Genomic DNA, 144,179 nt, shown 5'->3' on the forward strand with positions numbered 1-144,179 from the left:
CGTGAAATTGCATGGTGAATGCATGCATGGTAAAGGAATTTGTTGTTAAAAATGCATTTGTTGTTCGGGCAGTATGGTAGAGGAAAGTGTGGGTGAGCCATGTGTACCTCTATCACACATCCGATAAAAATATGTAAATTATATGAACAATAGAAAGTGCACCAAACACTGTTCACAAATGCAATACACTAATGATGCAATGGACTAGTAGTCTCACAATCAGTGGCGTAGCAAGGTGGGGGCTGCTTTTCCCCACTCTCGCCTGTGGCTGTCTCAGGGGCAGAATACTCAGGAATCTCCAACACCAACCGGCTCTTACATGCGGCTGCCACAGGGCAGCAAATACAGGGACCGCCACAGGAGTCAATGGTCTAGCAATGCCACTGCTCACAATGAGAATGGTACTCTCTCTCGAGGAGCCTGATAAATCAATTAACTTCTTTTTTTTTCTTTTCTTTTTTCACCGTGATACAACAAAGAAATGTCCATCCAGAGAAAGATAAATTAAAAGCTACCCCCCACCCCCTCCCCCCTTGACCAGATGAATCAGTTATTCAAGCGCAAACAAAAGAATTTTTAAGGAAAAACAGAAGACATTAAGAAAATAGAAAAAGAAGGGACAAAGCAGAGAAAAAGAAACGGAAGGAAAAAAGAAAGAAAGAGATGAAAAGAAAGAACAAGTATAAAGAAGAAAAAGATATTAGCAGTGACGAGAAAAGTAAAAAAAGGGAAGAAAAAGGAGGTATAACAAAGGAGGGACAGGTTGTAGTTTTATATCAGCATAGATCGAGTATACATCAAGGGGTCCCCTGTAATGCTTCCTAGCCTTATTGCCCCAGTTGCTCGATCCAGAGGGAGAATTTCCCCCAAACCTCCAAGCCAATCTTCCTTTTCCTTTGTCCCCTCTTAGTGTATACTGCTCTCTCTAGATGGAAGGTGGCTACCAACCTGGCCAGCCATTGAGAAAAAGAAGGGGGGTCAACGTCCAACCATCCAGAGGAGACACAAATCCTCCATACTGCCATTGCAATAAAAACCATCCCTTCCTCCTTAATCCTTGGTGAGTCAGATTGGGTCCCCAAGAGGATGGTTGTAGGATTCAAAGAGATTGGTTGGTTAGTTACTTCTCTAAGTAAGTACTGTATCTTAAGTAGAATCGAATCCGCCCCCACTTCAGAGCAGTGTGGGCATAGTGTTCCTTTACCAGATCCCCATTTGATGATTTTGCTAGGTGTCACGTACAGAAAAAAATTGTTTTAAAGTGTTGTGCTTGTAATTTGGCAGAAATTAGAATCTGTTGTGATAATGCTAAGGAGTTATGAAAAATAGTTTGGGAAGAGTTGAGTTTAATATGCCACTTAGTAGAAATGGCCTCTAGATCATCTGGGGTTTGCCTGTTGAGTATATTATAAATGGCTCCAATGCGGGGGGTTATGGTGTTACGCAGGGCTTGCAAGAGTTCAACTTCTGCAAACCCAGTAGTTCCTCCAACTTTCCTAGAGAGATAGCCAAAGATGGACATATATTTAAAAGTGTCTTGAGTTTTTAGGTTAAATTTAGACTGTAGGTTTATGAAAGATTCAATTCCCTCGGCTGTAATCAGGTCCCCAAGTTTCCCTATTCCGGCCCAGTGCCAGTCAGAAAGGTACGATGTGCTAAAAATAGCTGATAGGTTGTTATTGTTTTTTTTTTTTACATATCTTTTTATTAAATGCAAAATAACAGAAAACAAGGAAAGAAAAAAAACAAGAACAAAAAACAGAAAACAAGGCAATACATTACAGTTGTGTCATGTCGGCGCTGGGGGGATTCATAGTCAAATCAGATGTCAGAAGTATGTGATGAAAGTGGGGAGGGGGGAGGGAACCAGGAAGAAGTAAGATAGCTAAACGCCCGTGGAGGAAACAGCAGGTTGGGAGGATGACAGGTCAGTATCCAATTCCGAAGGGGGGGAGTACAGATGCCACCACGGTACGCATTCCATTGATTCCAAATTTTCCCCCATTTACGGGGCGTGCCACGGGAAACATACACTGTCTTTTCCCGAAACATGCACCAGTCCATGTTTTGTTGCCACACCAGAACTGTCGGTGGCCTCTGGGCACCCCACAACTGAGCAATGTCTCTCTTAGCAATCATATTACCCATGGTCACCCATCGAAGCTGCGCCAGGTCATAATCATTAGGCTCCCAGATATTCAACAGACACCGCCTCGCCTCAGGCATTGATTGCACACCTGTGACCTCACTCATAACTTCATGCACGCGAGTCCAATAGCGCATCACCGCAGGGCATTCCCAAATAATATGGAGAAACGTACCCATCAGACCACAACCGCGCCTGCACAGTCCATCCACAGAGAACCCCATTCGCACCAAACGGGGACCAGTCACGTAGACCCTATGGAGAATTTTGAGCTGGACAAACCGGAGTAGGTTGTTATTGTTGATTATGGGAGAGTAAAAGTTAAATCTTCCGATTCCAAAGATTCTCTGGATATTGCGGAATACTTTGGACGAATTCATTAGTGTCTTGAAGTAGTATCCGTACGATGTTTCCCGGAGTAGACAGCCCCAGTGTTGTTCCCCCAGCAGATGTTGAAAGGGTGAGGGCAGCCCAGTTGTTGTGGTGTGAGTGGACTCCCTTACTAATTCTGAGATGTACTGTAGTACTGACGCCCAGTAGTATAGAATGATATTGGGGAAAGACCAGCCTCCTCTATCTTTTGGGAGAGTAAGATGTTTCAGGGCTCGCCTTGGCTGGGCATAGGCCCAGATAAATTGAGTAAAGATTTGCCGAAATTTGAGAAGGTTCTTTTTGCTGAATTCTAGGGGTATACTACGGAAGAAGTAAAGTAGTTTTGGAAAGAACGTCATTTTGATGACGTTACATCTGCCGACTAGCGTTAGATGGAGGTTGTCAATCTGCTTTAGTGCCTTTTTAGTCTGGGCAGCGAGTGGTATTAAATTGTCAGGAACTATTTGCTCCAGTTTAGATGAGACAAGCACCCCCAGGTATTTAGCTTTAGGCACCACCCTGTTGTTGGTCCGAGCAATCTTACTGTTTACTACAATCTGTGTCTTGTTTATGTTCAGGGCATATCCTAATAATCTACCGAATTTCTGGGCCTCCCATTCTAGTGCTTGTATGGTATTAGCAGGGTCTGGGGAGGTGATGGCGAGGTCGTCCGCATAAGCCAGTATTTTACATTTGTTATGCTGATAGTTGGTTGGGAAGATGTTATCGTTTTTCTCTATCTGCTTGATAAAGGGATCCAGATATAGAGCGAACAGTATAGGTGAGCAGGGGCAGCCCTGCCTGGTTCCCCGAAAAATGTTAAAGGGATCGGTAAGTTGTCCATTTACAGTAACACTAGCTGTTGGGTTAAGGTAGAGTGCCTGTACTGCTGTATTAATTTGTCCCCAAACCCCAACCTGTTCATTACGCTCCAGAGAAATCGCCAGGAGACTCGGTCAAAGGCCTTTTCGGCATCAAGTAACGTGAGTGAAAACGGGTCTACGGCCTGTGCAGCATCAAACAAGGTAATCACCCTCCTAACGTGCTCGGTGGTCCCTTTCTTGGGAGTGAACCCGTGTTGCCACTCCGAGACAAGAGATTCCACTACTTGAGAGATTCTGGAGGCTAGTACTTTAGAGAATATTTTAGAATCACAGTTGATGAGGGTAATGGGCCTGTAAGAACTCATATCCAGAGGGGATATATCTTTTTTTTGGGAAAATAGAGATGCTGGCGTTAGCCCAAGAAGCCGGGGGAGAGGCACCGTTGAGGATGGATGTTATTACCTCAGTGAGTATAGCTTTGATTTGTGGGACGAAGATTTTAAAGAATTCAACGGGGATGCCGTCAGGGCCGGAGGCCTTTCCGTCCAGGAGACTAGTGATTGCTTCCAAGATTTCCTCCCAAGTGGGGGTAAGATCCAGCAGCTCACTGTCTTCTGAAATGAGCTGTTCTAATTCTATCTCGCTGAGATAGTTAGAGATCTCACAATCTAAGGCGTCCCCCACTGTGCAGTTTTCCTCCGTGTATAATTTGGCATAATTGGCCTGGAACCCCTTCCGAATAAGGCTAGGATCGGTGGTCTCTATACCGGAGGGAAGTCTAATTGCGTGAATTTCGCTGCTAGTAGCCTGCTGTCTTGTCCGGACGGCGAGGTGGTGCCCAATGCTGTCACTACACTCGTAGTTCTTTTCCCTTGTGGCTGCCCACTTAGCTGTGATTTTTTCCATGAAAACAGCTCCTATCTCAACTTTAGCCAGAACTGCTTCTTTTTGAGCAGACTGGCAGTGTAGCCACGCATGATTCATTTGGGTAAGCTTAGTTTCAACGTTTCTTAATTTATCTTGTAGTTCGTTGATTAACATTTTTTCCCTTTTATTTTTCTGAATAGAGAACCTTAAGGTCTCGCCTCTGATACCCGCCTTTAAGGTGTCCCAAACTATCATTTGAGAGGCAGAACCGTTTTTTATCTCAAGGAACTCCTGGATCCACCCCTGCATATGAGTTATGTATTTGCTGTCATATAACAGCGCCTCCTCGAAGCTCCACTTAGTGGTCTCCTTTGCTTGTCCAAGCCCTTTAAGATGAATTATGAGAGGGTTGTGATCCGATAAAAAGCGGGGTGCAATGTCAATTGTGCAGTTATTAATAAGTGAAGCAGAGATAAAGAAGTAATCCAATCTGACTAGTAGTTGATGAGGGGCAGAGTAAAACGTGTACCCAGGTTGCTTAGGGTTTTTACCAGCCCAACAATCTACAAGTCCATGAGTCTGCATGAGGTTGGTTAGGGCCTGAAAGACTAGAAGCTTCCTACCTTTATAGCGCCAAGCTGTGTTAGTTGTCCAGTCACAGGATAGGTGTATATTAAAGTCTCCGCATAGCACTATTGGAGTAGGCCAGTGTGCTAGTTCGCCAGAGACCTGGTTCATAATCCCAGGGTCGTCGGCGTTGCTCCCATATATTGAGCAGAGGGTAATAGGGGAGTTATTAGGGAGTAGAATCTCCATAATTACCCACCTTCCTAATGGGTCAGATTTGGTATGAGGCTTACTGGTGGTGAGTCTTCTATCGGCTAAAATTCTCACTCCCTTTGTTTTAGCTCCCTGTGTTGTGGCGCCCATTGTCTTGAACCCTAGGGTGTCTAGTAGATGTTTTTGTGACTGTTGTACATGGGTTTCCTGCAAACATATAATGTTCCCCTGAGAGTCCGTAAGCCTAAAGCCACCTTTTGTCTTTTAGATGCGTCGTTTAGGCTGCATATATTGACTGAGCCAATTCGTAATGAGTCTAGGTTAGTCATCTAAAACGTGTAAAGGTGGTAGTATCTGGTTCATGCGTTTCTTTCTTTTCCCCCTGCCAGCCATTTCTGTAAGTTTTAACAGTTTAAGTGCAGTGAAGTTACTATGATCATGTAGTTGTGCTGCCAAAAAAGTATCATATATGTTTGCACCTGAGAGTTCTTCCTGTGTCCCCTCCCACCCCTCCCACCAGCCCTCCCACCCTCCCCGCCCGCCCCCTTACATGAGCAATCAGGCAGAGCCTGAATGATTGTGGTCAGTCATGAGCCTCGGCCACCGGCGCCAGTCAAAAGAGAAAAATAGAGATAACCATTCCTAATCTGTGATCGGCCAGTCATTCTGCCTTGTGCCTTGTGCGTGTGTGCTATATAAGTGATAAGTGCTAAATGTGAGCGTGAAAGTACATAATTTTCCTTATTCTCCCGCCTACCGCTTTTTTCCTTTTTTTCTTTTCTTTTTTCTTTTTTTCTCCCCCTTTTGCTTCCCCTTTCTTCCCCCCCTTTTTTCTCCTTTACGTTGAACACAAAGGTAGGAAGAAAGAATAATTTTTCTTTTACTCCCCCCCAGAGATGACAAAATGAGAAAGCAGCGAGAAAAGAGCCAGGATTTTCAGCGTATAGAAAAAGCATGTAGCGGAGGGTTTATCGGAGAGGAATTAAGATCAGTAGTAGCAACTATCTCCCACTTAAACAGAGCAGAGTAGATTGATTGTCAAAGCTTCTACTATATGAGGAGGAGGAAGACAGTAGTAATAGAAAAAAAAGAAGCCAAGAGCAAATTTCTAGTCTAGTTTCTAACACAGGAGATAATTCTAGTCATTATGTCTCTTCTTGGTCCTAACTTCTTCCAGATACTCTCTGGCTTTAATTTCAGACAAGAAGACCTTGGTGGTGCCTTTGAAGGTAACCTTCAGCCTAGCCGGATTCATAAGATAAACCTCCGCGCCCTGTTGTTGGAAGGGGGAAATCAGTTGTCTCAGGTGCCGCCTCCGTTCCACGGTCTGATTACAGAAGTCTGGCTTAGCAATTAACGTGACCCCGTTAGCCCCCTTCTTAGAATTGGGACGTGCTTGGTCATACACCAGTTGTCTTAACAGAAAGTTGCCAAAATACACGAGGAGCACCCTGGGTTGGCCTCCGCTTGAGCTACCGTTATTGTGTTGCTGCTTCAAAAAAAACGGAAACGGTGTGCTCGCTGCACTTCTCTGTTCCAATCCCAGCCTGGATGTTCCGGAAAGGAGTCTTGTAATAGCTTGACTATGAATTGTCTAGGATCTTCCCCCTCCTTCCCTTCCGGAATACCCAGCAGGCGGAGGTTGTTCCTGCGTTGTCGATTTTCTTGTTCTTCCATCTTGGTCATCAGATCTTTACGGCAAGCGGTGTTAGATTCAATCAGCTGTTTGGAGGCCACTGCTTCGGTTTCCAGATGTTCTGTCCTGGCCTCGACCATGCCCACCCAGTCGCTGATATCTGTACAGGTTTTGTTCAATCTTCTTAGGCCCCCCTGCAGTTTCTTGGCAGTATTCTTGGCGGTCCGGTTGTCGGCCCTTACCTCCTCTTGGAATTCCTTAATGGATGTTAGTATAGCAGCAAGCGAGGGCACCACTATCTCGGTTGTTTTGGTTTGTACGTTTCTCAGGCTATGCCACTGTGGTTGGATCGGTCCATTTTCCTCGAGAGGGTAGGACATCTGTGAATCTGAGTAGACCCATTTGAGTTGACTTTGCCGCTTGCTCTTGCTTCTTGGCTTTTTGGGACGTACGACTGTGTCAGGGTTGGCATGAGAGACCTCACTGTCTTCTTTGTTAGGGCTGTCGACCTCGTCCTTGTCTTCTGTCCCTCCTTCACCAGAGGAGCTGGGGGTACTTTCGGAGACTGAGTAAAAATCCTCGTGGCCCGCCTCTGGGGTCCAGGGGTTGGATATTCCGTGAGGGACTTCCAAATTTTGTATGGTGAATTCCGTCCCTGCTGATTGCGCCCCGGAGTCATTGGTAGCTGAGGATGTGCAGGGACCTTCGCTGGTAACTCTTTCAGCTATTTTTGGCTGTCCTGGTGAGGTAGGCAAGACTGGCGGTTTGGTGTCCGGTTGCGCAGGATAGTTGGAGACACCAAGGGACCCTTCAATTTGGGGGTTCACATAGGCGTGACACTTGATGGGGGTATGTGTAGAGGAAGCGGGCTCTAGAAGACTACATGCGGGCCAGGTATGACCCAAGCCATTGGTAGTGTCTGTGCTATTAATGACAGTCTCTTTTTGGGCTCTGTTAACAGTAGCGCTTTTCTGCTGTGGGGAAGCACTAGGCGGTGTAATAGAGGGCTGCGCCCCTGAAAAGTTTTTAGCGCTAGTGGCCTGGCTTTTAGCTACCATGAAGATCTTGGCAGGGGGGGTTGTGTGGAGCTTGAGTCTTTACAGTCTTTGTTAAGGCCCCCCCCTGGTTTCCCCAGGTTAAGTTTTTTAATCCCACTGACCTGTTCGGATTTTGGCTTTCCAGCGCTTTCTCCTGTCAAGGAATCTTTACCTGGGGTGGGCGTCTTCTGCTCGAGCCCTCTCCTAGCACCATGAGCGCTCATTTACAGGCGGGGGCAAAGGTTTATATCCGTGATGGTTCCAGGCTTTGCTGTCTCCGATATTAGATGACAATCCGAAGACCCATGTGTGAAGATTAGAGCCACTACTGTGGCAACAGCCAGTGAGAAACAGGTGATCCAATTCCTGCACCAGGCCTGCGCGGCAGCCCTCCTGTCAGCGTTCTTGCTCTTGTCTGAAGCCTCGCCACAGTCAACGCAAGCCGCATATGTGTCCCGAGGTTCGATTTTGGAAGAAAACGAGTTGGGGTTGTTCTTGGACCCCACGCTCTTCCCTGTAGTCCCGATAAGTATGCTCAGTAGTCCCGCGCCTCTGAGCAGTTTCCGTGGCGTCCTCCGCTGTCCCGAGATTGCTGACAGCCTGCGTGCATGCCAACCAAGCATCACTGACGATCATGCAGGGAAGCTAGCCGATCACTGCCACATCTGGTGACAGGCGTGAGCAGCCGAGCAGCGCGTAGCTCACGCTGATGCTGACTCCATCCCTGCTCTCTCAATCAATTAACTTCTTAACTGGTAGTACTGTACAAAACAATGAAACCAGATTGCCTTGTTACAAACTCTATGTTGTGTTCACACTGCTCTATTCCTAATGAAGCTCAGAAAGCACCTTCAAAAATGGACACAGTATCTAAGCAACAGACCACACGTCTTGCCTTTGTATTTCCTTAGAACTGAGCAAAGTTTGGCTCCCTAAATGCTAATGAAGATCTAAACAGCACATGACAAAGTGAGCCCAATGTCAACTACAGTGTTAGTGTGACGTACAACAGAATGGGACACATTGTTTATATAGAGTCTAACAACACCTGCAAGAATAAACCTCAATGTGTGAAGATAGAGTACAATAGAGTAGGACTATAAGTCCAAGAGTACATGGGGCTCTTATCGGACCATGAGAGGGGTCTCAGAATTCAGCTACTCAACTGTGTGCTGGATTGCCGCACTCAGCAAGTTGCAATGAAAGAAATGCAATAACAAATTCAATTCAGGAAAGGATGTGCAGTCTACACCCAACAAGCTCTGGTTTGGGAGTTAATGTTTGCGAATATCACTTGTCATTAAATATGATTCTTCATAAGCCTGCCAGTGGTCTCATGGTGATGGGTAGAGTGGGCTTTAAAGAGATGTTTGTGGTTTCTAGTCTCCTTGGGGGTACTGGGGTTGTGTATGCATACAAAGCAGCAAGGAAATCCATCAGAGCTTCATGAGAGACTTCAGGCTTAATCCTAGCCTTAAAGAAATGGGCTTTCTCTAGCCCTCCATTTGGTCACTTGGAACACACAAACAGCACCGAGTCCACTCATTTAGTGAGCTAAAGACAAGGTACTATTTATATTTCTAGTCAGAAAATTGGACAAATGCCTGCTGCCAATAAGTGCACAGTTTTCTTTAACAATTCAAAAGTATTGTCAATCAGGCTGGGATGGTACACTCTTCTCCAGAGAAGAGTCTAGGGGGTCATCTTTCCAAGAGGTACTGCAGCTGCCTCTATTAGTGCAGAGACCCTAGTTCACCACCCGAGACTGCTCAGGCAGTAATCTATTTGGATTCCTTTCAAATAGGCCTGGGAACAAATTAAAAACACAATAAATAATTAGGGATGCATAGTAAAGGTGTCCTCTGTAAACAACATTCATGTTTCATCTTAAACATTCCATTCTTACTTTAAGGTAAACATTTTTGAATGGTTACAGGCAACTCTAATGTCAGGTACTTCAGTAATTTTTAAAAAGCCTTTTACTCTAATCCACTTGTTCCAATGTCCATGAATAGCTCAGATTTTTCCCCCCACGAAATTAGGTCTCTGGATATTAGTATACACAGGGAGGCCATTGTTCAGTTTTCTTTGGTGTAACTATTCCCCCCCTTAACATTATAATTATTAGCCGCCATTGAGTACTTGTGCAAAGAGGAACAAGGGGAGCTATCAATTTAGAATAAAAAAAAGATTATTGGAACATACCCTCGGCACGTCAAGAATGTCCATGAAGATCACCAGATCTTTAGTGTAAGTGGTCCTTGGGAATTAGGAGCCAATCGCTGACAAAAAACAGAAATCCATGGGAACAGGAAAGCCAAAAGAAAAATTGTTGGAATGGCACAACTGTATTACATTTGTGTTTTTAAACCTGACCAATCTATTCTGCAATGTATGACGACTATCCAGACATGTGCTGGAGCCATTAATCTACATAAAAGTTGTAATAGCATGTCCAAGCTGTCATGTCTGATATGATCCTTATTGGCAAAGATTTCTTTCACATAGTTAGCATTTTCTGTTTTCGAAGATGGTGCTTTCAGGATTGCCTAGTGATGCAGCACTTACCCAGAAATATCACCAACCCAGGGTCTAGGTCACTCCGGTGGGGCCCATATACCAAAATACAACCCACCTAGTCACACACACTTTACCCCAGACCCTTTCAAGTATATATAAAAATGGGTTGAGTTAATTCTCTCCTATGACAGGATACCGATAAGCACAGATTTTAACACCAACATTTGTTTTCCACAATAATTCTACTAAACTAATCTATGCATCAATGTACCCCTCCAATTAGGTCAATGGACCAATTAGTTGAGTAAGTTGATGGTATTTGTCAAGACCAACTTAACCTCATTACAACAATACATTGATTTGCATAATTAATTGACTCTAAAATAATCACAAACACCTGAAATCATTTTAAAGATTTTATATAATTAATTTGCATAAAAGAAAATGATCATTTATTCTGTCATTGTAAATTCTCACTGAGCATTGCCATTTATTCAGGAAACAAATCAAGATAACAAGAAAGACATGAAGAGAAAATTCAGGTTCACATTAATTCCATTATTCTCTAAAATAAATGTCAATCAATCCTTGGTCATGTAACTGAAAGAGAAATTCTTCATGAAAAAGATCAGAGAACCATAGTTAAAACATGCATTTAATTCTAAAGATTTCTACACTAAAACCTTCCAACCCAGCACTAAAACCCAAACTATACTTACTAACCCAGGCCTCCTCAGGAGCAATCTCTTACCCAGGCTAGTGTCCCACAACGATCTCCAACCTACAGGGGTTATCAGTGAGCATTCAGGCATAGTTTCAGGCTCCCAGCATCTCTGCAAACAGCTGCAGTGCAATCAGCATCTCTCTGCGTTCAGCTTGTCTCAGACCAAACCCCAATTTTGGTCTGATATTTATACTGTATTTGATGGTTTTCTACCTTCAAATGTTTCAACTCTTGCCATTTCCCTTTCTCTGATTGGTCATGACATTGCAGTTCTTAGCTCTCAGGATGTCCGTTAATTGACAATGTATTTTTTAACTTTCAGTATGTCCATGAATAGCTTCCTGATTAAAAAGCTGACATATAAACTCGACTGCCCATGCATTTCTCAACTTCCAGGATGTCTGTGAATAACTATGTTTGACAAACTGATAAATGCAAGTTCGACTGTCCCCATTCATCACATCAGGCATTTAAATGTTCATTGGCAGTGATTCAGCTGTTTCCACATGGTCATTTTTTTGGAAGGAATTTGACTTTTCTCCTTGGCAGACATTCAGCTGTTCTCGTGGTTATCATTTTGGCCCACAGCCACTCACCGGCATTCATATCAAATGGCCTCGAACATAGTCAGCTGAGGTTGCAAAGTATTCAGTGAAGCACAGAGCAAGGATCAGTTTCTCTCAGCAACATGATGTAAGCTTATTCTACTGCACAGAACCGGGAAAAGCAAAGCCATTATGGAACTGGCAATCATCCAAAACTACGATAAACACAAAAGAAAAATGTAAATACACAGAATATAAGTGTTTTCTGTCCCCCCACCCACCAGTGCTAATATTTATCCTTTAAAACTGTTACCTAGCAGAAAAGCATCACACTGCAAGCCATTAAAAATAAAGCAGAAAAGCAGCATGCAATGCACAATGTACATTACAACAAAGACATGCACTATTATACCACTTAAATGCACAAAGTAGATTAAACATGCGTTTTACATCATAATTATTATGTTAATCAACCTTGTTAGTGTAAAGCATTTCCCACATGTAATGTGTGTGTTTTGGTTAATACACAGCAATCAAAATGAATATATTTACTTTGGTATAGGGGTGATTGATCTGAATGGGATACACACAAAATCTTCTGTTCCTCGCTCTATCAATTCCCTCCTTTGATGATCGCAAATCATGCATACCTTAAATGATTTGTAAATCATCACCAAAACCCAAAACGACCCATACATTCCACTAAATTTTATTCGATCAGACACTTCTTCTCAATAGTTTTTGTTAGTTCAGCAAACTTCTTTCTCATTTCCCTTGTTCACAACAAAAAATGTTATCTTTAGTTCTAAATCTGAAACGTACTTATCCTTACAAAGTGCAATTCTATCTACTAGTGGCAACTATTGGTACATTGTTAACAGTCTCATTAGGAAAAATGGCACAACAAAGACATCTTTTACCTAAGCAAAACATGTTATATTTACTATGGTATCTAAGTTATCCTATAAATCAAATCTACTAAACATGTACTGTCTGTACGAAGTGTTTTTCCACACTTTAATGACTTTCAGTCTTTTGCCCCTTCTTTTATTTTACCTATTTGGAAATTGTTCATCAAAAATCATCTTTGTCTGGTGTGCTAAAACCCTGAAATGTTTTCTGTAACACTGTTAGGGTGACCTCAAGTAATCCCTACGTTCATGTGTAAATCATCTCTATCTATAGATTCACAGTCTTTGTTTAGATTTTCTTGATCAACCTTTCCTCCTCCAGTGTCGATAAGATAACTCTCAGTATTTCCAAATTTTCTTCTTCCTTGACCACCTCTCGTACAGTCACTCTCAGACTTTCCTGGCTATCCACTTCCTCTTGTATATCAGGAAGTGCCATGTATGTCCATTCCAGTGACTTGCACTTCAGATTTGGTCTCTGTGTCTGTTGTCCTAGTTCTATAATACTGTCTAAATTGTTGTCAGGTGAATAATCATTAAGTCTTATACCATGCTGTACACTCTCACAGTCTGTTGGTCTTAACTCACCAGTTTTACAGTCTATTTCCCTTGTGTTAACAGCTTCTGGTTGCTTAGCACCTGATTCTAAACATGTATCCAAGATCTGCAGTCTATTTCTCAGTGGTTTGTCTTGTTGACCAGGTATATGTGCTTTTCTCATTGCTTATCCCATTAGTACCTTGTAGGTATTTAAATCTGTCCTTCTATCATTTGTATTTCTCATGGTCACTAGAACTAGGGGCAAAGCATCCGGCCATTTCAAATCAGTGGAATTACACATTTTTGCTAATTTGATTTTCATTGTGCCAATCACCTGTTCACCAATTCCAGAAGCTTCTGGATAATAGGCACAATGAAGTTTCTGTTTAGTGCTCAGTATTTCATAAATCAGACTGATAACTTTGTTGGCGAATTGAGGTTCCCTATCTATGTGTGCCTGTCCATGATACATGCGTGCAAAATGGGCAAAAAAACTATTGGGCATAACAGCGCTTTCATCTTGGTAGACCCAAACATCGTTCTCTTCTTTTTGTGTGCAACCTTCTCTTACCCATGTTTCCTTTTCCTCATCAATTGCCTGATCCTGCACTCTCCTCACTTCTTCCCATGTTTCTAATGTGCTAGTAAGCATGAGATATTGGGAAAAAGTGTCTTTCTTCGCCCATGTCTGATTCAAAGAACAATCTTGTTTTGTGCAATACTTTGCCAATTCATTCGCAAACCAATTCCCTCTGGTAATGGAGTCAGTTTCACATTTGTGAGCAGCAGGAACTGCTAACAGTCCCCTAACAACTATTTGCTTTTTCTTCGTTCTCCACCTGCTTTTCCATTTTTCAACTTTCTTTCTTTTTCTCAGCAATTCTTTAATTTTAGCTCTTCTTCCAGTTTCGTTTACATTTTCTATGCCTTTCTCTTTGAAGTCTGATCTATATTGTTACTGCAAATCCCTACATATGAAGATATTCACTCCTGTCTCGCTGGCAACTTCTTCCAGTTTTTCCTACAATTCCTTACTTTTCCAGGTATTGATTCTACTCATAAGGAGTATCTCTTTATCCTGGTAACTTTTTAATCTGTTCATACTTAGCTTTCCACAATGTAATTCCTCCATGTCTACCTTTAATTCTGCAATATCTATCTGTTGGCATTCTGCATCTTTTCTATAGCCACTTTCTACCCACTCTCCTAACTTCTCACTTGTCAGACCCAAAGAGACTTTGTTTAATCTTTCTCTAGGTTCCGTTCCCTGCAACCATCCAGTCTGTTTTTCAGCTAGAATCTCAGTTCCATTTGTGTAAGTCAGAATTTTGTCAGATCTGTTGGTGTATCTAATTGGGACACACTAGGCTGTTTATTCCTGAAACTTTCAGATAATAACTATCTTTTACGATCAGATCTTGCCTCATTTAATGGTATGGTCAGTGAATTGTCTTTCTCTACCTCACTTTTGCAAACAGAAATGTCAGAATCTATATTCATTGGGACTGTTAAACCTTCCATATTCATAGGTAGTTCTTTTAATCTTTCAGACAATTCTCGTGTCCTGACTGCTAATTCATTTTCTTCTTTTTCATGATTTGACCTATTTATCACTTGTCTTTCTTGCCAACTACTCATTGGAAGGAGTTCTTGCTTTGTTACTGTACTATTAATTTGAACATGTTCCTTTCTATTTATTGTATTACTCCCTATGTGGACTGGAACAGTTTGGAAAACTTTTGTTGTTTCTGCTGGCAGTGCCTTTGGCACCACTGTCACATCCTCCCCTTGATATGGAGTTTATCTGTTATCCAGAATGTCATCTAGCAATTCATCTTTTGTGTCACTGTACCTACAGTCCAAAATCTGAACATACTTCTTTTCCTCTTTCTTTTTATCTCCTGTAGATCCTCCCATACTCCTGACAGGAAACAAATCATTTGATACATCTACCTGTTCCCATCTACATATTTCATCCTCAATATTCTTATTCCGATATTTGTCCAAAGCAAAGTCATAACCTCTTCCTGATCTGTGTTGTCCTTTCTCATACACCTCATCTTCCCAATCCATTAATGCTTCAAATTGTGTAGGTCTAGGTTTAGGCTTAAGTTTCATCATTGTTTCTCTCAAATGCCGCAAAACCTCAATGTTAAAAGAACCCTCTGGAGGAAATGCAAGCACACCATCACCTTTCGTGTATTGCACCCAATTCTCGACCCACAAGCAAGTGTGATAGTCATACTTCATTAGCATGAGAGTTACAGGCGTTTCCAGGGAAAAGACTAATCTCCACTCCTGTTTTACTACAGGCTTGTCTTTCACAAACAATCTTTCTACTTTTCCAAACAGCGAAACCTTCTTTTCTCTACTAATATAATACATTTTTCTGTTAATTGCCTGCCTTTCAAACGATCGCGCACTCTACCATAAACTGCTTCGTAACACCAGCCTATCACAGCACAGTTCACACTAATGCACCAATTAGAACAAGATACGTTTCATTAGTGCTCAACCAATTATTTCGCTGCTTTTAGTGATGCACCAATCAGCCCTTACTTCGTTTTGGTCACGCGGACCAATCCCAGCACAATACCTTTGACGTCAGCCCTGCTCTGACTTCTGCAGCTTCGACTGACCCCTCCTTTACAAAATTTATGAGCACACTGTATTTACACTTTTGTACAGCAAAAATCAATTAGTAACCACATAAAACAACCCCATTCGTCTGTTTCGCTAAAACCAAAGTGATAGTTTCCTCAATCACACAAGTATTCTGTATTTCCAGTAGACAGCGCTTACCTCTTCTCTACTACAGAATTTTTGATTTCGCCGATAAAGTAGCACTTCACTCTACCTTACCCTTTTCTCGAGCTTAGGTTAAACTTTATTACTCTTTCCGGGTAGAGTCTTAGCCAGAATATGCAATGATCCCTTTGCTCAGACCCAAGATTTCACAGGTTGCCCTCGCTATACATTTACCACTTTTACACATAAAGGTCCCTAAACTTGTAACATACGATGATGTCACCACTCTGAAACAGACTATGTGATGTGCGACTTCACTTGCCACACTTCCTCTGCCTGCAGACAGAGTGACCAGATTCCCACACTTTTCAGAAGCCTTTTCCAGACTACATATAACGCAATACTAATTCAACATATGTAAGTCATAAATTCTGTACATCAAACTCTATATATATTAACTTTTGAATATAGGGGTTTTATATACACTGAGCTAGTAAAAATAACCATAACTAATCACCAAACTAGTCAATAACAACCATCCTCTGCTACCAAGTAATCTGATGCAGCGCTTACCCAGAAATATCACCAACCCAGGGTCCAGGTCACTCCGGTGAGGCCCATAGATCAGAGAACCATAGTTAAAACATGCATTTAATTCTAAAGATTTCTACACTAAAACCTTCCTACCCAGCACTAAAACCCAAACTATACTTACCAACCCAGGCCTCCACGGGCGCAATCTCTTACCCAGGCTAGTGTCCCGCAACGATCTACAACCTACAGGGGTTATCAGTGAGCATTCGGGCATAGTTTCAGGCTCCCAACATCTCTGCAAACAGCTGCAGTGCAATCAGCATCTCTCTGCGTTCAGCTTGTCTCAGCCCAAACACCTATTTTGGTCTTTTATTTATACTGTATTTGCTACCCTCAAATGTTTCAACTCTTGCCATTTCCCTTTCTCTAATTGGTCATGACATTGCAGTTCTTAGCTCTCAGGATGTCCGTTAATTGACAATGTATTTTTCAACTTCCAGGATGTCCGTGAATAACTTTGTTTGACAAACTGATAAATGCAAGTTCGACTGTCCCCATTCATCACATCAGGCATTTAAATTTTCATTGTCAGTGATTCAGCTGTTTCCACATGGTCAATTTTTTGGAAGGCATTTAACTTTTCTCCTTGGCAGACATTCAGCTGTTCTCGTGGTTATCATTTTGACTCACAGCCACTCACAGGCATTCATATCAAATGGCCTCGAACACAGTCAGCTGAGGTTGCAAACTTTTCAGTGAAGCACAGAGCATGGATGAGTTTCTCTCAGCAAAATGATGTAGGCTTTATCTACTGCGCAGAACCGGGAAAAGCAAAGCCGTTTTGGAACTGGCAACCAGCCAAAACTATGATAAACACAAAAGAAAAATGTAAATACACAGAATATAAGTGTTTTCTGTCCCCCCACCCATCAGTGCTAATATTTATCCTTTAAAACTGTTACCTAGCAGAAAAGCATCACACTGCAAGCCATTAAAAATGAAGCAGAAAAGCAGCATGCAATGCACAATGTACATCACAACATAGACATGCACTATTACACCACTTAAAAGCACAAAATAGATTAAACATGCGTTTTACATCATAATTAATGTTAATCAACCATGTTAGTGCAAAGCATTTCTCACATGTAATGTGTGTGTTTTGGTTAATACACAGCAATCAAAATGAATATATTTATTTTGGTATAGGGGTGATTGATCTGAGTGGGGTACACACAAAATCTTCTGTTCCTCGCTCTACCACTAGTTAGGTCAACCCATATACAGCAGCAATTTGTTCAACTAGGAAGTGCCTCTTAATGAAACAAGAGGTTCCCATGATGGTAGCAGATATTTAAACTTCTCCTTAGTGTTCATTTATTGGAGCTGAATTTACCTACAATACTTTCTAATTGCATACTATTTGGTGTACCTAAAATAAAGTAGGAATTGCTTCTCTCCTAGGAAGAAGTAACTGTATGCTGCAGCTAACACCTTTTTGTTTCACCTTTTCAATGTCCTTGTCTGTGATCTCGTTGTAATAACAAGCTTCTTAACTCATGTGTGGTATTGGGTGGGGCAAGGGTTTGTTTAATGAGTATTTCAGGTTTTCACTGATATGGTGATTTGTGACTCTTCGGCCTATGAAATTAAAAGGAGTAGGGGGATAAAGGCTTAGAATCTGATTGATTTGAGCCAGGAAGTATTACAATTCTTACAGTGTCATAACAAGTGTAGATATGATGTTAGTAATGGTAAATGTACACTTCGGATGCATGTTTAAGTGAGGCAAAACTGTACTTTAGTGCACATTTCACCAATAATGTGTAATACAGTATAAGCACCATGGACCTTGAGTAAACACTGCAGACCTACACAGTGAATGCCCATTCACAATTTAAACCCTACTCTATAGGTCCCTTCTGTGATAGGCTACCATAGATACCAAGTTGTTCAAGATGGTAGTGTCATCTCACACACATATCCCGAACACATGCACAAATGTGTGCTCAAGTTTTCACATACAATCAACCGAGAGTCTCTTACCCTAGCTATGAACAATGGCCTTATCTTACAAGGTATATACTAGTGGTTAGCATTACCAGTCCTTTTATTGTGAATGTTCATAGACTCAGTTGGTGAGACTTGGTCAGACTCAATGGTGGCTCCACCGTAATGGCAGAGGCGCGAGGCCAAACTGCAGATGAAATTTAAAACGATAATAACTGTTTTATTTTTTATCACTGACAGCTAATGCTGCAGAGTCTAGGATGGGGCAGGCCGGTCGGGCCGGACTGTCCTCTAGTGACACACAGCAGCACTTTGAGTTCTTTTAATTATGATATGCTTTCCCTCCCGCCTCACCACTTGATTTTGGCAGTAGCCACCCCTGATCACAGTAAAAGTCCTAAAACCGAACAATGAACTGCAAAAAATCCAGGGCATGGGTTTATAATCATGCAAGAATAAGGAGAAAAGGAGCCTTCAGTTAATTCTACGATTTGGCTGACTTCCTTCTAAGAAGGAACACTATGTCTAATAGTTTCACATTACTCTTTCCTTAAATGGAAGAACATAGGTGAGGTGCAAAATTGCTATTTTTTTCCTCATGTAATGTGAGTTACTTCCATGCAAATTATTAGAAATACACTTCGCTAGTCATCTGCATGAAAGCTGTAAGTGAGGAAAATCAATCCGTTATCTCTGATTTATTAAAAAAACAAATGAAAAGATTTTGTCTCAAATTCTTAAGCCTGAAAGTCTTTTGGAGAGATATTATTAGACCTTGTGTTTCTTACATTTAGGACCACATGCCTTACCTCTGTATATCTGTATAAAGATCCCTGACATATGTGCCAATAAATGCTTAATGGTAGTTAAGAAGAAAGTTATAATATTGCCTTAGTATTGTTCTGAGCCCTTCATTGCTGGGGTTATATTTCAGCATGATTCAATGTATTTATGGAATTTTATAGTGTACATTTCTGTAGATTTTAGCTTTCGGTCTCATCTGGAATACCCATTGTAGGTAATTCATATTTTCTGCATGGTCACCCTAGATCTTTCACCTGAACCTCATTTTTTGCTGTGCTCCCCTTCAAACATGGTGGTTACATTATCCTTTACCTGATTTACTTATTTTCCTTGCCTACATGTGCCTAGATTATGGTTCAGAAACTGGACCAAGAGCTTGGAAGTTAAATGCCACCTGTGGACTGCGTTACCTATTGTGTCAACCACAGAGTGTCCCTAAAGCCTACACTAACTCAGTGGGAAGGAAGCGACACTGAGAACCAGTCTGGAGTGGAAACAGTGGAAGGGACTGCTCATTTCCTGCACCATACCTTTGGGTGGACACAAGAACTCTGCAAAAGAAAGTGAGGAGCACTGTGGTAATATTTGCAGTAGGGCAATCAGGAACTACTGAAAAAATAGGTATGGTTGCTCATGGGAAATTCATCTCCATTGATTATGGAGGAACACAAGTCATCTGCACCCACTAGCTAGTGCCACCCATAAATGTGGTATTCTATGACACCATCCTCAGAACACTTTCTGGACCTGTGAAAGATCAGAAGAGGACTGGATCTGCTGTCTGTGATCAGCAAGGAACCCTGAAGGAACCCTGCTCCCTATTGAACCCAGGACAAAGATGTGGACTCAAAGTGTGAAGTGCCTTACCTCCTGTGTGGCTTCAGTAATGCAGCAAGCTGTAAAATGCCTTTTTCCTGAAGTAAGCAGTTCACCAGTTGCAAAAAGGCTAGGTAATACTGGTGGTCTCTACTGGAACTACTCCTGGCCACATATTGCTGTCCCTGAAGGTGTGGGAGCCTTAGAAGTGACCCAGAGGAGCTGCTCCAGAAACTCTTAAAAGTTGAAACTTTGAAAACATCTTTGGACTACCAAGACATCCATAGCTGACCAGGGAAGCTTGCAGAATATGTGTATGATTTTGATGCACATTCGTAGGATACATCTTCAGGCTTGTTACGTTAGAAGATTTGAGCTCCATAAAATGTCAGAAGGTAAAATCTTTGACCCAGAGTATATTTGACCTGAACTGCCAGCCCCTTATCACACCCCGGTCCCAGTCTACCATAAACACTATAGACCTGGTCACTGGTGCTTATTTTGTTTTTTGGCTCTATATTTACTTAAACCTTTAAAAATTAAAATCACTGGTTCTCCTTTTTGGATGTTTGTCACATTGGTGTAGTTTTCTTTATAAAATGTTGTCTATGTTTCTAATTCAGTTTGGAATTTATATTGTATGGTGTTTGGACTTTATTACCGTTTTTGCCTTGCATAAATACTTTACACGTACCCTAACGTAAACCATCTGTTTTGTGTCATAGATATTAGAGGGTTAAGCCAGGTTAATTTAATGACATTTGCAGGTCTCCCTAAAAGGACAGTGTTATTATTCCTTGTGGTGGGCATATTCCCACCCCAATATTAATCCACTTTCTTACAGACATCAAATATCTATTTGAATGTCTTGCTCAATTTCCCATATTATCGTTTTTTTGTATGGAGGACACATATGTGTATAATGCTTTCATTTTGGTTGCGTGAGTAACTGACTGGCTCCCAGACCTCTGCTACTGACTGCTGGACTTCCAGGTTGTACTTATTGCCATCACCAAACCCTGACACTAGAATAGTAACATGAAGTTTAATTATTCCAACGAGGCAAAGGTTTGTGAATTCTGAGTTTAGCACCCTTTATCGTCTATGACATCAGCTCATATAATTTTGGTACTCTAAGTTCACTTACTCTGATAATTTCAAATTCAATTGTTTCATTTGAACTCAGATACAAAATCATTGATGGCTACAAGAGCTAAAGATATATTTACCATGGGTTTCTCCTTCTATTGTTTTTTTTGGGCTGATGTACTTGGCCCTTTTTGCAGGGTCATCCCTGAACTTTTTGCCTTCCTCTTGTATTTTTTCTGACCTGTTGGTGGTTTTCTGACTCTGGGCACTTTACCACTGCCGATCAGTGCTAAAGTGCATATGCTCTCTATTGCAAATTGATGTAATGGATTAGTGACTCCATGATTGGCTATTTGATGTACTTGTCAGACCCTAGTACAGTGCACCATGTGGGCCCAAGGCCTGTAGATCAAATGCCGCTCGTGGGCTTGCAGCACTGGTTGTGCCATCCACAGAAGCAGCTGGTAAAATGTGGCTCAGACCTGCCATTGCAGAGCCTGTGTGCAGTCTGAGACTGCCATGTCGACTTGGAAAGTGTTGCATTACAACTTGAGAGAAATGAGCTATTTCCAACCGTTTTAAAGTCCATTTTTGAGTACAGTATTGTGGATTTTTGTCATTTGGTCTTGTGTTCAGTCCATATAAAAATACTTATTTTTATATTACAACCTGTGTGGTGTCCATCTGTAGTGTTGTCACTGTATTACTGTATGTGTTTACAAATGCTTTACACACTGCCTCAGATATAAGCCTGCCTGCTTGTGCCAAGGTACCAAGGGGGTGAGCAGGGGCTATTTTAGGAGTGTAGCACCTGACCCTGACTAGATGCAAAGGTCCCTATTTGGTCGAAGGTACCTACCTCTGCCAACAAGAGACCCCCAACTCTAACTTGAGTGACAGAGACAGTCCAGTACTGTCTTGACAATTGTGGGAGAGCATATTGTAAGTCCCTGTTTTTCAGAGCTGTGTCAACACATCTTGGAGTGTGAGTTCGCTGATCCCAGGGAGCTCAACCGGGAAGCAAACCTTATGATGGTTTCCAGAGGGTCTGAAGAGGCATTGGGGTGACCCTAAGAGGAGTGGCTCAGGTATCTTCCAGCCAAGAGTAGTGGGAGAGGTTTAGAGTAGCCCAGCTAGGTCCGGGTGTAGTGGGAGGGTTGTGGGGCCTCACAACCTGTCTCCAAGGAGAAGTGAGACTGGTATGTGTCCCGAAGTGCCCCAACCTCAGTCTCAGGACCTGGATGGTTCCTTAAGGGAACACCAGGTAGGGAGCCTAGACTATACTAGTAGTCCAGAGGGGGATCTCCTGGTGTCAGGAGTACCTCCATCAGTTCTAGTGTTTGGCAGTGCCACTCCTAAGTGGAGGGTACAGAAGTAAAGATGGAGGGGTCAGAGAGAGAGAGAAAGTCCCCATTGGAAGAACCAGTGGGTCAAGGGCCAGCCAGACGGACTGAGTCTCCTAGGAGTGACCATGGTGACACCACTTCTGTCCTGGGGGATCTGAACACACTGTCAGATGGACAAGGGTCGGGAGATCTGTGCCAGGCAGACTGTAAAACAACACATGAGTTATGTGTTACCCTCGGTCATGGCCTGTGTGCTCCCCATGAAGTCCTGGTGCGCCGGGCAGGTGCTCAACCACAGGGGTTGGTCCCTCCTTTAGGAAGCCAGGTTCAGGTGCTGCCTGACCTGAAGGGAAGGACAACTGTAATCAGTGTCCCTACTGGTTTGTCTTCTGGGGGCACCGCTCCAGGTGGGAGGGTGCAGGGACTCAGTAAGGAGGGTGGAGAGAGGGCAGCCTCACCCCTGACCTCTGCCCAGTCTAAGGGTACAGATCCTAGGCTGGGATCTCAGTTGCATGATAGAACCCCTGAACTGGTGGGAGAATTGTGCAGGACACCTGTCACAGGTGACCTGATAATTCTGGAAGGGGGTAGCACTCCAGGTGGGAGGTTGCAGAGCCCTGCGGAGGAGGACCGGCCCACCCCAGTCTCCAGTCCAGCCACCTCGTACAGGCCCGGGGCTGGTGGGTCAGTGTCAGGATGTCATACCTGACCTGACAGGAGGGAGAGTGGACCAAGAGTGCCAGGCACCTGGGGCTACTGACCCCCACTCTCTGATGCTGCAGAGGTTAGAGCACCATAAAAGGCCTGAGGCCTGGTTCTCATCACTGACAGCTGTCAGTAGCCACTGTGGCATGTTGTCCTGGTGGAAAGTGTTGCCCCTGGGAGGGGGCAGGAGTCGCACCCCGGGGGTGGACTGGGTTACTCCACTGTGTTGGCCATGTGGGTACTGTCTGCCTGTTGGGACACACCGGTGAGCAAGCTAAGGTTAGGTGCTGCACAGGTGGTGTCCACATGTGAGGAGAAGGATTTCCCATGGGTTAGCTTAGTGGGCCCTGAAAGAATGGACAGAGGGATGCAAATGGGTTCAGATTGGCATAGAATTGAAGTATGCCCCTGCTGTTGCGGGCCAGGGCCTATGTTCTATCGCCTAAAGCAGGGAATCCCATCAAGGTAGTGATTGGTCTACCCTGCGTTTTGGCTGGAAGGGGGTTGTCTTGGGATTGGCCCTTTTTGCAGGGTCATCCTTGAACTTTTTGCCTTCCTCCTATATGTTTTCTGACTTGTTGTTGGTGGTTTTCTGACTCTGGGCACTTTGCCACTGCTTATCAGTGCTTAAGTGCATATGCTCTCTATGGTAAATTGATGTAATGGATTAGTGGCTCCATGATTGGCTATTTGATTTACTAGTACAGTGCACCATGTCTGCCCAGGGCCTGTAAATCAAATGCCGCTGGTGGGATTCCAGCACTGATTGTGCCACCCACAGTAGCAGCTGGTAAAATGTGGCTCTGGTCTGCAATCGTGCTATTTCCTACCATTTTACAGTTTTTTTTAGTACAATATTGTGGATTTTTGTCATATGGTCTTATGGTAAGTCTATATAAAAATACTTATTTGATAATATAACCTGTGTGGTTTCCATCTGTAGTGGTGTCACTGTATTATTGTAAGTGTTTACAAATGCTTTACACACTGCCTCTGAGATAAGCCTGGCAAACAAAAACAATTAATGTGAGGGCCCAAGGGCAAGTTTAACGACCCACACTAGATACATACCCCTCCGTACAATGAATCACACAAATAGTATCTAGGGGTCAGATGACCATGTGACTCAACTATGGACACGAACACTAACACACCACGAAAGAAATGGTGGATACCCAAAAGTACAACAAATGTGATATGTGATTACCAAGTGGCAACGCAACCAAATGGGCGAATGTTCCCATCAGTAACCGTCCTATACCGCCCTTTTTAACATCTTTTGGGTTCTCCTTGCCCAGGAGACAAGACAACACAACACAGTCTAGTAATGTTATCAAGACTATGTGTAGTTATTAAGAAGATGTGTTATCAATAAGGGTGGTATATATAGGAGATATAAGTGAGGTTACTGAATAAGCAGTGTAAATATAAGTGAAAGACGTGAATACAATTTAAAATTGGATAAATTGAGTAAATGTTAATTTTATTAGTATTTATCAATTGTCCAAGTCTAAAAACAAAGTGAAGGTACAGATTTAACAAAATATCTAACAGATTTACTCAATTTATCCAATTTTAAATTGTATTCACGTCAGTTATGTAATTATAACTGCTGAATTTCACTGGTTGTGTATGAGTGAAATCTGAGTCTAACTGTAACGTCCCTGTAATCTTTGTTTTTTTCACAACATTTCTAGGTTTTGTTTTAACGTTAAGTAAGATGCATATCACAATGGATGGTGGGGGGTTGGAAGCAGGGCCTGGCATTGTCCTGCCCCCACCCAAGCTTGCTGCTCCTGCCTTCCCTCCTCCCAGCCATCCATTGTCCAAGTCCATGTCCCTGCTCCCTTATTACAGCCCTGTGTGGCCGTTGTTCTGCCACTGGCCTTCCCGCCTTCTCTAGACAGTTAGCTTGCTGCCCCATCCACCTCCTCCCTATCCTCTGTTTTCTGAATCCATGGACTAGTCTCCTCCCTCCTTCCATGCATGGTCTGATAAGCTGCCACTGCCCTCCATTTAGCATGATGTACCAGTCCACTCCTCCTACCCTCCCTTGCCCAATTCTATGCCCCATCATTGACCTCCTAATTACCCTCTGTGTTTAGCTTGCTGCCCTATTCTCCTTCCCCCTGCCCTCCGATGTCTGTGTGCATGCCCATGGACCTGCCACTCCTATCTACTCTGAGTGTTCTGTTGCGCTGCCACTCCCCTCCCACATACCTAGCATTGTCAGACGACTGTAACCTGTCCCTGCCACCTCCAACCTGCCTGTCCATATTCCATGCCCCCATCCCCTTTCTCCTGTCCCCATGGTCAATTTTACTGAAAAACCCTTCTGCCCTCCCTGGTCTGTTGTCCTACAACTGCTCCTCCTGCCTGTCCTGCGTGTTCTGTTCTGAGGCCCCTTCCCCTGAACTCTCTTGCCTGTGCTCAGGTCCTGACCCTCCCTTCTATCCTCCATGGTCTTTTGTGCATCCCCCTGCACAATCCTTCTTGCCTATCATAGCCATTGTGCTGCCACAAACCCTCCCGCTTGCAATGCATGGTCTTCTGTGCTGCCACAGCCCCTCCCACCTTCCCTATGTGGTCAGCCAGTTTCCCCTGACCCTCTCCCACCTTCCCTCCATGGTCTGTGTATATGCCATTATAGTCTCAATGTTGCTCTCCATGGTGTGTCTTGCTTCTAGTGCCCATCCTGCCTGACCTCCACGGTCATCTTGTTGCTCCTGCCCTGGCCTCTTGCCCCCAGCCCTCTGTTTCCATGTGCAGACCCCTATTCCCTTCATCCTGGCTTGTCTGTTCCATTAGAATGACCCTGATCCGTCCCTCCTGCCCTTTATGGTCCATAATGCTGCAGCTTTCTTTCCTGTCTGTCCATTATGGTCAGCTAGCTACCATTGTCTCTTTCCCCTCTGTTGTCTGTTGTCCATGTGCATGGTCCTGTCCCCTCCCTATTGCTTTCTGTAGATTGTTTTGCTGCACTCCCGTCCCGTATGCTCTGTGTGGTGTATTGTGCTGCTTCAAACACTGATGCCTGCCCTGTAGGGTCAGTTTGGTGCCCCTCTCCATGTCCCTCCTGTCCTCTGTTATCCGAGTCCATGTCCCTACCCCAATTCCTCCTGCCTTCCATGATCCAACGTACCATACTTGCTAACATTTTGAAGGTGGTAAGAGGCAGATTTTGAAAAAAAACAGGGGTATTGATTTTCCCCTTTGACTTACATTGAAAAAGAGGAGATTGTAGACAGGAGACAGATCAAATAAAGCCCATTTGGCCTTAAAAACATTAGACGTTTCCTGGCTGAATCGGGTCTGTTGGCATGTATGGTTGTACTACCACTGCCTCTTCCTTCTGCCTACAACGGTCTATTATATTGCCACAGCCTCTCTTGCCAGTCCTGTATTGTTGGTTTGTTTCCCCTGCCCCCTTTACACTGCCCTCCATAGTCTGTTGTGCTGCCACTGCCCTTCCTGCCTGTACAGTGTGGTCAAATTGTTGCCTCTGCACCTTCCTACCTGCCTTCAATTTTCAGAGTCTGTGCCCCTGGCATCTGCCTCTCAATAGTATCCTAATGGACAACTAGATTGCTAACATTCTATATTTATTACAAAAGTGTGGAACGTCTGACGTCATCTTGATGTAATCAAAACTGTAATACTTGGAGCATTTCCTTTAGAAATTACATATATGCGAGGGTCTTATTTGCATCAAAATTATGGTTAGTGCTATAAAAAAATTAAATGAGGACATATTTCTTAGTTTTCAAATAGCGACAAAGCACTTTTAAATTATTTGTCATCTTTATTTTTTTTATCCAGTTGACCACTTGATTAAATGTTGCACTTAGGGGAGAGGATGTGGTGTTACTTCCAGAGTTGCAGACTTTGCAAATGGGGAACCAGGTTGGAGTTTCTGATTCAGCTCGACATTCTGTGATTCTGGTCAAATCACTTAATCACCCCATGTCTAAAACCAAAATGAATTTGTTCTTCGGTGATGTAACCAATGCTCATGTAAAGCACTCCAATACCTGACAAGTCTGCACTATATAAAACTGCAAAAACACAAAAAATGAAAAGTGTTTTGCACACTTCTGTCATTGGGCTACATGTGGGCTACATCTGGGTGGTACTTGTGCTACATTTGGGCTCTTTTGTCTCTGGTGTCCAACTTGGGAGATTTATTTGTTATGAAGTTTCGTAATTTCCTCATTTACTACAGTCTCCTCGGTAGGAAATGCTTTCAGTTTTTTACTTTGATTCCATCTAGAAGGTATTCAGATATGTCAAACATTTGCCATACATTCTGAATGTTAGCACTCTAGTTGCTCATTAGATCACTGTAGTAAAGCTATTGCTCACCACGGAAGTCTGCTGCTGGTATTAAAAGTGCATGTTTCAGTCTGCATGTCAGAATCTTTTAATGAAATAGAATAGGATTTGAGAAGTCACTCAAAATGTGCCCTAGTTGTTCTTTCCTCAGCACTAATCAGAATTTCTATAGCAAAATGAACCCCCTCATTGTGGACTACATCTGGATAATATTTGTACTAAATTTGGGTTCCTTTGCCTCTGGTGGCCATATTGGGAGACTTATTTGTTATTAAGTTTACTAATTTCCTCATTTACAGCAGTCTCCTCAGTAGGAAATACTTTCAGTTTTTTACTTTGGTTCCATCAAGAAGGCATTCAGATGTGTCACACATTTGCCATACATTCTGAATGTTAGCAATAGTTGCTCATTAGATCACTGTAATAAAGCTACTGCTCACCAATATGGTGCAGAAATATTATGCTTAGGAGGGAAAAGTACCTGGTTTAGAGAAGAGGGGAAATGTTTAAAAGCACTATTGTCATTACCTAGCTCATCAATGTTACAGTCAATCAGATTAGAGCTAGATGTGACTTTGTGGGATGTCCAGGGACAAGTAGGTTGGTTAAGGTTCTGGAAACGGCTGGGAACAGAAGAAGGGATGTAAGTGTCACAATGGTGTATGGAGGAGATCCAGAAGAGTGAATTTAGGTGGGCGAATGAAACAAGAAAGAAACTGTACTCCATATGCGATAATTTAAAAGTGGAAATGGATTTGCTGTCCCTGTATATTGCAAAGTCAAAGAGTGAGCTTAAACTCCTAGGGAGGGAACTGTCCAAATCAAACGATATAGAGTATCTGTTAAAAAAAGAGTCAGTGCAACCCCTGATAAATAGCTGGAGGAAAGAAAATTGGTATTCCTATTTAGATACCTTGCCAAATCGGGGGCTTAGGATGGAACTTTTAAGGGTGAGAATTGGGATTAACTCAGCTCGGTCAAATGACAAAATAAAAAAGGAATTGTTGGGTCCAGATGGTAGATGCACATGCAGGATTGGTACGAAATGTAATTGCTTGCATATATTAATAGACTGTCAAAAATTAGTAGTCCAGCTAAAAGAGTTTTTACGACCAATATTTATAAAATATAGCATTGGGTCCCATCTGCAAGCAATTGAGCTCCTCATAGACATGTTTTACCTTGATATTGCCATTGCAGTGGCGAAGTTTATCCAGGCTGTTAAGAAGTTGTTCATGGAATAGGAAATGGAGGATTAGATCAAGTAATGAAGAATGGAGAATTAAGTTTTATTTTTTTAATATTTTAAAACAGGTTTTAATGAAGTCGATCAACCCTTAGGAAGTTGGAATGTATTTTATTGCTGTATGAAATTGGTTTTGACTATGATGGAGGATATGGAACATCATATGTACATATGGAACGATATGTGGTTTTAGTAAATATTTTAAGAATTTTAAAATAAGTGTGTATTCCTTGTGGTTTAGAGATCAATGATCTAAATAAACTTAACATTTTGACTTGACTTGACTTGACTACTGCTCACTAGGGAAGTCTGCTGCTGGTATTCAAAGTGCATGTTTCAGTCTGCATGTCAGAATTTTTTAATGAAATAGAAGAGGATTTGAGTAGTCAAAATGAGCCCTACTTTTTCTTTCTGCAGCTCTTATCATAATTTCTTTGGCAAAATGATCCCCCTCATTTTGTTCCTATTTAACACATTTTAAGAGTTACAACTTTATTCCAATCAAGATGGCTTCTGGTGTGCAATACGTTTGTCATAAGTAGGACTGTTAGTGCTCTAGTTGTTCTTTAGAACACTCTGGGAAGCTGCAGTAGAACGCAAAGGAATCAACTGACAGTCTCTTTCCTTGTTGGATGTACATGTTTTACTGAGAATGTCAGAGCTCATTCTCACATGACTGAGAAAGATAATGTGAATTTACAGAAAATATGCTCTCAGTTTAACTTATACATCACCTTCCAAACCTCTGTGGGAAAAGCATGAGAAAATGGTTTTCTCTCAAACATAATTCATGATATGCCAGCAGAAGGCTTTTTCACATGGTAAAATCACCTTAGAACACACCACAATTCATAAAATGAGTATGTACCATCAACAAATGATTTATAATGTAACTAAAGTCTTGAAACCTTCTATTAACTGCATTGCTTTTTAATGAGGTGCTATCATGCATATTGGCCCCAAGATGGCTGCCAACACTTCTTGGATGAAGTGATGACAGCCAATCAGATCTCACGATGAGATGTGTGGTTAGGCTCCACCCAGATATATATATTTCTTTTTCCATTAATATATAAAAAACTACTAAACGGATTTACCCCGTTTGACAAAAAGGGCTCTTCTGAACCAAGGGCTACCTTTTTGCCAAATTTGGTGGAATTTCATTCAGCAGTTCAGGCTGTAGCCGTGTCTAAAGTTTCTTATGGAAAATTGCATGGAGAAGACACGTTTTGGGACCCCCTTTTTTCTTGGCTCCCACTTTCCGCTTCATCCCGAAACTTTCGGGATGGGAGCGGACCCAAGCGGGCCATAACTTTTGAAAATTTCGCGAAGATTCGCCAATCAGCGCCAAAGTTATTGGGAATAGAATGTTGTGATTTTCCTATGGTAACTAGGTCCTAACTATAACTACCTACTGGTGACCGCCAATATGATAATATACATATATCCTTAAAGATTGACGGTACTTTGTTATACCAAACGGAGCTGACTTCAACATGCGATTTGACTTCTTGTTTATTTCATACGTTAACCAGATATATATGTAAATGTAAATGTAAATTGATACTTGTATAGCGCATTACTCACCCGCAAGGGTCTCAAGGCGCTTGTACGAATACCGCTGTGGAACCCATCCTGGCTTTCCCTGTGAGGTGTCCACTCCTGGGCACCCCCAAGTTGGAGGCCAGGCATTCCTAGCGTTGTGGGTGCCGTTGTGGAGATTAAGCAAGCTATTGCCCAGAGTTGCAGAGTGGGACTCCATGATTGGAATAGGCACCGAGGCGAGAATTATCAGGTCCGTGGAATTTTTGAGCCCAAGACCCGCCGAGGCGGGGAATTGAACCCTGGTCCCGGGCTAGACCTCTGCATCAGGGTCTGCCGCTCTAACCATTGAGCCACACTTCTCCACATATGCACACAGATATATATATTCACAAAAAAATCAAAGGTTACAGAGATGTTATAGTTAGGATCAGATTTTACTCATATAAAACCAGAGAAATTCAGTTGTTATAGTTAACTGAGTTAACTATAACTCGCACCCCCGCAATGCACTGATTATGATCTCACATATTACATCACTTATGACATGGTCAGGACATCACTCATTATGTGAAAAACTAGGATCCCCTGTGTGGCTCTAGGACTCCTAGGACAAGGCAAAATACCAAAGGGAAAAACTTTCCTAGGCCATAGGTACCGTAAACATTACATTGATTTATTTAACATGATGTGGGGAATGACCCCAGCTCAGTGCAAATAAATCAACAACTGTTTAAAACATATTGGTTATTCTTTTATTGGGGTTTATCTAAAAGATCAAACATGAAAAGGCAAAATTCAAAAACATTTACATATAGGTGCCTATACATCAATTGTAATATATTTACCATGAGTTGCGAGCGGTAAGCACTTTATCAAAAACAATACGATATAGACATACACAATACATAAACAACAATTATACATGAAATACTGATAGAGCGCGCGAGGCCACCCGACCAATAGTTTTCGCCGTTTCCGGCTTCCGGGCCCATATACTTTCAAATCACCATATACATCGATCAGGTGACTTCACGAGCTCTACCAATTTGTGTGTGTGTTCCCTATTATTATTTTTCAGTGCACCCGACTTACCATCCACCGATGCGGGTACCTAATGACCACAATGAATCAGGGAGCTAGCTGTAAAGGAAAGGCAGCAAAATACAAACCCAACCAATAGCCTTCAAAATACTGTTGAAATGACCACGGACATCTGGAAGTTTTAAAATGTTTATCTAAAGTTCATTATTTTCTTGCATGAGGTACAGTAAAATAAGGCAATCAATAACCAAGATAACGTAAATTATATAGCTATAAAGAAATAATGACAGAGTAATCATTGAAGTACTGATAAAATGTAACGAGAAGATACTATGCTATTCAATAATATTTAAGCATGGACAGTTTTTATGCATGGATAACTATAGGAGGGCTTATAAAGAGTAACACGCTTCACTTAAGGTGAATGGGCCTTTGAACAATCTAGGCAATGAAGTTCTAGACCATATCAGAAAATGACAAACTGCAATGCAAAATATAATTTCTAACAAGTGAGAAGACATAGGAACAAACTTATGGAAAAATGCAATTGACTTTCAATAGTTGCGGAAAGACATGGAAAATATATCATATGCAATGATGAACTTTATTAAAGCAAAAGTTAGAAATTCAGAAGGTGCAAGATTTAAGAGGTTCGGAGCAATATTTACCTAGAAAGGTGTGATAACCAAACCCTGGCCACGGGTCAGTTAAGGACAGGAAACCCTCAAGGAAGGATACCCCTCAAAGGACAGCAGATGCAGAATGGACACCCCGGATAGGACAGGATACCCTCAGATTAGGAATCAGGACAGGACCTCAGGACAGGACAGCAAACCCTCAGGACAGGACCGCTCAGGACAGGACCGGAACCCACAGTTCGGAAGCAACGCCTGCGCTCCACCCGCTCTGCAGCTATCGATCAAGACCCCGATTGGGTCAGCGAACTCCCAGTTAAGTGCTTCGCCAGCACTTTTAAGGTTCAGTAGAACCTTAGACTATGGTCAAATTCGGACAGAGTGCTCCGCAGCTCTCTGTATCTTCAGTCACCTATTGAGTACGATGGGTCAGTGACAGGTCAGCTAAACCAGACAAGTCGGACGGTTCACTAGGTGAACCCAGGGTAGATATACAGTTTGGGGACAGTGTACCACCCCCCAATGTTGCAAAGTGTCAAAATCCCTCAATTTCGATTGGTCCTAAGGTAGAATTTGGGTAACACACCAATCACAACATAGTATTTCAAGCCTACATTTGCATAGTAGGGTACCGCCTAACTAGATTGGGGTTCCCATGAGAAGTTGTGCAGTAATACAATGGCAATTTTAACAATGTTGCACTGCGAGAACATGTGATTGGTTCAGCCGAGTTTTCAGGTCGTTTCTCAGGAGCATCTTGCTCATCACTGCCAACTGGCTGTGTTCCATCAGTCAAGGTCTGCTGTGCCTCGGCAAGTCGCGCAGGCGCAGAAGGGACCTCCAAGATGGTTCTCGGTACAGACATAACCCCATTCCCCGCGGTACATGAACAGTAAGCGAAAACAAATTAATACTTAATAATGTCATCATGAAAATACATCACAGGGTTTGTACTTTTCACTCATCACCACGAAATAAACTTATGCGTTTTAAATGTTAGCTACATTGATACAGACACATGAGCAGTGGCACGAGCAGTACCACATGATAAGCACAGCTATGAATTACGCATGCGCATTACTTTCCCTCCATTCTGCAGACGCGTCAGGACACGTGAGTGTGGCTGACGCATGCGCAGTAACTAAAATACAAGCGGCGGCCATATTAAAGGACACGGATTAAATTCATTAGAAATACACATAGGCAAGCTTCGGGAACTTTGCCTAAACAAAAATAAATGTTAGTAAAACATACGTTTGTTACCTTATTACACATAAACGAGGTTCTTGACTTCGGCAAGCCGCAAAATATGCGAAGCTTTGCTTCATCAATCCCCTCTTTGATGATATTTACTATCATCACAAAAAATGGAACCAGATGCCAACTTTCTTTCATACTTTATATAGCTCTATCTCTTCCAGCAATCGTTCTAACTTTTCTCTCTCAGTTTTAGTAGGGTGAGAAGTCTTCACCTTTTTGTATATCTGATCATTCACTTCCTCCAACTCAATCTCATCCACACTCCGTTTCAACCCTCTTGCATTTACCTCGTGCTTCTTGGTGCGCTTGCGGCATTTACAACAGATAAAAATGAGAAATATAATAAGACCTATAATACCAATTGGCATCAGTATCTTGAACAACAAGCTTTTACCTACACTAGCAAGCCAATGACCTACATTTGAGAGACCATCTACCAGTCTCTTCCAGGCACTATCAACCTCGAGTGGTTTGAGTTCCTTTGTCAAATTAGTAATGTTTTTCACATATCTTTTGATCTGTACACTTTTATCCGGAATATAAGTGCAACAATGTTGCGCCTTCAACATCCGGCAGACTCCGCCCTCTTTCGCTAATAAGGTGTCAAGAGCAAGTCGATTCTGTAAAACCATTGATCTGATCGCAACCATTTCGGTAATGACCAGGAGAAATCCATGAGCTGTTTCAGTAGACAGCACATCTACTATAGTAGACAATTTGCAAATTCTGTGAGTGTTCAGAACCACTCCCACTCCAGGTATCAGTGCACTGAAAATACTACCCATAATTTCACCTATACTTTCTCTTTTACTACGCACTATGCCATTAGTATTTTCATTGCTTCCAGCTTTTCCATTCACATGGTATATTCTCGGGAAGACAATGCCAAAATAGCAGCTTCCATACCAGTGATCCGGCAATTTGAAATAAGCCTTGTCCCCACAAATATAATAAATTCCAGGAAACACAGGCTCTGACCCATTTTTGAAACCCCAACCTCCAATTACCTTGTAATTATGTTCGCATTCACTGGAACCAATGAAAACATTATTATAATAGCTAGTCTTCTCACGATGAAGACATAGCTTGCCTTTCTTTTCAAAATCCAGCAACAGAGCAGGTCCCGCCCCACCATTTGAGGTGCCTTCCATGTTCTCTGCCCACTTTGGCTTTTTCTGACTTTCGTCATTAGCCTTCTTTTGTATTTTAATTCTTCTTTTCTCTGCCATGTTCAGGAACATCTTTTCCTGTTCACGCAAAGAACAAGTCAAGTTATCTCTGTGGGCATCAGCTATGTCAATGTTACCTATAGTCAAGAAGTAGTCTCCCATATATCATATGGTATCGCTTTTGGTATGTACAGGATTCAAGTTCCCACGTATAGGAAGTTCAGAAAATATTACGTCATTATTAGAGTAATAGTACTGTAACGGTCCTCTTTTGTAAAATAAACTAGCTAAAATGCTACAGGAGATTCCATATGTTAATGGCAAGTGATGGTATGTCATGCCTTCAGCCACAGAAGTAGGTAGCTTCATGCAGACATAGCAATCTTCAATTTCCATAGTCTCTACATAGTGTATTAACAAGTTTGCAAAAACATTTAAGTGTGTCCTGTTCTTAATTCCATGATAATGTAGTCCTCCCTCATCTGATGCTTCTAAGTCTCGTTTTGTTTGTCTCAGTGCTCTCTCATGTCTTGCTACACTCTGTGTTGTCAACTCCTCACTGTCTGTATTTACAATTTCAGTAGGGACCATGTTAGTATCTTTACTTACAGTGAAGGGTATAAAGATTGTTAGTCCTATCCAAATTACTATCAGTACTACTATACTACATATACACACCTTGCAGCACGTCTTGAAACGACTGCAACTAGGTCTACCATTCACAGTTGAATCAGACATTTCGGCTCAGAAGAAGTTTCTTGACCCCTCTTTGTGGCTTTACACAGCTAGCTTACTTTGTGCAAATTCCCGGTGGTTCGTCTTCTTCTTCAGCAGAGTACTCAGGGACGGGCTCTCCGTCGCTTACGTCAGTTATATCAAGATCTTCAAGTTCTTCCAAAAGTGTCCATTCAGGAGACTTGTATTTCTTGTTTTGTCTTTTTAATCGTTCACTCCTTCTTTTGGAAGAGTTTTCTTCTTGCTCTGCTATCCGTGCACTTCTCCTTGCTTCTGCACGTTTCTCTTCCACCGTCTTTATCCTTAGCCTTAGTCTCTTTATGAACCTAGGCTCAAGGTTGTTTCTTTTCTTTAGTCTCTTAGTTGGTACTTGGACTTCACCTTCTTCTCTTATCTTCTTATTCTCTTTAGCTTGTTGCAATTCTGCTTCACTTTCTTCTTCTTCTTCCCTTATCTCGCTAGTTCCAGGGCTAGCATCAAATTCTTCTGCCTGGTTACTAATCTGGCCTAGTTCAGGAATATTTTGTTTTTGGCTTTCGATTGTCTCTGTTTCTGTTTCTGTTTCCTGAACCCGTTCTTCTAACCCTATCTGATCCTGTTCAAGCACTTCGATCTCTTGATTTTCTTCTGCTCGAACTATTATTCTATTTCTAAGCTGTTCCTTATCCACATCAGGAGTTAGTGGAGGTGTATCGAACACCTGTTCTGTCCCTGTCTGACCTTCTCCTTCCTCAGTTTTGATGTGAATCTCAGGTGGCTGAGGTTCTTCGCCTGTGCCTTGCTTTTCCTGACTAGTCCACTCTCTACCTTCACTAAGTCGTTCTCTTGTTCTGATAGGATCTTCGGTCAGATCAATCATCGGTATCCATTCTTCTGGCCATATGCTTGGCAGCTCGTCATCAGCTACTCCTGGCTCAGCTTCCTGGACCTCTTCAGCAGGCTGGATTCTTGGCAGTTCGTAGTCAACTACTCCTGGGCCAACGTCTGCTGTTCCTGCAGCCTGACTGGTGCTGGGCTGCTCGTTGTCAGCTACTTCTGGTCTGGCTCCTGCAGAGTCCTCTGCTGGTTGCCCTTCTTCTGCAAATTCTTTGTCTGGTAATACCTTCTGGGTGTGGCCAGCATGGATCCACTGGGGAACACCTGCGACCTTCACTGCAGTGGTTGTTACCAGGATTACTTGGCGTTTCTTTCCCCACCTTGGTGCCAGACAGTTTGATCGAGTGTGCTTCTTTATTTTGACCCAGTCTCCTGGAACCAAGCCGTGGAGAGGAGTCGTTGGATTGAGGATGCCGTCGTCTCCAATCTGGCGAGAGATAGAACGCACTTGGTCACCCAATCTTCTGCAGTATTCAAGCACCAAATCATCAGTAATACTCAACAGTTTGCTTCCTGGCACCCATGCTTGTCTCATCACTCTTCCCATAATGATTTCATGGGGACTTAGGCCTGTCTTGCGGTCAGGAACACTTCTCAGTCCCATCAGGACCAGGGGCAGAGCCTTCACCCAGGTCATGCCAGTTGCATCAGTCAGCTTTGCTAGTCTGTTTTTGATAGTTCCATTTACTTGTTCCACTATTCCAGAAGCCTCTGGATGATATGCACAGTGTAGTTTCTGCCTTATTCCAAAGGCCTTACAGAGTTCAGCCAGTATTTCATTCTGGAAATGTCCACCCTTATCTGATTCAATAATGAATGGCACCCCAAATCTAGGTATCAGCTCTTTTAGTAAACACTTCGCTACTGTCAGTGCGTCACTTTGGGGAGTAGGGTAAGCTTCTACCCATTTTGAAAATACACAAACAATGACAAGGACATATCGTTTCCCTTCACAACGGGGCATGGTGATGAAATCAATCTGTATCCTTACAAAGGGACCCCCTGATCTCCCAATTTTGCTCAGCTCAACCATTGTCCTCTTGCCTGGGTTCATCTGTTGACATGACAGGCACCTCTGGCAGAGGGACTCTGCTACTTTCCTGAACCTCTTACTATACCAAGTCTGTTGAAATACCAGAATCATGGCATCCCTACCAATGTGTGACCCTTCGTGTATTAATCTTGCCATTGTGCCAAGCAAGTGTCGGGGTAATACAGGCATACCAGTTGGGCCCAAGATGACACCATCCACACGTCTCGGTCTACACCCATCCTCCTTCCATTTCTCTCTTTCTTGCCAAGGAGCCGACTCCTGCCATTCTCTCACTTCATCCCAAGTAGGCACTTCCTCAAACACCTGAAGTTGGCAGCTGGTTCCTGGCCCCCCTCGTTTTGGATTTACGATATACCGATCTCTGGCACACCATTGGGCCACTCGATCAGCATAATCGTTCCCCAGTGATACTTTGTCCATGCTCTTCTTATGAGCACCGCATTTTACCACTGCCAGTTCCTTGGGTAACTGGATGGCCTCTAAAAGGTCATGCACAACCTTTGCATTCCGAATGGGAGTACCTGAGGAAGTCAGGAATTCCCTCTGTAGCCACAATTGGCCAAAGTCATGCACAACTCCATAACAGTACTGACTGTCAGTATACACTGTTATGCGTATATTCTTCCCAATTTTGCAAGCTTTTATCATAGCAATCAATTCGGCTACTTGTGCAGACTTGATGTTATATAGGTAACCTGCTTCTTCAATTTTTGTTAAAGAGACTACTGCATAAGCAGCACTCAGGCCTCCTAGTTCATGTCTTAGACAGGAACCATCTACAAACAGCTCTTTATCATGCTCAGGCAATGGCGTTTCTTTTATGTCTGGGCGTGGTTTTGTGCTGAACTCTGTCAGATCAATGCAATCATGTTCATCATCATCCCCACCTTCCATTTCCAGGGAGTCGGGGAGTAAAGTGGCAGGGTTCAGAATACCGCACCTAACAATGCTTACATTTGCTGCACCCACAAGAATCCTCTCGTATTTAGTCAGCCGACTAGGGGTGAGATACTGCGTTTTAGTTCTGGTCAATAGAATTACCACTCCATGTGAAACATACACAGTCACAGGATGTCCCATGACTATGGACTCACTTTGTTCCAAACTTGCACAGGTAGCAGCTACTGCTTTCAGACAGCCTGGCAACCCAGCAGCTACTGGGTCCAAGGTGGCAGAGAAATAGGCCACAGGCCTTCTGGTCGTGCCATGTTCTTGAGTCAGGACTGACAATGCGCAATTATCGCGAGTGTCACAGAATAGGGCAAACTCTTTGGAATAATCTGGCATTCCCAGCGCAGGGGCTGTACACAGACAGTTTTTCAGTCTTGTGAAGGCCATTAGGCTTTCATCGTCCCATTCTACAATGTCTGGCATTCCTCTCGTGGTCATTTTTATCAAAGGCCTGGCTAAGACTGCAAATCCCAGAATCCACTGCCTGCAGTATCCTAGTACTCCCAGGAACATTCTGACGTCCTTTTGAGTACGAGGCAACTGCATCTTTTGAATTATTCTCACTCTTTCTGATGTGACTTTTCTGACACCCTTTTCTATCTGGTGTCCTAGATATTTCACTGATTTTGCACAGAACTGTAGTTTGTCAGGGGCCACTTTATGCCCTTTCTCACACAGATGATTTAGGAGGGCAATGGTGTCAACTACACAGTCCCTATGACTTTTAGACGCCAGTAGAAGGTCGTCTATGTACTGCACTAAGACAGAGTTCCCAGGTAAGGTCAAAGTCTCTAGACATTTCTTCAAGATCTGATTAAAGATAGAGGGGCTCTCTGTATACCCCTGAGGGACCCTGTTCCAGCAATACACGTGACCTTCGAAGGCAAATGAGAAAAGAAATTTGCTGTCGGGGTGCAGGGGTATCGAAAAGAATGCATGACATAAATCAATCACAGTGAACCACTCAGCATCCCAAGGAATCTGGTACAATATCACTGCTGGGTTCGGGACAATAGGGCAGCAAGGAACTACAATTTTGTTTACCTTTCTCAGGTCTTGCACTACCCTATACTTGCCACTAGGCTTCTTGATGCCCATAATCGGTGAGTTGCATGGGCTGCTCATCACTTCCTGTATGATGTCTCCTTCTAATAATTTTTGTATTTCCAGAGTGACACCTGCTTTCACTTCAGCATTCATTCGGTAGGGCTTAGTGTTAGGATATACTGCATTGTCCTTGATGGCTATCTGTATGGGGTCCACATCTTTCATTAATCCCACATCTTTTCCAGTGAAATCCCACACCTCTGGCTTTACCGCTTCCTGGAGTTCTTGGGGCAAATCCTGCAGGGTCAATCTTTTAATTTCTGAGTCAGGTCTAAGTAACAATAATTTATAAATGCCATCTTCATCCGGGGTCTGTATTTCAACACCTTTTGGTGTGCAAAAGATGGTACAGTTCATTTTGCACAGCAAATCACGACCCAGTAGATTCACTGGACTGGTGTCACAGACGACAAACCTATGCATTTGTTTAAAATTTCCAATTGAAATCTCCATTGGTTCGGTAACAGGAGTACTAATCAATTGATTAGATACACCCACTACTTGGATGTTTTCTCCCGAGAGGGGTAGGTTTGGAACGTCCACTGTTCTTACAGTAGAACGGGTAGCACCAGTGTCCAATAGAAAGGTGACATCATTTCCGTCGACCTTTCCTTCAATGTATGGTCCAGACTGGTCTACCGGCAAGGAAGCGCCAAGTACGCACTCCTCGTCCTCCCCTCTCAGGCCCCGTCAGTCCTGATCATTACAAAGGAAGGTATCATTTAGCAGATACTGCGAAGTTGCTGTATTTCTGTTCTCACCGCTTTCCCAAACTTCTATCTCCTCACCCTCTGCTTGCCTTCCCCTGTATACCTGCTTGGGTGCTCGAGGCACCTGAACTGTTTTTACCTGGGTTTGAGTCTTTCTTGGTCTTTCTTTCTGCGTCTGTGGAGTTAAATCAGGAGTTTTTGCATTATCATCTAGTAATTGGGGACACTCGTTTCGCCAGTGTCCAATTTCGCCGCACTGATGGCAGGGAAATTTCTTCATAGCCTCTTCCCTGCTAAATTTGGGCCGGGGCTTTCCTCCACCCCCTCCCCCAGGATTTTTGTTCTCAGCATTCTTAACCATGTTACTCAATTGTTTTTCCTGCTGTTCTGCGAGCTTCACCTGAGCCCACATCACTTTTTCCTTAAGGGCCTTTTTCTTTTCTGCCATCTCGTCCTCGCAGTACTTAGCGTACCGCAGGACCTCATCCATTTTCTTAGTATGCCAACAAATTTTATTATCTTTTATCCACTGACAAATTTCAGGTCTTAAACCATTTACAAACCTGTAAATAAAGTGCGTCATGTCCTTCAAATCGATGTTATCAATACCACTGTAAGTTTTAAATACCTGTAATAACCTCTCATAGAAGGAGTGCACTGTCTCGTCCCTTTCCTGTGTTGTTCTATCTATTTTTGTCCAATCAGTTTCTTTTGCGGGCACCTTTTCTTTCAAATGCTGAATTACCTGCTCATATTTTCGCATGACATCCTTTGATGGCTCCCCTGTTTCCTTATTTCTTGGGTACTCCTCACTGGGCCAGTCTATGGCTATTTTACACTGGGTCCATAAATCTACCGGAACCACAATGTCGAAAAACCCATCCAGGTCTTTCCACAGACATTTCTGTACCTTCACGAACCTCTCCACCTGCCTGTACCAGTCTACTGGTTTCTCCCGTAATTTTGGAAAATCATTCGTAAAGGACACAATATCCTGTCTAGACCAGGGGACATGCACATACTTCCCTCCAGGTACTTCGCGCATGGGGCATAACTGCTCAGGTTTTTCTACCTCCCTTAAAGCAAATTCAGGAGTCACTTGTCGGGAGCGAGCCTCTTCCCTCTTTTTCGCCCACCTGCTTCTCCATCTTTCCACATCTCCCCATTTCTGCAGTACCCCCAATAATTCTTTAATCTGCAACTTTTTTCCTGCCACATTCAGGTGCTCTATATCTTTGTCTGAGAAGTCTGCTCTGTACGGTTTCTGTAAGGGCTTGGATTTTGAGATATCTACCCCCATACTAACTGCTGTTTCGGTCAGTTTTTCGTGGAGCACTCTGGTGTTCCTTGTAAAGCTTTTACATATAAACGACAATTCTTCTTCAGAGTAGGTATTCAATCGATCCAACCCCACATTTCCTGCCATTAATTCTTCTATTTCTACCCTCAGCTTGTAGAGGTCTAAAGGTTTCGTTTGCGGAGTCTGTTTCTCTAATTCACGACTCCAACTCTCAATTTCATCCGGAGTTACCAGAGAGACACTCCTAGTACCTGTTGCTGACTCCAATTTTATTTCTTTCACATTAAAAGGGTTATGCCTCTGCTGCATTCCCTTTCCGGTCGGTTTGTTTGGCAAGTCCAAGAACGCAACTTCAGACTCGCACTCACTGGACTGATCATCTATGATTATCGGTTCCTGTCTCGGGGGTGCCATGACTGGGGTCATAACTGGAGTAATCGGATTTCCCTGACCATTTCCGTATAACGGGACCACTGGTCCAATAGTTACTGGAATAGTCAATGCCTCAGGACTGGTATTTAACTGGGAGATTTTCTGAATTATTTCTGTCCTTTGTCTAGCTAGAGCCTCTTGCTCCTTTTCCACTAGTATCCTTCTTAAAGTCGTGTCATGTAATATCTGTGGGGTCAAAGGAGGAGTAAAACTCGGGGCAGTAGGATGCGTTTCACTTGGTCCCCCACCATAATTTGGTTTCGGAAATAAAGTTCCAGTGTTAAAGGACCTGCGCTCTTCCCCATATGGAGGTTGAACAAAAGGCAGTCCTGAATTCGATGGTTTCTCTTCGCTTTCATACAAGGGTCTGGGAAACAAAACTTTCGTACGTGAATATTTTTCTTCCTGGCTTGCGGGCACTTTGGGATATATATCCCTTGTTTCCGCCGGTTCGGGTTTCTCAGAATAGGGCAATACTTGACCACCCCCTCCCAGTCCTAGGAATCTGTCTTCTTCCTTGAGGAAGTGGCGTCGGGGAGCATCTCCTACACTGGAAGGTCGGGTTCCCTCGTTATAAGGTGGCGGACTTCTGGTACAGATGTCATCTATCAGTTCATCATCTGATTCCCCCGGGGCCCCCCAATGTTTACACTTTTCAGTACTTTTCTCACCCGCTGCAGGGTTATGACATGCCGGCATCATGGGAAACAGACCCTCAACAATCATGCTCTGCCTCCACTGTTTCATCCTTTTATCCCTGGACTCCTGTTTCAGTCTGGGGTACCACTTGGTCAAACCCTTGTCCATTCGGGGTCTTTCTCTTTCAAAAGCCTCAATCTCCCATTCCTCTAATGCCTCATACTGCGTTAGTCTCGGTCTGGGATGCAGTTCATTCATCCGAGTTCTTAAATTAAATAGGATCCTACCATTGAAAGTACCATCTAACGGAAAAGCCAATACTCCGTCATCTTTTGTGTACTTCACCCAATTCTCCAACCACACACAAGTATTGTACCCTCGGTCAAACATCATGAATGAGGCAGGAGTATTAGGTGGTGGGACAAGAACACCTTCTCTAGATTTAATCGGTTTGTCCGTTTTGAAATAATTTTTCACCTTACTTACAAGGGACAATTTTCTCTTGGTTCCGTACATAATATCGTATCTATTAGTCTTCCACTGATCCCTTTCAAACCCTAGGTGCCTTGGATCAGGTCGAGTTCCTGTAGTCTGCGAGTGCCACATACGACTTCTACGCTAAACTTTGTTTACAAACTACCTCCAATCAGAACGCGCTTCAGAAATCCGTGCGACCAATGGGTGCGCGACTCTGAATAATCTCCGCCAATGGGTGCGCGGCCCCTTCGTGAGACAGTTCCCACGCCCTGTCGCTCACCCCTCCTTTACAATCTCAGCTCCGCTACCCGCCCGCTGCTTCTACCAATCCCAGCGCGGCACAGAGTGACGTCAGAGGCGCTTCGCAACTGACTCCCTCCCTTCACAAGGTAACGGAAACTTTCTTTCTTTTAAAGTGCTCAGTGCTTGGTTATTTTACAACAAATACACATTCGCCACAGTGCTCAAGTGTCTAGAAAGAGAAAGAATTGTTTTACTGCAAGTAAACCACTTCCATTTACTTTTCACTTGCTGCGGGCAGATCTCTTCCGCCTACCCTTCACTCTAGCATCGGTGAACCTGTTATTCCCCTAAACTCATCCACTTCTTTCCGGGATATATTCCGAGTTTAAGGTTTCTCAGCGGACCCCTCTGCTTTCACGCTAGCTCCGAGGAACCTGCTACTCTTCCGATGTGACCCTTACTAGGTTACGCCACTATGGGAATTTTGCCAATGAACCCCGTTACTGTCATTTATTCACACATGTATTCAGAAAACCCTAGTTAGTGCTTCCCGGTTATCCTAACCTGCACCTAACTTTCCTCGAGCCTGTGACCTCCGGACAATGGATTCTATTCACCACTTGCCCTTTCAATTCCCCGGGGAGTTCGGACAACAAGAAACAATACGGTTTACAAATGCATGGATTAGTACATATAACAATATAAGAACAAGAATAATAACAATACAAAAATTCATGAGTTTCAGCAGCGTATTCACAAGAGAATGATCAGGTCTCTTAGAACAGCCGCTCTTCTAGCAGCATCAATATACTAGCAGCTTCCGACTCAACTAGTTCAACTAATCCCTGCCTTACTCTCAACTAGTCCCTAACCATCCTCTAGCTACCAGAAAAACTGATAGAGCGCGCGAGGCCACCCGACCAATAGTTTTCGCCGTTTCCGGCTTCCGGGCCCATATACTTTCAAATCACCATATACATCGATCAGGTGACTTCACGAGCTCTACCAATTTGTGTGTGTGTTCCCTATTATTATTTTTCAGTGCACCCGACTTACCATCCACCGATGCGGGTACCTAATGACCACAATGAATCAGGGAGCTAGCTGTAAAGGAAAGGCAGCAAAATACAAACCCAACCAATAGCCTTCAAAATACTGTTGAAATGACCACGGACATCTGGAAGTTTTAAAATGTTTATCTAAAGTTCATTATTTTCTTGCATGAGGTACAGTAAAATAAGGCAATCAATAACCAAGATAACGTAAATTATATAGCTATAAAGAAATAATGACAGAGTAATCATTGAAGTACTGATAAAATGTAACGAGAAGATACTATGCTATTCAATAATATTTAAGCATGGACAGTTTTTATGCATGGATAACTATAGGAGGGCTTATAAAGAGTAACACGCTTCACTTAAGGTGAATGGGCCTTTGAACAATCTAGGCAATGAAGTTCTAGACCATATCAGAAAATGACAAACTGCAATGCAAAATATAATTTCTAACAAGTGAGAAGACATAGGAACAAACTTATGGAAAAATGCAATTGACTTTCAATAGTTGCGGAAAGACATGGAAAATATATCATATGCAATGATGAACTTTATTAAAGCAAAAGTTAGAAATTCAGAAGGTGCAAGATTTAAGAGGTTCGGAGCAATATTTACCTAGAAAGGTGTGATAACCAAACCCTGGCCACGGGTCAGTTAAGGACAGGAAACCCTCAAGGAAGGATACCCCTCAAAGGACAGCAGATGCAGAATGGACACCCCGGATAGGACAGGATACCCTCAGATTAGGAATCAGGACAGGACCTCAGGACAGCAAACCCTCAGGACAGGACCGCTCAGGACAGGACCGGAACCCACAGTTCGGAAGCAACGCCTGCGCTCCACCCGCTCTGCAGCTATCGATCAAGACCCCGATTGGGTCAGCGAACTCCCAGTTAAGTGCTTCGCCAGCACTTTTAAGGTTCAGTAGAACCTTAGACTATGGTCAAATTCAGACAGAGTGCTCCGCAGCTCTCTGTATCTTCAGTCACCTATTGAGTACGATGGGTCAGTGACAGGTCAGCTAAACCAGACAAGTCGGACGGTTCACTAGGTGAACCCAGGGTAGATATACAGTTTGGGGACAGTGTACCACCCCCCAATGTTGCAAAGTGTCAAAATCCCTCAATTTCGATTGGTCCTAAGGTAGAATTTGGGTAACACACCAATCACAACATAGTATTTCAAGCCTACATTTGCATAGTAGGGTACCGCCTAACTAGATTGGGGTTCCCATGAGAAGTTGTGCAGTAATACAATGGCAATTTTAACAATGTTGCACTGCGAGAACATGTGATTGGTTCAGCCGAGTTTTCAGGTCGTTTCTCAGGAGCATCTTGCTCATCACTGCCAACTGGCTGTGTTCCATCAGTCAAGGTCTGCTGTGCCTCGGCAAGTCGCGCAGGCGCAGAAGGGACCTCCAAGATGGTTCTCGGTACAGACATAACCCCATTCCCCGCGGTACATGAAAAGTAAGCGAAAACAAATTAATACTTAATAATGTCATCATGAAAATACATCACAGGGTTTGTACTTTTCACTCATCATCACGAAATAAACTTATGCGTTTTAAATGTTAGCTACATTGATACAGACACATGAGCAGTGGCACGAGCAGTACCACATGATAAGCACAGCTATGAATTACGCATGCGCATTACTTTCCCTCCATTCTGCAGACGCGTCAGGACACGTGAGTGTGGCTGACGCATGCGCAGTAACTAAAATACAAGCGGCGGCCATATTAAAGGACACGGATTAAATTCATTAGAAATACACATAGGCAAGCTTCGGGAACTTTGCCTAAACAAAAATAAATGTTAGTAAAACATACGTTTGTTACCTTATTACACATAAACGAGGTTCTTGACTTCGGCAAGCCGCAAAATATGCGAAGCTTTGCTTATTATTATTTTTTTTATTATTATTATTATTATTATTATTATTATTATTACGTGTCATGTAATATCTGTGGGGTCAAAGGAGGAGTAAAACTCGGGGCAGTAGGATGCGTTTCACTTGGTCCCCCACCATAATTTGGTTTCGGAAATAAAGTTTTTTTTTTTTTTTTTTTTTACAGTAGCACCTGGACGGTTTTCCAAGTTCCATTGCGAACCCCAGGAGCCCTATTACAGGCTACCCCGCTCCGTAGCAGGAGCCATTACTGTCAACCGGCAGGTATCTCTGCATATTACCCCACGCCGGAACATTCTCCGGGAACGCACCCCGCTGCAATTACCTCGCTCCGTATCAGGAGCCCTTATTATCAGTTCACAGGTATTTTCCAGGACGACTTCCGGACATCAGCCTCTTCGACCCCTGATTGAGACCCCATGAGGTTAACGTCACACATTGGACCACCTTAACTTGCTTCGAGTGGATATCAGACCGGGGGCGTATAACCTCAGCCTCTCCACCCTCGCTCTAGTTGTACCTCATCAATCTATGGCAAATCCTAGCCGTACCCTATGAGGCACCACATGAATTAACTGCTCCACCGTTCTATTGGTTCGAGGTTCCAGTACTACACGCTGGTTCATGCCCCAACCGGGTCTCTGGAGCTTATGCTTTTTTCATTCAGGCAAGCAATGAATGTCCTGATGATGATCCTTTAATGCTAGTAGGATCGAAACGCCGTCGACATGATATGTGGTTTAAATAATAGTGTACTATTATGTGCCTAAAATCGTATGTTTTCCACATATGTGAAGCAAATGCATTTTAAATTTCCTCTTTGCTCCTAAATTTTATATGCCTGAAATACCCCAAGTAATTGTATTGTTTGATTGTATGTGTAGCATTGTGGATGCAGGATTGTGTCCCACTGTTTAATTGTTGGTTCGTCTGATTTAATATATCCAAACATTGAATAAATTTCACACTCCTGGTGCAGCCAGTGCTGTGTATCTCTATACACGTGTTTCAGGATAATTGTCCTTCTTCAGTAGAGAGCAACACTTTTTTGGGGGTGCTGGAGATGCTGCCCAAAGTCTTCTCAGGTCTCAGTACCACTCGTGGGCGCACACTGCCTCACACTCCAGCACTCAGTTTGCCCCGATGCATCATAATAAATGCAGTGCACTTTCTTCAGTGTTCACTCTTGTTGGTGCAGCCAGTGCTGTGTAAGTGGGCAAAATGTGCGAATTTGCGGTACACGAATTTGCGCGAAAGTGAATTTGCATTCCGTATAATCTGCGAATTTGTGCGAATTTGCAGGGTTTTTTTTGCGTGTTCGTGGAGCTTTTTGCGTGTTCGCGGGCCATCTTGTCCGCGTTGCGTATTTCCGTTTCTGGGCGCTATTTGCAAGCTCACATTGTTCGCGGGGTGCGATTACATATTCGCGTGCGTTTTTGCATTCGTGAACTTACCCACGTGGTCCTCAATGGGCGCGGCCATCTTGTTTTTCATTCATTGCTATGGTTCTGGGCATGCTTTTTCAATCCTCCCCTAATCTTTGCAATCCTTTGTTTCTTTGAACTTTATTTGTATCGTTTTTACTCATTATCTATCCCTCTTTTTCTACATCTATATTTTTTTTCTGCTTTTGGTTACTTTAAAGCAACTTTTTTAAACTCTTTTCTTTTCTTTACTTTTTCCCTATTCTTTCCTATTTTTGTTTCAGCTGTCCAGGACCATGGCAAAGGGATCCGGAACGAGCAAGGGGAAGGGTCCTGCACCCCGTACCAGGCTCCCTTTTGGGCGATTGAGGGAGTTGGATGTAGAGGCCAGGGAGGTTTTCAGTGCGGTGGAGGTAGCCGCACTTATATGTTATGATCAGCGCCACCTCCCGAAGACCGTGGTAGCAGGGGGTAGGCCCGGTCAAGGGTGTGGCCTCCGGGAGCGTCGCCAGCTGTGGGATAAGGAGTGCCGGACCATGCGTAGGGAGTCGGGGGTCCGGGGCACCTATGACCAAGCGACGCACCGGTGGGCAGACATCCTTGACCGGGAGCAGGACCTGGTCCACCTGCTAGGCATGGAGATCCCTGGCCTTGGTGAGTAGCTATTTAATAACTACTTTGTTTTCTTCTGCTCTGTGTTATATTGCTAATATATGTTTTTCCCGAAGAGCAAGAATGCTGCCGATTCGATTACATTGCAGGTAAAGTAATGTTTAAATAGCTTCTGCGACTGCAGGTGCTCACCTCCTCAGTGGCGTTGCTACTATGCTTACTTGTTTGCAACCTTGTGCTCATTTGGCCTGAATATGTATGAGTGTAGTAATTTACAGAACTGCGCAATGCTAGAGAGACTAGAGACTCAAGTCTAGTCTATCCTTTATACTCCTGCTGCCACTAAGAAGAAGAGATAGTGGTGGATTGATAGCTTGAGTATATTATGACTTGTTATTAGTAGTAGGAAATTTTTTAGTGGTCTGCAATCATGATGACGGACTGTGCCTGTCACGTCGCGTGCTGCTGAGTGCTGGCAGTTGTAGTAGAACCTTTTTGTTGTTGGTATAGTTAGTGATTTACATAACTTTCCAAGTAGACGGTCTGCGAATCCAGCAATACTGAACTAGTATCCTCCTAGTTGACCAGATCAGATAGCCCAATACATGTAGTGCAATTGTTGGTAATTTGTTTCCCCGAGATAATTTTAGATTGTGGTCAAAGCAATCAAATATTTATTTCATGTTCACATTCAGCACCTCCCAGGGGCAAGAAGAGTACACCCCAGACTCCGGCGGAAGAAAGTGGGCAGGAACGGTCCTCTGCAGGTTCTTCTGCTGGCCCCAGTAAGTTGTTCTGTTCTTAATATAATTCTACTTCCCTAACTTTTACAGGTCCTATTCATTTCAAACGGTTTCCTAATTCTATTTTTTACAAACTAGTAATTTTTGATCTTCTTGTAGACTGTTTCTACATTCTTATCCTGCCTCTCTACCATCACTCTCTGTGCTACTACTATTTACTATTATTATGAGTCGGTCTGTGTAGGTAGCTAAGCTTGCCCAGTCGGCAAACAGTGTTAAACAAAACTCTGATCCAGCAATAGCTCTAGAGGCACTGAGTGCAGTCCTCTTGGTTGCCCTTGCTGTGTCTTCCAGTCTTCTTAATGTTAGTGCTTTGACAATTTCCAAAACCAAAATGTCAATGTCAACCAAGAATAAGCTAGTAGTTGGCTTTTTGATTTGATAGTAGCACATACCATACCGCTAGTGTTTCAGGGACTATTCTGCACATACGTAAGTATGGACAAGAGAAATAGGACATTGTTGATGATAGGTGCAGTTCGACTTTCCACATACCTCAGTCAGAAGTAACTGTGCGGGACTCGGAAGCCCTCACCTTGTTGGAACTTCAAGTCCTCCTGGTGGTGATGAGGAGTAGTTGGTTCTGTCTGTAATTAGAAAAATGTTGCATGTTAAAAAGCAAGCATTCATCAGTTGTGCCAAAAAGTGTTGCATGTTATGGCTAAGCATATAAGTTAACACCCTCCCCAAAACTGTGACTTTTCTTCAGTCCCAATAATTACAAATTCTATATGTATTAGCATTTTCTCTTCCATTACGAGAAGAAATAGGGGGTGGCGTATGGCATCTAAAAATATGACATGATTTTTCTAGGTGTCACAACATAGGACGCAGCACTTCCCACCACCAGTGCCGGGGCCAGCACCGCGGAGGGGTCCACTCCAGGGGCGGATGCGGCGGCGTCACAAGGGCCACCAGGAGGAGCTGAGGGGGATGGCATAGCAGCGGCGGACGGTGGTAAGTTATTTTACTCCTTACTTATTGACATTTTAGAGTAGGCTCGCAAAGGAGTGTATGATGTACTGTACAGTAGACAGTACACTAGCACAAGTACACTGTACTGTTAAGAACCGTTACTAATTTAGAACTACATTTTTGCCAATCACGGAGAAGACAGTCAACCTTGACTTAGTAATAGCATTAGCGGCGGTAGTTCTCAGGTAAGCAATGGCCCCCTCTATTTGACTTCAACTCAGCTGGGAAACTTTTATCATGAAGGCAAGTCATATCAGATGATCTTGAGGGATGTGAAGAACGAAAAGGGAAAGAAGGGTGAAAGGAAGGACAAGCGAGTCATAACATTTATGACTGTAAAGAATGATAAGTGTTTTTGAATGCAGGCAGAGGTGGCTGATAGGAAGGAATCAGATGCAAGGCTGCTTGAAGCAAGAATGGTTGGAGGAGAAAGAAAAGATGACTGCCTGACTGCCTCCACCTTGGGGGTGCCCAGGAGTGGACACCTCACAGGGAAAGCCAGGATGGGTTCCACAGCGGTATTCGTACAAGCGCCTTGAGACCCTTGCGGGTGAGTAGTGCGCTATACAAGTATCAATTTACATTTATGTGTGGGTGAACCAGAAAATGCATGTGTAGTGTGCATTGCAATATATCATTTGGGTCAAATTCAAATGCAAGTCAAGACGGTGGTTTACCAAATAAAATGAAAAGGGTGTTAGTTGGTTGTTGAGAAAAAGTAAACTTGGTACAAGTTGAGACATTAAGAAGAATGAATTTGTGAAGTTGCATGCATCCAGCCATTCCTCTTATTCGCGGTACTCCCCCATTCCATCTGACGCTCCGTCGATCAATCTTGGTGACCAGACACACTGTCCACTGCCTGCCTGATGCGGAATTGCGGATCGCTAATGGTAAGCCTGAGTTAATCGTTTGTTCCATGGCACAGGGTAAAAGCCGGCCTGTAATTGTTGATGGAAAAACAGGAAGTGATATTTAAAAATCCACGGTGATAAAACATATAAGGTACGCTGTGTAGTGCAAAAATAACACTTTCAGTTTCAGAGGTGACAGTATTACATATAATCATCATGTCTAAAGTGCGTACACTGAGTCTCCTTTTCAAGGATAGTAATTGGTAACTATGGGCGATTTTTGCGGATCGTGCCAAAATGCTCTCTGCAACTAGGCCCAAACCCCCATTTTGCACCGTGGATTTTCTTCAAACCACTTGCAATCAAAATTAGACCTTCCCAGCAGTGCTCCCAGACCCTTCAACCCACCCCCAAAAATGTAGAACACCCCCAAGCAGCCCCCCAAAAACATGCAATACTACTAGGCCTAAGTTTAAATCGTGCCAAAACGCTCTCTGCAACTAGGCCCAAACCCCCCTTTTCCACCATGGATTTTCTTCAAACCACTTGCAATCAAAATTAGATCTTCCCAGCAGTGCTCGCAGACCCATAAACCCACCCCAAAAAATCTAGAACCCCCCCAAACAGCCCCCCAAAAACATGCAATACTGCTAAAAAAAAAACCTTTTCCACCATGGATTTTCTTCAAACCACTTGCAATCAAAATTAGACCTTCCCAGCAGTGCTCCCAGACCCCTCAACCCACCCCCAAAAATCTAGAACACCCCCAAGCAGCCCCCAAAAAACATGCAATACTGCGATCCCCAAAACATGCCATATCGCGCCTTGACAAAAAATTGCTGTTTTCAGCACTTCCACTACTTCGATCCTCTTGAAACTTACCAGGACACTTGTTCCAGCGATTCCCAAGAATCTCAGTAAGGCAGAACACAATCGATTCACTGGAAGGTGTACGACTAGTTTCACCCAAACACAAGCGCCCGCAAAACACCAACAAAGGCCAAAATTCGGCCAATTCTGGACCAAAAAACACCAAACCCCCCTAAAACCTTGCCAACATCATTCGGAACTAGCCTGCATCGGGCCCTGAGCCCTAGACTCCAGGAGAACCCTACAAAATTAAACCCAAAAACCCATGTAAACCGCACTGAACCCTAAAACCTAGATATGCTTTGTCTGTCTGTATGAGGTATGCTACACCAGGTTGCTTCACTCAGTGGTGCCTGCCTTGACCGTCTGCATGGCCCTGCCGCAAGCATGGGCCAAAAATCCATCACAGACAGACAAAGCATATCTAATTGTATGCAGCAAGCCACATTGCCCCAATTTTACATTAAATGCTGTCTGGACTCTGCCTGGCATAACAACACTACACTGCCTTGACCACTCCATACCACGACTAGACAGACATGTAACTCTGCTGTAGTAGTTGTTGTAGACTGGTTTACCTGTTTGCCACTCACGAATTGGCCATAGTTCTTCTGTAAACTGACGCTGATGATCCATCCATCCCAATGAGTGACTGTAAAGAAAAAAGATATGTTAATATTTAATCAATCATCATGGTATATTGGCAAACAGTAAGTCCAAGGACATTTTGCATATAGTAAAATGCAACGTAGTGGTCCCTGCAGTTGAAGTACAATTTGAATTAAACAAGGTAAAAAAACAGCAGAGTATACTTGAGTTACATTTAGTGTGTAAAATAATAAATAATAACAGAAGACATATGATTCATTTCATACACAACAAACAAACTGCAATTGCTTGCATCAGAGCCAGACAGCCATTGCTGTCCACTGCATGCCATCTTCTTCTCAATATTCATTACCTGTTCCACTTTTTGTCCGCATCTTCTTCCGAAAGTGAGGGCCCACAGGGCAGCCTCTCCTGTCAATTTCAGAAGTAACTGTCAGCAATCAGCAAGCATGTAGTCAGTAATTCCAGTCCGACTTGAGGGGACTCGTCTACGAAGATAAAGTTTCTTTATTCTGCGTAATCCAGCCATCTGCCTTGAGGGAAATGGATAGGGGGAGTCTGGAGGAGGAGGATAGAGGAGCATGATTGTGTTGTGAATATGTGAACCTCTGGAATGCAGACTACGGCACCTTCAAATCAATAAGGAAATAAGATGAAGACAGTGCTGCTGATGGACTTGTTGTGATTAGGTGATTAGAGTTTTGTTGTGGTAAAAGTTGCAAAACAAAGAAAGACACACAGGAATAAAAGTGAATAAGGACGAAAAAAAAGGAAGACATTTTCAGGCCTCGGTGTCAGGGAAGTAGAGCTCGTCCTCAAACTCTATGAATTGAGACAGGAGTAGGTCAGCTAACAGAGAAGAACTTCCGTCACCTAAGTCAGTGTCCTCTTCTTCCTGCGTGCATTCACGTATTTTGTAATCTGGTGGTATGAAGTGCTGATTCATCTTGATAAGTGTTAACCTCTCTACATTTTTGGGCAAGAGGCGGGTCCTTTTTGAAGTTACAATGGCACCAGCAGCACTGAAAACACGTTCAGAAGACACGCTAGCGAGTGGGCAAGACAAATAATTTAGAGCCAGGTTGGTGATCAGTCGCCATAGAGGCCTTTTCCCATACCAATACAGCAATGGGTTCTGATTAACAAAGACCTCTGTTGGGTCATCCAGATAGGCCTGCACCATCGACTCAAGGTTCTCCAGGGATTCAGTAGTACTTCTGCCGGCTCCTTCAATTTTCTGCCGCTCTTTTTCTAACCGAGTGGCTGACAGAGCTAGCCAATGTTTGTACTTTGAAACATCTGCTTCATCAAAAGGAATGCATGCTTTGCTGGCCACGGCCTTTTTGTACCGTGGATCCAGAATAGTGGCACAAATGTAATGTTGTTCTGTATGTATGTTTTTAAGCCTTTCATTGGCAACTAGGCCGCTTAATAACCTCTCCGCCGATTGATATGCGTCTTGCTTTTCAGCATCATCTCGGAACGTTGAAGACACCGCCTTCAGTTGGTGATCTAGCATGCAAAACAATGGGATAGCTTTGCCCAAAGAACAGTCTTCCCTGCTGACTTCACGCGTGAAGACCTCAAAAGGACGAGGCATGTCTGTCAGGCTTGCAACTAGCTTCCATTCTTCCAACTCTAGCCTCATGTCTTTCATAGAAGAACCCAGTTCATAGACATACTCATTGATTACCCCCCACTGCTCAGACAGACGCTCAAGCATGTAGAAGGTTGAGTTCCAACGTGTTGCCACCTCCTGGATGAGTCCTTTGACTGGCAGTCTACATTCATGTTGCATGCTCCTCAGCTTCTTTGGGCCTTAAAAGAATGGCTGAAATATGTGCAGATTCTTCGGCAGGTGGTCAGTAACTTACTGACTGTGATTTCTTTTTCAAGAAATCTTGCACAACAATGTTAATACTGTGCGCCAAACACAGCACTCTGAAATAGCCACCTTGCTGCATGGCCTTAACTATATTACTGCAGTTATCTGTAGGTTAGGTGCAGTATGAGATTTCTCCATGGCAAACATGGCTACCGTTGCATGTTTCCGACTAGCTTGAAAAACTGTGTCCGTGTCAACACCTGCTTTTAACTTGTCTTTAACCCCTTGAAAAGAGACCCAGTGTGCAATGATGCATATGAAATCAAGGGCTTGGCAACTGGTCCACATGTCTGTTGTCAGTTGGATAGTGTGAACAGCACTCTTCTGAATAGCTGCGCCAATCACCTCCAGCACATCTTGATGTAGTGCTGGAACAGCAACTCTGGCAAAATAGGACCGGCTAGGAACCTTCCATTTAGGGCAGACTGTTGCCACAAATTCTAGAAAACCCACCCCTTCCACGAAAGAAAAAGGGAGAAGGTCCAGCGCTAGTATTTTAGCCAGCTTTGCGTTATACAGACATGCCGTTGGGTGGTTGCGTTCAAATGGCGCATCCGGCCAAAACATGCCTCTAATGGTGGGCTGGACCGTTTTACGTGATGATGATGATGCAGACTTCTTCAAACCAGTTAGGCTCATTGATGTACTTTTTTGCATTGGTGTCTCTCCCAGACTCTTACTGTGTCTCATAGATATTGCTGGGGTAGAGGGTGTGGGCGCTACCACTGCAGTGCTGCTGCTAGAGGTACTGGGTGCACCAGAAAAAATGTCTTTCGCTCCTTCACTTCCCCCCTGCACTATCAGCCCCTCATCATCATCAGATGCAATATGAATGGATACATTTGGATTTGTTGTACGTGTGGTTTCCCAGATCTTCCAAATGATAGTGTGGTGTTTTTGGAGATGACCTCTCTGGCCTCCGGTACCATAGTTGGTACCAAGCTTACCCCGACCAACTACAGCTTTACAAATCGAACAAACGACCATGTTTTCTGCCTTTTTGCTAACACTAAAAAAGTCCCAAACTGGGGACTGGAGATGTCTGCTGGTGGTGGAGGTGCTACTTCCAATGCCAGATAAAGTGGAGGATGGGCATGGCTGAATTTGACTCTGTTGTGCACTTACAGCCCCACTACTTGAGGTAATTGTATTGTATTGTATTGTATTGTATTGTATGGGACACTTATAAAGCGCAGCTGTCACCCGACGGGTATCCTGGCGCTGTGATCTTTCATGGCCTAAACACAAGAGACATTACATTAACGGTCAGCTACAGTGTCCTTGGAAAAAGGTGAGTTTTTAATCCCTTTTTAAAAGAAGAGAGGTCTCCCAGGCTTCGAAGGGACAGTGGCAGCACATTCCACAACCTGGATGCATCCGAATCCTCCGGATCTTGGGGACTGCCACTAAATGAGCCGCAGCTGAACGAAGAGGTCTGGTAGGGGTATACCAGAAGAACAATTCCCGCAGAGGAATCGGTCCCTGGCCATGAAGAGCCCGAAAGACCAGACACAAAGCTTTAAATTCGACTCGCTGGGAAATGGGCAGCCAATGGAGATCTTTAAGTGACGCTGAAGAAGAATCAAAGCGCCGGCGAGAAAGCGCCAATTTTGCAGCAAAATTCTGAACCCGCTGCAGTTTGCCCAACAGGATGATAGGGGCCCCCAGAAGCAGTGCGTTGCAGTAATCAAGTCTGCTCAAGATGATACTCCGCACCACTTCTGGTCTGGCATGGGTCGGGAGCAGTGGGAGGATCTTCTGCAAAGAGCGCAACAGCGCCATGCAGATGGACACTGTTTTATTTACAAAACCATCCAGTTGTAGATTGGATTCCATCATCACTCCTAGATTGCAAACCGAGTCAGCTGCTGATACCGTGCCCTGAAAGGATAGGGGCCAGAAACCTTGCAGGAGTGGACGCGGAATACGATCTGCTGAGCAGTGGAGCACCGCGGTTTTAGAACTATTGAACTGCAAGAAGTTGTTACCCAGCCATTCCGCCGTGCTGACCATACAATGATGGAAGGTCTCCAGCGACATTGCATCCTTACCCTCAAAAGAGAAGATAAGTTGAGTGTCGTCGGCGTAGTTGGTGACTGCGATGCCAAAAGATTTAAATATGTAATGGAGGTCGAGCTGGATGGAGGTCCCTGCCGGACCTTCTTACTAGAAATTATGGAAGCTGTAGGTCGTGTTGGTGTTGTAGTTAACTGCATCCCCACATCCCGCTCAGCAGCATTTTGGGATAGGGTCAAAATGTTTTCCTGCATGCCCGCTGGGGCTGGAGTGACAACTGTGATGACTGGGTCGTCTTCAGACTGTTCATCAGCAGCAGAATACAACACTTCTTGTTCGTCGTCATCACCCATAAGTCGAAGCCTTGTGTGAACCTTCCTTTTAGGCTTAGCTACATTTGTCGGCTCATGGCGTGCCTCACTCTCAGACTGCATTGGTGGGTTCCAATCAACATCAAGATCATCAAAAGGAAGGGGGCTTGAAGAAGAACTTGTAGTAGCCATCCTTGACCTTTTTCTTGCTGGGGATCTGGAAGACAATGGATCACCATCAGGAGGAGTGGCTTCATCGGATGATACCTCCGCTTCAATCTCGATTTCCTGATGTGCCCCTACTTCTGGAGGAACAAGCATTGTGGGCAGTTGTGCCGCTTCATGCGCCTCTAGTTGCGCCTCTCCATGCGCCTTTCCATGCGCCTCTCCATGCGCCTCTCCTTGCACCTCTACTTGCGCCTCTACTTGCGCCTCTCCTTGCACCTCTCCTTGTGCATGTTCTTGCGCCTCTCCTTGCGCCTCTCCTTGCGCCTCTCCTTGCGCCTCTCCTTGCCCATGTACTTGCACTTGTACTAGTTGCACCTGTGGTTGTCATTGCGGCTGTGGTTGTTGAACACCCGTCAGCTGAGTTACACCTGGCGTTGATTGGATGCTACTTTCTTGCGATGAGCCAACATCACTGGTCGATGGTGATTGAACAATTAAAGTGACTGCCTCTGCAACACTCAAGTGCTTGGACCTAACTCGGCGTGGTGGCACTGAGCCCAATACAGCAGAGGTGCTGCTCCCAGCTTGGTCCCCGGCGGACACCTCTGCTGCTGCAGGCGTAGTTTTTTTCCCCCAAAAAGATGTCAGTGGGCACACCAGTCTCCTTGGTAGGTGGTGCCACTTGCTTCTTCTGCTCCTTCTTACTGGCAGTGGCACTGGCAACGTTTTTTGTAGAGACGCTACGGCCACCTTTGTTTGGGCCCATCTTCTTCAGATGTCAGAACAGCAGGCCACAGTTGCACGAGTTGCAGAGTTGTCTGTGGCCACAAGTGACGTGACGTGATGTTGTGCTGCACACACCGCTGCAGGACTTCTTCCTGGCACTGGTGTTTCTCTTGTGCACCTAAAAGCAAAGGAAGCCAGAGGGACATCAGTTAAACACCCCAAAAAGTCAGAAAACACACTATAATCACCACAATCCAATGCCATCCATGCCCTCAATGATGTTTAAATTCGAGACACCCCACAGAAAGACTAGGTCCATGGACCACTGAGTACCTCTGGGCAAAATGGATGAAAGCAAGGCAAACTGGGTGCAGGTCTGAGCACACTGCCTGGCTTCAAAATGGCCCCTTGACCCCCACCCACATGGCCAGGCCCTGCCTGGACTAGGCCTCAAAACAGCCCCCACCCACATGGTCAGGCACCAACAGCACCCAAAAAGTAAAAAAACACACAAAAATCACCACAATCCAATGCCATCCATGCCCACAATGATGTTTAAATTCAAGACACCCCACAGAAAGACTAGGTCCATGGACCATTGAGTACTCCTGGGCATAATGGTTGAAAGCAAGGCAAACTGGGTGCAGGCCTGAGCACACTGCCTGGCTTCAAAATGGCCCCTTGACCCCCACCCACATGGCCAGGCCCTGCCTGGACCAGGCCTCAAAATGGCCCCCACCCACATGGGCAGGCCCCAACACCACCCTCAAAAGTAGAAAAATACACAAAAATCACCACAATCCAATGCCATTCATGTGCTCAATGATGTTTAAATTCAAGACACCCCACAGAAAGACTAGGTCCATGGACCACTGAGTACCCCTGGGCATAATGGTTGAAAGCAAGGCAAACAGGGTGCAGGCCTGAGCACACTTCCTGGCTTCAAAATGGCCCCTTGACCCCCACCCACATGGCCAGGCCCTGCCTGGACCAGGCCTCAAAATGGCCCCCACCCACATGGTCAAGCCCCAACAGCACCTAAAAAGTCAAAAAACACACAAAAATCACCACAATCCAATGCCATCGATGCCCTCAATGATGTTTAAATTCAAAACACCCCACAGAAAGACTTGGTACATGCACCACTCACTACCCCTGGGCCTACTGGCTAGAGGCTTTACAGGCACCCCAAAATTAAAAAAATAATCCATATATAACAGTGAGCTAAAATTCCATGACATAAATGAGATTTAAGTAAAAAAAAAATCACAGAAACAGTTGTATCATGCACCCATGACTAACCCTGGGCCTACTGGATACTGTGGCTACCCACAATATATATTTTTTAAAGTTGTGAAAAAGTTTTAAGTGATCCAAACTCCAAAGGCCAAAAAGTCCTCAAATACAAATATCCAGCAGCAGCCACATAAAGTAATCCTTCCAGCTCCAGATCCAAATCAAAAGTGACCAGGACATGGACAAAGCACTGGGAGGAGCCTGCTGGACAGGAACAGGAAGTTGGATACTCTGGGGCACTTCCTTTCTCCCACCCCCCCAAAATGGACTCCTTGCACCAAAACGTGCAGCCAAATGTCAATCTGAGGATGTATTCTGATCAAAATCAACATTTTCAGAAGGTTTATGCTGCCTGCGATGGATTTCTTGTGCAGAATTGCAATTTTTGCAAGTTTGGGAAAGCGAGCTGTTCAAATCTCCCGCCAGAAGTCAGCTGCGCGCCGCATCTACGTGTTCACAATTGTTTACTCCCGCGATGTGTGATTGCGGGCCATTATGACGTACTGGCGTTGTCAAACTCTCGCTGTGCAAGATGGCGGGCCGCAATGACGTAATCGCGGTCGAAAAACTCGCGCGATCACGCAGCAAGATCCAAAATGGCGCAGCACATGCAAACCGGTAGAAAAACAACAGAATCACGGTTAGTCAACGCCGCGCGCGCGATATTGTTTTTTACAAGCGCGACCTAGCAAAAAAATCCACCAGATTGCGAATGTGCGGGAATCGCGGACCGGGAAATTGCCAAAAATCCGCAAATTCGGCGAACGGAACGGATTTTACGGCCAAACTTAGTGCTCTGTATCTCTAGACACGTGTTTCAGGATAATTGTCCTTCTTCAGTAGAGAGCAACACTTTTTTTTGGGTGCTGGAGATGATGCCCAAAGTCTTCTCAGGTCTCATTACCACTCGCTGGGCGCAGGTGCATCAACCAGAGCTCGTCAGCTCGTTAGCTCAAGGGAGCCTTTTTAAAGAGAAGAACTATGACATTCTCAAAGAAGTACTGCACAAACACCAGTTATACTTAAAGGTGAAAACAAATGCAGAAAAAAACAGGGATGAAAGGGTGTACAACAGTGGCAGAGTGTACATGTTTGCAAGAAAATGTTATAACATCACATCAGGCACACCAATAGAAGCTCTAGAACATAAAACACATACTACTGAATCAACTAGTGCTTCTGACATCTCCAGTGTCTGTAGCTTAACAAGTGGGGAGTTCAGAACTGCTGAAACGTCAACTACTACCCCTTCTGCAGATCCCTTTTTTTTTAGAACTACAGAAATTTCACAAAGGGAACAAACAGGCATACAAAAAAGAACTTGCCTCAAGAAACAAGGAGGGGGGAATGAAGAAACATACACAAGAACAAAGGAAAGGGTGGGCGTCCCTACCAGATTGGTCTCTCGGAATCAGAGATACTGTTTAGTTATGAGGGTTGGTCCAATACAAATGATATGGCCACCAACATTAACACTGCCAACCGGTCTAAAAATGAATTGACTAATGCAGAAATAAACTTGCTCAGCAAATGCCTTGGTTTTTGTCCAAGTTCTTTACCAAATGTTCCTTCTTTGTATATAAATTATTTTACATTTACAAAGAAATTTAAATTATACAAAATGTCCAAGGTAAACATGCTCCTGGTCCCATTTCAGCACTCCCCTCCCCCCCAGTACAGATAGTCCTGCTATTGGAGACATAATAGATTTACAACTATTGTTATCACTGGAAGATCAGGATGACACACATTGTATACAAACAATTTTGATAGACTTAGACATAAGTACATTTCCTGACATTGATAGTGGACTAAGAAACAAATCAAGATTTACTCCACATTTACCTGGGGAAAATCAGATAGCCAAGTTCCAAATGTTGGTCAATCAAGATTTGTATAAATTGGAAGAGAAGTATCAATATAGAACAAGATAACTTATGAACAACGTCACAAATCAAGAAAGAAAGGCTTTGGACACACTTAAAAATGATGACTCTCTTGTTATTAAGGAGGCAGACAAAGGAGGTAATGTGCTGCTCATGAATAAACCAGATTATCTGGGTGAGACAGATAGACAGATTTCTGACACTACAACGTATTTAAAACTAGACAACAATCTGATGAAGGAAACCATCCAAAAAAATGAGAATAGATTGAGACATTGGAGAGACTTATGTCTCATCTAGGGCATGGAATTTAGGAGAAAGGTTCCCACCAGGCAGACCCATTATTTTGGTGATTGGGTCCCCGACAGAAAGATTGTCAGAATACATTGATTTGTACCTACAACCACTGGTAATGAATTTGCCCTTGCGCTTAAAAGATACCTGGTATCTATTAAGTAAGATTGCAGATGTTGAATGGAAACAAGGACACCTACTAGTTACATTAAATGTGTGTTCTTTGTACACATGCATATCTATAGATCTTGGTATCAAAGCTTTACAGCATTTTTAGACACACGGCTAGCCAAATTGTATGAACATACAAATATGTTACTGGACTTGGTCATGCTAGTGCTTAATAACAATGTATTTAAACACAATGGCAACTGGTTTCACCAAATACAGGGAGTAGCTATGCGGGCAAAATTTTCACCATCATTTGCTAACCTATATATGGGACTATTTGAATTCATTCATAAATGGAGGAAGGGTCCCGGTCAATTGTTGGAAAGCATACCTTACTGGGTACATTTTCATTGATGATATCATCTTATTTTGGGCTGGCACCAGTGATACCTTGGAGGAATTATTGACATACCTCAATTCCAACACCTATATTATAACATAGCATTTCTGAAATTAATTTTTGGGATGTCACTATCCAAGTTGATGGTAACAAATTGAAGATACTACCATACAGGAAGCCTGCAGCATGTAATGTGGATTTCCATGTCACTTGTTCCCATGCTCCATCACGGATCAGGGTACTCCCATGTGGGGAGATGCTAAAATCAAAGAGAAATTGCAGTGTTGAGGTACAACTGAATAGAGAACTCATAAACGTTGAAAACAAATTTAAGGCCAGGGTTTATGCAAACGACATAATCAACACCGCACGAAGCAACGTTAATAAGACCAAAAGAGACAGCCTATTGGTGGCCAACACAAAAAGAAGGAGAACACATAGAAGAAAGATTGCTTTCATGAAACCCTATTGGGTCTTGAGTACAGATGTTTACAGGATTTTGAGGAAACACTGGCATATATTAACTCAAGATGATAGCTTAAAATAGGTCATTGGAATGAAACCAGTAATAACACATGGGAGAGGGAAAACATTGAGACAACATTTGTGCTCAAGATCCATGCCCCACAGATTAATAGCACATGGCTACCTTTGCCTCCAAAAGGTTTTTACCATTGTGGCTCATTATGTGTATGTTTCTTTGCCTTGTATACAACTAAAGACATTCAAGTATAAAACATGTAAAATGCATCTTATATGTAGCTTCTTGAATTGTAACTCAAAATATGTGGTCTATTGTATCAAGTGCATTTGTGATCCAATATATATATATTGGTAGCCCAATAAGGCTGCTTAAAGAGAGGATACAGGAACATGTAGGAGCGATCAGAAACAATACTGAACATCATCCATTTGTGACACACTTTAACACTATGCATAAAGCAAAGGAATTGTTAAGTCCTTGTTTTCATGGTATTGATATGGTACACCCTCTGCCAAGATGGGTGATAGAACTGTCAGATTGAGATACATTAAAAGTGAATGGATTACTTCATTAAGGGCAGTGTAACAGGACCTTAATATTGATAAAGAACTACATGTGGTTCTGTAAATGCTATAGGGGTGCTGCTTTTATAATGAAGAAATATGTCAGAATATCGACAAGAATAGACAAGGGATTGCTCTGACAGTTTGTTACTGTATTTTGAAGCTCTAACACTGTATATGACTCATGTTGACATTATGGTGATGTGCAATTGGCACCTAACCGTTTACTAACATCTGTTTCTTTCTTGTTAAGAATTGGATCAAACAACGTATTTATATAAACACACTGGGTGAAACACAATACAAGTTAACATCATAGCCCTCAATATTAGAGGCGACTTTATTGACATTGTAGCCTTATCACATTACTCAGTGATGCTTTCTGACTACACTATTACTGTACTGCTATACAGATTCACTCTAACATCATGGCGACCGTCTAAGTGACGGATTATCAGTATGATAGGGGCACATACTGGCGTTTTGGCAAAATATAGCTCAAGTATTTCTATTTGAGATATTGTTTTTGTCATTAGCACATAAAATGTCCTTTCTCAAATGCCATACTTGTTGACATAACCCAGTGTCGAAAGGAATAATTGAAATATATTGACTTCAAATAAATCGATGATTGACTAAGTAAATATGGCGACCATTTCCATTTTCATGGACTATGTTCAGTCCGTTTTTACTGTCTTTGCATACATCAGCTCTGGAAGAGAATATATAAACTTCAATGAGTTCAGGCTTCAGACAGCCTGTTCCATGGTGCAGCACTAACGTGACTCTCAGTAAGAAAGCTTTTACCCTGTTCCTTTTGCGCGGAGACGGTTTTCAATTGTACATTGAATCAAAATACAAATATCGAACTTGGTTTTTTGTAGTGGATTTATCAAGGTCCTGTGTTTCTTGACTTGTGGGTTGGGATTTTGAGATTCAAGAAGTTGTTTAATTGGATCCCTATAACATCATCGTGAATTTTTAACGACAAGCCTCTATATATTGTACTTGGAGCGGTAAGTGTCTAGTGTACATACTTTCACGGTATCAGTATATGAACCGTGGTTGGGAATTGATTCATTATAGATGTCTGATTTAACAATACGTAGTTTGATCCCATGATCCTTCTTCATTTTTTATTATAGATATTACACGTCATGCACCACGGGAAGAGATTTATGAAATATGGTAGTCATTGTGTTGACCAGGGACCTATCATGTGACTGTATACTGGATACTTAGATCAGGTTGGATCATACTACGTACAATTACCCAAGTAACACATGGGCAATTTGAACCTTTATTCTCTCCATCAAAGAATGGACAATAACTTTCTGTGTCACTGACTATAGATAAAAACACCTTTAATGTGAGGATGTTTTAATACACAATTTCTTCCTTTTTTGCTTTTTACGACTTGTCCCAAAAATGCACTAATATTGATCTTTTGCACTTGGGGTGCATCTCTGACTTTCTGCTTGTTTTATGATGGAAAAAAGTTCTCTTGAATATATTTAGTAGGGATTTATCCATTTGGCGTGGGTATAAATATTTACAGTAAATGATTGTTTAATATATAAAAAATGAAGGTTCAAATGAATGTTAAACATTTTTGCAGCCTTAAAAAAGTCCAGGGGGATGAAACACGTGTCGGCTGCTGATGTAGAACCATCTGAAAGTGTTCCTGCAATAAACAAGTCATCTGTACCATCATTGGATGGGACTCAAATTTGCTTTGTGAATAGAAACAATTACTGGATGATAGTGACTGCAACGTGTGTGATTTGATGCCCTTGTTAATGTATGTTACTGTACAGCATTGCGTTTCAGTGGATTTAGACTCAATGTGACTAGGTGGGTGGTGCAATGAGAGCACCACAAAACTAACCTTGCCTCATACTATGTATTTTCATACTGACTAATGAACACTGGGGAAAGTTTGCAGATATTTGAGAATAGTCACCATACATCTCTTTGCGTGGTATAATTCCGTTCAGCAGTTCGGACATTAGCCGTCTTTTCCTATAGAAATTAACATAGAGAAAAAACATTTTGGTATCCCCCCTTTTTCTCGGACCCTGCTTGGCCCTATCACCCCAAATCTTTCAATACAACAGCTGAAGTGAGTGGGACATTGGTTTTTAACTTTTTGTGAGGATTCATCAAAGGGCACGCAAGGAATAGACAATCAAAAAACGCTTTACCAATGGAAACTAGGTCCTAAGTATAACTACCTACTGGCAAACTCCAGTAGGTAATAAATATAGCTATATGTACTCTTTGATGAGTCTTGAAGTAGAAGATTCTGGATTAGAAGCCCTACCATTTGAACTCCTAACAGAAAAGGACCTATGAATACCTAGAAATTCCTACAGATATGACATCAAATAGTGGATGTAAACCAAAATCAAAATTCGGTCCACAACTACCTGTTGGAAACAAAATCGATTTATTTTATGAAATTGTAACAGATGAGCTAAAGAAATTGGTATCTATGGAGACTAGACAGCTGGCTAGAACAAATCAAAGTGCAAAAACGAATCTAACCGGTAAAGAATGGGAAGCTTTTAGAGATCTGCATAAAAATAAAAGTATCATTATCAAACCTAGTGACAAGGGAAGGAACATCGTAATCATGAGTGTGCAAAAATATATGGCAGAAGCATACAGAACGTTAAGCAATAAAAACCATTATACAAGGCTTCTCTAGAATCCAATTAAAGACAAATGGACCAATTTTTGGAAAAACTTACAGATGGGCAGAGAAGGCGTCTTTTGGATATGGAAGAATATAACTATCTTGAAACAGCACACCCAATTGTGCCATCAATTTACTTTCTGTCCAAAGTGCACAAAGACCTGCATAAACCACTGGCTTACCTATAGTGAGCACAATTGGTGCCTTATTGGAGAATTCCTACAGATTCATTGATATATTTATTTTTCCATATGTTATGAATCTCCCTTCGTACTTATGAGACGCACAAGACTTCCTGAATAGAATAAATGAACTCCGAAGGTAATCTAACTACTACATGGCAACTGTAGACATGGTATCAATGAACACATCAAGATGGAATCAAGGTATGCAAATACTATCAGCAAAAACGTTCAATCTCCCTGTTAGAACAATCAGATGTGCTCATCGATTTGATACTTTTCTGTCTTAACCACAACGTTTTTTTGTTTAACAATAATTATTATTTGCAAGTGCAGGGAACTGCTATGGGAACATCATACACCCCTACATACTATAATCTATTTATGGGTCGCTGGGAAGCAGAATTGGCTTGCAGTGAACAAAACAAAGTTGAGATAAAACAAATGATTTTATGAGTACGTCATATTGACAATTTTTTTCTAATATGCGAAGGGGAGAAATCAGACCTGGAGTGCTTTCTGAAATCCTTGAGTCAGAATAATCTGAAGTTACAATTTGCATTTGATATCCAGTATAAAGAAATCAACTTCCTGGTTATTGCAATCTACATCGAAAGAGAGAGGATTTACACTAAAATGTACAGAAAACCGACCAGTACTAATAGTATACTCCATGCCAACAGGGGACACCCCTGCCCTTTGAAATGCAGTGTCCCATATGGGGAGTTCCTAAGGACAAAACAGTGTTGCTCAGAAGATTGTAATTTTAAACAACAGGCAAAAGAAATGTACAGAAGATTTCAAACAAGAGGCTGCCTGGAAACAGTTCACCGGGATGTCTTCAAAAGAGCAAGTATGAAAAAACAAGAAATATTGCTAAGGTCGAAAGAAACATCAAATGTGGAGGAAGCTAACAAAAATCATGATGTTAGATTCATAACTGAATATAATACATCAAGTAGGAAGGTGAGAGAGATACTTAAAGATAATTAGAAGATTCTACTTATGGATAAAGATTTAAAGAAAATACTTCACATAACACTAAATATCACTTACAGTAAAGCACAATCATTGAGGGATCTTCTAACCAGTACTTACGTTGTACCAACCAATGCCAAAACTGACGTAATTACATGGCTCTCAGTTGCAACCAGTGTGTTTTTTTCAAATGTGCAAAGAGTAAAGCTTGCAGATATGGAACAAATAAAACAGAATATAAGAACATATATGGAAGGATGAATAAGATAAAAGAAACAATCTCCTGCAAAACAGAATCAGTAGTTTATGTCCTTGAATGTCAATGTGGAATAAAGTATGTTGGTAGTACAATCAACAAACTCAAGCTCCGCATACTACAACACCTGAGAGCTAAAACGAACACGGATTAGTACTATGCCATGTCTAGACATACATGATGGTAATATGGAAAATGTGAAGTACTATGGTTTCCAACATGTACAGGGAAAGCCACGAGGGCAATACCTAGAACTGGAGTTAAGTTGAGAAGAATCCAAAAAGATCTTACTATAGGGAATGGAGACCCCCAAAGGATTGAATATGGATGCAGAAAGATATATCCATATTTGAATCAACTGAACTATTTATTTATAGAAAACGTGGTTACTTCAGAAATGTACCATCTTTTACAACTTCTCTGACATTCCAGATAATTTGGGGATGTTCAACAAGAACTGTTGCTGTGTTTTTGATATACAGGTTTTTAACTCTTTTATGGTGTATTTCACAGGTTATTTACCATTTGTATATATTCTTGGAATTGCATTTAACTAACTTTCGTTATACATTCAAATTGGTGGTCATCGTACTCGCACGCTTGGAAAATGAGTCCATAGAGCTGCACGATTCGCTGGACGATTCGTCTCCGAAAGACTTGACCTATCCGAATGCCTTTTGGAATCAATTCGGACAACCCTACCAGTTTACAGGCATCATAATCGGTCATTTTGAACTGGATAATATTCGGTCAGAAGCAAGTGTTCCAAATCGGATTCGGCAAGGCCGTGTCTGATTCGGAGTCCTTTCTTACAAAATCGAAATCAACCCCTTAGTCTTTGTCATGGGTTGGAGAACTTTTGTTGGAGAAGTGCTAACGCCGCACCAGCAGTGGCCGTTGGTGACTGTGGAAAACATGTGCCTTGCATATATATATCTGTAACTAAATCTATATCTATGTCTATATATATATGTATATATATATATATATATACATATATATATATTCACTGAAAAAAACATAGGTTAGAGACCATATATAGTTAGCTGGACATTTTATTGACATAAAACCAATGAAATTCCATATATAGTTAGTTGCACTAACTATATATCGCGCACCCGCAATCCACTGCTGATGATGTCACATATTACATCATTCATGACATGGTCAGTGACATCACTGATGACATCACTGATGACATCTCAAATGACATCACTGATGACATCACTGATGACATCTCAAATGACATCACTGATGACATCATCTAGTGTCTGTGTGTTTTTGTAAAGTTTAAATATGTTTTACATATTGAAGAATGAGTGGATGTATGGAAGACTGAGTGTGTGTGTGGCTGGCTGGGAGGTGTGTGACTCTGTGCATATCAATGTGTACTTGTATCAGTAATTGTATAAGAGAGTAAGTATGTGTTAATATATGTGTGAAAAGTATGGTGTTCTGTGTTTAACTGTATAGATGAGGAAATCGAAGTGTGATTGATTCTTCACAAGACTGACTAGGTGTATGAGTGCATATGATAGTGTTGTAATAATGCCTGACTGTATGTATGAGTGATTGTATGGGTGAATGAGTGAATGTGTGTGTAGACGTAGGAATCAGTGAGTGCGTATGTAGTAACTGGTATTGGTGTGTCATGATGTCATCAGTGATGTCATTTGAGATGTCATCAGTGATGTCATTTGAGATGTCATCAGTGATGTCATCAGTGATGTCACTGAAGTATGGTGTTCTGTGTTTAACTGTATAGATGAGGAAATGGAAGTGTGATTGATTCTTTACAGGACTGACTAGGTGTGTGAGTAACTCCATGGATGAGTGGCAGTGTGTGAGTGTCTGCATAGGTGTATGAGTGCATATGATAGTGTTGTAATAATGAGTGACTGTATGTATGAGTGATTGTATGGGTGAATGAGTGAATGTGTGTGTAGACGTAGGAATCAGTGAGTGCGTATGTAGTAACTGGTATTGGTGTGTCATGATGTCATCAGTGATGTCATTTGAGATGTCATCAGTGATGTCATCAGTGATGTCATTTGAGATGTCATCAGTGATGTCATCAGTGATGTCACTGACCATGTCATGAATGATGTAATATGTGACATCATCAGCAGTGGATTGCGGGTGCGCGATATATAGTTAGTGCAACTAACTATATATGGAATTTCATTGGTTTTATGTCAATAAAATGTCCAGCTAACTATATATGGTCTCTAACCTATGGTTTTTTCAGTGAATTTTCAAGGTTTTGTAAATGCAAATTCCTAACTATATATGGTCTATAACCTATGGTTTTTTCAGTGAATTTCATTGGTTTTTTAAAAGCTAATATCTATAGCTGTAAAATATATTCTTTATTACGTGACGTATCACGTAGCCACGTGAGACGCCTCATGACGCGTCGCATAACCATGACGTATCGGCTCTGCAGCGCAAACAAAACCCGTAACGTAAGCGTGCCGGAGCAGGCTTACAGATATATATATTTTTTTTAACCTTAATTAGACAAAATCCACACGTGCACATATCTTGAGGCCTTGCAAAGGCACATCAAACAAACAGTCCCTACAATTTTGGCAAGTTTGCTGGAAATCTATTCCCTTAATTTTTTTTTTACTGTTTCTCTTGGTTTTCCCCTTGTTACGCTTACCGGGACGCTACCCGGTACGCGAACCGGACGCTCCAAAAACACAAGATGGCGGACTCCCGTTACGCTGCCGGTTAGCTGCCCGGTTCGCGTACCGGGAAGCGCCTTTACCGCGAAAAATCGCGGGGGACTTTAATATCCCCCTCATCAATCCTAGGGGGTCAGGAGGGGTTTACCTTGCCCCCTTTCATTCGTTTCCCCCTTCTTTTTTCACCACATCTTGTCTCTCGAACCTACCGAGAGACAAGATGGCGGCCGCTCCGGACTGTTTACAATGTTGACAGCTACGCTGCCGGTTAGCTGCCCGGTGAGCTGCCCAGTGAGCTGCCCGGTTCGCGTACCGGGACGCGCCTCTACGGCGTAAAATCACAAAAAAAAAATGTTTTTATTTTTTGCCCCGCGGGGCACTTTAATATCCCCCTCATCAATCCTAGGGGGTCAGGAGTGGTCTACCTTGCCCCCTTTCCTTCATTTCCCCCTTCGTTTTTCACCACATCTTGTCTCTCGATCGTACCGAGAGACAAGATGGCGGCCGCTCAGGACTGTTTAGAATGTTGACAGACACCGGAGAGCCAATCAGCTTCGCTTCGCGAAGTTCCGTTACGCGTCAGGTACGCGAACCGGGGCGCTAACCGGAGCGCTGTCACAGATATATATATTTTTTTAAACGTTAATTTCTCAAAATCCACTGGAGCACATATATTGAGACATAGCAAAGGCACGTCGGGCAAACCATATCTACAATTTTGCCAAGTTTCATGTAAATCTATTCAGCCGTTCGAGCTAAAAGTGAGTCCAACCGCCCTATGGAAAAATGAATGGGAAAAACGCGTTTTGGGACCCCCCTTTTTTCTCGGCCCCCCCTTGACGAAACACCCCCAAATTTTCAGGGGCTGCTCAGAAACAAAATGTGCCATTTTCCTGACAATTTCAGCCAATTCCGTCCACAAACGCCAAAGTTATTAGACATAGAATTTTCAGAAATCCCATAGAGAAAAAATCCTAACTATATATACCCACTGGCTATCGCCAGTAGGTAATATACATATATAAACATATATAATCTGCATATCTATATAAATATAAATGCATGCATACATATACATATATGCATACATATGCATGTTATTTACATGAAAGTTTTAAAAACACTAATAAAAGCAAAGCTAAAAAGCCACCTCATTACAAACAGAATGGCTTTAACTTAAACGAGGGCGAGATCTATTGCATTTTCAATGCTTGTTTACTTTGGTTCTATCAAGAAGGCATTCAGATGTGTCACATATTTGCCATAAATTCTGAATGTAAGCACTCTAGTTGCTCATTAGATCACTTTAGTAAAGCTAGTGCTCACCAGGGAAGTCTGCTGCTAATCATGGTTTGCAGCCATTTTCCCGCATTTTTTATCCCGCAGACTTTCAGTCCGCATACCATTATCCCGCAAGGTCATTGACCTCGCACACCATTATCCCGCATTTTTTCAAAACGCATGTGCATTTATCGCGCATGCCTTTACAAAGAATTACGTTTTAAAGGCATGTATGGTAAATGCATTTGCGTTGTGAAAACCACGATGACGAGAGAGGTAAGAGGGTTTGTGTTAATTTTTTCGTGGGTTAGTGATTGTGTAGTGTAGTGTAGTGTTGTGTAGTGTAGTGTTGTGTTAGTGTAGTGTAGAGTTGTGGTGGTTGTTTAGTGTAGGGTCATGCTGGGGGTAGTGTTTTAGGGTTTAGGGTTGTGTTGTAGTGTTTGCGTAGTGTAGGGTCATGCTGGGGGTAGTGTTTTAGGGTTTAGGGTAGTGTTGTAGTGTTTGCGTAGTGTAGGGTCATGCTGGGGGTAGTGTTTTAGGGTTTACGGTTGTGTTGTAGTGTTTGCGTAGTGTAGGGTCATGCTGGGGCTAGTGATTTAGGGTTTAGGGTAGTGTTGTAGTGTTTGCGTAGTGTAGGGTCATGCTGGGCGTAGTGTTTTAGGGTTTAGGATAGTGTTGTAGTGTTTGCGTAGTGTAGGGTCATGCTGGGGGTAGTGTTTTAGGGTTTTGGGTAGTGTTGTAGTGTTTGCGTAGTGTAGGGTCATGCTGGGGTGTAGTGTTTTAGGGTTTTGGGTAGTGTTGTAGTGTTTGTGTAGTGTAGGGTCATGCTGGGGTGTAGTGTGTTAGGGTTTAGGATAGTGTTGTAGTGTTTGCGTAGTGTAGGGTCACGCTGGGGGTAGTGTTTTAGGGTTTTGGGTAGTGTTGTAGTGTTTGCGTAGTGTAGGGTCATGCTGGGGTGTAGTGTTTTAGGGTTTTGGGTAGTGTTGTAGTGTTTGCGTAGTGTAGGGTCATGCTGGGGTGTAGTGTTTTAGGGTTTTGGGTAGTGTTGTAGTGTTTGCGTAGTGTAGGGTCATGCTGGGGGTAGTGTTTTAGGGTTTTGGGTAGTGTTGTAGTGTTTGCGTAGTGTAGGGTCATGCTGGGGGTAGTGTTTTAGGGTTGTGGGTAGTGTTGTAGTGTTTGCGTAGTGTAGGGTCATGCTGGGGGGTAGTGTTTTAGGGTTTTGGGTAGTGTTGTAGTGTTTGCGTAGTGTAGGGTCATGCTGGGGGTAGTGTTTTAGGGTTTTGGGTAGTGTTGTAGTGTTTGCGTAGTGTAGGGTCATGCTGGGGGTAGTGTTTTAGGGTTTAGGGTTGTGTTGTAGTGTTTGCGTAGTGTAGGGTCATGCTGGGGCTAGTGTTTTAGGGTTTAGGGTAGTGTTGTAGTGTTTGCGTAGTGTAGGGTCATGCTGGGGGTAGTGTTTTAGGGTTTAGGGTAGTGTTGTAGTGTTGGCGTAGTGTAGGGTCATGCTGGGGGTAGTGTTTTAGGGTTTAGGGTTGTGTTGTAGTGTTTGCGTAGTGTAGGGTCATGCTGGGGGTAGTGTTTTAGGGTTTAGGGTAGTGTTGTAGTGTTTGCGTAGTGTAGGGTCATGCTGGGGGTAGTGTTTTAGGGTTTAGGGTTGTGTTGTAGTGTTTGCGTAGTGTAGGGTCATGCTGGGGCTAGTGTTTTAGGGTTTAGGGTAGTGTTGTAGTGTTTGCGTAGTGTAGGGTCATGCTGGGCGTAGTGTTTTAGGGTTTAGGATAGTGTTGTAGTGTTTGCATAGTGTAGGGTCATGCTGGGGGTAGTGTTTTAGGGTTTTGGGTAGTGTTGTAGTGTTTGCGTAGTGTAGGGTCATGCTGGGGTGTAGTATTTTAGGGTTTAGGGTAGTGTTGTAGTGTTTGCGTAGTGTAGGGTCATGCTGGGGGTAGTGTTTTAGGGTTTTGGGTAGTGTTTGCGTAGTGTAGGGTCATGCTGGGGGTAGTGTTTTAGGGTTTTGGGTAGTGTTGTATTGTTTGCGTAGTGTAGGGTCATGCTGGGGTGTAGTGTTTTAGGGTTTTGAGTAGTGTTGTAGTGTTTGCGTAGTGTAGGGTCATGCTGGGGTGTAGTGTTTTAGGGTTTTGGGTAGTGTTGTAGTGTTTGCGTAGTGTAGGGTCATGCTGGGGGTAGTGTTTTAGGGTTTTGGGTAGTGTTGTAGTGTTTGCGTAGTGTAGGTTCATGCTGGGGGTAGTGTTTTAGGGTTTTTGGTAGTGTTGTAGTGTTTGCGTAGTGTAGGGTCATGCTGGGGGTAGTGTTTTAGGGTTTTGGGTAGTGTTGTAGTGTTTGCGTAGTGTAGGGTCATGCTGGGGGTAGTGTTTTAGGGTTTAGGGTAGTGTTGTAGTGTTTGCGTAGTGTAGGGTCATGCTGGGGGTAGTGTTTTAGGGTTTAGGGTAGTGTTGTAGTGTTTGCGTAGTGTAGGGTCATGCTGGGGGTAGTGTTTTAGGGTTTAGGGTTGTGTTGTAGTGTTTGCATAGTGTAGTGTCATGCTGGGGGTAGTGTTTTAGGGTTGTGTTGTAGTGTTTGTGTAGTGTAGGGTCATGCTGGGGGTAGTGTTTTAGGGTTTAGGGTAGTGTTGTACTGTTTGTGTAGTGTAGGGTCATGCTGGGGGTTGTGTTTTAGGGTTTAGGGTAGTTTAGTTGTTTAGTGTATGCTAAAGGCATATTCGTTCTAAAAGTTTTCGTTATTTTAATTTGCGGCCTAATAGTACATGCGGGATTTTTTTTGCGGACTGATGGTATGCGGGATTTCGTCATATATTCGCTAATCATACTTTCTATCGCAAAATGAACCCCTCATTTTGTTCCTTTTTAAATTAAATGTTTTAAGAGTTACCACTTTATTCCAATCAAGATGGCTTCAGGTGTGCCATACCTTTGTAATAAGTAGGACTGTTAGCACTCTACATCTGTTCTGATATTTGGGCTACATTTGTTTTTTTTTGTCTCTGGTGGCCATCTTTGGGCTACATTGGGCTACATTGGGCTACATTGGGCTACATTGGGCTACATTTGGGCTCCAACATATATATAGCCCAATGTAGCCCAATATATATTTTTCAAAGTTAATTTTCGTAAAAACCACTGGAGCCTATATCTTGAGACATAGCAAAGGCACATCGGGCTACCAGTCCCTACAATTTTGCCAAGTTTGGTGTAAATCCATTCAGCCGTTCAGGCTAAAAGTGAGGCCAACCGCCCTATGGAAAATTGCATGGGAAAAACACGTTTTGGGACCCCCCTTTTTTCTCGGCCCCCCCTTGACGAAACCCCCCCAAATTTTCAGTGGCTGCTCAGAAACAAAATGTTCCATTTTCATGAAAATTTCAGCCAATTCTGTCCTCAAACGCCAAAGTTATTCGACATAGAATTTTCAAAAATCCCATAGGAAAAAAATCCTAACTATATATACCTACTGGCTATCGCCAGTAGGTAATATATATATATATATATTCACTGAAAAAACCATAGGTTATAGACCATATATAGTTAGGAATTAGCATTTAAAAAACCTTATTTTACTCACACAAAACCATTGAAATTCCATATATAGTTAGTTGCACTAACTATATATCGCGCACCCGCAATCCACTGCTGATCATGTCACATATTACATCATTCATGACATGGTCAGTGACATCACTGATGACATCACTGATGACATCTCAAATGACATCACTGATGACATCACTGATGACAACATCCAGTGACTGTATGTTTCTGTAAAGTTAAAATATGTCTTACATATTGAAGAATGAGTGGATGTATAAGTGTCTGGATGAAGGATTTAGTAGGTGCGTGACTGACTGTATGAGTGAGTGATTAAATGTGTCTCACTGAATGCATGGGTTAGTGACTAAACTGTCTTAATTTGTGCATCATTACGTCTGTTGTGATGTAAACTGCTGCATGTGTTGATCATTAGCTATACGAGAGGCTATATGTGTTATTAATTGGTTGCCCAAGTATTTCTATGGGAGATTGAGTTTGTGTGGGGGTGGCTGGAAGGTGTGTGACTCTGTGCATAGATGTGTGAGCAGTTTATTCACTAGGTGTATGAGTTCAAGAGTGCATGTGGAAACAGCTACATGGGCAGTTGACTGTGTGCATGAGTGTATTGATGAGTGAATGGATATCTCAATGCTACATGTCATAGTAAGTACATATGTAAAACACAGTACATGTGAGAGTTGGCATATATAAATAACTGTGCATGAGAGCCACTGAATGAGTGAGTGGTTGTATCGATCATTGTGAACTTGTATCAGGGATTGTATAAGAGAGTAAATATGTGTTAGTATATGTTTCAATAAGTAAGGTGTGTTTAACTGTATAGTTGAAGAAATGGAGGTGAGATTGTTTCTTTGCATGACTGACTGGGTGTGTGAGTAACTCCATGGATGAGTGGCAGAGTGTGAGTGTCTGTATACACTGAGTGTATCTAAGGTTATATTAGAGTCTGAAGAGGTTTATCGTATTAGCACAAGAATGATGTCAAATGAGATGTCATCGGTGATGTCATCAGTGATGTCATTTGAGATGTCATCAGTGATGTCATCAGTGATGTCACTGACCATGTCATGAATGATGTAATATGTGACATGATCAGCAGTGGATTGCGGGTGCGCGATATATAGTTAGTGCAACTAACTATATATGGAATTTCAATGGTTTTGTGTGAGTAAAATAAGGTTTTTTAAATGCTAATTCCTAACTATATATGGTCTATAACCTATGGTTTTTTCAGTGAATTTCAATGGTTTTTTAATAGCAAATATCATAAGCTGTCGAATGTCAAGTACGTGGTAAGTAAAAACATTTTCGTGTTTATGCACACTGATCTGCTTTGAATGCTGCCCCCCACCCCTCATTTCTATTAGGAGTACTCTCTCTTTGCAGATAGTGAAGGGTAGTTAACGCAGGCCTTTGCCCCCGTTGTAATCCGTCGTGCCTGCTTCTCTCTCCATTTGATTGATTGTTCTCTTTGGTTCATTCTCTATTTACAAACAAGCACAGAGTCGCAATACTCTGTTTAGTCTTTGCAGATAGCGAAAAATCGTGTAAAAAAACAAAAGGAATCGAGCAAAATCAGTAGGCCACTAATGGGATCTCTTTTTGACCTCCCTAAAATAGAAACATTAGGAACAACCTGTTGATAATACCAATGTGTATGTACATAAGCGGCGTTCATTTGTGTTCACAGTACCCCTTCTTGATTGTTTGAATCGAGCATTGAATTGTTCGAAGTTGGTTCTCTTAAGAATCTTCTCTGCCTGCAAACGAGGAAGAATAGGAATATTCTCTCTCCCTTTGCAGATAGTGAAGGGTAGGTAACGCAAACCTTTAACACGTCGTGCCTATTTCGTTCCTCATTGATTGATTGTTTCCCCAAACATTGACTGTTTGGGAATTGGTTCTTTTTGGAGGTATTCCCTGTTTGCAAATATACGTAGGAAAATCTTTGCAAATAGTGAAAGGGTACGTAATGCGGACCTTTCTCCCCCGTTGTAATCTGTCATGCCTATCTACTCCCCACTGATTGATGCACCTGTTTCACCCGGACCATTTACTAGAGATACGTCATCTGGCCCGACCAGAGAGCACCCCTAGTGAAAAGGACATATGCAATAATAACGAAGTGATCACTGTATCCTGTTAACAGAAACTTTAGCATGAAACAACCTGGAAAGAAAAGAATAGGAAAACGAAAATCAGTAGGCCACTGATGAACATGAACTTTTATTAAACAACGAACAAAGAAACGATAACATAACGTAATGATAAAACCTATTAATGTCCTAGAAACAAGAAAACGTTAGAAATATGCCAGTGGTGAGAGACCAGAAAAACAGTAAGAGAAACCAAATCACCCCTCGCTGTCCCACCGCCTGCCACGCCAAAAAAATCGATAGACTAGGGAAAATGCAAGTCAGTAGAACATCCGCCCCCACTCTGGAAACTTCCAAGGTGGGGCAGGGTTGTGGCTACGCCCAGCCGGGAGCAGCCCATATAAGGCGGGTCCTGCTGCCACGCCTCGGCCAGGAGATCCTAACGTAGGGTGTAGCCGGAGGAGAGGCCGAGGCCAGCGGGACCCGGCCAGGGGATTGCCTTTACAACGCTGAAGAGTTGCAGGGGGGGGGGAATGTCTCCTCGACCCTCCCCTCTCTCTCCCAGTCCGGCCGCGGTGGCCCTTGAGAGTTTCAGGTAGTCCCGCCACATGCTCTTCCGGTCCGGCCACCAACGGTCGGGGGGCCGAGGCCGACGGGATCCGGCTGCAGCCGATAAACCAAGGAACCCGTTCATGGGGCCAGAGCCAGGGGCGTCCGGCCGACATCCACCGGAAGCCCGGCCCGAAGACGGACGGGACACTTCTTCTTTCTTGAATAATGGCTGCGACAACACTCGCCCTCATCGCCTGGTCCGGCCATAACAAATCTCAAGCGAGACGTCGTGGGGTGCACTGGGAGGGAGAGACGATGCGAACAGGCCTCTCCCGCCTCCCCAGTGGAGGCTTCCCACCTGCACCCTCAGCGCTCCAAGCGCCCGTAAAAGGGTTCTTCTACTGTGGCGATGCTGCAACGTCTCGCCCGGCAGGGTGGAGCCCGTCCGCTCATTTGACCCCGCGATCGCCAGTAGCTACCGAACTCTCAAAATGGCGGTCGACCTGGCAAGAGCGGGCCCAGCATAAAGAAATGGCCTGGTCACTGGTTGACTCCACCACCGTAGTCCTCCACGACCTTGAAGATTCTAGAGGAGCCGCGGGAGTCTCCGACCCCCGCAGACACCCCCGATGGGGAATGACTGCCATGATCGCCCGTGGAGTGACGAAACTGTATCCGCGGGACGTCGGCGCTCCCATGCTGGCGCCAGCCTCACTTTGAATTACTAGAATCCTGCAGACCTCAGTTCCGGTGAAAGCACAGTGTGACCCGGTAGGAAAAATTGTTGCACCCCCTCCCCTTTTTGACTGATAGTTCAAACCACCGATCCTTTCCTTTGCCCTTTTAACGGAACTTTGGACTGCCTCCCCCTCTTTTACATTTTCTAGAGAAAACAAAACATTAACCACTACATTAGCATAGCAGTTGACACCAGAACTGTTTTCAAATTGAAAACCAACAACATCTTCAACAGAATCCTTTTTGTTTCTGCTGTGACCCTGCTACAGCACAGGCATTGTCCCCAGCAGTAATTCTGCAATGCCGGTAAGAATAGCTGTGGTGCCTACTGGACTCACTCACCCCCGCGGCGCCCCACGCCGTTATTTGCTGGGCGGCAACTTATTAGACATCACTTTCGTGCCATCTAGATTTCAGCGCGTTCTGCTGCCTTGGAACTATTCGCACAACAGACTGCTACTGACGACCCACCCCCAGGCAACATCTTCTGAATTTTCATAATTTGAAAGAACTAGTAACATGTCCTCATCAGGAATTCAAAAGAAATTGCCACGGTCTCTTCGTTGTTTAAATGTTTTTACTGTTTTTGTTTTGTTGTATATATTTATATGTTATTAAAGTTTTATATTCCTACTACTTTGTTGGAGTGCTATATATTTTTAATGTGACACATAATTGTAAAAACTTTGATGTACAAAGAGTCATTCCTAGAATCTTCCGCTTCAGGCTCGGTCCCCTCCCCAATCACAATACAGGATGGTTTTCAGATAGTAGGAACACGTGTGGTGTGACGGATCTCATCGGGTGTGGGCCTTGATCTACTATAACTCCTTTGAAGAGGGGTGATTCTTTACAGCTGGAGCCATAAACTACATCTGCAGGGCTAGCTGATAGCCTGGACAATCGGACACAGAGGAAGAGGAGTGTCAGAGGGTGCGGTAGTGAATAGGGCGAAAGGGAGGTGTCGGGCGGGCACAGAGTGTGATTCTCAGGGAAGAGCAGCGCAGATGGGGGGAGGTTTATTGCCCATGCATAAGACAGAGAGCGGGGGTGACCAGTGCCTGGGGAAGATGCTTGCGAGGGTGGGGAGCCATGCTACGAATCAACAGCGTGCAGAGAGTGGGTCTGGTCAAGGCATCTAAAATGGCTGCCGTGCACGACAAAAGTGTGGCATTTCAAAAAAGGCAAGATGGCGCAAACAATGTTTTAAACACTTCCTCATTTCCTTCGAATCGAACGTTAACAGACGTTGGTGCATATTACCAAACTTAAGCGATATTTATCGCTAACGATGCTTACCAACAAATTTTTTACCGCTAAGCATCGTCAGAAATTATCGAAGATAAACCTTGCTATTATCAAGGTTTATCGCAAATGCGATAAAAAACGGCCGCAATGCATGAATATCGCTAAAAAGTCAGCGATATTCATGCATTACCGAGCTAATGCTCTTAGCCATGTTATCCACCTCCCATTGGATAACATGGCTAAGAACTGCTCAGGGCAGGTGTTACTTTTTGGAGATATTCGCGCTTAGCGCGAATATCTCCAAAAGTTGGTAATAGGAGATATATATCTTGCATGTTGTAATGCAAATTATTGTGGTATATGGAACTCATACCATAATCTCTCAGGAAAGCAGAAACTGATCCTTTTGGGACCGCCTGAGAAGGCCTAGGGGGTGAGGGGTACTCTACTTTGCCCCCTTTTCACGTTCCGAACTATTTTATTTTACTCTCTTCTGTAATTACACAAAATAGCAGCGATAAGATGCATCAGAGACACACAGTGAGAGAAAGGAGGCCGGAGATGAAGAAGAGATGTCAAATACACATTGGAGATAATATAGTGGGAGAAGGGAAGTAAATATGAGTAAACTTACCATGTAACATAAAAATGTTGCACTCTATACTATAAGTCTCATTTTATACTACAATCACTTCGCTACAACCTCATAAATTAAAAATAAAAATGAATAATGTCTCAAACAATTTTTGATTTCTAAATATAAATTTATTCTTCAGAATTTTCTAAATTTGAAAGAACTAGTAACATGTCCTCATCAGCAATTTCCTCTTCAATCATCTCATCTGGAATCTCCTCATTAAAAGTCTGCAATGATGATTCTTGTAACTCTATGGTCTCCAAACATTCGATAAATTCGCCATCAACAGATTGATCAAAAAAATCATTCAAGTCATCTCCTCCTTGTGACAATATTTCATTATTGGTGCTGTCAATTTCAATCAATGTAGTGGAATCATTCAAGTCATCTCCTCCTTGTGACAATATTTCATTATTGGTGCTGTCAATTTCAATCAATGTAGTGGAATCATTCAAGTCATCTCCTCGTGACAATATTTCATTATTGGTGCTCTCAATTTCAATCAATGTAGTGGAATCATTCAAGTCATCTCCTCCTTGTGACAATATTTCATTATTGGTGCTGTCAATTTCAATCAATCTAATGAAATCATACAAGTCATCTCCTCCTTGTGACAATATTTCATTATTGGTGCTCTCAATTTCAATCAATGTAGTGGACAATGCAAAAGAAATTGCCACGGTCTCTTCATTGTGAGCCATTTTATTTTGAAATTGCTTGCTGTAAATTGCAGAAAAAAATAATCACTTTCATTTATCGTTTTTACTAATACATAATATAAAACTAACTTTATCAAGTATTTAGTATAACAGAAGGACTGCAAATAAATAACAGAAAACATTTTTCAAATTATCTTCAAGTGTACAACATAGTTCCCCTTACAAATTAACAACTCACCTTTTTAAAAGTAGGAGAAGTGTTAGTACTGTGTAAATCAAACACCAGAAATTCACCACCAAAAATTCCTCACAAATGTACCTCAGACAGTAGTATCACAAAATGGCTGTGGTTTCCTCTCATTTGACATATATACATAACCAATTAACTTTCATCACACACAAATACAAAACCAAAGTAACATTTTAATTGGTTCTAAATTTCAACACTTTCAAATGTGTTTTCGCCATGCAATTTTCCATAGGACATTTACATACGTCTACAGCCTGAATGGCTGAACGGAATTACACCAAACTTGGCAAAATGGTACATCAAACCTAAGAGGTCAGGAAGGATCTACTATGCCCCCTTATGGTCATTTGCCCCTTCGTTTTGGCCTCCTCTTGTCTCTCGATCCTACCGAGAGACAAGATGGCGGCCGCTACGGACTGTTTGGAATGTTGACAGACGCCGGAGAACCAATCAGCTTCGCAAAGCTCCGTAACGCGAAAAGTACGCGAAGCGGAGCGCTGTTACAGATATATATCTTTTTTTGAACGTTAATTTCTCAAAATCCACTGGAGCACATATATTGAGACCTAGCAAAGGCACATCGGGCTACCAGTCCCTAATATTTTGCCAAGTTTCGTGCAAATCCATTCAGCCGTTCGATTATTGACATTTAGATACGTCTACAGCCTGAATGGCTGAACGGAATTACACCAAACTTGGCAAAATGGTACATCAAACCTAAGAGGTCAGGGAGGATCTACTATGCCCCCTTATGGTCATTTGCCCCTTCGCTTTCGCCTCCTCTTGTCTCTCGATCCTACCGAGAGACAAGATGGCGGCCGCTACGGACTGTTTGGAATGTTGACAGACGCCGGAGAACCAATCAGCTTCGCTTCACAAAGCTCCGTTGCGCGAAAAGTACGCGAACTGGAGCGCTGCCCGGTCCGCTGTTACAGATATATATCTTTTTTTAAACGTTAATTTCTCAAAATCCACTGGAGCACATATATTGAGACCTACAAAAGGCACATCGGGCTACCAGTCCCTACAATTTTGCCAAGTTTCGTGCAAATCCATTCAGCCGTTCGGGCTAAAAGTGAGGCCAACCGCCCTATGGAAAACTCAATGTTAAAAACACGTTTTGGGACCCCCCTTTTTTCTCGACCCCCCCTGGACGAACCCCCCCCCAATTTTCTGGGGCTGCTCAGAAACAAAATGTGCCATTTTCCTGAAAATTTCAGCCAATTCCGTCCACAAACACCAAAGTTATTAGACATAGAATTTTCAAAAATCCCATAGAGAAAAAATCCTAACTATATATACCTACTGGCGACCGCCAGTAAGTAATATATATATATATATATATATATATTCACCGAAAAAAACATAGGTTTCAGTCCTTATATAGTTAGGAATTAGCATTTAAAAAACCTTGCCAATTCACTGAAAAACCCATCAGTTTCAGGCCTCATATAGTTAGGAATTAGCATATAAAAAAACATTGAAATTGCTCCTATATAGTTAGTTGTACTAACTATATTTGGCGCACCCGCAATCCACTGCTGATGATGTCACATATTACATCATTTATGACATGGTCAGTGACATCACTGATGACATCACTGATGACATCTCAAATGACATCACTGATGACATCACTGATGACATCATCCAGTGACTGTGTTTTTCTGTAAAGTTTAAATATGTTTTACATATTGAAGAATGAGTGGATGTATAAGTGTCTGGATGAAGGATTTAGTAGGTGCGTGACTGACTGTATGAGTGAGTGATTAAATGTGTCTTACTGAATGCATAGGTTAGTGACTAAACTGTCTGAATGTGTGCATCAGTATGTCTGTTGTTGGGAAAGCTGCTGCATGTGTTGATCAGTAGCTATATGAGTGGCTATATAGGTTATTGATTGGTTGCCCAAGTATTTGTATGGGTGACTGAGTGTGTGTGTGGATGGCTGGGAGGTCTGTGACTGTGCAGATCAATGTGTACTTGTATCAGTGATTGTATAAGAGAGTAAGTTTGTGTTAGTATATGTTTGAATAAGTAAGGTGTTGTGTGTATAACTGTATAGATGATGAAATGGAAGTGTGATTGATTCTTTACATGACTGACTAGGTGTGTGAGTAACTCCATGGATGAGTGGCAGTGTGTGAGTGTCTGCATAGGTGTATGAGTGCATATGATAGTGTTGTATTGATGAGTGACTGTATGTATGAGTGATTGTATGGGTGAATGAGTGGATGTGTGTGTAGACCTAGGAATCAGTGAGTGACTATGTAGTAACTGGTATTGGTGTGTCAATGGTTTCAAGAATGGTAGTCTGTATTTAACACTGGGTGTATCAAAGGTTATATTAGAGTGTGAGGAGGTGCATCGTATTATCACATGAATGATGTCATCAGTGATGTGATCAGTGATGTCAAATGAGATGTCATCAGTGATGTCATCAGTTATGTCATTTGAAATGTCATCAGTGATGTCACTGACGATGTCATGAATGATGTAATATGTGACATCATCATCAGTGGATTGCAGGTGCGCCAAATATAGTTAGTACAACTAACTATATAGGAGCAATTTCAATGGTTTTTATATGCTAATTCCTAACTATATGAGGCCTGACACCTATGTTTTTTTCAGTGAATTTGCAAGGTTTTTTAAATGCTAATTCCTAACTATATAAGGCCTGAAACCTATGGTTTTTTCACTGAATTTCAAAGGTTTTTTAAACGCTAATTCTTAACTATATAAGGCCTGAAACCTATGGTTTTTTCAGTGAATTTGCAAGGTTTTTTTAAATGCTAATTCCTAACTAAATAAGGCCTGAAACCTATGTTTTTTTCAGTGAATTTACAAGGTTTTTAAAATGCTAATTCTATTAGCGGATAACGTTTAAATATGTTAATATCCTTGTGGGACCACCTGAGCAGCCCTAGGGATCCGATTTTTGGACCCGAGCAAGATGCTCTCTGATTGTGCTGTATTTTCTGCCTTCTGCCCCCTGATTGTGCCGTATTTCTTGCCTTCTGCACCCTGATTGTGCCGTATTTCTTGCCTTCTGCTCCCTGATTGTGCCGTATTTGTTGTCTTCTGCCCACTAATTGTGCCGTTTTTTCTTGCCTTCTGCCACCTGATTGTGCCGTTTGACGGGCCTTCTGTCCCCTGATTGTGCTGTTTTCATGCCCCTGCCCCCCTGATTGTATTATCTTTGCCAGTGTTTGTTCGCTGCTGGTATTGCCTTTGCCTGTGTTTCTTTGCTGCCGTTATTGTCTTTGCCAGTGTTTCTTTGCTGCCGTTATTGTCTTTGCCAGTGTTTGTTTGCTGCTGTTATTGTCTTTGCCAGTGCTTGTTTGCTGCTGGTATTATCTTTGCCAGAGCTGTGTGGGCTGTGAGAGCTGTGTGAGCTGTGAGAGCTGTGTGGGCTGTGAGAGCTGTGTGGGCTGTCAGAGTGTGGGCTGTTTGGGCTGTGAGAGCTGTGAGAGCTGTGTGGGCTGTGAGAGCTGTGTGGGCTGTGAGAGCTGTGTGGGCTGTGAGAGCTGTGTGGGCTCTGAGAGCTGTGTGGGCCGTGAGAGCTGTGTGGGCCGTGAGAGCTGTGTGGGCTCTGTGGGCTGTGAGAACTGTGTGGGCTGTGGGAGCTGTGTGGGCTGTGAGAGCTGTGAGGGCTGTTTGGGCTGTGAGGGCTGTGAGGCCTGTGAGAGCTGTGTGGGCTGTGAGAGCTGTGTGGGCTGTGAGAGCTGTGTGGGCTGTGAGAGCTGTATGGGCTGTGAGAGCTGTGCGAGCTGTGTGGGATGTGAGCTGTGTGGGCTGTGAGGGCTGTGTGAGCTGTGAGAGCTGTGTGGGCTGTGAGAGCTGTGTGGGCTGTGTGGGCTGTGAGAGCTGTGAGAGCTGTGTGGGCTGTGAGAGCTGTGTGGGCTGTGAGAGCTGTATGGGCTTGAGAGCTGTGAGAGCTGTGTGGGATGTGAGCTGTGTGGGCTGTGAGGGCTGTGTGAGCTGTGAGAGCTGTGTGGGCTGTGAGAGAGTGGGCTGTGTGGGCTGTGAGAGCTGTGAGAGCTGTGTGGGCTGTGAGAGCTGTGTGGGCTGCGAGAGCTGTGTGGGCTGTGAGAGCTGTGTGGGCTGTGAGGGCTGTGAGGGCTGTGTGGGCTGTGAGGGATGTGTTGGCTGTGAGAGCTGTGCGGGCTTTGAGAGCTGTGTGGGCTGTGAGAGCTGTGTGGGCTGTGAGAGCTGTGTGGGCTGTGAGCTATGCTTCTTTTGTGTCTTGGTCTACCTAGCACAAGATGAATGCCAACACTTCCTGGTTAGAAGTGTTGACAGCCAATGAGCATGCTGCTTTCCTGTGAAATGCATGCTGATTGGCTTCCACTGTCTGCTTCTACCCTGCCCCCTTTTTGAGTACTACACATTTGTTTTTCTGCTTTCCTGTGCCTCAGTCTACCTAGGCACAAGATGGCTGCCAACAATTTCTGTTTTGGAATGTTCACAGACAGTAGCAGCCAATCAGCAGGCAGCTCGTACTCGGGAAGGTACAGAGTACAGTAAGCTTACAGTGCACTCACGTGTGCCACCTATATATATATAATTTGAACAAAATCGATTTTCTCTACAACTTCTGGAGGGATTTTCACCAAATATACAAAAGGCAATTCTGCATACCAGCTCTACCATTTTGCCAAGTTTGTTGTAATTCCATTCAGTCGTTCGGGCTGTAGCCGTGTCTAAAGGTCCTATGGAAAATTGCATTGGACTCAATTTCACATTCCATTTTCTCAAAAACTACTGGAGGGATTTACACCAAACATACAAAAGGCACTGCTGCATATCAGTCCCTACCATTTTGCCAAATCTGGTGTAATTCCGTTCAGCCGTTCGAGCTGTAGCCTTGTCAGAATGTACCTATGGAAATTAACATGGGGAAAACACGTATTGGAACCCCCCTTTTTTCTCGGCCCCCTTGACGAATCCCCCTGAAACTTTCAGGGAAGGAGCGGAGCGCAGCGAGGCAAATTTAAGGAAAATTACAGACAGATCCCTCAATCGGCGCCAAAGTTATTCCCAATAGAATGTTCGGAATTTCCTATGGTAACTAGGTCCTAACTATATATACCTACTGGCGACTGCCAGTAGGTAATATATATATATATATATATATATATATATATATATATATATATATATTACCTACTGGCGGTCGCCAGTAGGTATATATAGTTAGGATTTTTTCTCTATGGGTTTTTTGAAAATTCTATGTCTAATAACTTTGGCGTTTGTGGACGGAATTGGCTGAAATTTTCAGGAAAATGGCACATTTTGTTTCTGAGCAGCCCTTGAAAATTTGGGGGGGGTTCGTCCAGTGGGGGCCGAGAAAAAAGGGGGGTCCCAAAACGTGTTTTTAACATTGAGTTTTCCATAGGGCGGTTGGCCTCACTTTTAGCCCGAACGGCTGAATGGATTTGCACGAAACTTGGCAAAATTGTAGGGACTGGTAGCCCGATGTGCCTTTTGTAGGTCTCAATATATGTGCTCCAGTGGATTTTGAGAAATTAACGTTTAAAAAAAGATATATATCTGTAACAGCGGACCGGTTAGCGCTCTGGTTCGCGGACTTTTCGCGCAACGGAGCTTTGTGAAGCGAAGCTGATTGGTTCTCCGGCGTCTGTCAACATTCCAAACAGTCCGTAGCGGCCGCCATCTTGTCTCTCGGTAGGATCGAGAGACAAGAGGAGGTCAAAACAAAGGGGGAAATAACTATAAGGGGGCATAGTAGATCCTCGCTGACCCCCTAGGTTTGATGTGGAGGTTTTAAAAGGGCCCCGCGGGGCAAAAAAAAATAATAAAAATAATAATTGAACGGCTGAATGGATTTGCACGAAACTTGGCAAAATATTAGGGACTGGTAGCCCGATGTGCCTTTGCTAGGTCTCAATATATGTGCTCCAGTGGATTTTGAGAAATTAACGTTCAAAAAAAGATATATATCTGTAACAGCGCTCCGCTTCGCGTAACGGAGGTTTGCGAAGCTGATTGGTCATTCTGTCACTGGGCTATAGTTGGGCTACATCTGGCTGATATTTGGGCTACATTTGTTTTTTTGTGTGTCTGGCGGCCATCTTTGGGCTACATTGGGCTACATTGGGCTTCATTGGGCTACATTCGGCTAATTAGCAAATAGCTCATCGCAAACTAGGAATGGTAAAGAATCGCTATTTATTCCTTAAAGTTCGCTATTTAGGAAATGCAAATAACTTTGATGATACATATGGCGGTTCATCTCTAACAAGATAAGAAGCATAGGGATAGATTTATGATGACTGGCGCATCACCAGGGATGTGTTAGTCATTCTGTGCCGCTGTTCCGTCACCTATGGTGTGCTGCATTTACAATGCGGCGCATCACGGGGCAAAAACAGCACAGATGCGTGATGTATCTGTGCCGTAAAGGTGGCGCATTGCTGGAGTTGTATCGCAAGTGTGATGAAGGTCCAGCAAGGGTCGGGGGTGCCCCTGTCGCAGGGTTTCTGTTCTCACACAGAACTGTGGACAGAGGATTGGAACCTCGGCGAATTAGGGTGTCCCAAAACTCACGTTAGTAATCAAAAACTATTTAGCAAGCTAGGTACAGTGTCACATTGGATATAACAAACTCTCAATGTTTAGACAATCCATAATATGAACTTATAGTACCTCAGGATACGTGGAACTCATGAAAAGTCGGTCGTTATATATTTCTTAGAAACCAGAACATGGAGTTAAGAAGAACACATGTGTATTTGAAATGTTTATTTACTAATGCCGTCTTCTCAGGCGTAGTACCTTAGATAATAAAAGTACACATATTATCAGTAGCAAAATTACCAGCATAGTTACTAGTACATAAAAAGTGAATGGTGATAGTATGTTAACATGCTGTAAATGAATAAGAGTTAGCAACACTTATAAGCAGCCGCGGGCCGTGGAGGGAGTTACGGTGAGGCAGGGAGGCGGGGAGGGGGAGAAGCAGGGTGGAGAATACAAGTACACATATTATCAGTAGCAAAATTACCAGCATAGTTACTAGTACATAAAAAGCGAATGGTGACAGTATGTTAACATGCTGTAAATGAATAAGAGTTAGCAACACTTATAAGCAGCCGCGGGCCGTGGAGGGAGTTACGGTGGGGCAGGGAGGCGGGGAGGGGGAGGGGCAAGGTAGAGAGGGCTCCACCCTGCTTCTCCCCCTCCCCGCCTCCCTGCCTCACCGTAACTCCCTCCACGGCCCGCGGCTGCTTATATCTCACCCTCCCTAATACACATATTATATTATTTGCTAAGAAGGTCTCTTTGTGTTGGTTTAGGGCGTGCCCATACTTTAGTGTCTTAGATTTGAAGGAATCACATCAGCATACACCAGCTCTCTCTTCATGTGAACCGCATCAACTGTTGTGTATGTGTGTTCGGCAAAGCAATATAAAACCCGCCTCATGCCCAGAATTGGCAGAAGTTGCACTTATGTTATGAGTATGAAGTCGTGGAGATCAGACCTCATAACAATTCTGCATCGTGTTGTTCTTGAAACTTTAGCACTCGCTGTACAGATATAGTTTAACAAGTAAAGCAGATAGTAGACCAATAACATATTATTCTCATGTAAACCACGATGAACTACTAGGTGGAAAGCTAAAGCAACAACTAAATGTCGTGTGCAGAAGTTGCAAAAAAGGAAAAATGGCGTTTAAACCGGTAATGAGCCCATGCTAACTTAACACGGTGTAAAGATATCCAGGACCTAGATGACACCTCCTCATGATCCGGAAACGAACTGAATAAGATAATAGAAGTGCCATCTCATGAGAGCAGATTGCAAGTTTATATGTGGACGGTCCGCAAGGTAAAGCATTAAAAACTAGGAAAATTCAATGCTAAAGAAAAATAAAACAGCCAAGTACTTTATCGAGTCTTAAGCCAATAGGCAAGGTAAATAATAAAAACTTGACAATTAAGTCAATGAATTGTCAATGAAATGCTAGTACTCAGCATATGAAACATGAAAAAGGTCTATGACATAACTGTGTATGCAAAATAAGCTGCAACAGCCTCCAACAGGAAGTCACCGTCTTCATCCGAAAACAGTTCAGCCATCCAATTTAAAAGCGGAAAAGAACATACGTGCTCTCCCAGCACCGGATCCTCTATCACCATCAGAGGACAGCTCGGTGGGTTTTCAAGAAAGCTGTGTTCCAAGAAAGACTGTGCTGCCGCCAGTAAATTCCAGGGACCAAGTAGTCCATGCATCAATGCCACAGCCATAATCCTTTCGCCAGGACAAATCAACTCGTGAGTAATGATAGGAGTCATCAGCTGATTAAAGTCGACGTCAGGAGAAACCGGTCCGCAGAGACACAAATCAATGGCCCAATCGAAATCACAGGTCAGGCAGTGAAATACAGGCTGGACACAGGTGAAGTAGGAGAACCGAAAAGATAATCCATATGCCGTGCTTAATATCGCCAACGGCATTGTGCCATAATATTCTAGCATGCGATTGCGGAACAGTGTCAGCAGCTGCAGGGTCGGAGGTTGCATAGGAGGGACATCCATATTTAAAAATGTAAAAAAGCACAAGAGCGTCCGCTGGTAATGCAAGTAAAAATGCAATCCACGAACCAGAGTGGAGAAAATGGAATGAAAGGGAGCAGGGATGACTCCAAAGATTTTCTCAAATGAAGTCACGAGACCACTGGTAACAACTTTAAAAAAGTGTGCCAGGGATTTTGTGGAGGATGCGTTAAAGATAGTCGGAAACATGTTGCTGAAATTGAAAGGCAAACCTGTGTACGGGTGTTCGCTATGTGAAGTACGAAAGTTTCACGGGCCGAACTCAAGGCCACCTCTCTCTGAGACAAAAGAGCTCTTATTCTTGTCATGCCGTTGAAACGTGTCCCAAGGTTGGTATTTGTGGCCAGATTGAAAACTCCCTATGTTCATGTGTGGGAGGAAATAGAACATTTCTGCAGCAAATAACCCGTTCACTTACTGTTACGATAAAAGGAATACTTTTAATTAACTCAGAACAATCTTCATTATTGAGCATCAAATAACTACCATTTTCCAACAACTTGAACGTGGGGATGATAGCAGGAACTGGCGTGCCTTGCAACACGCAAGCCATATTTGGTCGGTGTTTGTTGCATGAATCGTGTCACTGTATGTGCCTACACATTAGTGAATGATCTGGCGTCTCAGTGCATTCCTCTCCATTCAGATAAACTTCTTGATCATCTTTGAAACATCTGTATGTGTATGGAAGCGACCAGACCTCATGAACAAAAGCACTACCTAAAGGTTCATAAAGACCTATTGGTATATATTTCATACAATTTGAAAACTTATATAAAGCAAAAGGCAGCGTTATTAAACCGTGGATAAGGCATGTTGCCAAAAAACCCGCAATCCTCTGCTGATGATGTCACTGAGCATGTCATGAATGATGTAATATGTGACATCATCAGTAGTGGATTATGGGTAATAGTATCTCTAGTTTACTCCCCTATAGCTGTCTTTCTTTTAACATAAGTGTGTGTTTCCTTCCCTTATACTTACTGTTTTTGGTTCGCTTCCAGTTCGCGTACCAGCGAGCGAACTAGGAAGCGAACTAAGAGAAATAGAGGTTGGCACAGTTCCAAATATTGTACCAATTTTTTAATAACGGGGAGGTAGTTCTGAAAAGAACTTTTTTTTTTATTTTTCTGAACATTTTTTTAATGTTTTTGAATTTTTCGGAACAGTTTTATATTTTTTTGGGTTTTTCTTGGAGGGGGCAATGAAAACGATTCATTGTAAAGGGCTCAACAGGAGCAACAAAACAAAAAAAAGAAGTATTTATTATTTTGGGCGTTTCGGACAAACTTGCATATGATAGTCAATAGCTCTGTTGATCAGAGTGATGCTTCTTTCTCCGTAGGAAATGAATCCATCGCAAAATACGCAGGTGTGTTTTACTTCACCAAATCTCATTTGTATATTTGGCACCATCTCCCTGCCCTCTGGTCCCGTTACTTCCGGTACAACAGATCTTCTGGCCATAATAGGGAGATTATCTAGGTCGTTCCGAAACTGTGCAGCACTGTAGTTGTTAGGATGCCACCTAGTCATATGGCGATGCATTGTGTAGTTTCCGAAACTGTATTTTTTGTCGGTCCCTCTGGACAGTCTATCTTGACATATAAGGCAAGTTACGTATCTTGCATTTACTTTTTTCTGACCTTTGGGAATTTAAAAAAATTGCCAAATGAAGTTTTCTTTCCGGTGAGACGTCTTGGGCTGCTCAGGCAAAAACTGCCTCTCTTCGTGCTCGTCCTCCTGTTCCTCTTCTTCTTCTTCTTGTTGAATTACAACTTGAGCAGGTGGTCCACTCTTCCTTGGATGTGGTGGAGGTGGTGGGGAAGCACCAGCTGAAGCTACTAAAGAAGCCATTGCTCAGTGATCACAAAGGGTCTTTCTCTCACAATGATGAAAGTCAGAGTGAGGAAAGAAGGAGGGATTTTCATCATTTGGGAAAAACAAGAGTTCTCAACCAATCAAAAGTGTTCATTTTAGATTATATGACCTAGTCTTACATCATTAGGAAACCAAAAGTGAAATGAACCAATGAAAAGTGTTATTACCAAGTCACATGACTTGCTGTGTTTACGTTAAGCGCTTTGCAGGGCCTCCCGGTTTGCTTCCAGAAACCTGCGCTTTGGCACTCGCTTCGCGTACCAGTTCGCTAACGTAGCACGTCATATGACGTATCACGCGACAACGTGGAACGTCATGCGGACGGGAGGCGTCACGATGTTGTTTTCTAACGCGGCACTTGCGGTAAAGAAACGTTTACCGGCTCGCGGTCTATTTCGCGGCATCAAGGTCAGCTAACGGGAAGCTTCCCGATTCGCGAAGCGGGAATGAAGAAAAAAAAATATTTTAAAAAAAAATTATTCATAAACATATAAAATATATTTTTGGATTTAAAGAAGAATACATTTTACAGCTACAGATATTAGCTGTTAAAAAAACAATGAAATTCACAGAAAAAACCATAGGTTATAGACCATATATAGTTAGGAATTAGCATTTACAAAACCTTGAAAATTCACTGAAAAAACCATAGGTTATAGACCATATATAGTTAGGAATTAGCATTTAGAAAACCTTATTTCACTCACACAAAACCATTGAAATTCCATATATAGTTAGTTGCACTAACTATATATCGCGCACCCGCAATCCACTGCTGATGATGTCACATATTACATCATTCATGACATGGTCAGTGACATCACTGATGACATCACTGATGACAACATCCAGTGATTATGTGTTTCTGTAAAGTTTAAATATGTTTTACATATTGAAGAATGAGTGGATGTATAAGTGTCTGAATGAAGGTTTTAGTAGGTGCGTGATTGACTGTATGAGTGAGTGATTAAATGCGTCTTACTAAATGCACGGGTTAGTGACTAAACTGTCTGAAAGTGTGCATCAGTATGTCTGTTGTTGTGCAAGCTGCTGCATGTGTTGATCAGTAGCTATATAAGTAGCTATATGGGTTATTGATTGGTTGCACAAGTATTTGTATGGGAGACTGAGTGTGTGTATGGCTGGCTGGGAGGTGTGTGACTCTGTGCAGATCAATGTGTACTTGTATCAGTGATTCTATAAGAGAGTAAGTATGTGTTAGTATATGTTTGAAAATGTAAGGTACTCTATGTTTAACTGTGTAGATTAGAAAATGGAAGTGTGATTGATTCTTTACAGGACTGACTAGGTGTGTGAGTAACTCCATGGATGAGTGGCAGAGTGTGAGTGTCTGTATAGGTGTATGAGTGCATATGATAGTGTTGTAAAGATGAGTGATTGTATGTATGAATGATTGTATGGGTGAATGAGTGAATGTGTGTGTAGACGTAGGAATCAGTGAATGCGTATGTAGTAACTAGTATTGGTGTGTCAATGGTTTCAAAAATTATACTCTGTATTTAACACTGGGTGTAACAGAGGTTATATTAAAGTTGAGGAGATGCATTGTATTGTCACATTAATGATATCATCATTGATGTGACCATTGATGTCAAAAGAGATATCATCAGTGATGTCATTTGAGATGTCATCAGTGATGTCATCAGTGATGTCACTGACCATGTCATGAATGATGTAATATGTGACATCATCAGCAGTGGATTGCGGGTGCGCGATATATAGTTAGTGCAACTAACTATATATGGAATTTCAATGGTTTTGTGTGAGTGAAATAAGGTTTTCTAAATGCTAATTCCTAACTATATATGGTCTATAACCTATGGTTTTTTCAGTGAATTTTCAAGGTTTTGTAAATGCTAATTCCTAACTATATATGGTCTATAACCTATGGTTTTTTCTGTGATATATATATATATATATATATATATATATATATATATATATATTACCTACTGGCGGTCGCCAGTAGGTATATATAGTTAGGATTTTTTCCCTATGGGTTTTTTGAAAATTCTATGTCTAATAACTTTGGCGTTTGTGGACGGAATTGGCTGAAATTTTCAGGAAAATGGCACATTTTGTTTCTGAGCAGCCCCTGAAAATGTGGGGGGGTTTCGTCAAGGGGGGGCCGAGAAAAAAGGGGGGTCCCAAAACGTGTTTTTAACATTGATTTTTCCATAGGGCGGTTAGCCTCACTTTTAGCCCGAACGGCTGAATAGATTTGCACGAAACTTGGCAAAATTGTAGGGACTGGTAGCCCGATGTGCCTTTTGTAGGTCTCAATATATGTGCTCCAGTGGATTTTGAGAAATTAACGTTTAAAAAAAGATATATATCTGTAGCAGCGGACCGGGCAGCGCTCCAGGACGCGTACCTTTCGCGCAACGGAGCTTTGTGAAGCGAAGCTGATTGGTTCTCTGGCGTCTGTCAACATTCCAAAAAGTCCGTAGCTGCCGCCATCTTGTCTCTCGGTAGGATCGAGAGACAAGAGGAGGCCAAAACAAAGGGGCAAATAACCATAAGGGGGCATAGTAGATCCTCCCTGACCCCCTAGGTTTAATGTGGAGGCTTTAAAACGGCCCCGCGGGGCAAAAAAAAATAATTTTTTTTTTGTTTTTTTGCGTGGGTAGCGCCCGGTCCGGGAACCGGGAAGCTTTCTGGGCAGCGTACTGCAATGAAAAATGAATGATAGACTTTTATTTTTTAAGGATTGTTTATTGTGTTTAATAATTTATTAAACTTTCTAACGCGGCGCGTCATATGACGCATTACGCGACAACGCAGGTCCAGAATATAGTGAAAATGTCTCCACCAACCAGCGGACGGCACACAACCCCTTTCAGCAGGCTAAATAGTTCTGTTAAATGACAACAGAAGGGACAGGCAACAAGAACCATCAGTCAAAGAGGGGAGGGCAAGTTCTTCTCTACCGGGTCACGTTGGAGCGCTACCGGAACTGATCGAATTGGTAGTCTACAGTGTTTCTGGATGTTTCAGACTGAAGCTGGCGTTAGCATGAGAGCACCACCATTTCGTAGCTCCGTCGTGGCCATTCCACGAGCAATCATGCTAGGCGCTCCCCACCAGAAGCCTGCGGGAGTCGGGGGCCCCCCAAGACTTTTGTAGAATCTTCAAGGATGAGGGGACGCTTTCGAGAATGGAGCCCAAGCTCTAGCAGACAAGCGTCCGAGTTCCAAGGTGTCGCAGGCCCATTTTAGTGGACCACGCCCAAATCTGAAGAGATGGCCGCCATTTTGAGAGTCCTGTGGCAGCCGCCTATCGCTGCGCCGCAAGAGCGGGAGCAACTCAAGTACATGGTGAGCGAGACGCTGTAGTCGAAAGAGCGGGCGGTAAACAGCTGAATAGCGGAAGAGGCACAGTGTAGCAAAAGCGGGCTGAATGGCAAATGAAACGGAAAAGGGGTGCCCCACTACAGCGTGTCTTTAGGTGAAACGGATTGTGGGACAAGGTGAAGAATGGAAGAGTCACCAAAAGGAAAAAAGTTCCGCTTGACCCCGGGAGCCGGCCACCTATGTCGGGGGCGATCTCAGGCCACACCAGGGCAACACGACTTGGGGAGGGGGCCGGAGCCAAGCGCCCCCTCCGAGTCCGCGACATGACACCGTCCCTCGGGGGCCTCCGTCAAGCGGTTCAGGGTGGCACCGCATCACAACAGCCCCCACTTACTTTAAGAATAGTGAAGATGAAGCAATTGCAAATAGGCTTCAGACAATGTTACAAGCACTCCTCAAAACTTTGAACTTTCAGAGTGCATGAGTTGGGACAGCGAGGGGTGATTTGGTTTCTCGGATTTGGTTTCTCGGACTGTTTTTCTGGTCTCTCACCACTGGCATAGTTTAACGTTTTCTTGTTTCTAGGACATTAATAGGTTTTATCATTACGTTATGTTATCGTTTCTTTGTTTGTTGTTTAATAAAAGTTCATGTTCATCAGTGGCCTACTGATTTTCGTTTTCCTATTTTTTTCTTTCCAGGTTGTTTCATGGTAAAGTTTCTGTTAACAGGATACAGTGATCACTTCGTTATTATTGCATATGTCCTTTTCACTAGGGGTGCTCTCTGGTCGGGCCAGATGACGTATCTCTAGTAAATGGTCCGGGTGAAAAAGGTGCATCAATCAGTGGGGAGTAGATAGGCATGACAGATTACAACGGGGGAGAAAGGTCCGCATTACGTACCCTTTCACTACTTGCAAAGATTTTCCTACGTTTATATGCAAACAGGGAATACCTCCAAAAATAACTAATTCCCAAACAGTCAATGTTCGGACAATCAATCAATCAATGAGGAATGAAATAGGTACGACGTGTTAAAGGCTTGCGTTACCTACCCTTCACTATCTGCAAAGGGAGAGAGAATATTCCTATTCTTCCTCGTTTGCAGGTAGAGAAGATCCTTAAGAGAATTAACTTCGAACAATTCAATGCTCGATTGAAACAATCAACAAGGGGTACTGTGAACACAAATGAACGCCGCTTATGTACATACGCATTGCTATTTTCAACAGGTTGTTCCTAATGTTTCTATTTTAGCGAGGTCAAAAAGAGATCCCATTAGTGGCCTACTGATTTTGCTCGATTCCTTTTGTTTTTTTACACGATTTTTCGCTATCTGCAAAGACTAAACAGAGTATTGCGACTCTGTGCTTGTTTGTAAATAGAGAATGAACCAAAGAGAACAATCAATCAAATGGAGAGAGAAGCAGGCACGACGTATTACAAAGGGGGCAAAGGGCTGCGTTAACTACCCTTCACTATCTGCAAAGAGAGAGTACTCCTAATAGAAATGAGGGGTGGGGGGCAGTATTCAAAGCAGATCAGTGTGCATAAACACGAAAATGTTTTTACTTACCACGTACTTGACATTCGACAGCTTATGATATTTGCTATTAAAAAACCATTGAAATTCACTGAAAAAACCATAGGTTATAGACTATATATAGTTAGGAATTAGCATTTACAAAACCTTGAAAATTCACTGAAAAAACCATAGGTTATACACCATATATAGTTAGGAATTAGCATTTAAAAAACCTTATTTTACTCACACAAAACCATTGAAATTCCATATATAGTTAGTTGCACTAACTATATATCGCGCACCCGCAATCCACTGCTGATCATGTCACATATTACATCATTCATGACATGGTCAGTGACATCACTGATGACATCACTGATGACATCTCAAATGACATCACTGATGACATCACTGATGACATCTCATTTGACATCATTCTTGTGCTAATACGATAAACCTCTTCAGACTCTAATATAACCTTAGATACACTCAGTGTAAACAGACACTCACACACTGCCACTCATCCATGGAGTTACTCACACACCCAGTCAGTCATGCAAAGAAACAATCTCACCTCCATTTCTTCAACTATACAGTTAAACACACCTTACTTATTGAAACATATACTAACACATATTTACTCTCTTATACAATCCCTGATACAAGTTCACAATGATCGATACAACCACTCACTCATTCAGTGGCTCTCATGCACAGTTATTTATATATGCCAACTCTCACATGTACTGTGTTTTACATATGTACTTACTATGACATGTAGCATTGAGATATCCATTCACTCATCAATACACTCATGCACACAGTCAACTGCCCATGTAGCTGTTTCCACATGCACTCTTGAACTCATACACCTAGTGAATAAACTGCTCACACATCTATGCATAGAGTCTCACACCTTCCAGCCACCCCCACACAAACTCAATCTCCCATAGAAATACTTGGGCAACCAATTAATAACACATATAGCCTCTCGTATAGCTAATGATCAACACATGCAGCAGTTTACAGAACAACAGACATAATGATGCACAAATTAAGACAGTTTAGTCACTAACCCATGCATTCAGTGAGACACATTTAATCACTCACTCATACAGTCAGTCATGCACCTACTAAATCCTTCATCCAGACACTTATACATCCACTCAAGACATATTTTAACTTTACAGAAAAATACAGTCACTGGATGTTGTCATCAGTGATGTCATCAGTGATGTCATTTGAGATGTCATCAGTGATGTCATCAGTGATGTCACTGACCATGTCATGAATGATGTAATATGTGACATCATCAGCAGTGGATTGCGGGTGCGCGATATATAGTTAGTGCAACTAACTATATATGGAATTTCAATGGTTTTGTGTGAGTAAAATAAGGTTTTTTAAATGCTAATTCCTAACTATATATGGTGTATAACCTATGGTTTTTTCAGTGAATTTTCAAGGTTTTGTAAATGCTAATTCCTAACTATATATAGTCTATAACCTATGGTTTTTTCAGTGAATATATATATATATATATCAAAAGAAACATCCAACTCCAATGAAGAAGAGGCATGTACTCGAGGTAGGCAGGAATATGGCTCATTTATTGTATTTCAGGTCTCCCTCGACCCCGCATTAGATGAGATACGCGTTTCGGCTGCACAGCAACCTTTATCAATCTGATTGGCGACATCAACAATCCCAGTTAAATACCCCTTCCCCCCATTTGAAAATGAATAGGCACAAAAGACAGACTATGTAGTTATAATCAAATGCTAATTACTGCTATTTGACCATTACACCTTAAACAGAAAATGTCACTGGCAAAACATTCTAATTGCCTACTAACTAAAATGCTGAATGCAACATGATTATACCTATGAATAAAAGCATAGTGCATTATTCCACATAGTTACAACAAGCATTAAAACATAGTGTGCCTGCTGATATATGCCCAGAAAAGATACAACGTTATCTTTCCGCTCTCGATAAAAGCTTGTCAAAAATGACTAGCAAGGGTATTTGGGTATTTAACATAGTGGCGCCAACTCTCTGTAAAAACATAAAATGCCCTTTCTTTTGCATTAGATCAAAAAATGATTTAAAATATACTTGAATCGCATGAGGTCGTGCTGCATAAATTATGAACAATTCTGTGTCAGGACATCTCAAATTTCAAATGGAGAAAAACGTTCTGGTAACAATATCGAACATGATTTAGATTGTCACTTGCAAATGCGTGTTTGAGTGAACTGAGAAACACCTTCAAATTCATGAAATTAGTGGCAGCACTGCGGGGCATATATATATATGCTCGAAACAAAAAGCCAAACTGTGGCCCCAGGACACACAGAAGACTAAACGACTCCGATATGAGGCAGTTTAAGATTTAATGAGCAAAACTGGACAGCAAAAGCGAAAACTGACGCGTTTCGGGCGGATGCCCCTGATCACAGTCAAATGTTTACCCATCATGCCTGAACTTTTAAAATGCTAGTGCACACCATGTGATTACAATAGACATGGATAAAGTACTACTACGTAACAATGGCTTCTCCAAGAAAACAGATGGTTATAAATCAAATTACAATAATTGTGTCTCCCAAACACCAATTGTTAACTGAATAAATTCATGTATAATAACAAGACTGTTGCTGCATAAATGCTTAAAATATGGTTCAAAATACAGTAATGTACACTTAAGATGTTGTCAAATAACAATCATCACAGTTCGTAAATATTGAATTTCATGCACATAAACAATTTGGTTAAAAAGTATGCAATAAATACTTTAAAACACTTGCTATATCAAAAGGATTATTACTCTAAACACTTAACCTGTATAAATGTGCAATCCTATGCAATGTAAACATTATATCGTGTGCAAAAAATGCCAATAAATACTGTATATTTAAAACCATATATGTTATATACAATCTTGTGGGGACATCTACAATTGATGGCAACCCCTACTAGAGATGATACTAAGGGGACATCTAAACATGATGGCAACCCCTCTGATCTCAAAAATATAGCCTACATCTGGTAATTGATCTCCATTTTTCTATATGTGACCCCAACATCTATATTAATAAGTGAAAAAGAAGTTCTTTTACATACATTTTTTCAGAATGTAGACTCGTGGTTAATTTACTATCTACACTCACTTTAAGTCCAAAAATGAAAAATAATCAGGGTGAAAGAGAAAAAATATAAAGAATTAAACAGCAAAGGAAATAACCTCAGGGCAAGGGAAACAGATGAAATCTCAAAAAAGCGGATTATACTGAAAAATGTTGAAACTAATATATATTCACTGAAAAAAAACATAGGTTTCACACACGTTATAGTTAGGAATTAGCATTTAAAAAACATTGCAAATTCACTGAAAAAATCAAAGGTTTCACACACGTTATAGTTAGGAATTAGCATTTGAAAAAACCTTGCAAATTCAAAGTGGAGTGAGGGGATGGAGGGAGTTAGAAAAGGGGAGTGAGAGAAGGGGAGCAAGGAACGGAGTGAGAGAAGGAGAGCAAGGGGGTGTGAGGAAAAGGGAACGGGAAAGTGAAAGAGTGAGAAATATAGACAGGAGGAAGTGGAGAGGGGGAAAGGGAGTGACGGTGAGTGAAGGGCACTGACAGTTAGGGAAGGAGTATGAGGGTGAGGCAAGATGAATGAGAAAGAAGGAACAAAATTATGAGAAAGGGAAAATGAGTGAGGAAGAGAGGAGGAGTGATATAAAGGGAGAGGAAAGGAGTTTAAGGGTAAGGGAGAGAGAGGGACAGAATGAGAGAGAGGGAGAGCAAGGAACTGAGAAAGAGTGAGGCAGTTAGAGTGAGTGAAACAGAGAGAGACAGGGAGAGAAATATGGATGAAAAAAGTGAGGGAAGGAATAAGCAAAGGGGAGTAAGTGAAATGGAGTGAGGCAGTGAGGAAAGAGAAGTGAAGAAAGGGGAGTGAGGGAAGGTGAGTGAGGGAAAAGTGAGGGTCACAGACAGGAAGGAGGGAGCAGGAGAAGGTAAGTGAGGGTAAGGGAAAGGGTACTGATGGTGAGAGAAGGAGTGTAAAGGTGAATTAAGGGGAGTAAAGAGAGTGAGGGAAGGAGAGTAACATGAGCAAAGGAAGTGGAGTAAGTGACAAAGTGAAGAAAGTGAAAAGGGTTAAGAGAAGTAAGAGAGTGATGAGAAAGTATTTTTTGGTTTTCATACTCAACTTATAAGTAATGAAAAGTTAATAATCTATTTTTAATAAATATAGTATCTGTGGAAGAGAAGAAAAAATTGAGTTATAATATATATTTCACAAAACAAAATAATTTGTACAATATGTTATGTACTTTATTTTGCTGTTCTCAGAATATATTGAATTTCACTGAAAACAGTGAGTTCAATAGTACTCATCATATAACAGCGGGCAAAAAAAATGACAATCATTAAGAATGTAACAATTAGAAAAAAACATATCTTAAATGTCTTTTTCGAACAGCAATTTTTTACGTAAGTAAGGGATATCACCAACAATCACAAAGTAACACAACATTATTACTTATTTCTTATACACTCTAAATAAAGTAATGTCCAAACATATGCTAACAACATTTACCCGAAATAGTCAATTTTTGTTTCACATATCATTCCTCATGGCCAAATAGTATGGGGTCCATTACGATGTTGGGCGTATTTCCTCCGCCAGGCTGGTGGTGGCCACCGCCAGCCTGGCGGAGGAAATCCGCCCGACATCCACTGCCATATTTGGATGGCGGGGAGGACCGCGGTGGTGTCAAACACTGCCCGCCTGTTGTCCGCCCCGGTCGCCTTGCGGCCGGGGCGGAAAATTAGTAACATGGTGGCGGTGTCTGTTAGACACGGCCCGCCATATTACTATGGGCATTTACAAATGCTTTTCCGTGGTGGCCGCCACGGAAAGGCATGCGGAGATTCCCTGCGGGGGCCCCTTGTGGGCCCCCTGGGAGTCCGGGGCTTGGGGGTGCACATGGGGGGTACCTATGGTACCCCCCGCATTTCAAAGTGCAACATGGCAGGCACCGCGCGGTGCCTGTCATGTTGTGCCTTGAAATGCACAACGTGCATTTTTACCATTACTGCGGGCGGAGATTTCAGCTCCGCCCGCCGCAATGGTAAATATACAGGATGCGCCCGCCTGTGTGGCGGGCGCATCCTAATGCCAAAATCGGGACCCCAGCCCTGTAGGCGGGTGGTCCACATTACCGAACGCCCACCATCCTAATAAACCCCTATGTGTGAAATCCTTAGTTTGGAAGTTACTTAATAGTACTCTTAAGGGTCCGTTTCCCAACCTTGTGAATCAAAAGCACCAACATCTTTTGTACCATCTAACAATGGTTATACCTCCACCCGATGCTATTTATCATGTACATAGAACCTTAAACAACTAGCATGCTATAAGAAACCTCAACATCATCTGGTATGCCGATCACACTCTGCTAATCCTTTATCTTACCAAGGAGCTGTATACCGTTAAAAGAAACCTCTACAAGGGAATAAAAAGTGTCAGCAACATCAACAACAACTACGACAAATCTAAAACACCTCTGCCTCACTGATGATCAACATCTCCTGTGATAGCCACATCACCCACTATCTGATACACTTACACTACCTCTACGTCAACTACAAGAATGTTTTGAACCTCATCACCCTCACTCACAAAGTACTTTTCAACACCAGACTACCCTTTCTTAACAGCAGTAATTTTCCCAGGCCAATTATTTTCCTTAAAATTTGGGTAATAAAAACACTAAGTAAGAATTTGGTAAGTCATAAGGCAAACGTTGTTTAAAAATCAATTGAGTATCATTACAATGAGTCCAGCCTTTTGTGCATTTTAAATAAGCTGTGTATTGTCCTGATGTTGTAGAAGGACCATCATGGAAAATATTTGCTACAGTTATAAAAGTTTTTCCTGATATTGATAGTTGAGAAGCCATAACATTTTGTTGTCAGTTTTCTTCCATCATGTCTGCATCGTTGCAGCATTTAAATTACATACTGTCCATATCTTTGTATAAATAATGTTGATAACATTTCAGAGTTACATTGGGTACAGACCGTGTTTTGATTTGCTTCTCTAACTAGATTATTAAAAGACACTGATTTACAGTCTGGTAAAGTCAAATATATAAATCTTTCAGTGTCTATTTCAGTACTACTTGAAAACGAACAATTGTCACAGTCACGTTGCCATTTATGAGAAAGGCCAAAAAGATTTTCAATTTCTATACCTTCATCTTGCAATACAGCAAGCATATACATTGGAAATTCCTGACAATCTTGCTGAATATTCTGTGAAAATTGATTTAAACCAGAACATATGTCTAAAACATTTCGAATATCAGAAACACTTTCTATTTTAGTTTTATCAGTACTACATTTGTCAAACACAGAATTTAACAACCAACAAAATCTTTTGTCCCGATTTTCAACAATTTGTTGTAGTAATGTTTCAAGAAAAAAAAAACATTAACCACTACATTAGCATAGCAGTTGACACCAGAACTGTTTTCAAACTGAAAACCAACAACCTCTTCAATAGAATCCTTTTTCTTTTTGCTTACTATCATTGGTTCATCTAGTTTTTTTCTTTTCTCTGCAACCTCGCTACAATTTTTCTCATATCTTCTTTTTCGACCTACCACACGGATTTCAAGTACTGGATATTGAGGTAAATTGGGAGCAAGTTCTCTTCTTAACCTATTATACTCTTTTACACAATTTACATCTGCACTAATCTTTGTGTCATCAAAATCAATCAGGTACAATCCAGATAAAGTTCTGACTCGAGTTAAAGCAACATATGCCATACCCTCTTTAAACACAGTACTTCCAATATTCACCAAAGCACTATCTACACTTAAACCTTGAGATTTATGAATAGTCACCGCATATGCCAAACAAACAGGAAACTGTTTTCGGCGGACATATAGATCTTTTACAAGCAAAAATCGAGCTGAACAACGACTCAACTGTTGTACTTCTTCAATTTCATCAAATTTGATTTTCAAAAATTCAATGTCATCTCTATTTGGGTATTTCACAAAATCAACAACATTACCCATTGCTCCATTTACTAAACCTCTTTCCACATGTAAATTACGTCGTAAAATTATACATCAATTTATACATGCATATAGATTCTTTTCTAAACCAGTAGTTTTAGATATTGATTTTTCTAAAAAATCCAATTTTGACTTCAACTTTTCTGACAAAATAATAGTAGCTCCTTCATGCTCTATTCTATCAATAGCTTCCAGTTTTATATTTTCCTGATTTCCTAACTTTAGCATTTTTTCATTGAATATTGAACATTCTTGCAGAGTTGGCATCAAGCATATCACTGATTTCTTTTCTGCAAATTTTTCTATATATATATTCTCAGGGAGAATATTTTCGTTTTGAAACAAATTTGTAAGTAATCATGCCTGTAAAGCTTCTTTGCCATGTTCATTCACTTTTCCAATTCTTATATCTTCAAGAATACTTTTATAATCATCGTCCTGTGCCTGTCGCATATTTGTAATGAGTTCTGAATATTCAAAATATGACCAAATATTAACATTTCCAATGCTTCCCAGGCACTTTCTGGTGTCTTCATGTGTAACTGTTTTAAATACTGGCTGTCCTTTCACAGGAGTTAGTTGTAGTAGATCTCCAAAAACTATGACGTGTTTGCCTCCAAATAAAACTTCATACTCTGTTTTAAGGATTTGTTGCATTCTTAAATGCACAAAGGCAAGCATTACATTTGATAACATGCTTACTCATTCAATAATGAGAAGTTTAATTTTTTTCAAGACTCTAGAAACTTCAAAACAAGCTTCTCCAGATAGCTTGTGGTATTCTAATTTATTTTCATGCTCTACTGGCAGCATCAATAAACGATGTAAAGTAATCCCTTTAATGTTATGTGCTTCCAACCCAGTTGGAGCAGTAACAACACAAGTTGCAATTGCTTTAATTAGAAAACTTTTTCCAGTTCCTGCTTCTCCACTCACGTGCAGTCGGACAGGTTTAAATGACGTACATGAGCACCCTTTTTTCTCGTGATATAAACCATGCTCAATCTGTTCTGTCACTTGATCGTATATTTGTTTTTGCTCAACATTTAGTTGTTTTTCCAATTTTTCTAAGTTTATTACATCCTCTTGAGCTTGTTGCATTGCTGTTTCCACCTCATCCATGCCAGTTGCTGCTTCATTTTGAATAATTGGTTCTCCTAGTGAATCCTGACTCAACGAAGGAGAACTTTGACTGTCTTGAGAACTGTCTCGAGCACTCTCTGCTGCAATTGTAGCTTCTTGCTGTATTTCGTCGTTCAACATTTTCAGATAATTAGTAAAAGCAGGACATTCTATGGTATTTTTAGTTGCGTTGAATAAATCTTCATAACTGTCAAAATCTCCAAGTAGTACCAGTTCTGTTCGCCATGGCTTAAAGAGTTGCAAAAGAGCTAAATAGTAAAATTCCCTTTTGTCAGCAGTTTCGCAACTCAGTTTTCGGTGATTAATCAAATGTCCTTTTCTTTGTTTCACTAAACATCCTTCAGATCCAATCACAGCATATACTCCTTTATTGATATCTTCTGTAATATTCCTCTTAAAAGTATAGCTTTGCAGTACTTCAAAGAGACAAACTTTCTCAAGATGATTACTTCTATTTGGATAGTATGTATCCAACATATTTGTCTTCAAAATATCTGTACTGTCTTGTTCTCTCTCTGCTAAATACTCAATTTCTTGTACAGATTTCAAAACTCGGTTTCGTGTTCTTGCAAGACCTAAACTCACCTAAATGATTGTTCTAGATTTGGAGTATAGACTTGCAGATGATAAACAATCTGAACATTCATATGCTCTGATTTCTCGATGAAGCAACATCTTCAAACTGTAGCTGTACAATTTCTTACTTAGGCTCTTTTCATGAGAAATTTCTTCCCACATTTCCTTTAGTTCCGTCTTTTCAGATTTAGTAACGTAAGACGTTACATATCGAGCCACAGCAATGGAGTTGTCTGCAACATATTGAATATTCATGTTAGCATTCCACATGGACAAAATGACTGGGTTATAGTCATTTATGTATTTTGACTCTTCATTTCTTTTTAAGTTGTAGGTATTCTTCGGTGATTTTCTTAGGACAGTATGTCGCAAAGATGACATAAAATTGTTCCCTCTTCCTTTTGATAATACTGGACGTAGAAATGCAAATCGACATTTTGTGTAGAACTTATCCTTAGATTTGTACTTTCAACAACAGTATTTTCCACAACAATGGGTTTGAAACTGTAAGACTTGATGTCTTAAATTCTTTTCTACTGTACTTTTGGGTACATCACATGTAGAATATTGTTCAATAAAACTCATCACTATGTCATCTGAATCTGTTCCAAATTTGGGGGCATCTTTGATCCATAGCAGCATATGTATGTGAGGAGCACCTCTTGCCTGATACTCCTTTCTCCAAAAGAAATCCAGAACCTCTCCAAGAGGAGGATTTTTTTTGTTTGTGATAAAAGACATCATAGATTCAAATCTATGATTGAAATACCTGCATACATTAACTGGATCCAAAGAGCACAGTTCTCCAGGTGTCTTGTATTCTATATTTTATATGTTAGCATTTGCCTTGCGAAGAAATTGAAGTAAATCTTCCCAAGCATACTCTACACAGCTTAGAGTAAGGAACCATGTAGGAGTTCCTAAGTTTTTTAGCATACAATTCAATTCCCCATGACGATGGTACCAATACTCTTTAGTACCACTCTGACATGCCATGAGATTAATTAGCTGAGATTCCAAACTATTATCTTTCTGTTGGACTTTATCCATAAAGTCCTTTGCCGAAACATTTTGCAAATGTACTCCACTTTTTAGTATATGGTTCACTGCATAAGAAAGTCCAGACAAGTCACTCTCAAACAGAAGATGAAACAAATATGGAATACATTGGCGAAACCTTGGATCTTCTGCATATAATCTTGAAGTCCAGTATTCAGATGCAGGAATCTGCACAGGTCATTCATCATATCGTCCACCTTTGCCTGTTGGAAATAACTGAGGGAAGCAACGAGCTTCCAAGCTTTCTTCCCATATACTAATGAGATTTCCTTTTGCTTCTTTAATTTGAAATAACCCAATAGTATTTCCCATCACTTCTTTAGAGTGAAGTGGATGCACACTATAAAGTTCATAAATTTCTTCAGTTCTGGACACATCCATTTTTGCAATTTGTGCAGTTGGCAAATCAATCTCTTATTCTACAATTGTTTCCTCTTCTCCTACATACACATTTTTATAGTATTGATTATTTTTTACCAAATACAACGTTGCCTTTTTCACTTTCCTAACATCCACTAATTCTTGCCAGATTTTCTTACTCTTCGTAGGAACGCCATTAACTAGAATAACTAGAGGTTCCTCTTCCACATTTTCTACACCAATTGTTTCAATATTTTTCTTTAAATTTAGAGGCAAATATACAACTCTTCCCTTTAATCCTCTCTGTAAATCTGAAGGAGGCAATTTCCCTGTCTTAGGCTCCATGCGAACAATAGCCTGAAATGGATGCACACATTGAATGAGAATAGTATATAAATCCATCACTTCAGAAGGAATATTTACCAACTCAAGATTATTATGAACAGCTCTAGAAGGCATCTTATTCTCATCTAATTTATTATAACAATATTTACAAATACGTTGATCAGAACCCAAAAAAAAACAATTCTCTACCAACAAATAAGTTGCAAATTCCTTCCACTCATTATTATTCTCCTTTTCACTTTTTAAATACAGATCAACTAACCTGGTCTGATTTTTATAATGAATTCGTCTACAACAAATACAAGTAAAGTTTGGCGTTTCATCTGAAATGACCTTAAACCTTGTAATTTCTTGCTCAAAATTTTCTGTACTAAAATTCTGTAAATTTTCTTCCACATTTCCTTCTATTAATGTATCTGTTTTTGCACTTTCTTCTTCAGGACCAAAATAACTAACCTCAATTTCTTCACAAATGTTGATCACATCTAACACAGATCCATGCAAAAGAGCACTGTTCAACTTTTTTAACATTAGTGCTGGACTTTTTGCATAATACAACCTTCTCACTAATTTCCTCACTTCAGTATGATGCACTGCTAACATCCTAAAATGGTGAAAAACACTCTGACATACTTTTTTAGAAAGACAAGCCAAATAATGACCTTGCAAACCCGTTTTTTCTCTCACTCTGCAGGGGTCTAATTCTTGCAACATCTTAATCTTCGATTTAACAGTTTTCTTAGTATACTTACGTAAAAAATTGCGAAAAAATTGACAATTGAATCTTGTCGTACACTACAAATACTACTACAATTCCAAGTGTACACTGGAGCCTTAGGACGTCTCCCTAAAACTTCATCAGCTAACACCTCTTCTGCATTTCTAGGGACAATTTTCTCGTTTTCAATCGGACTACCATTCTTAACCTCATAAGCTCGACCACTGGTGTCAACTGCATGCAACAAATCATTACTCTGAAAGTAACTCTCTTCATTTAAAAACGGCTCACAACTTGAACTATGTTTTCATTCTCCAGTTCTATTAATTAGTCTTTTCCACTTACTTTTGACCTTCATAACATTGATTGGCTAATCTAGTGTTCGAATCCTACTGTTTACTAAAAGAAACATTTTTTTTAATTCAAAAGCTTTCTCAACAATTGTCTGTATCTGTTTTTTATTCTTATAAAAAACTGTTTTTCTTTTACAATTCTTTATATTTTTTAATAAATTTACAACTACTCTGTTATGAAACATTTGCTTCTGAATCTCAACAAACTGATGTTTTCGTCTATTACTATAAAGACTATGTTTCCACATATTTTCCATAATTTTTCTTTTTTGTCTTGTTTTTCTGTGTAGTTACAGATATTTTTTTTCCCTGATTGTCCACAGTTAAATTGTGTTATTTTCCTTATAAAATCCTTTGTTGACTTACCAGGAGTTTTCTTTGTTTTTTCCCCTCATTGCTGTTTAGATAAATCTTGTACTTCTTTTTTCTTGGAAATGTAAGCCTGTTTATATCTTTTTCTTCTCTCACTTTTTGACGGCATATTGTTTTTTCTTTCTGTAGATAATTAAAATATGTTGTGAAGAAAAAAAACATATTTAACTATTTTGTTTTACAATTGTAGACCACTACTACAATACTATATAGCAATTAGAAGTACTATATGTTGTTAAGTCTGGTTCACTCCATAAGTAATTTTAAGGCACTGCAGCAGTGTTTGGGCAGTGTAGGAGATCATGCAGGGAGTGCTGTTTCAGGGTTTAGGACAGTGCAGTGGTGTTTGAACATTATAGGGGCATTTGCTGAAAATTATGTTTCAGAGTTTACAGCAGTGCAGTAGTGTTGAAAGAGTTTAGCAGGTTTTGCTAGGGATGGGATTTCAGGGTTTAGGACATTACAGTGGTGTTCAGGCACTGTAGAGGTTCAAGGTGGGACTGATAATTGTGAGTTTAGAACAATGCAGTTGTGCTTGAGCAGTGTATGGTATCATGTAAGGGCTAGGAGTATAAAGCACTGTATGTCCTAAAGCCTGACTCACTCCATGAGTACATGTATTCTCATATCTGCAAACACATGCATCGAGCAAGTGATTCTGTCACAATATTCCCATAAACACACTGACTCACATTCTGATTCTAGACAAATCAAAATATCCCTTGCAATTCACTGAAATGATTACTACATGCTACAGAGAGAGTTTCAATGGGATTTCTACAGCACATACAGGATCTTTATTACACAACATGGAGAATATTTGGGAATTAAGAGACCTGACACACATGCTGCATAGGACTTTGTAGCACTACATGTAATAAAGATCCTGAGTGTACTGTAGAAATGCCATAGCAACTCTCTCTGTAGCATGTAGTAATCATTTCAGTGAATTTTCATTTCTACATTCTCAGTACCACCTTGACACCCTACCCTGCCTGAACTGCACTGCACTGTCTTAAACCCTGATACACCATCCCTAGCAAAACCTGCTAAACTCTTTCAACACTACTGCACTGCTTTAAAATCAGAATCACCTTCCTCAGCGAATACCCCTATAATGTTGAAACACCACTGCACTGCCCTAACTCCACAAATGCTACAGCGCGGGGATGCCTCCGGGTCACCAGACGCTCTATAAATCGCTAAATAAATAAATAAATAAATAATCCCTGAAACAGCACTACATGCAAGAACCCCTTTCACTGTAGTAATAATTTTACTGAATTTTAAGGGATACTGTCATGTGTCTAAGATCACAGTGTGAGTCAAAATTCATTTCAGAAAAATGTGGCAGAATAGTTTGCTTAGTTGATGTGTTTTAAAATATGGCAACATATGTAGTCATGGAGTGAGTCACTCCTTAGGACAGTTAGTGCTATAACGTCCAAAGCAGCATGTGTGTCAGGCCTCTGAATTCCCAAATAGTCTCCATGATGTGTAATAAAGATCCTGGGTGTGCTGTAGAATTTGCATACCAACTCTCTCTGTAGCATGTAGAAATGATTTCAGTGAATTCTAATTTCTACATTCTCAGTCCCACCTTGAGCCCCTGCACTGCCTAAACACCACTGCACTGTCCTAAAATGTGAAACAGCACTCCTAGCATGACTCTCTTTCACTGTAGTAATCATTATACTGAATTGCAAGACATACTGTCATGTGTCTAAGATCACAGTGTGAGTCAGAATTCATTTCAGAAAAATGTGGCTGAATAATTTGCTTAGTTGATGTGTTTTAAAAAAATGGCAAAACATGTAGTCATGGAATGAGTCAGTCCTTAGGACAGTTAGTGCTATAAGGTCCAAAGCAGCATGTGTGTCAGGCCTCTGAATTCCCAAATAGTCTCCATGCTGTGTAATAAAGAGCCTGGGTGTGCTGTAGAAATTGCATACCAACTCTCTCTGTAGCATGTAGAAATGATTTCAGTGAATTCTAATTTCTACATTCTCAGTCCCACCTTGAGCCCCTGCACTGCCTAAACACCACTGCACTGTCCTAATATGTGAAACAGCACTCCTAGCAAGACTCTCTTTCACTGTAGTATTCATTTTACTGAATTGAAAGGCATACTGTCATGTGCCTAAGATCACAGTGTGAGTCAGAATTCATTTCAGAAAAATGTGACAGAATAATTTGCTTAGTTGATGTGTTTTAAAATATGGCAAAAGATGTAGTCATGGAGTCAGTCAGTCTTTAGGACAGTTAGTGCTATAAAGTCCAAATCAGCATGTGTATCAGGCCTCTGAATTCCAAAATAGTCTCCATGCTGTGTAATAAAGATCCTGGGTGTGCTGTAGAAATTGCATAGCAACGGTCTCTGTAGCATGTAGAAATTATTTCAGTGAATTCTCATTTCTACATTCTTAGTCCTACCTTGAGCCCCTATACTGCCTGAACACCACTGTACGGGAAACAACCATTACAATGCAACTTTTACAACGTTCTACCATTACAATGAAACTTTTACAATGCAAAATCCATTACATAGCATGCCATTACAACGCAACCATTACAACGCATGACACTACAACGCATATCATTACAATGCATGTCATTATAACGCAGTCATTAAAACGCATACCATTACAATGCATATCATTACCATCCAACACTTACCCTACTGTTGTACCCCCTGGAGTTAGAATATTAATTTCTACCCCTACACTATCCAACACTTACCCTACTGTTGCACCCCCTGGAGTTAGAATAGTCATTTTTACCCCTACACTATCCAATACTTTCCATACATGCAATGTAATGTTATGCGTTGTAATGGTATGCATTGTAAAGGTAGTTTGCGTTGTAATGGAATGTCTTGTAAAGGTAGTTTTTAAAAATTCGTTGTAATGGTATGCGTTGTAATGAAATGAGTTGTACTGGATGTTGGGTTGTAAAAAATGCACGGTGCGCGCTTATAGATATATATATATTTTTTTCTTTTGATTTTCTCAGGAACTACTGGATCGATTTACACCATTTGAGCAAAAGCGTGATCTGCGAATCCGACTCTACCATTTTGCCAAATTTCTTGTAATTCCGTTCAGCCGTTCGGGCTGTAGCCGTGTCTAATCGTCCTATGGAAAATAACATGGGGAAAACACGTTTTGGGACCCCCCTTTTTCTCAGCCCCCACTTGACGAATCCCCCCAAAACTTTCAGGGAAGGAGCGGAGCGGGCCATCTTCTTTGAGAAATTCATGAAGATTCATCATTCAGCGCCAAAGTTACTCCCAATAGAATGTTGCGGATTTCCTGTTGAAACTAGGTCCTAACTATAACTACCTACTGGCGACCGCCAGTAGGTAATATGTATGTATATATATATATATATTTTTTTTCTCACAAAGGTTGCCCCCAATGAAGGTGTCAATCCTGAAGAGGTTAACGCACACACACATCCGAAGCGGCAGTAACAGCTTGCTTCAGTGCTTCCCATATTACATCACTCATGACTTGGTCAGTGACATCACTCATGACATCACTGATGACATCTCAAATGACATCACTGATGACAACATCCTTGTGACAAAGTGGCAGACTTCCTATCAGCATTAAATAACCTTTGACACACACATTCAAAAATAGAAACTAACATTTTCTTAAAAAAGGAGAAACCAATACCAATTACAACAACTTATTAGGTAATTCCAACATCTACATACACATCCACTCATTCACCAACAGTTCTATATAGTCACTCATGCATGTACTTACTCATCATATGTACTCATACACCTATACATCCTGTTACAAACTAATACTCATCCATATAGTTACTCACACACAAATTCACACATGCAAATAAACTATCAAAAAAACATTTACTTGATTATACTGCTATATACACACCACTACACATACTTCTACAGAAACGGAAACATATTTACTCTCTTAAACAATCAATTATAAAAACACATACTCACTAACCCACCCATACACACAGTCATCCACCCATACAGTCTTGCACACATTCTGTCTTCAAAATACATACCAATAGTGAGTCACTCATTCATGCAGCTGTGCTCTAAGTAATATCCCCCACCGAACCATACAGACACTGATACTGATACTCAAAAAAACAACTAATAACCCATATACACACTCATGTAGCTACTCACCAACCCATGCAGCCACTTATACACAAAGTGAGACACAGATACAGATATTTAAATATTTAAACATTACTCGCTAATATATGTATTCACTAAGATACATTTAATAAGTCAGTTAACCAATCAATTTTACACAAAAAAAACATCCATTTAGACATTTATTTACCCATTTATTCTTCCATCAACCTTTAGATATACATATATAAAAAATATTTCTTTTCAGAAAGATACACATTCACTGGATGATGTCATCAGTGATGTAATTTGAGATGTCATCAGTGATGTCATGAGTGATGTCACTGACCATGTCATGAGTGATGTAATATGTGACGTCATCAGCAGTGCATTGCACACGCAAGTTATAGTGAGTCCAACTAACTATAACGTGGGAATTTCAATGGTTTTGTGCGAGTAAAATTTCCACCTAACTATAACTGGTGTGAAACTTATGGTTTTTTCAGTGAATTTAATATGTTTTTAAATGCTAATTCCTAACTATAACTGGTGTGAAACCTATGGTTTTTTCAGTGAATATATATATATATATATATATATATATATATATATATATATATATATTCACTGAAAAAACCATAGGTTATACACCATATATAGTTAGGAATTAGCATTTAAAAAACCTTATTTTACTCACACAAAACCATTGAAATTCCATATATAGTTAGTTGTACTAACTATATATCGCGCACCCGCAATCCACTGCTGATCATGTCACATATTACATCATTCATGACATGGTCAGTGACATCACTGATGACATCACTGATGACATCTCAAATGACATCACTGATGACATCACTGATGACATCTCAAATGACATCACTGATGACATCACTGATGACATCACTGATGACATCTCAAATAACATCACTGATGACATCTCAAATGACATCACTGATGACATCACTGATGACATCTCATTTGACATTACTGATCACATCACTGATGACATCATTCATGTGATAATACGATGAACCTCTTCAGACTCTAATATAACCTTATATACACTCAGTGAAAACAGACACTCACAGACTGTCACTCATCCATGGAGTTACTCACACACCTAGTCAGTCATGCAAAGAATCAATCACACCTCCATTTCCTCAACTATACAGTTATACACACCTTACTTATTGAAACATATACTAACAGATATTTACTCACTTATACAATCCTGGATACAAGTTCACAATGATCCATACAGCCACTCACACATTCACTGGCTCTTATGCACAGTTATTTATATATGTCAACTCTCACATGTACTGTGTTTTACATATGTACTTACTTTGACATGTAGCACTGAGATATCCATTCACTCACCAATGCACTCATGCACACAGTCAACCGCCCATACAGATGTTTCCACATGCACTTTTGAACCCATACACTGCTCACACATCTATGCAGAGAGTCATACACCTCCCAGCCACCCATAAACACTCTCAGTCTCCCATACAATTACTTGGGCAACCAATTAATGACCCATATAGTTAATCATATAGCTACTGATCAACACATGCAGCAGTTTACAGAACAACAGACATAATGATGCACAAATTAAGACAGTTTAGTCACTAACCATGCACTCAGTGAGACACATTTAATCACTCACTCATACAGTCAGTCATGCATCTACTAAATCCTTTGTTCAGACACTTATACATCCACTCATTCTTCAATATGTAAGACATATTTTAACTTTACAGAAACATACAGTCACTGGATGTTGTCATCAGTGATGTCATCAGTGATGTCATTTGAGATGTCATCAGTGATGTCATCAGTGATGTCATTTGAGATGTCATCAGTGATGTCATCAGTGATGTCACTGACCATGTCATGAATGATGTAATATGTGACATGATCAGCAGTGGATTGCGGGTGCGCGATATATAGTTAGTACAACTAACTATATATGGAATTTCAATGGTTTTGTGTGAGTAAAATAAGGTTTTTTAAATGCTAATTCCTAACTATATATGGTGTATAACCTATGGTTTTTTCAGTGAATTTTCAAGGTTTTGTAAATGCTAATTCCTAACTATATATGGTCTATAACCTATGGTTTTTTCAGTGAATTTCATTGGTTTTTTAAAAGCTAATATCTATAGCTGTAAAATGTATTCTTCTTTAAATCCAAAAATATATTTTATATGTTTATTAATAATTTTTTTTAAATATTTTTTTTGTTTCGCTCCCGGTCCGCGAACCGGGAAGCTTCCCGTTAGCTCAATTTAATGCCGCGACCCGGTCCGCGAACCGGTAAGAAATCAACATAGTGACGGTATCGCGTTGCCGCGTAATGCGTCTTATGACGTACTGCGTTAGCGCACCCGGAAGTGCCCCGGGGCGCGGACCGAGGCGCGAAACGCAGCTCCCCGGAAGCGATCCGCGGCACGTCGCGAAAACGCGACGTATCGCGTTGCCGCGTAATGCGTCTTGTGACGTACCGCGTTAGCACACCCGGAAGTGCCCCGGGGTGCGGACCGAGGCGCGAAGCGCAGCGACCCGGAAGCTATCCGGGGCGCGGACCAGAGCGCGTAACGTAAGCATAACAGGTCATGTGACTTGTTAATAACACTTTTCATTGGTTCATTTCACTTTTGGTTTCATAATGATGTAAGGCTAGGTCAGGTGACCTAAAAATAACACTTTTCATTGGTTGAGAAGTATTGTTTTTCCCAAATGATGAAAACCCCTCCTTCTTTCCTCACTCTGACTTTCATCATTGTGAGAGGAAGACCTTTACTACTATATGAGAAATGGCTTCTTTGGTAGCTTCAGCTGGTGCACCCCCACCACCACCTCCACCTCCTCATGGGAAGAGAGGACCACCTCCCCAGGTTATTACCAACACTGAGGAGGAAGATGAAGAAATGGATGAGGAGGGAGAAGAACCACAGTTCTTAGAAGAGGTGCCCCGGGTTTCCAGAAAGAAAGCCAGTTTCATCTGGCAGTTTTATTCGATCCCTCGTGGCCAAAAAAAAGTCAATGCGAGGTATGTCACCTGCCGCATATGCAAAGAACATTTATCAAGAGGGACGGACAAGAAATATAGTTATGGAAATCACACAATGCACAGGCACATGACAAGGAAGCATCCACTAAATTACAGCCGGGCGGAAATAAGGGATATGCAGGACAATCCAAGACCAACTCCTGTGGCCAGACCAAGATTACCAATTTCATTAACACCAGAAGAGGCACGGGAAACTGTGCCAAATATACAAGAAAATTTTGGCCACATGATACACTCTTGTATGCACTGTCGTGCGTTGTTAGCGTGTGGCAACATGAGCATCAATGCACTCAACCTGGCGTATGAACACCATGATTGCCCTAACCGCCCCCAGTAATTTTTTTTTTGCTCCTGTTGAGCCCTTTTCAACGCCTGTTTTTTGTTGTTTCCCCCCCCCCAAAAAAAACCAAAAAAAATATAAAATCGTTCAAAAAATACAAAAAAAACAAAAAATGTTCAAAAAATACAAAAAATATATAAAACAACAAAAATATATAAAAAAAAGTTCTTTTCAGAACTACCTTCCCTTTCAAAAAAAATTGCTAGAATGTTTAGCACTCTGGCAAGCTCTATTTCTTTTGGTTCGCTCCCGGGTTAGCTTCCCGGTACGCGGACCGGAAGCTAACCCAAAATTTTTTTTTTTTTAAAAAAAGAGTAAGTATAAGGAAAGTAAACAGAGAGTGATGTTAAAAGAAAGACAGCTATAGGGAGTAAAGAAGAGATACTGTTTAATAGATCTATTTACCGAAGAAAAGACGGAAGAGGGTATAATTGTGAAAAACAAAATAGATAACGAAGTGAAAGAAAAAAAAAGAGAGTATAACATTAACAAAGAAGAGTTTCTTGGAGAATGTGAGTGAATGTTCAAAATAAGATTAAAACATGAGGAATAACAGAGAGAAAAAATAGAAAACAGAAAACAAAAAATAACAGAAAAAGATTAATTGAAACAGCAAAGAAATGTAAGTAACATAGAGCCATATCATCAACATAGGCAATAAAAGTTTTGCAGCTTTTATTGGCAGAAATGTGTCGCTAAAGCTGCTTTTGCGGCAGAAAACTGCCGCTAAAACCACTTTTGCACCAGTTTTCTGCCAATAAAAAGAGCAATAATTTTATTGGCTGTATTCATAATATGCCCCTTAGTGTGCTTCAACTACACAGAGAAAGCATTATGAACAAGTAGTGATAGAGTGATCAGTCAAAGACACTAAGAGTAATAGAGACGGAGTGAGTGAACAAGAGTGAGGAACTATGAGAAGAGAGGGACTGAGAAAAAGAGTGGAAGGAGTTGAGTAAGTAGGTAATAGAGAAAGGAATGAGGGAAGTAGCAAAGGCAGGAAACTGAGGGTTAAAGAAATGAAGCAGTGGAACTAATAGTAGGTGAATGTGATAGAAATGTAACGAAAAGAGTACAAAGCATTTACCTTATAATTGTCGTTAAATTACTCACTTTTTGTTTTTATACTTTCAATCTGTGAAAGAGAGAACAAACATTTCAAAAATATTAAAACATGTATTTAAAAATTACAAAAGACAAGGGAAAAGATTGAAGGACAAACAGTTTTTCAACAACTTTGACACTTACAGAAGCTTCTGCTTCTCCAGGCCCCCTACACAGTCCTAAAGATATACATTTTAAACTAACAGTATCTTGATGCAGATGAAGTGAGGCCTATCTTAAAACATGGTGCATCTTTTGCATTGCTGTTGTCTCAGAAAAGTGTCGCAAGACACTAAAATTTTAAATAATTGCTTCAGGATGCCAATAAGATGTGTCCTATCCAGAGGTTTGTTTGAGGTGAGGCCTACTCAGGGTTGCAGATGAAATTTCGAGTTGTTGAAGAGAATAGAGGACAGAATACATGTGAAGGTCTACCAATGAAGTGAGTCATGTCCACAGCACTCTTGAACAAAGTCCAAACCTCCTATGTTTCCCTGGACAGACCTAAACTTGATCTGCACAATGTGATTCGTAATGATAGGAAACACAGGTGATGTAATTGAAATACGTGCAATTTATTTTGCTCATTTCACAATCACATCACTTGTGTTTCCTTTGCTTAGGTATCTCATTGTGCAGATGTAGTCTAGCATATGAAAGAATACGCAGAAGTGCAGCACTGCATGCAACAACTTTGACACTTACAGAAGCCTCACCTTCTCCATGCCTCCTACACAGTTCTACATATACATCATAAATGCAAACAGTACAGAATTAATTATACATGTTAAATGGTTTATTTTTGCTGTTCTCAGAATGTATCAAAATTCACTAAAAACAGTGACTTGAAGGTATTCATCATATAACAGCGGGGAAAAAAAAACACAATCAAAATGATTGTGTTTAAAAAACCCATACAACATAAGAAATCAGAATTCAGAACTCCTTAAAGTTAACTTACTTTCCATGACGTCAAAGGATGTCCTATGAACAGTTAACACTCTTTTGTGCTGTTATTACTTTCAGCCCGCCACTTTCTGAAAGAAAATCTCCATCGTTTTTAAAAACATGTTACATGCAATAAATGACTTCTTGCTCTCTACCACAAGTTTCCACAAGGCCAAATCTTGTCAGACCCATTTATAACTCTTGGATTTCTTGTAAGCCAATCCCGTCATTTGGCATTTCCGCAACTTTCAGAATTAAAATGTTGAAGATCATTTTCACAATCCTGGAATAGTAATATCTTCCCCTTCTTGCTCAGTCATGTTCTACATTTCCTATGACACTGATACTGCTTACTATGAAGCAGACTTACACTAACTCTATGACTACTACAATTATTTAATTCTCTACATCACTTTCAATCACAAAGCAATGTAAAACAGTAGACAGCGTTGCAGACTTACATTCCCTCTACTCTATGTTTTGATTGGCTGCTTCAATTAGCTTATAAAAAGAAATAGTTTTTCTGAACTCATTCAAAGTGCACTTATTTCTCCATGACGTCCAGTCTTATGGTTAGAACTTATGTCTCTGAACTACACTTATCCTCAAGGCCAAATTGTGTAGGAGCCATTAGAACTTCTTGAAATTCCACAGAGCACATCCCAAGATTATTTCCCTAAAATTTTGGTTTTAAAAACACCAGGTAAGAGTTTTTAAGGTCATACGGCAATTTTTTTTTGAAAATTAAAACAGAATCGTTGCAGAATGACCAGCCATTTCTAGACTTTAAATAAGCTGTGTAATGTCCCGATGTTATTGAAGGGCCGTCATGATATATAATTGCTGCAGTTACAAAAGTCCTTCCTGATATTGACAACTGCGAAGCTACAACATTTTTAATTAAAGTTGTCAATTTTGTTCCATCAGGCCTACATCGTTGGAACATAAAATGACATACTGGCCATATGTTCGTATAAATAATGTGGACATCATTTCAGATTTACATTGGCTACACTCCATGTTGTGATCAGCTGCTTTTACTAGCTTATTAAAGGAGACTGATTTACTGTCTGGCAAAGTTAAATATATAAATCTTTCTGTGTCTACACTAGTAGTACTTGATACCATACAGTTCTCGCAGTCATGCTGCCATTGATAAGAAAGCCCAAACAGCTGATCTACATCTACACCTTCAGCATGCAATACATCAAGCATATACATTAAAAACTCCTGACAATCTTGCTGAATATTTTGAGAGAATTGTGTTTGGCCTGAACATCTGTCTAACAGATTTCGAATTTCAGACACACTTTCTATGTTTCTTCTATCAGTGCTACATTTCTCTAACACAGAAGTTAACAAACTGCAAAATCTTTGATCAGAATTGACCACAATCTCTTCTTTTACATTTTCTAGAGAAAACAAAACATTAACCACTACATTAGCATAGCAGTTGACACCAGAACTGTTTTCAAATTGAAAACCAACAACATCTTCAACAGAATCCTTTTTGTTTCTGCTTGTAATTTTAGGTTCATCGACTTTTCGTCTTTTTGCTACAACCTCCCCAGTATTGGTCACATTTCTTCGTTTCCGGCCTACCACACGTTTCTCAAACAAAGGATACTGAGGCAAATGTGACGCATACTCTCTTCTTAACCTATTGTATTCCTTAACACAATCTAGATCCGCACAAATGTTTGTGACATCACACTCAATCAAGTACAATCCCGATAAAGTTCTAACTCGTGACAATGCCACATATGCCATACCCTCCTTGAACACAGAACTGCCAATATTCACCAATGCACAGTCTACACTTAAACCTTGCGATTTATGGATTGTCACAGCATATGCCAAGCAAACAGGAAACTGCTTACGGCGAACATATAAGTCTTTTACAAGCAAAAATCTAGCAGAGCAACGACCAATTAGCTGTACTTCCTCAATGCCATCAAATTTAATTTTTAAAAATTCAATTCCATCTCTATTTCTGTATTTTACAAAATCAACAACATTACCCATTGATCCATTTACCAGACCTCTTTCAACATGTAAATTCCTTCTTAAAATTATACGGCAGTTCAAGCACACATTCAGAGTCTTTTCAAAACCTGCAGTTTTAGATATACTCTTCTCTAATGAATCCAATTTTGTTTTCAGATTCTCAGACAAAATAATTGTTGATCCCATATGCTCTACTCTGTCAATAGCTTCCAGTTTCACAATCTCTTGCTTTTCTAAATGCAACATTTTGTTGTTGAATTTGGCACATTCTGCAAGAGTTGGCATCAAACATATTCCAGATTTCTTATCAGTAATTTTCTGAAAAATATTCTCAGGCACAACATCTTGTTCTGGATATAAATTTGACAGTAATCGTGCATGTAAAGCTTCTTTCCCATGCTCGGTCACTTTTCCAATTCTAACATCTTGTAGAATAGTCTTGTAAACTTCATCCTTCGCCTGACGCATATTTTCATGCAGTTCAGCATAATTGAAGTTTAACCATATATTGACGTTGCCAATGCTGCCTAGGCACTTCCTGGTATCTTCATGCGTGAGCATTTTGAACACAGGTTGCCCTTTCACTGGTGTCAGCTGCAGAAGATCTCCGAAAACAATGATGTGTTTGCCACCAAATAACACATCATACTCTGTTTTGAGAACTTCTTGCATTCTCAAATGCACAAAGGCAAGCATGACATTGGAAACCATGCTTACTTCGTCAATGATAAGAAGTTTCATTTTCCTCAAGATTCTTGAAACTTCAAAACAAGCATCTCCAGATAGCTTGTGATATTGTAATTTGTTGTCATGCTCCACTGGCAGCATCAGTAAACGATGTAAAGTAATCCCTTTAATGTTATGTGCTGCCAGTCCAGTTGGAGCGGTGACAACACAAGACAGCGATGACTCTGTCCTTTCCTGCAAATAGCATAAAATTGCTTTAATGAGGAAACTTTTTCCAGTTCCCGCTTCTCCACTCACGTACAGTCGGACAGGCTTCAACGACGTACATGAGCACTCTTTCTTGTCATGACTTAATCCATGATCAATTTGCATGGTAACTTCGTCATATATTTTCCTCTGCTCAACGTTGAGTTGTCTTTCCAACTCTTCTAAGTTAACCGCATCCTCCTGAGCATGTGCCATGGCTCTTTCCACTTCATTCATGGCAGTGGCAGCTTCATTTTCGATAACAGGTCCTCCTAGTGGATCCTGACTCAATGAAGCAGAACTCTGACTGTCCTGAGAACTGTCTCTGGCAATCTCGGCTGCAATCGTTGCTTCCTGCTCAATTTCCGCATTCAACATTTCTACATATTTGGGAAAAGCAGGATATTCTATGGTCTCCTTGGCGGCATTGAAAGAGTCTTCGTAACAGAGGAAATCTCCAAGCAGTTCCTCTTCTGCACGCCAAGGCTTGAAAAGTTGCAAAAGTGCTAAATAGAAAAACTCCTTTTTTTCAGGAGATTCGCCACTCAATTTTCGATGGTTTACCAAGTGGCATTTTCTTTGCTTGACCAGACATCCCTCACTTCCTATTACAGCATACACTCCTTTCTCAGTATCTTCTTTGATGTTCCTCTTGAATATGTAATTTTGAAGAACCTCATACAGACAAACATTGTCGAGGTGACTGCTTCTATTTGGATAATATGTATCCAACATGTTGGTCTTCAAAATGTCGGTACTGTTTGGCTCCTTTTCCGCCAAATACTCAATTTCCCGCACAGGTTTCAGAACTCGATTACGCGTTGCAGCAAGACCAAGACTCGCCCAAACGATATTCCTGGACTTGGCATAGAGACTTGCTGAAGACAACCGGTCAGAGCATTCGTAAGCTCCAATTTCTCGATGCGACAACATCTTCAGACTGAAACTGTACAACTTCTTGCTGAGGCTCTTTTCATGGAAAATGTCCTCCCACATATCCTTCAATTCTGTCTTCTCTTTTTTGGTGATGTAAGACGTCACATACCGAGCCACAGCCATACAGTTATCAGCCACAAACTGTATATCCATGTTAGCATTCCACATGGACAAAATCACCGGGTTGTAGTCGTTGATGTACTTGGACTCTTCGTTCCTCTTCAAATTGTATGTGTTTTTAGGTGATTTCTTCATGACATTATGTCGCAGCGAAGACATCAAACTGTTTACTCTTCCTTTAGAAATCACCGGTCGTGGAAAGCCGAAACGACATTTGGTGTAGAACTTGTCCTTGTTTCGGAATTTACGACGGCAGTACTTTCCACATCGATGGCTTTGGAAACGCAGAACTTTTTCTCTTAGGCTTTTCTTCTCCTTTGCGTTTGGAACAGCACACGTAGAATACTGTTGGATAAAACTCATCACTGAGTCTTCTGGATCCGTTCCAAATTTAGGTGCATCCTTGATCCACAGCAACATATGTATATGAGGAGCACCTCTTGCTTGGTACTCCTTTCTCCAGAAGAAATCCAACACCTCTCCAAGAGGTGGATTCTTCTTATTCATGATGAAAGACATCATAGCTTCAAATCTATGATTGAAGTACCTACATACATTGACTGGATCCAAAGAGCACAGTTCTCCGGGTGTCTTGAATTCGATGTTATCTACGTTAGCATTTGCCTCTCGTAGAAATTCAAGTAAGTCTTCCCAGCCATACTCGGCACAGCTCAGAGTGAGGAACCATGTGGGAGTACCTAAGTTCCTCAGCATACATTTTAAATCACCATGACGACGGTACCAGTACTCATTAGTACCACGCTGACACGCCATGAGATTAATCCGGTGAGAATCCAAAATACTGTCTTGGACATTGACTTTATCCATAAAGTCACTTGCCGAGATGTTTTGCATGTGTATACCACTTTTCAAGATGTGGTTCACTGCATATGACAGTCCAGACAGATCGCTTTCAAACAGGAGATGAAACAAATAGGGAATGCATTGTCGAAACCTAGCATCTCCTGCATACAATCGCAAAGTCCGGTATTCAGAAGCAGGAATTTGATGAGGTCGCTCATCATATCTTCCTCCCTGACCTGTTGGAAAAAGCTGTGGGAAACACCGAGCTTCCAAACTTTCCTCCCAAACACTAATGGGACTCCCTTTGGCTTGTTTCATTTGAAACAACTCAATAGCATTCCCCATGACTTCCTTGGAATGCAAAGGATGAACACTATAATGTTCATATATTTCTTCACTAGTAGAGGGTTCTATTTTCTCAATTTGACCAGCACACAAATCGCTATCCTCTTCCTCACTTACTTCCTCTTCTGCAACATATACATTCTTATAGTATTTATTATTTTTTTTCAAATACAATGTTGCCTTTTTAACTTTCCTAACATCTACTAAATCTTGCCATATTTTCTTATTCTTTGTCGGAACCCCATTAACTAAGATAACCAGAGGTTCCTCTTCCACTTTTTCTACTCCAATTGTGTTAATGTTTTTCTTCAAATCTAGAGGCAAATAAACAACTCTTCCCTTTAATCCTCTCTGTAAATCTGATGGAGGCAATTTCCCTGTCTTTGGCTCCATTCTTACAATAGCCTGAAAGGGATGGATACTTTGAATCAAAATAGATTCATGAGTATTTAAATCCTTCAATTCAATAGGAATCTCAACCAATTCCAGATTATTATGAACTGCTCTAGCAGGCATCTGGTTTTGATTTAATTTGCAACAACAATAAGTACATACACGTTGATCAAATCCCAAATCAAAACAATTTTCTACCATCAAGTATGTTGCAAAATCCTTCCATTCACTATTATTTTCCCTTTCACTTTTTGCATATAAATCCACTAACTTAGTCTGATTCTTATAATAAGTGCGTCGACAACACACACAAGTGAAATTAGGCCTCTCACTTGATTTCACCTGAAACGTCGCAATTTCCCTCTGGAAATTATCTGTACTGGAAACCTGTACACTATCTTCCACATTACCCTCTTCTTCTGGGTCAATTTCAACATTCTCCTCTTTACTTCCAAAGTAACAAAACTCAATTTCTTCACATATGTTCTTCACATCTATTTCAGAACCATGCAAAAGAGCAGCGCATAATTGTTTAAGCATAATTGCTGGACTCTTAGCATAATACAACATTCTAACTAATTTCCTCACTTTATTATGATGCACTGCTAGCATCCTGAAATGATGAAAAACACTCTGGCATACTCTCCTGGAAAGACAAGCCAGTGAATGACCATGCAAACCTGTCACTTCTCTCACTCTGCAAGGATCTAATTCTTGCAACAACCTTATTTTCTGCTTCAAACTTTTCTTATTAAATGACCGTACAAAATCACAAAGCAAATTGATGGAATCCTGTCGCACACTGCAAATACTACTACACTTCCAGGTGTACACAGGACCCTTAGCACGTCTTCCTAAAACCTCATTACCTAACACCTCTTCTGTCTCTGTTGTCACAAATTTTTCTTTTTCAACTGGACAAACATCTTTCACTTCATAAGCATGACCACTGGTGTCAACTGCATGCACCAAATCATTATCCTGGAAATAACTCTCCTCATTAAAAAATGCCTCACAGCTTGAACTATGCATCCATTCTCCAGAAAAAACTTCACAAAAATTACTACGATTAACTATTCTCTTCCATCTACTATTTCTTTTGAAATCATAAATTGCCTTGTTTAGCTTCCTAATTCTATTGATTATCAAAATAAATAACTTACGTTTAATTTCAAATGCCTGATCAATAACTTTCTCAACTTTTTTTTTTCTCTTATAAAAAAACAGTTTCTGTTGACCTTTCTTAATATTTTTTAACAAATTGCCAATTATCCTGTTGCGGAACATTCGTTTACGAATGTCCCTAAACTGTTGTTTCCTTCTACTATCATGCACAGAGTTATCTCTTGCTCTAGCAGTAACATTTTTGATTGGCCTTTCCTGTCCATTTGATTTGCTTCTCTTTTTATGGACTGAAACATTTTCTGTAGTAATATTTTTTTTACTACACATATTTCTTATGAAATATTTTGTGCTCTTACCCGGTGCTTTCTTCGTGACTTGACAAATCTTTTTGTTAGAGGACTGCTGCTTATTTTGTTTCACCTGCTGACTTTGACGTTTTGCAGCCTTTCTCTGTCTTTCTATTGTTGGCATGGTGAAATCTTGAAATGATCTGCAGTTGAATCTGTGGTAAAATATAATAAAAAATGTTATTAACCATTATTACCAAACAGTAAATCAATAACAATGATCAAAAACTTAACACACTACTTGACATTTTAAATACAAGATTTTTTAGTCCTTGGCAAATTTACAATACAGAAATTACAGAAAAGAAATGACATTTATATTTATGTTACCTGTGCTATTTTATATGTGAATCTGATCTAATTTTATGAGCATATTTTAATATTTTATTGAAGACACTACACATAACCTGTTTTTGAAGGTGTCTTTATTTTTAAATTAAACGGTTTACATTTTTACTTTTTATTAATTATACATTTTAAAAATAAATGTTTATATTTCCATAGGCTCAAGCAGGTCAGCTTCCCACCCTATGTCATATAATTCGGACAAATCTGCATCCTCATCACGCTCTTCTTCATCCTCAGGATTTAAATCATCCAATGGATCAACATCCACTGATGTTTCAATTACAAGTTCAATGATGAGGTCAAAATCAACTGATTGCAGATTGTCACTCATGTTGATGTTGTCTTTATCTTTAAAGAAAGATAACAACAATGAGATGTTGCAGAGTAAGAGACAAATCTCAGAGATTATAATAGTAAAATTGTTTAACAAGAGTAATATTTTGCAGCTATTATTTAGCCATGTCCAGCAATGCTGATCAGGTGAAGACTATGTCTAATTTTTCAGTGAACAGGACTCATCTCTTCTTAACCTTGGATAAGCCTCACCGACTCTGTGTGTCCTGCACATACTTAAATGTAAAGGGGCAGATTTATGTTAAATGGCACATCCCCAGGCATGCACCAGTTAACGTGCACCGCTGCTCTGCCACCCATGGTGTGCCGTATTTACAATCAGATAGGAGAAAGCTGCGTCAAAACCCTGCGCCTGCTTTAAGCAGGCATAGGTCTTGACGCAACATTGTGGAGATGGGGCACCCCTGAGCCTTGCTTGAGCTGCATCGCACTTGCGATACAACTCCAGCAATCACTACCTTTACAGCACAGATACATCACGCATCTGTGCCATTTTTGCCCCATGATGCCCCGCATTGTAAATGCAGCACACCATGGGTGGCGGAACAGCGGCGCAGGATGACTGACACATCCCTGGTGATGCACCAGTCATCATAAATCTATCCCTAATCTTCTTATCTTGTTACAGATGAACCACCATATGTACCATCAAACTATTTTGCATTTCGTAAATAGCGAATTTTAAGGAATAAATAGCAATTCTTTACCATTCCTAATTTGCAATGAGCAAATTGCTAATTGCAAGTTACCCATTCATTTCCATGGGCTAGGAGCCTCATAGGAATGAAGGTTTAATTTGCGATTAGCAATTTGCTCATCACAAATTAGGAATTTTTCCAAGGGTGCAGGGGTGTCTCAAGAACACCCTGCTGCACCCCTGAAAAAGAAATTTGGGGGCATATGGCACACATACATGCCCTAAGGGCATGTGTTGGCGTCATATGGGACCTTTTGTTTTTTTGAAAAAAAGCTTTTTGAAAAGAATTCACAAATTACCACCAATTTACCACAATAGTTTCCAAATCCTTAATGTCATTTTTTACATATTTTTTGTTTGATACATTGCATTTAAGTAATCGCAAAATTTGCAAATCCTTCAGTGCAATCGCAAAATAAGGAATAGCAAATTTTGCTACTCCTTATTTTGCATCAAACTTGTTTGATACATACCATTTGTCTAATTAACATTCGCAAAGGCCGAAATTCGCAGAATTTTGATCTTTGCGAATGCTAATTAGCTTGATACATATGGCCCCAAGTGAGGCCTCTCTTGCAACATGGTGCATGTTTTGCATCACAGCTGCATCGGTTTCATGTGGTACGTTTTTTTTACACCATGACATATCTGCCTAAATGCATCAATTTGTAATTTTGTCGCCTCATAGCAAATCTTTTGCACCGCCGCTGCATCATAAAAGTGAAGCACAGTGGCGCAAAAGAGGCATACACCTATCATAAATCTGTCCCTAGCATTTTAAATGATTAATCCAGGATGACGATAAGGTGTGGCCTACCCAAAGGTTTGTTTAAGGTGAGGCCTACTCAGGATTGCAGATTAAAGTTACGCTTGATGAAGAATACAGAGGAGATAATACATGTAAAGGCCTACCAATGAAGTAAGTGATTTGCACTTTATTTCGCCAGTCATCATAAATGTATCCCTAAGCTTCTTATCTTGTTACAGATGAACCACCATATGTACCATCAAACTATTTTGCATTTCCTAAATAGCGAATTTTAAGGAATAAATAGCAATTCTTTACCATTCCTAATTTGCAATGAGCAATTTGCTAATTGCAAATTACCCATTCATTTCCATGGGCTAGGAGGCTCATAGGAATGAAGGTGCAATTTGCGATTAGCAATTAGCTCATCACAAAATAGGAATTTTTCCAAGGGTGCAGGGGTGTCTCAAGAACACCCTGCTGCACCCCCTGAAAAAGAAATTTGGGGGCATATGGCGCACATACATGCCCTAAGGGCATGTATGGGCGTCATATGGCACCTTTTGTTTTTTGGAAAAAAAGCTTTTTGAAAAGAATTCACAAATTACCACCAACTAGAAGTTGGTGGTAGTTTCCAAATCCTTAATGTCATTTTTTTACATATTTTTTGTTTGATACATTGCATTTAAGTAATCGCAAAATTTGCAAATCCTTCAGTGCAATCGCAAAATAAGGAATAGCAAATGTTGCTATTCCTTATTTTGCATCAAACTTGTTTGATACATACCATTTGTCTAATTAGCATTCGCAAAGGCCGAAATTCGCAGAATTTTGATCTTTGCGAATGCTAATTAGCTTGATACATATGGCCCCAAGTGAGGCCTGTCTTGCAACATGGTGCATCTTTTGCATCACTGCTGCATCGGTTTCATGTGGTACGTTTTTTTTACACCATGACATATCTGCCTAAAAGCATCAATTTGTAATTTTGTCGCCTCATAGCAAATCTTTTGCACCGCCGCTGCATCATAAAAGTGACGCACAGTGGCGCAAAAGAGGCATACACCTATCATAAATCTGTCCCTAGCATTTTAAATGATTAATCCAGGATGACGATAAGGTGTGGCCTATCCAGAGGTTTGTTTAAGGTGAGGCCTACTCAGGATTGCAGATTAAAGTTACGCTTGATGAAGAATACAGAAGAGATAATACATGTAAAGGCCTACCAATGAAGTAAGTGATTTGCACTTTATTTTGCCAGTCATCATAAATGTATCCCTAAGCTTCTTATCTTGTTACAGATGAACCACCATATGTACCATCAAACTATTTTGCATTTCCTAAATAGCGAATTTTAAGGAATAAATAGCAATTCTTTACCATTCCTAATTTGCAATGAGCAAATTGCTAATTGCAAATTACCCATTCATTTCCATGGGCTAGGAGGCTCATAGGAATGAAGGTTGCAATTTGCGATTAGCAATTACCTCATCACAAAATAGGAATTTTTTCAAGGGTGCAGGGGTATCTCAAGAACACCCTGCTGCACCCCTGAAAAAGAAATTTGGGGGCATATGGCGCACATACATGCCCTAAGGGCATGTATGGGCGTCATATGGCACCTTTTGTTTTTTGGAAAAAAATGCTTTTTGAAAAGAATTCGCAAATTACCACAAACTAGAAGTTGGTGGTAGTTTCCAAATCCTTAATGTCATTTTTTACATATTTTTTGTTTGATACATTGCATTTAAGGAATCGCAAAATTTGCAAATCCTTCAGTGCAATCGCAAAATAAGGAATAGCAAATTTTGAATTAAGGACATTTTAAGTCATTTCCACATGTGCAGTGTTTTCAAATTATGATTTGAAAATCGTTTTTGGGGAAAAGTAATGGTTTGCAAATTTATGACAAGGACATAATGGTGTATGCTTCTCTATAAGGCATTTCAGTGTCTCTGATGTCATTTTTCCCATATTACATTATAAGACCTTTCCCCATGGAGCACATTCCTTGTAAATATGCTCCCACCTGAGCATGGTGAATTTAGATTTTGACTGTTTGAGTCACATAGCCATGTTAAAAGTGACCCAAAAAAATTGCAAACGCTTTAAAAAAACACATTCATGTGTCTTAAGGACATTTTAAGTCATTTCCCCATGGACAGTGTTTTGTAAGTGGCGCAAAAGAGGCATACACCTATCATAAATCTGTCCCTAGCATTTTAAATGATTAATTCAGGATGACGATAAGATGTGGCCTATCCAGAGGTTTGTTTAAGGTGAGGCCTACTCAGGATTGCAGATTAAAGTTACGCTTGATGAAGAATACAGAGGACATAATACATGTAAAGCTCTACCAATGAAGTAAGTGATGTCCACTTCATTGCGCCAGTCATCATAAATGTATCCCTAAGCTTCTTATCTTGTTAGACATCAACCGCCATATGTATCATATAACTATTTTGCATTTCCAAAATAGCGAATTTTAAGGAATAAATAGCGATTCTTTACCATTCCAAATTTGCGATGAGCAAATTGCTAATTGCAAATTACCCATTCATTTCCATGCGCCAGGATGCCCATATGAAAGAAGGTGCAATTTGCAATTAGCAATTAGCTCATCGCAAATTAGGAATTTTTCCAAAGGTGTAGGGGTGTCTCAATAACACCCTGCTGCACCCCTGAAAAAGAAATTTGGGGGCATATGGCGCACATACATTTTAACAACATTCCTTTACCTCAAAAACGATTTTCAATTCATAATTTGAAAACACTGCCCACAGGGAAATTACTTAAAATGTCCTTAAGACACATGAAAGTGTTTTTTTATTGCCTTTCCAGCATGGTTGGGTCACTTTTAACATGGCTATGTAACACAAACATTTAAAATCTAAATTTGCCATGCACAGGTGGGAGCATATTTACAAGCAATTTGCGCCACAGAGAAAGGTCTTACATTAAAATGGGAAAAATAACATCAGGGACAGTCAATTGCCTTATAAAGAAGCATACACCATTATGTCCTTGTCATAAATTTAAAAACAATTCCTTTTCCCCAAAAACGATTTTCAAATCATAATTTCAAAACACTGCACATGGGAAAATTACTTAAAATGTCCTTAAGACACATAAAAGCGTTTTTTTAATTGCCTTTGCAGCATGTTTGTATCACTTTTAACATGGCTATGTAACACAAACATTAAAAATCTAAATTTTCCTTGCACAGGTGGGAGCATATTTACAAGCAATTTGCGCCACATAATTCATAATTTTCTCCTTAAAGCACACTATTCTCTATCTAAATTAAAGAAATATTTTCTCACCTTAGCAAATACTTTGAGTTTGAAAACAGTCTCAGAAACACACCAATTTGTCTTCAGCAGAGCAAAAGGTATGCACTCCAGAGTCTGCAGCTATCAAAAGCACAGAAATGCTGTAATTCTTCACACATATCTCTCATGTCACCCAATCAAAACTCTTCCCTCACTTTTTTTCAAATGAAAACCCTTCCCCCCTCTGCCCTTTCTGCCTTTTCTGCATGGCAACCACCTCTTGGAAGACTTCTGGTGTTTGCAAGTTCACACAACAATGTTGCAATTGAACTCTGAACTCTCAGTGCACCTGCATATCCAGTGCATTCTTTCATTTAATGATTTTTTATTGACCATTCAAAATACATCTTTCAAATAACTCATCCGTGCACCCTAACTTTCTGTTTTCAGCAATCAAAATCCACCAATCGCTGTTACTGCTTCATGAACACAGAAACTCCACAGTTTTTTTCATTTTAAACTCTCATTTTTTCAACTGCCATTTCATTGCCACACTTCATCTGACTGCAGGAGAACCTTCTCTCACCATGTTTTCTGTCTGGATTGTTGGACATAGTTATATTCACTGGGCTCAAAGGTACACTGAAAACAGGAATTTACCTAACCTCAATTTACAAGATGTGGAAATTAAGTGGTTTGGCCACAGAGGATTAAAATGTCACCAATTGATACCATTGGTGAAAACCTTTATGCATTTGCCCAAACCTGACCTGTTAATTGTGCACTGTGGAGGTAATGACTTGGGCACTTTGACTGGTGTAGGTCTGGAAATGCTTTTAAAGGACACCTTTGAGCAATTAATGGCACTTTTTCCTCAGACTGCCTTGGTATATTCAAATATATGCCAAAGACAGAAATGGAGGTGGTCAAACCAATTTTGTCCACAAATTGAGAAGTCGAGGAAGCATGTAAACAAATCTGTTTCAGCTTACATGAGAGACCATGGAATGGGCTCCCTGTACAACAATAACTTGCGTTACTACATGCAAGATATCTACAGAGGAGATGGAGTTCACTTCTCAGATGAGGGCAACAGAATTTTCACTCTGAATTTAAGAATGTGCATTGGTACCTACTTATAAGGACCTAAATGTACCATAAACCCAAAAGCTCTTCTAAGGGCTACCCTACATCTGATCACTCACAATTATTTTTTTACTCTAACATTTTTCACTAATTTTCAACAAAGTACGCTCCCTGGGGCGCTACCCGGTACGCGAACCGGGAGCTAACCTCGCGAAATTTAAAAAAAAAATGTTTTTTTTTCGCACATATGGGCCTCCTCAGCCACCCTCACAAAACCTAGGGGGTCAAGATAAGTCTACCGTGCCCCCTTCTACCCATTCTGAACATTATTTGCCCTCCATCTTGTATCTTAATTCGACCGAAACACAAAATGGTGGACTCCCGTTACGCTTAAGGTTCGCGAACCGGGGCGCTCAACGGTTCGCGTACCGGGTCGCTCCCTGGGAAGCGCACCATCAAAAAAGGTGGGAAAGTAGTTCACAGAAAAGCCACTGGAGACAATTTCACCAAATATAGACTAGCTCATACTACATACCAATCCCTACCATTTTCACAAATTTGATTGGAATTCCATTTAGCCATTTAGCCTGTAGACCTCTCTAAATACCGTGAGGTAAATTACTTCACAAAACACATCTGAAGTGTTGGAATTGACAACCAATTAAAATGTTACTTTCATTTTCTACTTTTTTTACCTGACATTTGATTGGTTATATACCTGAATATATATAAAGGAAGAGAAGAAAACACAGCCATTTTGACTACTACTTCTTGGTGTACATTTCAATAGGATTTTCACTAATTCCTTCAACTTCTTTCTAAAGGTAAGTTTTTATTTTTAAAACTGAAGTATATTGTGCACTATAAGTTAATATGGTAAACTTTTTCTGATAGTTATATACTATCCCTCTGTAGTAGTTATAGATTTAGATAGACTTCTCTGTTATAGTTATGGATGGAGTTAGGCTTCTCTTGTATAATTATGAATTTACTTACGTTAAATCACATACACTTTTTTATATTCCTACTTCCACTCTGATACTATACACTGCCCAAAATTAATCCCAACAGTGCCCTATCTCTACTAATATATATTTTTTTAATCTAAATTTCAGGCAAAATGGAAAGCGAACAGAAAGTTGAATTTCAAATTGTCCTGCAAGAGAGCAGCCAAGAAATCAATGATGAAAATGATATTGAATTTTTCGATGAAACTTTAGACAAAGAACTACTGCAATGTGTACAAGCAGTAGATAACCTCCTTGAAAATGAGGACATTTTACACCTTCAGAGACTACAATGTATATTCAATGATAATTATGAAATTTCTGACAATGAAATGTTAGAAAGTTTAATAAATTATGAAACACAATCACAATAAAAAAAAATGCTTAAAAAATAAAGAAAATAAAAAATAATCAACAAAACCAACAATCAATTAACATACAGCATTTGAAAAGTCTATCATTCATTTTTCATTGCAGTACGCTGCCCAGAACGCTTCCCGGTTCGCGGACCGGGCGCTCCCCACGCAAAAAAAACAAAAAAATGTTTTTGTTTTTTTTGCCCCGCGGGGCCCTTTTTAAACCTCCACATTAAACCTAGGGGGTCAGGGAGGATCTAGTATGCCCCCTTATGGTTATTTCCCCCTTTGTTTTGGCCTCCTCTTGTCTCTCAATCCTACCGAGAGACAAGATGGCGGCCGCTCCGGACTGTTTAGAATGTTGACAGACACCGGAGAGCCAATCAGCTTAGCTACGCGAAGTTCCGGTACGCTTAAGGTCCGCGGACCGGAGCGCTGCCCAGAGCGCGCTTACAGATATATATCTTTTTTTAAACGTTAATTTCTCAAAATCCACTGGAGCACATATATTGAGACCTACAAAAGGCACATCGGGCTACCAGTCCCTACAATTTTGCCAAGTTTCATGCAAATCCATTCAGCCGTTCGGGCTAAAAGTGAGGCCAACCGCCCTATGGAAAACTCAATGTTAAAAACACGTTTTGGGACCCCCCTTTTTTCTCGACCCCCCCTGGACGAACCCCCCCCAAATTTCCAGGGGCTGCTCAGAAACAAAATGTTCCATTTTCCAGAAAATTTCAGCCAATTCCGTCCACAAACGCCAAAGTTATTAGACATAGAATTTTCAAAAATCCCATAGGGAAAAAATCCTAACTATATATACCTACTGGCGACCGCCAGTAGGTATATATATATATATATATATATATATATATATATATATATATATATATATATATATATATATATATATAAAATTTCTATGGTAAAATGAACCCCCTCATTTTGTTCCTTTGCAAATTAAATGTTTTAAGTGTTAACACTTTATTCCAAACAAGATGACTTAAGGTGTGCCATACTTTTGTCATAAGTAAGACTGTTAGTGCTCTAGTTGTTCTTTAGAACACTCTGGGACATTCTGTCATTGGGCTATAGTTGGGCTACATCTGGCTGATATTTCGGCTACATTTGTTTTTTTTTGTCTCTGGTGGCAATCTTTGGGCTACATTGGGCTACATTGGGCTACATTGGGCTACCTTGGGCTACATTTGGGCTCTAACATATATATAGCCCAATGTAGCCCAATATATATTTTTTCAAAGTTAATTTTCGTAAAAACCACTGGAGCATATATCTTGAGACATAGCAAAGGCACATCGGGGTACCAGTCCCTATAATTTTGTCAAGTTTGGTGGAAATCCATTCAGCCGTTCGGGCTAAAAGTGAGTCCAACCGCCCTATGGAAATTAACATGGGGAAAACACGTTTTGGGACCCCCCTTTTATCTCGGCCCCCGCTTGACGGATCCGCCCGAAACTTTCAGGGAAGGTGCAGAGGCCCTCATCTTGACTTTCAAGACCCTACACAATTCAGGGGCCCATTACATTAGGAAAAGGATACAGCATTATGCCCTGCAATGGACATTGAGATCCTCGATGCAGTATCTGATGACCATTCCTCGGTGCAGTATCTGATGACCATTCCTAGGTTTTCCCGTTTTTGCAGGGGACCGGAAGACTTATTCTTTTTCCCCACATGTTGATGGTCATCCAATACTTGATGTTGAATTTTCTTCAAATAATAGTCCTTTTCTGTTCTTTTCTCTTGTCTGTTTTTTTAGTCATGATTAGATTATTTTAATGATGATGAATAATATCTGTAAGAAATAAATATATATAACATTATTTCAATAAATATATAAAATATACTTTTCTATTACTAAACAAACACATTGTATATTAAAACCATTTAAACATTTTCTTTTGTAATCATAATTAATTTACTGAAGCAGACAGGTACTAATTGAATAATTATTACAAAGAATAAATTTTTTACAAATGCATACACAGTAAATGAGTACCTACAGTAGTACTTGTTCATAGCCAAGTATACCATTGTTTGTGTGAATGCTGACTCATTCTCCAAGAGCAGGATGAATCTAAGACTAGACACAGGCTCACAGTGTGAATGCAGACAGGCAAGAATATCCCCTCGACTTTAGTAGGAGAGACTCAATAGCCTGGTAGGAGTTAGGCGACTACATACATTGTTCTCATTTGACTGTTCCACTGCTTCTCCGAATAACTGACTCATTCTCCAAGTGCATACTACCTGGGGAATTGAAGAGGAGAGGGGTTTGTGGCAGTCCATGTGTTAAGGCCTGGGTCACTGCATGAGTATTTGAGTACTGAAATAATGATTATAGAACTGCAAGGAGAGTGCCTGGGTGAATGTATAAGTGTTTAGGTTTTGGCGTAGGGTTTGGATTAGTATATGTGCTGGATGGCTGACTGGAGGAGTGCATGGGGAGTAACAAGGTGTTTGCTGGAATGTACAGGTACAGCCTGGGTAATTGAAGGTGTGAAAGACAAGTGTTTAGGTGGTTAGAGGACTGCATGTGTACTGGACAAAAGTTTGTAGCAGTGCATGTGTGAAGGCCTGGGTCCCTGCATAAGTACGTGGGTAATGACTGAATGATTAGAGTACTGCAAGGTGACTGGAGGAGTGCATGGGGAGTAACAAGGTGTTTGCTGGAATGTACAGGTACAGCCTGGGTAATTGAAGGTGGGAAAGACAAGTGTTTAGGTGGTTAGAGGACTGCATGTGTACTGGACAAAAGTTTGTAGCAGTGCATGTGTGAAGGCCTGGGTCCCTGCATAAGTACGTGGGTAATGACTGAATGATTAGAGTACTGCAAGGAAAGTGCCTGGATGAATTTATAAGTGTTTGGGTTTTGGCACAGTGAATGGATTAGTACATGGTGCTGAAAGGGTCACTGGAGGAGTGCAGGGGGAGTGATAGGGTGTTTGCTGGAGTATATGGATACTGCCCGGGGAAATGAAGGTGCTAAGACCTGGGTCATTTTATGAGTACTTGGGTACTGACTCAATGATTAGAGTACTGTAAGGAGAGTGCCCGGGTGAATTTATAAGTGTTTGGGTTTTGACGCAGTGCATGGATTAGTACATGATGCTGGATGACTGATTGGAGAAGTGCATGGGGAGTGACAGGGTGATAGCTGGAATGTATAGGTACTGCCTGGGTGAATTTTTAAGTTTTTGAGTTTTGGATCAGTGAATGGATTAGTACATGGTGCTGAATGAGTCACTGGAGGAGTGCAAGGGGAGTGACAGGATGTTTGCTGGAGTGTATGGATACTGCCTGGGGAATTGAAGGTGTGAAAGACAAGTGTGAAGGTGATTTGAGGACTGCATGCATAGTGGACAGGAGCTTGTAGCAGTGCATGTGTTAAAGCCATGGTCACTGCAAGAGTACTTGAGTACTGACTGAATCCCTGGTGGCCAGTGGTAGGCCTTAGGTTTGTATCTCTGTCGCTGTCTGTTCCCTCTCATGCCTGCTTTTTTACCCGTGGTGCTTGCCTTCTGTTTCCCCCCCGCTGCCCATGATTTGTGCCCATTTGTTGCCTACTGTTTCCCTGTGCTGCCCCTGATTTGTGCCCGTTTTTTCCTTTTGTTTCTTTCTGTTGCCTTCTGTTTCCCTGGTTCGTGCCCGTGTTTGCCTTCGGTTTCCCCCTCGCTGCCCCTGATTGTGTCCTCACCGCTCCCGTTCCTGCCGCTGCATCCCCAGCGGCCCCGCCCCCTCACTGCCCATTAGCTATCCCTGCCTCCCACCGCCCAACTGCTCCTCCCTCCCACGTCCCCATATATGGCAGACGCTGTGTGCTGAGGAGAGCAACCCTTGACCTTGTTGGTAGGTCGCTCCCCCACCACACAGCCCTGCCCTGTGTACCCTGATGCTGCTGCTGCTGTAGAAGTCGAGGCCCTCCTCCACCCGCAGGCTACCACCTGCGCCTCATCCCTGGTGGCCTGCGGTAGGCCTTAGGTTTGTTTCTCTGTCGCTGTCTGTTCCCTATATTGCCTCCTTTTTTTGTCTGTGCCCGTGGTGCTTGCCTTCTGTTTCCCCCTCGCTGCCCCTGATTTTTGCCAGTTTTTGGCTTCTGTTTCTGTCTGTTGCCTTCTGTTTTCCTGATTTGTGCCCTGTTTGCCTTCTGTTTCCACCTCGCTGCCCCTGATTTGTGCCCATTTTTTGCCTCTGTTTCCTTCTGTTTCCCTGATTTGTGCCCATTTTTGCCTTCTGTTTCCCCCTCGCTGCCCCTGATCTGTGCCCGTTTTTTGCCTTCTGTTTCTTCTGTTTCCCTGATTCGTGCCCGTTTTTGCCTTCTGTTTCCCCTTCGCTGCCCCTGATTGTGTCCTCACCACTCTTGTTCCCGCTGCTGCATCCTCAGTGGCCTCGCCCCCTCACTGCCCATTTGCTATCCCTGCCTCTTGCCGCCCAGCTGCTCCTCCCTCCCACATCCCCATATATGGCAGAAGCTGCGCGGTGAGGAGAGCGACCCTTGACCTTGCTGGTAGGTCGCTCCCCCACCACACAGATCCGCCCTGTGTGCCCTGCCGCTGCCGCTGCTGTAGAAGTCAAGGCCCTCCTCCACCCACAGGCTACCACCTGCGCCTCATCCCTGGTGGTCAGCGGTAGGCCTTAGGTTTGTATTTCTGTTGCTGTCTGTTCCCTATATTGCCTGCTTTTTTTGTCTGTGCCTGTGTGGCTTGCCTTCTGTTTCCCCCTCGCTGCCCCTGATTTGTGCCCATTTTTTGCCTTCTGTTTCCCATCGCTACCCCTGATTTGTTCCAGTTTTTGCCTTCTGTTCCCTTCTGTTGTCTTCTGTTTCCCTGATTTGTGCCCGGTTTGGCTTCTGTTTCCTCCTCGCTGCCCCTGATTTGTGCCCATTTTTTGCCTTGTTGCCTTCTGTTGCCTTCTGTTTCCCTGATTTGTGCCCATTTTTGCCTTCTGTTTTCCCCTCGCTGCCCCTGATTTGTGCCCATTTTTTGCCTTCTGTTTCCCCCTCGCTGCCCCTGATTTGTGCCTGTTTTTGCCTTCTGTTTCCTTCTGTTGCCTTCTGTTTCCATGATTTGTGCCCGTTTTGCCTTCTGTTTCCCACTTGCTGCCCCTGATTTGTGCCCGTTTTTTGCATTCTATTTCCTTCTGTTGCCCTGATTTGTACCCATTTTTGCCTTCTGTTTCCCCCTCACTGCCCCTGATTGTGCCCTCACCGCTTCCATTCCCGCCGCTGCGTCCCCTGCATCCCCTCACTGCCCATTTGCTGTCCCTGCCTACCGCCTCCCAGCTGCTCCTCCCTCCCACATTCCCATATATGACGGCCACTGCGCGGTGAGGAGAGCGACCCTTGACCTTGATGGTAGGTCACCCCCACCACACAGCTCTGCCCTGTGTGCTCTGACGCCGCCACTGCTGTAGAAGTCGAGGCCCTCCTCCACCCACAGAAGGCAAAAAATCCCAGATACTCCTAGGATCCAAGTGAGCCTGCTGGAAACTAGAGAAGAAATGGCACAGCGAACAGACTCCGGACACCCACGCAGACCACAAGGACGGCACCCGCAACCACCATCACCTCATCAGGACTGCCAAGAGGACCTCCTTCAAAGAGCGCCTCAACAATAACACACACAACTGCAAGGAGCTCTTCAACATGGTGAAGAAACTATCCAACCCCAGCTCCAACACCAACGATATCCCGCTGTGTCAGCCCTGTGCGACTCCCTTGCAACATTCCTCCACCGCAAGATAGCAGACATCCACGACAGTTTCAACACCCAAACAGCCCCAATAGACAGCAACACAACAGACTCCCCGCACACCATCAACCATGACCCCCTGCTAGCCTGGACCAGCTTGAGCATCGAGGACACCATCAAGACCATGAGCACAATCCACTGTGTGGCTCAATGGTTAGATGGCAGACCCTGATGCAGAGGTCTGGCCCGGGACCAGGGTTCAATTCCCGCCTCAGCGGGTCTTGGGCTCAATTTCCTCGGACCTGATAATTCTCGCCTCGGTGCCTAATCTAATCATGGGTCCCACTCTGCAACTGGGCAATAGCTTGCTTAATCTCCACAAAGGCCCCAACAGCACTGGGATGCCTGGCTTCTCCTTGAGGGTGCCCAGGAGTGGACACTTCACAGGGAAAAGCCAGGAAGGGTTCCACAGCGGTATGCATACAGCACCTAGAGGCCTCAGGGTATAAGTGCGCTATACAAGTACGAAGTTTACAGTTTTTTACTCCGGCTCCCCGTCAGACCCATTCCCGCACCACATCTTCAACAAAGCCAGCAGCTCCATCGCACCCCACCTATCAACGTCTTCAATCTCTCCCTCGAGACCGCAACCTTTCCAGAGAGATGGAAACACGCCAAGATCAACACCCTACTCAAAAAACCCAAGGCAGACCCTAGAGACCTCAAGAACTTCCACCCCATCTCGCTGCTCCCGTTCCCGTCAAAGGTCATCGAGAAGATCGTCAACAGACAGCTAACCTGATACCTCGATAAAACAGAATAATGGACCCTTCCCAGTCAGGGTTCCGCAGCAACCACAGCACCGATACCGCCCTGATCCCCGCCACCAGTGACATGTATAGATATTCTTATATAGCGCATTTGCTGTCACCCAAACGGGCATCCTGGCGCTTAGACAATCATGACATACAAGGTATTACCAGCATCCAAAAACCTATTGCAACATCCTGGGGAATAAGTGGGTCTTCAAGTTTTTCTTAAAAGAAGGGAGATCTGCCATACCCCTCAGGTTCAAAGGCAGAGAATTCCACAGTTTCGCTGCGGTGAACCTGAAAGCCCGACCTCCCATCCGGGAGCGTCTGATCTTAGGTACTGATACCAGATAGGCTGAGGCTGACCGAAGTGGCCTGCCCGGGGTATACCAGGAGAAGAGATTCTGCAGTGGGAGTGGGCCTTGACCATGAAGAGCCCTGAATACCAAACACAGTGCCTTAAAGTCGATTCGCTGCGAGATTGGCAGCCAATGCAAGTCCCTGAGAGCCTCAACAGAGGAGTCCAAACGGCGGCACGACAGTGCCAGTTTTGCGGCAAAATTCTGCACACGCTGCAGTTTCTCCAGTAAGGTGGCAGGCGCCCCCAGAAGCAGTGCGTTGCAATAGTCGAGACGACTTAAAATAGTGCTCCGCACTACCTCTGGCCTGGCATGTGAAGGGAGCAAAGGTAGAATCTTACGCAGCGAGCAGAGCAGTGCCATACAAGTGGCTACCGTTTTGTTCACCGCTACGTCTAGTTGCAGATTGGAACTGAACATCACACCCAGATTCCGTACTGATTCAACAGAGGAATCAGTCCCTTGGAAATCAGGGGGCCAGAAATCCAATGGGAGAGGCCTAGGGGTACGGTCCATTGAGCAATGTAGCACCTCTGTTTTCATGCTGTTAACTTGCAAGGAGTTGTTACCTAGCCATGCTGCCGTGGTGCTCATGCATTGATGGAAAACCTCCTGGGATACCGCCTTCTTGCCTTCAAACGAGAAGGCAAGCTGGGTGTCGTCTGCGTAGTTGGTGACTGTTATGCCGAAAGATGTTATCAACGAGATCAGGGGGCATCAGGACACTTCTGGACAACGACGAGACCGCAACGCTCATCCTCCTGGACCTCTCTGCCGCCTTCGACACCGTCTGCCACCGCACACTACGCGCACACCTCCACACCGTAGGGATCTGAGACAAAACCCTGGAATGTACCACCTCCTTCCTCTCCGGCAGAACTCAGAGTGTCCGCCTCCCCATTCCGATCCAAAGGCTCTGAGATCATCTGCGGCATATCCCAAGGTTCCTCCCTCAGTCCAACACTGTTCAACATCTACATGGCCCCGCTCGCACACGTCTCCCAACAGCATGACCCCAACATAATCTCCTACGCCGACGACACTCAACTGATCCTCTCCCGCACCAAGGACTCCATCACCGCCAAAGCCAACCTCCACGAAGGAATGAAGGCTGTTGCCGAGTGGATGAAGACCAGCCGACTGAAGCTGAACACGGACAAAACAGAGGTCCACATCTTTGGCTCCAACCCTTCAACCTGGGACGAATCCTGGTGGCTGACGACACTTGGGGCACACCCAACACCCAACGACCATGCGCGCAACCTGGGTATCATCCTCGACTCAACGCTCTCTATGACCAAGCAAGTCAATGCCGTCTCCTGCTCCTGCTTCAACACCCTCTGTATGCTCCGCAAGGTCTACAGATGGATCCCGACAGATACAAGAAAAACAGTCACCCAGGCCCTCATCAGCAGCAGACTCGACTACAGAAACACTCTCTACACAGGAGCCCCGACCAAGCTCATCAAATGACTCCAACGCATCCAAAACGCCTCAGCACAACTGATCCTCGACATACCACGCCACAGCCCCATCACCCCCCAACTGAGAAACCTGCACTGGCTGCCCGTCAACAAGAGGATATCCTTCAGGCTCCTCATCCAAGCACACAAGGCACTCCACAAGACTGGCCCAACCTACCTCAACAAACGACTTTCCTTCTACATCCCCAAACGCCAGCTCCGCTCTGCCAACCTATCACTCCGCACTGTCCTGTGCATCCGAAGAACAACTACCGGCGGGAGGTCCTTCTAATACCTCGCTGCCAAGACCTTCCCACTGAGCCTACGACAGACCCAAGCACTGCTCACCTTCAGGAGGTTACTTAAGACCTGGCTGTTTGATCAGTAGCGGCCCCCTCCCCCAAGCGCCTTGAGACCCTCATGGGTATGTAGCGTGCTCTACAAATGCTTGATTGATTGATTGATTGAGAGTACTGCAAGGAGAGTGCCTGGATAAATTCAAAAGTGTTTGGGTTTTGGCGCAGTGAATTGATTACTACATGGTGCTAAATAGGTCACAGGAGAAGTGCAAGGGGAGTGAGAGGATGTTTGCTAGAGTCTATGTATACTGCCTGGATTTGAAAGACAAGGGTATAGGTGGATAGAGGACTACATGCGTAGTGGACAGGGGTTTGTAGCAATGCATGCATTAAGACCTGGGTCACTGCATAACTACTTGGGTACTGACTGAATGATTAGAGTACTGCAAGGAGAGTGCCCGAGTGAATTTATATGATTTGGGTTTTGGCGCAGTGAATGGATTACTACATAGTGCTGAATGGGTCACTGGAGGAGTGCAAAGGAGTGACAGGGTTCTAATACTACTAATAGTTGACAACAGGATAGGTTTTTAATCAGTTATGTGTCAGCAAAGAGATTAAGTAACCACATGCTTCTGTCACAATGGATGCACAGGTGCACACAGACTCACAGTGTGATTCTAGACAAGCAAGACTATTGCCTAGACTTTAGCAGAAGAGACTCACTAGTCTGGAAGAGGTTAGGTGACCGCATACATTCTACATATTTGACTACAGCACTCCTTCTGTGAATACCTGAATAATTCTGCAAATGCATAAGCAGTGACTGGGTTGTAATACTACTAATAGTTGACAACAGAATAGGTTATTAAGCAGGTATGCGTCATCAAAGAGATTAAGTAACCACATGCTTCTGTCACAATGGATGCACAAGTGGACACAGACTCAGTGTGTGATTCTAGACAAGCAAGACTATTCCCTGGACTTTAGCAGAAGAGACTCACTAGTCTGTAAGGGGTTAGGTGACTCTATATATTCTACACATTTGACTACAGCACTCCTTCTGTGAATGCCTGAATCTGCAAATGCATAAGCACTGACTAGGTTCTAATATTACTAATAGTTGACAACAGGATAGATTTTTAAGCAGTTATGTGTCAGGAAAGAGATTAAGTAACCACATGCTACTGTCACAATGGATGCAAAAGTGGACACCGACTCACAGTGTGATTCTAGAAAAGCAAGACTATTCCCTGGACTTTAGCAGAAGAGACTCAGTAGTCTGATTAAAAACAAAGCCACCACATACACCACCTCAGAAGTTAATAACTCACCTTTCAAATCGATTTGTAGATTATTAAGTATCTGAATCACACACCAGATTTTCTAATGCATACAATGTCTGTAGTGCACTGCTCTCAGAAAAACCAAAAAATTGCAAACTTTCCCTCTCATTCTGCACACATATACATGTAAATATCAAATCACATTGCTTCCCACATTAATTCAATAGCTATCACATATTTCTATTGGTTACACATATCAACCCCTTCCAATTGACATAATTTTGTACCCTACCCCCATTCTGCGTAAGTCCTGTTACCATAGTTACAGTTCATAGAACACTCAACTGAACACACAGGTCCCAAGTGCAGCACACAATGTTGCAAATTTAAACAGCAAGTGTGCATGACTTTTCAAATGATCACCTTATCTTATCTGATCTTCCTTTCAAACTGTTTTTTGTAACCAATAAGAAACATGCTTTTTAAACACAGAAACATGCACCCTATTTTTCAGTCTATAATGTTCTCAAACAGCAATCATGCATCCTGTCCACCATTTTAGAAAAATCTTATTTCACAAACTGCCTATTTCACCTACACACATGTTTTGAGTGCATCCAGACCTCCCTTCAAGATGCTTAGAGTGTGGGTTGTGGGACACAGCTATATTTTCTGGAGCAAAAAGTATGCTGAAAACAAAGGTATTGAAAAAGATTTAGCTTTGACAAATGTAGACAATACATGGATTGGACAGAGAGGATTAAAGTGGCACCAATTGATGCCATTGGTAAAATCCTTTTTGCATCTCCAACACCCTGACCTCATAATTGTGCACTGTGATGGCAATGACCTAGGCATTTTGACTTGGGTAGGTCTGGAAATGCTTATAAAGGACACCTTTGCAGAATTGATGTTACTTTTCCCCCAAACTGCCTTTGTCTATTCTAACATATGCCAAAGATAGAAACGGAAGAGGTCCAATCAATTTCGTCCACAGATTGAGAAAGCTAGGAAACATGTCAATAAAGCTGTTTCTGCTTATCTTAGAGATTATAGGATGGGGTCCATTTACAACAACAATCTGCATTTTAATATGGATGGCATTTATAGGAGAGATGGTGTTCATTTCACAGATGAGGGTAACAGAATATTTCTCAACAACTTTAGACTCTGCATAGGCACTTACTTGTGGGTATCAATAAACACAAGGGCTCTTTTTAGAGCCACCCAAGATCTAAACATATAAACTTGATATATATTTAAAAAATATATATATTTTTTTGTTTGGAGTCGCGCATTCAGAGCGTTTTGGAGTTGCGCACCCAACGCATTCACACCAGGGGGCCGCAATGGGAGTCATACACCCAACATGTTCACACCAGTGGGCCGCGCTGGGAGTCGCGCACCCAACGCGTTCACACGAGGGGGCCGCGCTGGGAGTCATGCACCCAACACATTTACACCAGGGGATGTGCTGGGAGTCGCACCCCCAATGCGTTCACACCAGGGGGACGCGCGGGGAGTCGTGCACCCAATGCATTCACACCGGGGGGCCGTGCTGGGAGTTGCAAACCCAACGTGGTCACATCGGGGGCTGTGCTGAGCGCCACGCTGGAGTCGCGACTCCAAATTTTTGCTCCTACCACTCATTTATATTCTCACTGGGTTCCTCATCCCCTGGGACCTATATACAATGTTGGGGACTGTGGGGGGAGCCCCAATTCCCCCATGGTCCCACCGGCTCCCTGCGTCCTTCAGGAGCCAGCATTGCTTTTCCACATGGGGAGCTGCTAACATGCAGCTCCCCGTGTGGAAAAGCAATTTAGTTTGCATTTTGGAAGAGAGAGCAGGTTTCCCTGCTCTCTCTTTCAAAATCCAAACCATGTTTGCTATGGCAGGGTGGGAGCCTCGAGGCTCCTGCCCTGCAACAGGAAACAGCAGTGTCCTGGGGGTGGGCACCCTGAGAAACTGCGGGAGCCAGTCCTGGGGGGTGGCGATCCCCAGGGCCATCATGGGCTCCAGGAGGGCGGGGCTGCGCTGCCCCCTCCCACTTAATGCAAAGCCCCAGGTGGTGGTGGTCCCAGGGTTTTGGGGTCATTAACGGACTCCCTATTTTAAATATTTAGTGCCCCAGGGAGGTGGCGGTCCCCAGGGTGTTAAATTATTATTTTTTTAAAAGCCCCGGGGGTCTAATTGATTAGAGCCCTGGGATGGCGGTCCCTAGGGTTTGGGGGGTTCAGAGGCCCCCCAACTTTAAAATATCAAAGCTGTGTGCCCCCCACAAATATTCATTCTTTGCCACAGGGGTGGCGGTCCCCGGGGCAATGTGAAGGGATTGGGGCCCCCCCACACTTGTTTTGCCATGCTCCCGGGACCTAGCCCACCCGGGGGCTTTAATTAAATGAAGCGAGGGAGCCCATGCTTCATTTTTTTCATTTTTGCAACAGGATCTGCGCACCCTGTGCGCATCACAGTGTTTTTTTTCTTGCCTTTTTTTACCCTAGACATCCTTGTAGGACCCCCTAAGTAGACCTACAGGGTTAGGGTGTTTCAACCCTGTGCCTTCTCCTTGTTTTCTGCCTTCATTTTACTGCCATCTTGTACCTTGCTTCTACTGAGGCACAAGATGGCTGTTCCTGGTTTAGAGTGTT

This window comes from Lissotriton helveticus, chromosome 4_1 (genome assembly GCF_964261635.1).
Source record: "Lissotriton helveticus chromosome 4_1, aLisHel1.1, whole genome shotgun sequence".
Taxonomy (NCBI): domain Eukaryota; kingdom Metazoa; phylum Chordata; class Amphibia; order Caudata; family Salamandridae; genus Lissotriton; species Lissotriton helveticus.